The sequence below is a fragment of the Hibiscus syriacus genome, unplaced genomic scaffold, assembly GCF_006381635.1.
Source record: "Hibiscus syriacus cultivar Baekdansim isolate YM2019G1 unplaced genomic scaffold, ASM638163v2 tig00110057_pilon, whole genome shotgun sequence".
Taxonomy (NCBI): domain Eukaryota; kingdom Viridiplantae; phylum Streptophyta; class Magnoliopsida; order Malvales; family Malvaceae; genus Hibiscus; species Hibiscus syriacus.
In genome coordinates this window covers 1,902,688-2,046,866 of record NW_024062581.1, presented here as the reverse complement: position 1 = coordinate 2,046,866, position 144,179 = coordinate 1,902,688, and the positions used below count along the sequence as shown (strand labels likewise).

General features: G+C 32.4%; 4 protein-coding genes, 1 long non-coding RNA gene and 2 pseudogenes across 5 annotated transcripts; 4 read left to right on the top strand and 3 right to left on the bottom strand.

The window, feature by feature from the left end:
• Positions 1-47,535: 47,535 nt before the first annotated feature.
• Positions 47,536-48,789, top strand: LOC120214335 (annotated as a pseudogene).
• Positions 48,790-50,814: 2,025 nt separating this feature from the next.
• LOC120214278 (UDP-glucuronate 4-epimerase 5-like) lies at positions 50,815-52,972 on the top strand. Its single transcript, XM_039212216.1, is given in 3 exon segments — positions 50,815-50,818; positions 51,344-51,873; positions 51,876-52,972. Coding segments are annotated over 3 exon segments (1,269 nt in total). The 3' UTR covers positions 52,611-52,972.
• A 791-nt stretch (positions 52,973-53,763) lies between these two features.
• On the bottom strand, positions 53,764-56,815 carry LOC120214277 (annotated as a pseudogene).
• Positions 56,816-80,783: 23,968 nt separating this feature from the next.
• Positions 80,784-83,605, bottom strand: LOC120214334 (scarecrow-like protein 22). Its single transcript, XM_039212256.1, has one exon. The coding sequence runs from the start codon at positions 83,059-83,061 to the stop codon at positions 80,872-80,874; it is 2,190 nt and encodes a 729-aa protein (XP_039068187.1). The 5' UTR covers positions 83,062-83,605; the 3' UTR covers positions 80,784-80,871.
• Positions 83,606-86,131: 2,526 nt separating this feature from the next.
• LOC120214293 lies at positions 86,132-87,388 on the top strand. The gene is made up of 2 exons (XR_005524849.1): positions 86,132-86,223; positions 87,257-87,388. It is a non-coding gene; the product is annotated as an uncharacterized LOC120214293 (long non-coding RNA).
• Positions 87,389-108,821: 21,433 nt separating this feature from the next.
• On the bottom strand, positions 108,822-109,310 carry LOC120214276. The gene has a single exon (XM_039212215.1). The coding sequence runs from the start codon at positions 109,308-109,310 to the stop codon at positions 108,822-108,824; it is 489 nt and encodes a 162-aa protein (XP_039068146.1).
• A 1,620-nt stretch (positions 109,311-110,930) lies between these two features.
• LOC120214242 (14 kDa proline-rich protein DC2.15-like) lies at positions 110,931-111,508 on the top strand. The gene has a single exon (XM_039212191.1). It carries the CDS (start codon positions 110,980-110,982, stop codon positions 111,373-111,375), a length of 396 nt encoding a protein of 131 aa, XP_039068122.1. The 5' UTR covers positions 110,931-110,979; the 3' UTR covers positions 111,376-111,508.
• Positions 111,509-144,179: the final 32,671 nt, after the last annotated feature.

Below are 144,179 nucleotides of genomic sequence, written 5' to 3'. Positions count from 1 at the left end.
CCACTTCATCGAATCCTCCATGACTTAATTTCATGTTAGTGAAAATGCTTAAAAATGTAGATGAAGATGCAAAAATGCAAAAATGCAAAATGCAAGAATACATGAAATATGCTTATTTTAACGAATATAACACATGCAAAAAATTGAATACAAGTCTAATACGAGAATTTCAATTTATTACAAAATTTTAATTATTTTATTGATGATTTTCTTTTTAATTAATGTATCTAGCATTAATGAAAAAGTTACCGAAAGTATTCTAGTTAGAAAGAGAAGGGCAATAAAAGCCATTTTAAAAAAAAGGTAATTCTTTTCTATTTTGCTCACTCTACTTTACTCTACTTCCTATTTTGTTAACCGAACTTTCAATTTTTCTAATTTGCTCACTGAACTTTACAATTTGAATCATTTTGCTCACTCTCCCATTTTTTATTTAATAGGTGCTGACGTTATTTTTTTTATTATTTAATATAAAATAATTTAAAAATTAAATAAAAATAGAAGGTGGTCAGATGCCACTGTCGATAGTCGTAGATGGTGGTCCCAAAATGGGATGGGTTGCTTCGCCTCGACGCCGTGAGTTCGAATCCGACCTCCATTTTGTTGGAAGTTGCTCCGAAGTCCACGAATTTGAGATTGAAAATGAGGAAACCAAAATGTTTCAGTCCAAATTCACGGATTTTGGGATATTTTTCGGTGAAACAACCATCAGATTCGGACTCAGGGGGTCAAGAAGAGCCAGCCAATCCTATTTTGAGACCGAACGACCACCGTCTACGACAGCTGACGGTGGTCGGAATGAAAATGACGTGGTGGCGGACAGAGAGAAAATGGAGAAAAGAAGGAAAAAGTGTAAATTACACCATGAGTCATTAAACTTTACTCTATCTCATATTTTACTCACCAAAACGACGTCGTTTTAGAGTATATTTGAGTTTTTCAAAAAGCTGTCATTTTGATTCTTGTGCCACGTCATAACGCCGTTAAAAGGTTAATGACCAAGTGAGCAAAATGATTCAATCTGTAAAGTTCAATGAGCAAATTAGAAAAATTGAAAGTTTGGTGAGCAAAAAAGGAGAACGAGTAAAGTAGAGTGAGGAACCATGTAATTTACCCTATTTTTATTTATTTTTTGTTTGTTATTTTTTTCGATTTCGACTCCGCTTTTGTTTGAAAACTCAGAGAATTTTTAAATAGATCTTCATAGATCAAACTTTCCTTGATTTCCTTGAGGTGTCTCAATAAAAACCGATCGTGAATCTTGATTGTGGAAAAAATATTTGTACTTTTATTTTTTTATCCAAAATTTGAAAGGAAGAAAATAAATTGGTATTTTGAAATTATAGGATTTTTATTCAGTTAAATGACTCAATAACCTAATTTGTAATCTCGTGAGATTATCATATTTATCATATTTTCGCATGGGTAACATGGGTAGCAAATGATTATTATCGCAAACCCACTATTTGTTTTTAAATTTTAACCTAAATTCTTTGTATTAATTTTATTTAAATTATTTTTAAATTAGAATAACCCTTTGGTCTTTTTTCTTCTTTTAATCGCCTTATTCTTTGCTTTAACCTTAAGATTCCATTTAAATTCTTTATTTTTATTTTTTAATTTACACAAGTTTCCCGTGCATTACTTCTTTGATTTATTCTTTCCTTTTTTTTATTTTTTTGCTTAATTTATCCTAGTATTTAAATATTATTTTAATTTGATGTTGTTTACTTTTTATTTTAAATTAGTTTTTTTACATTTATTTATTTATTTATTTTTATTATATTATATTTATTTATTTTGCATGTCTTTTAAATTTCTTCCTTCTTTTTATTAATTTAACTTTTTATGTATATTTTATTTTGGTACCCGTAATCTTTTTGTCTCACTTTTGCATATCATACCCAAATTGTTCATATTTTTTATTTATTTTTACAACACTAATTTATTGCATTCTACGGTAAACAAAAAACTCAAAGGTAAGTTATTTGGATATTTTCTTTAATTTTGGCTCAAACTTTAATTTTCTCAATTAAGACAACTCGTGATCATGTTGGTACCAAAAGAGCGATGTGGGGGTGTTCATCTTTCCTCACACATAATCAACTTTTGAACCTTTTCAAGTGAATCTCTGGTAAGATGTAGATCCGGTGAGAGGTAAAATTGTATTCGACCTTACCTAATCCAAAAAGGTTGGTGGCGAATATAAAAAAGTAAAATTCATTTTAAATCGAAATGTGATACCGAGCCATCTGAAAGACCGTTACGAATACTTGACGACTCCATTATGGACATTTATAGACTCATGCCATAATCAATTATTGATTGTCTTTTTAAGTGAAAATTGTAAGTTTGAGCCTTTATTTAATTCTTAGATCATTATATTTTACCTTTGAGATCTTATTTTATTTTATTTTTGTAAATAGTTGTGTTGATGTGTTCTTTCATTGGTTTTCAGATTTTCGAAAGAAAAAGAGCACGTGCATTGCATCTTTTAAGCTCTATACCCGAGCTCCGTCCCTAGTAAGTGGGGGTGAAAGCAACACATTTGTGAGAATTTATTCTCCGTGTCAAGCCTAGCCAGTAGCCTTCGGGGGTTCATATATCGTATGTCTTCGTGGGAATGTATTTGCAATGTCAGATATTAGGAAATGTATCATCTCGAGTTTAACTCGGTCCACATGAGCTTGTGATGGGTTTAGGATCGAGGGTTTGGTAAATCCCAAGAGGACACAAACTAGGAGAACTCATGTAGCTTTTTAGAACCAAATTGTGTTACTGTGAATCATAGAGTCCACCTCAAGGACATGTTGAAACCATGTGATGCTCAAATTTCTTACGTTAACCTTTTTCCTTATCGCTCGAAGCATGTGAACTAGAAATATATGTAGTTAGGATTCATTATTCTGCCAAAAGCATGAGAGATAAAAATCATGTTCGGGTAGGAATAAAAGCATGTGGGGTAGATATCATGTGGGACATGAATTATTGTAATTTTAATTTATCTTACTCACTTATTTTCTTTGTTTTGTTTTCCATCATTTGCATCATCATAACATAGAAGTGTTGATCCACAAGGTGGTGGTTAGATTGGAATAGGTTTCATCAATGGAAAAAGGGTTTATAATCGAAGAAATTAATAAGGAAGAGGTACGCTAATATGGTTTTAGAAATATCTCTCCAAAAGCACCAAGGATAAGAAAACAATAAAAGAAGAGGCTTTAAATAAACGCATAACCGAGCTAGAAAGCATTATAGAAGAATACAAGAAGAAGACAAGTGAGCTTCAGATAGTCCCTTATGATGGAGCATTACAATGGTGATATCGCTAGGAAGATGCCCAACTTAAAATTAAAGCTAGAGACATAGTTAATTAGAACTTCCTAAAACAAGTTCGCAAGATGGCCCAACACTTATGTGGTTTAGCAAGAGAAGCTAAAATCATGCACCAAAATATTCAACCAGTGTATGAGGAAGCGAGGAAAATTGTCAACCAATTGGGGGCGGTCAATAGTTTAGAGGACCTAGCCATGAATTTTTTTTGATATGTTTTTAATTTCTTTGTAGTAAAAGTTTTGTTCGATTAAAGTTATTTTATGACTGTTACTTTTGGGATCAATGCCTGTAATTTTTCATGCATTTCTCGTACATTTTACATTTTAATTTAGCACTAACATTATGCATTCATCATTAAGATCGACTAATGTCGAAAATAGAATTGAGACTTGCTCAATTGGAAGAAAACTTACAAAATATGCGACTAAAATAAGAAGCAGAGTCAGGAAAGATGCAATAATCTATTCTCGACCACATCATCAATGACCATATAAACTTAGGATAGCCGGAGGAGAGAAAGGAAATAATATTATCGCCAACTCAAGCACTGAAATGAAAGGTCTTGTATGTCCTTTAAGATTTAATTTGCCTTGCAATAACTCATCAAAAGTGCCTACAAGGGAATCCTACTCAAGTCTGTAAAAAGGATCGAAGATGCGAAAGATGTTGATGTCTCATACAAAAAGTTAGAATCAAGAGAGCTTGTTTTGGCCCTTGACTCAGTTATCCCATGTGATTTCAAGCAACTATACATCTAATGTGAAGTGAAGCATTCTAAAAAGACTAGAGAAGGTCATTGTCTATCCACCAAGGAGTTTTTACACTGTCATTATATCTTGTTTGAACGTGTTTTTCATTCATTCATTCTTTATTTGCTTAATTTAATGATTGTATTCGATGAATAAATGCTACCTTCTTAAGCTATAATAAATGAAATTGATTTTTTAAAATTCATTGAATATCAAATATAATGAAATACTCTTCTAAAAATCATGATTATAACCCTTTGACATATGACAAGAAAGAACCCATCGCAAAATAAGACCCTTGATCTTGCTCTTAAACATCACACTTTTTCCTATAGGGACAAGGACAACTTTCTCCACATACAATGAAACGGTCAAAAGCAAAACATTCAGGTATGTATAGAAGCAGACAAAATGGGGGTATCCTTTGTGTGACTTTGGAAAACTGATTAGATTTTGTTTCTATTCAGGATGTTCGATGATGACTCATAATCTTCACAAATGGAATAGTGGAATAGATGAATTTAGCTTAGGTCAGTTGCTTGGAGATTGAACTCTAAAGATGAAGTTTCCTAACCTTCAACGACACTAGGACTATAATAGATTTTTATTGAAGAGCTTAAAAAATCTTGAAATCGAATACTTATGAAAGTTAATGAAATATTAATGCAAGGTAATTGTAATATTACTAGGGGCACTTCGTTAAAAGTATAAAGTTGATAATCTTCAGGGGTAAGTCTGAAACAACTATGAAGGTAAATCCAAGCTTTATGAAGTGAGCTTCATTCAAGTTGTCAAGTCAAAGAGCTTCTGACATTTGAATCCTCTAATTAGAGGTATTCCACAAAAGTAATGGGCCAAAGGGGTAATGTCTAGAGCCTTAACTTTATGAATATGATTACATTCAGATCATGACAATAATGACTTTGTGTCAAGATGAATTTCCTAACAAAATAAAAGCAAATATGAGAACATCAAAGTTAATGAAAAGTAATTTAAAAAGTCAGCAAGGCCTAAAGTTTGAATTAAGAATGAGTTTCAATGAAAGGTGGACTAAGGGAGTTGAGAAACACTTTTTATAGTGACTACACAAGAGCACTTAGAAATTTTATTTTTAGACCGATAGTTATACACTGCCTCTGTTAAATGTGTATACAAAACTTGAACAAATGGAAGATTCTAGAGAATCGAGATAGAAAACCTCTCTAAAAAGTCTTGCAATTGAATTTATTAGATGACATTTTGCTTGCTTCCGATTGAAAAGCCAAACCAAAATAGAGAGGCATATCACAATGATCACAAAGACGTAGAAATGAAAGACATCTCGGAGGACATGAAACCTTAGAAAATTTTAGGTGAAGCCAACCCAAAGCCTAACCCATTGATCTTAACACTTGTAAAAGGATATAGTTTTTGAAAATAAAAAAATAAATGATTTATTTAAAATTCAATGAATTGGTGATTTATTTCAATTGTGAGCTTAAAACAATAGGCACTTTTTTGTTTTTCTAAAATTTCTTCATCGAATTTTTTCACATTTTAATCAATAAAAGAGAAATAAAGACATTTTCAAACATGACAATGCTTGACATAAAGAGATAGGGCAAGGAGCAAAAGGGCAGAGTAAGAAGAAGAAACAATGCATAAACGATGAAAATATCTTCTGATCAAGGACAAGACGAGTTCTCACAAGTCTTTGTGAAAAAATGTTCACTTCAAAAAGAATATCTTAAGAATGATCAATGGTGATTCGAACTAGCTTTAAAAGAACCCAAAGCTAGTGCCCACATCGAAGAGAAACCATTTACCATCGAATTGAAAATGGAGAAGGAAAGGCTAATGATTATACTCTTGATGATTCAAGTTGATCTTGGTATCCTTGAAGAAAAATAACATGAGGAAAAGATCATTCAAATTTATTAAAAAAATACTCTGATAAAATAATTGGGTTTGGAAATAGAAGAGGCATCGAGATCCTATACTCATTTGTGGCGAGAATTCAAGGTTGGTTTTCATCCCAAAAGAAATCACTTCTTGTGAAACAATAAGAGGACACGATCACATACAAGTTGACAAGAAACAAGCTTGAATTGACATGCTACAATGCTAACACTAGGATATGTTCCTCAATGATAGACCCACTCTTTGAAGATTAAAAAAGATTGATATTGTATAAAATAAGTACAAGAAAATCGTATTCATTCTTATATATATATATATATATATATATATATATTTACAGATATTTAAAGGAAAGAAGAATATTTGTGTTGGCAAGATATTGAGAAGAGAGCCAAAAGTTGAACCTCAAAGAGAAATAAGATCATATTCAACAAGGCAACAAAATAGAGGATTCAGAACATGTTTTCATCGAGAAGCACATTCGAAGGAGATGCCTCTTGGATAACACAAAGTGATTAGAGAAGATGATTCTTTATTAAGGGGAACAACTGTAACTCAACTTTACCTTTTCCAAAAAAGAAAGGGGTTTGAATCACACAAATTGACACCCATAGATTGATTTCTTAAAAGATATCGACTTTTAAGGGACAAGATGAGAAAGCTCACTCATTTGAAAAATAATGAATCAAAGATGATATTTGATAAAGGAAAGTCATCACCATCAAAGCATGGAAATATTGAAATTGTCAGAGAAATTATGGTTGATGAGATTGAGACATATTCAAAAAGAAGATATGTCTCCCAAGATTGGGACACGTGCATAATTGCATTTTGCATACACACACATTATACCAAAATTGTGTAAGATTGCTCCTAGTTCACATTGCATATGACACATTTGAAATTATATCATTGATTATGACTTTGCGTCCTTAAGAGAAATGAACATATCAACCACTGGTTATGACTTGACATCCTTTGGAAAAAAAAGAGCAAGATCTTTTCCCGATTTGGCATCCTTTAGAGAAATGAGCAAATCAATCATTGATCGTGACTTGGCATCCTTCAAAGAAAGTAGCAAGTCATTTCTTGATTTAACGTCATCATTCTCTGATTTGACATCCTTCAAAGAAAGGAGCAAATTAATCCATTGATTACAACTTGACACCTTTTATATGAATAGGCAATATCATTTTTCAATTTGACATATATTAGACGAAAGAGCAACTCAACTATTGATTACGACATGGCATCCTTGAATCCAAAGAAGCAAGATCATCTTCATATTTGAAGAAGCATATTCACCTAGACAATATCAACTAAATTTTGAATAATTTTACATTTATCATATAAAGTAGTTTATTCATATTTGAAATACAATCTGACAAAACTTTTAAACTTCTACAAATGAGTACGACTTGGCATTCTCCAAAGTGAAAGAGCAAGATCGTTTCAAATCAAATAAAGCATTCGACTATGACTTGGCTTCCTCGAGTGCGAAAAGCAAGATTATTCTTGGATTAAATATGTTTTAGAAAAAGATTTAATTACAACTTAGTGTTCTTCAGAGGAATGATTAAGATCATTCCCCCAGTTGGTGGCATTCAAAGGAATGAGTAGATCACCCTAATTCTAACTTAGTGTACTTCAGAGGAAGGAGTAAAACTATTTTTCGATTTGGCATCCTTTACAGAAAGGAAAAAATTACCCACCGATTTTGACTTAGCATCCTTCAAAGAAAAGAGTAAGATCGTTCCTTGATTTGGAGTCCTTCAAAGAAAGGAGTAGATTACCCATCAATTACAAGTTAGCCTCATTCAGAGAAAGAAGTAAGATTGTTTTTGGATTTAGCATATCATCCACCAATTTAGCGTCCTTCAGATGAATGAGTAAGATTGTTTCTCAATTTGGCTCTTTTAAAGGAAAGAGTAGATAAACCATTGATTAAGACTTGGCATCATTCAGGGAAAGGAATAAGACCATTCTTAAAATTGTTGTCCTTCAAAGAAAGGAAAATATCAACCATTGTTTACTACTTGGTGTCCTTTAGAGAAAGGAGTACGATCATTCTTTGATTTGGTGTCATTCAGAGAAATGAGCAGATTAACTATTGATTGTGACTTGGCATCCCTCTTCTAAGGGAGCAAGATCATTTTCAAACTTTATTATGAGTGAAGAAAAGAATGTGTCTTGGTATCAGATGAACAATATTGTTTTCAGAGCCCATCTCTAGAAAAGAAGATTATTCAGATTTTAAACCGAATGAAAATTTGTGTAGTTTTGTCTTTGTCCTATTCTCGTTGAAAAAAATGGGCAATGATGGGAAGCTGTAATACCTAATTTTCGTATGACCTACCATTTACAATACCCAAACATTTTTATTAAAGCAGATTTTGAAGCTCGATGCATAAGTTGACTTGCAACAAATTTTCACACGAGATTCAAACGTTTCTAAGGAATAATGTCTTCTTGATATAGAACTGAATTTATGTAACACCACAACCCGTACCCAATCCGGATACGAATCCGAGGTGTCACATTAACTTTTCAAAACATTTACTTGTACAAAATAATGAATATTTTAAATCTTTCACTGAATACAACTGAATAATTTACATAAAATACAATCATATAATTTTACAAAACCGATTAGAGTATATAGGATTCAAATCTTTATTTACATGTTAAACACAATCAGTATTACAAAATGCATACTATAAAATTCTTTTATGATCTGATCTTTGGAAAGGAGAAACTGACCTGTCTTGCTTAACTTTTATCATTATTCCTCTTCTTGGAACCTACGTGTGAAACAATCACACGCTAAGTTGTAGACTTAGTGAGGCATATAAAACATAAAATAGAAACCATAGAACATTTCACATAACAGAATGCATACATGCACATATACCATCATGATCAACATCATTATCATGATCTCTATCATTATCATTAACCCATTTATCATATGATCTTGTAATTATCATTTATGTATATCATATAACACATATATCATCTCACAAAGAAACACACATAACATTTTATAATTCCTGTAACATATTTCATATCACCAAAAGCATATACATCACATATATTGCATTTGTCATTATCTCTTTATTAGCCAATGGTACACTTGTTAGAACTAAAGATATGTGAGTGCATTGAGGTTGTACACATATGCTGTCACCACAGCTCGTATGGGGTCCCACTAGGGACATGTGAAATTTATCCCTGAAGGACCTTTGTATATATCCCGAAGGACCTATGTAACCCTTGACTCTTGGCATGCCAACTATACCCCTAGCTCTCATATCACATAACATGGGCATTATCATTTATAACAGTTCACATCACTGGTATCATATAAACATGTAATCTCATAACTCATTCTCATGTAGCTTGTATATTATTCTTGTATGATCTCATAGATTCTTGTATAATATTCTTTTCATATAACCCATATCACATAGGTTCATATCATATAACATATATCACATGTGCATGTAATCACATAGATCATATCATATTGCTTATATTATTTCGCATGTGTTCATGTAAACACGTATGTCATATCTTGTTCACATATGTTCATATATACATCACATAGCACATAGAATAACATAGAAACTTATACATGTATTCATGTACATACTTCATATAGTTCGTATATAAATGCCATATAACTTATCTCACATTAATTATATATTATTTCCATGTATTTACTTATATTGAATTCACGTATCTTATATTACATATTCCTATAATCATTGATGTCAATACCACATAGCTTGTATTATAATTTTATATATTCATGTAGTTCAGTATCATATATCGCATATATATATAATGATGTAGATCATGTCACATATAATAACATATGACACACATACCCATTTTCATGTAATCATGCACACATAAGAATCACAAGTCAAATAACATTTTAGGAGTTACTTCTTACCATAGTAACTTCGTCACTGGCTCATCACAAGCCAATGTTTGTTCGATAACATAAGTACAAATTAAATTTTCACTCACCTTGACACTTTATATATCCAAATCCACTTCTATGATTTATTTCTTTGGATTGATCCTAACTTTGCAATCGTTTCAGAACTTGCTTGTGATCAATATCTACACAATCATACATATAATATCCATATCAGCATTCTAAATATTATGATTCGATCCTTCATTTCTTAAACTAAAAGAAAGATTTAATTCTATTTTCCTCTTGAAGTAGTATAGGTACCCCCCATAGGGTATCGATACCCAAATTGCATTCGAAGTTCTTGTTCCAAAAATGATACCGATATTGATCTTAGGGTAACGATACCTTTGGTATCGATACTACCTACAAATTACTTTTACAAAGGTATAATTACAATTAAACACCCCAACTATGTGAATGTTGCACTTAAATCACCAATCTTTTCAAACTTCCAAAATGGTCATATTTCACATCTAAATGCTTATTTCAATCCTAAAACAATAATTGTCAGCATAGTACATCAACTATTAGACAATTATACAATCATTCATAACTTTTCCAAAATTATCGAATTGGTCCCCCAACTTTTCAAAAATTACAAAATGGTCCCTAAATTTTTCTAAGGCTTGTAGAATACTTCCTACATCATTTCCAGACCTTATATAATTTTTCCATAATTTTTTTCACTCAAATACAACATGGTCGAATTTTCAAAGAATAATTTCTAAAAAGATTGAACATGTTTTAACCATAAATCAAGCTTGAAAATGAATCTACAACCTCTAAATTATCAAGATTTATCATCAATTTCATGAATCATATCATGAACATAAACCCTTAGATTTGGGATCTTTGAAATCCAACAAGATTAGAAAGAAATATTGGTACCAAAGATAACGTTTTTCGCGTAGATCACTTTTCTATTTCACGTCATAACTCGAATTCCAAAAGAATTGGCTCAAAAATTGAAACAAATTTTTTTTCTTACCTTTAGGAGAAGCTCACATCTTTTCTGGAGAAGATGAAGAAATTCATCTAATAATTCTTCATATTTCTTTATTAATAATGAATAAAAAATTCATTAAATGTTAAATTACCACTTTACCCTTAAAATCAAAATATCTATAGTAACCTACCCTTAATGAACTTGATATTTACATTAATACCAAGCCACAACAACCTTATCATCTTCCAAAGTCAAAGGTGAACAAAATATTTTCCCACTTTAATCCAACAGTCCAAATTAAACATGGAATTAAACCATTAAATATTATTTTGCCACATTTAAAAATGTAAAAATAATATACTTATTTCCTTATTTTCAAGACCAATTATAACTTTTCAAAATTACCATTTTGGTCCATGGACTTTTCAAAGTTTATACTTTGGTCACCAAACTTTACAAAATCTTATAATTTGATCACTAACTAAATCCATTTATGGAATAAAATTATTTTTGGGAAAAATACCACTTAGATCTTTAAACTTTTCCCAATTTTCTACTTTGACCATCAAACTTTCAAAATTTGCATTTTGGTCACTAGTCCTCTTTTTGGGATGTTACAAATCTCCCCTCTTAAGAAAATTCGTCCTCGATTTTTCACTTCCCAAAGAGATGGAAAAATGTCTACTCATATTCTATTTACATTTCTCTATTATACTACAGATCCACATCTTTTAAAGATCTCATAAGGTCTAATGAATATAGGTCTTATTTTCCCTTTTCGCCCAAAACGAAAAATATTTTCCAAGGCGATACTTTAAGAAAACTTTTTCTTTTTCATGAAATTCATTCTCTTTCTGTTTCAAGTCTGCATAATACTTTTATCGATCAGATGTCATCTTGATATTATCTTGAATTATCTTTACTTTATCCTCAATCTTTTTCAATAAATATTGGCAAACTAAATTCTGATCTTTTAACTTGAACCAAATTAATGGTGTTAGACATTTTATCCCATATAAAACTTCATACGGAGTCATCTTAATGCTCGATTGATAGCTATTATTGTAGACAAATTCTACTAAAGACAAATACTTTTCCTATGATTCCTTGAACTCAATCATACATACTCTTTTGTAAAGCCTGAATAATCTGTTTAAACTCACTATCTGTCTATGCATCTATATCAATTCTACAATTAATTTGAATTTCCTTTTTAAAAATTTATACAACTTTGAGGTACCCTTAACTTTTCATCAGATATAATTGAGACATATACTTCACAAAATCAAACAATCTTTTCATATAACCTTACGTACTTATCCAAGAAATATTTACTTTAGTATGATAAAGGATGCTAACTTAATCAATTTTCTTCATGAACATCCAAATTTAGTCTCCTCAGATATTCTGATACAAAATTCATAACAACTCTTTATTGTTTCCACTTAGAATTGAAAATTTCTTACTTCTATATCAAACTTATACTTTATACCTCATCATAACCCTTGTCGTATTTGAGCTTTTAAACTCCATCATTTAATTTCTTTAGCCCTTTATTCATTCACGAATCAAAATATCCTTGCAACCTATGTCATATCTTTTTCTTCATATTCCATTACTTTTCTCATATTAATATGAGAAACATCATCATAACACTTATACTCATATCTGATTAATTTTTTTTATCACATCTTCATATCCTTGATAGTCAACATTACTTGCAAAAAACTTTATTCTTTACCATTCTTATACTTGTATCTTCTCCACTTGATTCAATAATTACCAGATTCCAATACTCACTTAATCAATTTAAAATACTTTTTCTATTTCAATTTACATCATTTCTAACAGAGCTCTTAATCCGATTCACAAATGTTGTCTTGAAACCTGTCTTATTATCAATTAAACGTTCTTAGCTCCTTATTTAATCTTCCAATACCAGACCATACTAATCGAGTCTGTCTGGCTCTCATCGGATTTGATTCTCTGGCAAAGAATGCAATTAATTCATACATGGTATGAAGTTGAAAACCAGAATCTCTACTTCTCTTTGATGGTGCTGAACTCTATGAATCACTAATTCTCTTAATCATCTGATTTTTTTTGTTCTCAAAACCTTTCATTCTGAGCTCTCTCTAGAGCTTTAGCGCGATTAACAATTTCTTGAAATGCGAACAAATTCAAAACCAGTAATACTCTTTTAATTTAAGGCGTAAGCTCTAAACATCCAATAACATGTATTCTTTCAGTTGGAATTAACTCAGCAGTAAATCTTCTTAGCTTATTAAACTTACATTCATATCCATACAAGGTGTAATTCTCTTGTTTCAAGCTCGTATATTCTAGCTTCATTTGTCTTATAAACTGGTCATCGATGTACTTATTCTTGAACTCTTATACAAACAATAACCATGTCACTTGATCTTTTAACATTCTCATGGTGACATTTTTCCACCATACTCTAGCTTGCCCACGTAGTAACGAAACTACTTAATTTAACTTCTCCACTTTGGAGAAATAAAAATCTTCTAACATTATCTTCATATCATTTAACCAAAGGTCTGTAACAACAGAACCTTCCTTAAATTCACCCTTGAAATCGGGTGCTCTTAACTCTTTTAACAATTTCAATACATTCATTCTATGAGTTGAAGCATAAAATTGAAAACACATCAGAATATCATTCAACATCATGAAAAACATTCTCTAATCTTATACAGGCACTCCCTGAGGTGTTCGCTCTTCATTCTGCCTGGCCAGGGCAGGTGAATTACTATTACCTTCAGGTTTATCGCCTTCTACTTCACTTTGGAAGCTCTCATATTCAAACATTTAACATAACAATTTAACTCTATTAACAATACAACACACTCCTTACACTATCAGATCAGAAACTTTTTTACTTTGTGTTGGCCTGTATATTTTTTAGAACACTTTTGACTTTGGTTTAAGGCTAGAATCGGCTAAACCGTAGCTCTAATACTATTAAATGAACACCCCAAACCCGTACCCGACTCGGATACGAATCTGAGGTGTCACATTGACTTTTCAAAACATTTACTTGTACAAAATAGTGAATAATTTTAAATATTTCACTGAATACAACTGAATAATTTACATAAAATACAATCATATAATTTTACAAAACCGATTCGAGCATATCGAATTCAAATCTTTATTTACATGGCAACCACAATCAGTATTACAAAATGCACACTATTAAATTCTTTTTTGATATGATATTTGGAAAGGAGAAACTGACTTGTCTTGTTTAACTTTTATCATTATTCCTCTTCTTGGAATCTACGTGTGAAACAATCACACGCTAAGTCATTGACTTAATGAGGCATATAAAACATATAATAGAAACCATAGAATATTTCACATAACAGAATGCATACATGCACATATACCATCATGATTAACATCAACATCATTATCATGATCTCTATCATTATCATTAACCCATTTATCATATGATCTTGTACTTATCATTTCTGTATATCATATAACACATATATCATCTCATAAAGAAACAAACATAACATTATATAATTCCTGTAACACATTTCATATCACCAAAAGCATATACATCACATATATTGTATTTGTCATTGTCTCTTTATTAGCCCATGGTACACTTGTGAGAACTAAAGATATGTGAGCGCATTGAGGTTGTTCACATATGCTGTCACCACAGCTCGTATGGGGTCCCACTAGGGGCATGTAAAATTTGTCCAGAAAGACCTATGTATATGTCCTGAAGGACCTCTGTATATGTCCCGAAGGACCTATGTAACCCTCGACTCTTGGCATGCCAACTATACCCCTAGCTCTCATATCACATAACATGGGCATTATCATTTATAACAATTCACATCACTAGTATCATATAAACATGTAATCTCATAACTCGTTCTCATGTAACTTGTATATTATTCTTTCATGATCTCATAGATCCTTGTATAATATTCTTGTTATATAACCAATATCACATAGGTTCATATCATATAACATATATCACATGTGCATGTAATCACATAGATCATATCATATAGCTTATATCATTTCTCATGTGTTCATGTAAACACGTATGTCATATCTTGTTCACATATGTTCATATATACATCACATAGTATATAGAATAACATAGAAACTTATACATGTATTCATGTACATACTTTCATATAGTCCGTATATAAATGCCGTATAACTTATCTCACATTAATTATATACTATGTCCATGTATTTACTTATATTTAATTCACGTATCTTATATTACATATTCCTATAATCACTTATGTCAATACCACATAGCTTGTATTATAATTTCAAATATTCATGTAGTTCAGTATTACATATCGCATATACATATAATCATGTAGATCATGTCACATATAATAACATATGACACATATATCCATTTTCATATACTTATGCACACATAAGAATCACAAATCAAATAACATTTTAGGAGTCACTTCTTACCATAGTAACTCCGTCACTGGCTCATCGCAAGCCAATGTTTGTTCGATAACATAAGTACAAATTAAATGTGTACTCACATTGACACTTTATATATCCAAATCCACTTCTATGATTTATTTCTTTGGATTGATCCTAACTTTGCAATCATTTCAGAAATTTCTTGTGCTCAATATCTACACAATCATACATATAATATTGTTGAGTTAATCGATCGACGAATATGGCCAAGAGGGGGGGGTGAATTGGCAATTCAAAGTTGGTGGAAGCTTTTGCAGAAAATTGAAAATATTTGCACAACGATTTAGAGTGGTTCAACTTTCTCAACCAAAGTCTGCGTCCACTACCTTAGCTATCGACATTAAGGATTTTCCAACAAATTCACTAATTTGTTCTTTCTTTTGAGGCCAAAGAGATAACCTTACAACTCCCTCAAGAATATACCCCGATTCTTGAGAACACTCTTTCTCAAAGAGAAGATTACAAATTCGCAAACTTAATGAAAAACCTCACAAGGCAAATGTGTTTGCATAATTCTAGAACAAATAAAGAACACTCAAGAATGAATACAATTGATTACAAGTAGTGTTCTTGAAAGAAAAAGGAATTTTGAATGAAAAATAGGCTTGAAGTGCTCAATAATGAGTTTGATGCTTTCTCTTTGATTCTCTCTTGATTCTTGTTTCTTGTTATTGATCAATGGCTTTTAAGCTTGTTTAAATACTCATTTAATTGATTCTTAATATTGGGGATGACTAGTGGAGTCAATATAGCTGTTTAAGTGTGAAAACAATTAATAAAATCAGTTGGAAGCGTCAGTACATCGATGCATACACAAGGTGCATTGGTGCATCAAGTGTCAAATTCAAATATTTTGACCATTGGACCCTTAGTGCATCGGTGCACTAAGAGTGCATCGATGCATAAAGTGCATTCGATGTTTCAAAATAGCCTGAGTGCATCGATGCATGACTTGTGCATCAAATGCATTTGATGTTTTCATAAAACCCTGAGTGCATCGATGCTTGGTATGTGCATTGATGCATAAAATGCATTCGATGTTCAATTTATTCAATGGTGCATCGATGCATGGATTGGTGCATTAGTTCATCCCTTTGAAAAATTGATTTTAGGCTTTTGGTTCAAAATATTTTGTGAAAATTGTTTCAAAAATAGTTTAAGTATAAAACACAATTTTACACATTTAGTAAGGTTTGAAATTGATCTTGAAAGACTTGGAGTAATAATTTGTTATTCGAGTAATTAAATCAAATATACTTAGAAAATCTTTTGTATAATCTTAAAATTCATTTAACTTAATTTGTTATATCGAAACATCAAAAATGTTTTCAACAATCTCTCCCTTTTTGATATAACAAAACATTTTTGTAATTTTAAGATTTTCTAAAAATTTGAAATCAATTTTGAAATTTTGAAAAATTACTCCCCCTTACTCTAACACTTCCCTTACTCTAACACTTCTCCCCCTTTTTGTTAAATCAAAAAGATTTTAAAAACGTTCTAAAACAAGGTTTTGAAAAGTATAGCCAATTGATTATAAATATATATAACTTAAGCTGCTAAGATCAAAAGAGAGATTAGTCATTAGTTTCATAATCAATACTCATATCGAATGTGAAATGGTAAATTGGTCATAATGCAACTAATATGTAAATGATGCATAAATTTATAAACATTAAGCTCAAAATAACCTAAAAATATATATAATAAGTTCAAACATTCAACCATCCAAATTATAACTCCAAACAAATTCAAACATTTAACAATCCAAAATAAACAATCCAGAAACATCAAAATCAATCCAAGTTTTAAATCCAAGAAAGCATAACAAGGAAAAATCTACTCCATTGGAGGATCTGGAGTAGGAGGAAATCGTGCTTGCATCTCAAGAGAGAGAGAATCCATACGTGTAAGCATCTACCGTTGAAACTCCATTTGTTGAGCTTCCAAGGCGTCTAAGCGATGATTCGCCGCTTCGTTGTTAGCAGTCAAATGGGATTCGATGGAAGCAAACCATAGATCAAATGTCTCCAAAAACGAACGAAAATATGGAGGCACTTGATCCTCTTGTGGTGTCGGCTCATTGTCAGGATCGTCAATGTCTTGAAATAATCCTTGAAGCTCGGGATCATCATCTGCAGCCGGTGCCCGTGGAGGATGAGAGGAGATAGGAGCAGGAGGTTCCCGTGAAGAACTCGCTCTCGGAGTTTGCTTAGAGTGTCGAAAGACCCATTGACCAGTTTCCTCGTCTTGCTTCCAATTAGCTTTCTTCAACGAGGTGAGATTGATTTGGTTTTGGAGAGAGATGGGAGTGTCGAGAGAGACGTTAAGACCGAGTTTGATAAAAAGGTTACTAAGAAGACATCCATAAACTAATGTTTCGACATGTTTTGAAGGAATAATGTTTATGGTGTCCACTATCTCACTAAATATGATGTGTGGAAAATTTATTTTGTTCTTATTCTTGATACAGTACATCCACCATAAATCCCTAATACGAAGAATGGAGTACCTACCTCCGGACGGTCTAAACCACCAAGAGATCATCAAATAAAGAAGACGATCGTGATGAGATTGTAGAGTACTAACACTAGCATTTGGAACATAGGGATATTCCACAATTTCTTTCTAATTGTATAAACCATCTTCATCTAGCCCAAAATGAAAAGCTATAGTCTCGGGATCAATATGAATATATTGTCTTAAGAGATAGGATCTAATTCCTATAGTCCCCCATTGAGTCTGGTTTTGAATACATATTGCATTAGAGTAGAAAATAAAGACTAACTGATGATAGACGATAGGTTTGAGGTGAAACATTTTATCAAACTTCCATGTTTAGAGAATCGGAAGGTATTCGAAGTCAATATCAATCATGGCTTTAACAGAAGGAATACGCTCTTCCCGGATTCTATAAGATTGGAAAGAATTCATGTACCTATGGTACAAGTCGTCTCTACTGTAATACCCCAAAAATTTAGACAATGACTAAAATGAAAATTTTAAAAGTTTGATGGTCAAAGTATAAAACTTGGGAAAAGTTTAGGGAATTAAGTGATAAATTTCCTAAAAAGAATTTTATTCCATAAATATATGGTTTACTCTTGAGATTAGAGTTTTATGGAAATCATATTGTTGGATTTAGAATTTAGTAAAGAAAGAGTTAAAGCCGGTAAGGAATCGGTAAATTCTGATCGAATCAGAATTTTACAAAAATTTGAAGGATGTTATAAAATGGTTGGAAATATTATTGTAATATTTTGGATCAGAGAAATTTGGTTTTGAATTGTGCAATTTTTCAGATTAAACCGAAACTGTGAAATTTAGTGACTAAAACGCAAGTTTTGAAAATTCCAGGGCATTTTCGTAGGTCAAAGTCAAATTAAATTATATTTGACTTTGTAATATCAGATGGCTTGGTTTTATGGTGATTTTGGAGATTCATTAAGGGCAATAATGGAAATTCTTATTGAAAGGAATAAAAAATTCCATTATGATATATTATTAAGCATGTGTTGGATTAATATATCCTAAAAATCAATCATGGATGAGCAATTTCAGTTCATCTTCTTCCTCCAAGGGCCGGCACATTCAAGCAAGAAAGGTAAGCATTTTTAGTTTCAATTTTGAAGCTATTTCTTGAGAATTTAACTAAGTGTGGTTAGGAAAAATATTCTACTTTCAATTCTCTACATTTTGACATGAATATTACTAGGGTTTCATGTTCAAATCTATCTTGAGTTGATGAAGGGGATTTTGATTCTTGTGTTTTATGGGTTTTGAAGAGTTAAGTGATTTTAAAGAATTAGTTGTAAGAATTGATGAAGAACCTAAGAATGAAGTTAAAGAAAACAGTTTGGATTTTGATTCTGGCAGTAGGTTCGAAAATTCACCAGACAATATATAAAAATAATTTGGAGGTGAATTTTTTATATTGTGTTCATATATGGATTTAGTTTGGTTTAAAATAAACGGGGATCAATTTCAAGTTGTATACAAATATATATGAATTTTTAACTGAGGAAAGGTCAGAAAAGTCGGACAGCAGAATTCTGTACAAAACATATTCTGTTGGTGAACTTTGAAAATTCACCATAAATTGTACAGAATGAATTAGAAGGATTTTTTTTATATGGATAGATTCTTATTCGAGTCTAGTTTTCAATGGAAAAAACGGAATTAAATTCCAGTGTGTGTATCAATACAGTTTAATGATTCTTTAAGGGTAGTACGAGTTGTCTGAATTCTGGAAAATTGATGGGTTATTGTATAAGTTTTGAATAATTGGTGTACTATGCTGGAATTGTTGTTTGAGAATTGAAAGGAGTGTTAGATATGAAATTGATTATTTTGGGAAGATTGAAATGATTGGTGATTTAAGTACAACAATTGCATAGTTGGGGTACTTAAATGTATTTATGCTTTTGTAAAAGCATTTGAATGGAAATAATTTCAATGTTGGAATTATTGGTATTAAGAATTTAAGTGGTAAAATGGTGAAGTCCATTTTGAGTAAATGGGAAAAGTTGGTTCCAATGTTATAAGGAATTATTAAGAGTTAAATATTTTGATAGATGATGAATTTCAAATATAGTATGGAGATATGATGGAATGTATTTATGTTAGTAAAATACTAACATATGGATTATTATGAATTTGTGATTTATACAGATTGTGATTGATTTGTAATCGAAGCAAATCAAATATAAAAGGGCTTATGGTGGACAATAGTGAGGCTTATATATTTTGAAAGACATAAAGTGTCAAGGTGAGTGCAATACATGCATGAAATTATACATGGATGTTTTATACATCATAAGGAAGACTTGCGATAAGTCGACCTTGTTTATATCGGCATGATTTTATATCATTTTTTTTATAAATTGACATTGATATGTCAGAGTATGAAATTAAAATGCATTGATCACTGATTTTTGCATATGATTTTACCATGAATGTTATTTCGGGTATGAACTGCCCCATTATTAAATATTGATAATATACTTTGCTATGGATGAATCAAATAAAATAGACTGTATGCCCAAGTCAGTTATTGTGGGACAGGGTATAGTTGGCATGCCATAGAGTCCAGCAGCAGGCTGCATATTCGGGAATACACTAAAGGATACCTAGGTGTATATGGTGGGCACGACCTTATGTGTCATATTCGGGACTGTACTTAAGGATACCTAGTACAGATGGTGGACACGATCTTATGTGTCATATTCGGGATAGCACTACGGTGCTTATATTTGACTCGTGTACCCAGGGTCCTCAGGGTTGAATATTGGGCTATAGGCTATGGTTTATGGTTTATTGCTTAATAAATGGTAAGCATACAAATAAGCTTACGAGCTTTTGGAATAATGGCAAGTATATGGGTAAAATAAGCTTACGAGCTTATGGAATTTAAATGGTAAGTATTTTGGTAAAATAAGCTTACGAGCTTATGGGATAAATGGTAAGGGATTTTATATTATTTTGATCATGGTAAAATGATTTTATGGAAACTCAATTTTTGACATTGAAAATCATGCATGAATTGTATTGCACTGTTAAATGTTTTAATTGCCTCACTAAGTTTATACTTAGCGTGTGATGATTTTCACGTGTAGGTAAAAAGCAAAGAATAAGAATAAAGAGTTCAGAACGACATCAAGCATCGAAAGGTATATTTCAATATCAGTAAGACATCCTATTATGAAATTTGATTTTAGATAGTGTCATGTAATTTATTTGTTTAATTTAATTGTTGAGTAAATTTTTGGGAATTTTTATAGTGATGAAAGGTTAATTTTTTTTAGTTTTATATGTAATTTTCGGAAATTACTGTAGCATGAACAATAACCACGTTTTAAGCCAAATTTCCATATTGTTAAAGGGGTACCGATTCCCCTCCTACAGGGAATCGATTCCCCCCACTGTTCACTGTTCACTATTCAGGGTACTATTCACTATTCATAATTAAAAATATTTTGAATTAAATTTGTTACAACGAAACGTAATTTTTATGATATGATAATTTTATAATATCATTTACTATTTTAAGAAAATAAATTTTAAATTTCTTTCGAATCGTAAAATGGTTTTAGAAAATACGGGTGACATCTATAATCTGTATAGGTATAATTATACGGGTTATGGGTGTTACATTTATTGGTATCAGAGCTACAGGTTTAGCCGATTCTAGGACTAAACCGAGGTTGTTTTTGAGTTAAAAAGTGTATACATGCCACTAGGATGTCAAAAGTTACTGATATTTGTATATATACTGTGATGATTATGAGGTTTATCCAGGTAAGCTTAAATAAGTGAGAAATATTTAAGCGAAGCATTAAATTATTTAAATCATTGACGATTTGAATAAGAGAAATTGAGTAAGCGGTAAATATGATTTCCGCTAAAAGTTTAAAGAAAATTGAATTATTAGGGAATCAAATGGTTATGAGTTGGATTGGGAATATATATCAAGTCCATTAAAACTGGATAGAGTTACCTTGTGAAGGTAAATATGCGAAAACGGATTGTCTAACATTCTATGCTGCAATGAATTATTGTATGGATCGAGATTGATTCTTAAGAAATTGAAAATGTTTCAACTGTTCGAGAATAATTTCTATGGATCTGGATAGGTTATACATGTTTCCTTAATATGAAATAAGGAATTCTAAAGTAGAAATATTCAATTCTACTTGATATCGAGTGATATTATAACGGAAGACCCATAGGTCATGGTCATGGTCACGGTCATGATACAAGTGTTAGACGGTCAAATAGTAAAGGTTCGATAAAGATTCAGGAGCTTATGTTTCTGATGAATCCGATGGGATTAACGAGTTAAGATCATTTTGATCATGAGTTGGTTGTCTCTGCATTAAGGTTGGGTTAATGGTCGCCAGAAGCGATTAATTTATAAAAATGCGGAGAAATTAAAAATTTTAATGGTTGATGAAAAAGTGAAATCATCACTAATGTGATATCAACAATGGTTACGATTAAGATGATGTAAAAAGGATGCCTAACTTTTCTAGCTAAGGTGATAGATACTCAAGTATCTGAAATAAGATCAAATGATATTTCCATAACTTGGGAATTTCCATAAGTCTTTTTATATTTATTATTATGGGTTACCTCTAGATTTAGAGGTGGAATTCAATATTAAGGGTTATTAAGGCATTGATCTTGTATCTATGGATTCATATCGAATGATTTCGATTGAGCTAAAAGAATAAATAAACAAATGCAGGAGCTGATAAATGGAGGATGCATTAGACTGAATTTTTTATACCTTGGGTAAACCGGTATTGGTTATAAAAGAAAAATGGATATATACAACTATGCACAGATTATTGAAAAGATTATTGATAGTTAAACAAAGTAACTATCATAAACAAATATCCTATTTTGAGGATTGATGACTTGTTTTATCAGCTTAAAAGGAATAGCAATGTTAAAAAAAAAATTGAAATTGATATTCGAATGGGATATCAACAGTTAAATTTTAAAGAGGAAGATGTTTCAAAGAAAGTTTTCAGGAAACGATATAGACACTACGAGTTTGTAGTAATACGTTTGATTTGAAAAATACTATAGTAGCATTTATGGATTTTGATGAATCGAGTATTTCAACCTTACTTAAATTAGTTTGAGGTGGTCTATATGGATGAATTTGGGTATACTCGAATACAAAGATGGAGCATGAAGTTCATATTCATATTGTGCTCGAGATAATTAAGGATAAAAAAAATTATATGCCAAAGTGTCAAAGTGTGAGTTTTGGCTATTAGAAGTTGCTTTTCTTGGTTATGTCGTCTCGGCAGAAGGCATAAGAGTTTATCCAAATAAATTTCAAGTAATATTGGAGTGGAAACCTCCAAAGAATGTTCAAAGGTCCAAAGTTTTGGAACTTGTTGGTTATTATCGAAGGTTTGTGGAAAAAACTTTTCGATGATTGTTTCTCCTTTGACCAAGCTCTTGAGAAAGGATGTTTCATTTGCTTGGACTGAGAAATGTCAAGAGAGTTTCAAAGCTCTAAATAATATTTTAACGGAAGCACCAGTATTGGTACAACCGGAATCGGACAAAGAGAATGTGGTGTATAGTGATACATCTCATAATGATTTGGGGTGTGTACTTATGCAAGAAGGTAAGGTGGTAGCCTATGCTTCTAGACAATTAGAGATGCATGAGATAAATTATCTTACTCATGATCTTGAGTTAGCATCGGTTGTTTTGCTCTAAAGATTTGGTGTCATTATTTGTATGGTGAGAGATGCCACATCTACTTGGATCATAAGAGTTTGAAATATTGGTTGACTCAAAAAGAGCTCGATTTGAGACAACGAATCTTGATATAATTTTTAAAGGACTATGATTTGATCATTGATTATCATTCAGGTAAGACAAATGATGTAGCAAATGCACTTAGTCAGAAAACTTTTACAGCTTTGCGAGCTATGGATGTGAGATTATTGTCGAAAGAAAATGGTGCATTATTGGATGAATTGAAAATAAAACCGATGTTTTTATATCGAATAATAGAGAAAACAAAATGAAAGATGAAAAAAAATGAGACTAAAGACTTTGAAGTCAACTCTGATGGGTGTTTATTTTATCGAGGAAGAATTTGTTTCCCTCATAATGATGAATTGAAGAAAGATATTCTTTCTCGTGTATATTATTGTTCACTGACTATGCATACAAGTGGGAACAAAATATATCAGGATGTAAAGAGTCATTTTGGTGGCCAGGTTTGAAAAGAAACATTACTGAGTTTGTTGCAACTGATTTCTATTCCAGAGTGGAAATAGTAATGAGTCACTACGGATTTTGTTACTAGACTACCTTTAACATCAAATAAAAAGGATTACATTTGGGTGGTAGTGACTGGTTAATTAATTTGGAACATTTAATTCCAATGTGAATGGACTATGCATTGGATAAATATACAGAGTTGTATACCAAGGAGATAGTTCGAATACAAGGAGTATCAGTATCCATTATATCTAACAGGGATCCAAAGTTCATTTTAAAGATTTTGCATAAAGTTTTGGGTATTTATTGAATTTCAGTACAATCTTTTATCCACAGACGGATGGTAAAAAAAATACTATTCAGATATTAGAATATACACTGAGAACATGTGTGATTGATTCCAAGGAATCATGGAAAAGAAAAGTATTTGATTTTAGTAGAATTTTTCTACAATGACAGTTATCAATTGAGTAATAAGATGTCTCAGTATGAAGCTTTATATGGGAGAAAATATTGAACACCATTGAATGGGTGCAAGTTAAAAGATATAAGTTTTGTTGGCCTAGATTTATTTAAAGAGGTTTATGATAAAGTACAGATAATTCAAGAAAATCTCAAGATGATATGTAATTGGCAAAAGTCTTATGCAGACTTGAAGTGATAAGAGATTAAATTTTATGAAGGTGATAAAGTAGTTTTCAAGGTATCATTTTGGAAAAAAATATTGTGCGCTCAAAAAAGCAAAGAAAAATTAAGTTTAAGATTCATTGGATCTTATGGGATATAAAAAAAAAATTGGACTGATGGCTTATCAGTTAGCATTTACTATGGAGGTAATTAAGATCCAGAGTTGGACAAAGTACACAATATTTTTCATGTGACGATGCTTAGAAAGTATCGATTGGATATTTCATATGTCATTTCATCAGAGGAAATTAAGATACAAACGGATTTGATTTATGAAGAAGAACCAGTTCGAATATTAGCTCGAGAAATCAAAGAAATACGTAACAAGATGATTTCTCTAGTTAAAGTGATTCAGAAAAATCATAATGGAGAGGACGTTACTTAGGATAGAGAGGATGATATGAAAATGTGTAGATATTTTAAAATCAGATTGAAGAATTTGATTAAACAAGTTCAAAATATAATGATGTGCATGATCTTCACAAAATTCCTAAATTGAGGAGAGAAAAAAAATCAGAATCCAAGAAGTTGACAGAAGAGGTTTTTGTATAAGACGAGATTAAGTCTTACCAGTCAGTATAACCCTAAATTAGGGTTACGAATGTAAAAGGGAAAAAGTAATCTAATGATGGTTTAAATATTATTGAAGTATTCTTATCTTTAGAGAAAGATGACAGTAAAAAAAATCCCTATTTTGGTGGGATTTATTTTTGTTGATAAAATTATTTATAAAAAGGGAAGTTAGGGTTTTCAAAGAAAGTCTGAAAATTCGAGGACGAATTTTCTTAAGGAGGGGAGAATTGTAATACCCCAAAAATTTAGACAATGACTAAAATGAAAATTTTAAAAGTTTGATGGTCAAAGTATAAAACTTGGGAAAAGTTTAGGGAATTAAGTGATAAATTTCCTAAAAAGAATTTTATTCCATAAATATATGGTTTACTCTTGAGATTAGAGTTTTATGGAAATCATATTGTTGGATTTAGAATTTAGTAAAGAAAGAGTTAAAGCCGGTAAGGAATCGGTAAATTCTGATCGAATCGGAATTTTACAAAAATTTGAAGGATGTTATAAAATGGTTGGAAATATTATTGTAATATTTTGGATCAGAGAAATTTGGTTTGGAATTGTGCAATTTTTCAGATTAAACCGAAACTGTGAAATTTAGTGACTAAAACGCAAGTTTTGAAAATTCCAGGGCATTTTCGTAGGTCAAAGTCAAATTAAATTATATTTGACTTTGTAATATCAGATGGCTTGGTTTTATGGTGATTTTGGAGATTCATTAAGGGCAATAATGGAAATTCTTATTGAAAGGAATAAAAAATTCCATTATGATATATTATTAAGCATGTGTTGGATTAATATATCCTAAAAATCAATCATGGATGAGCAATTTCAGTTCATCTTCTTCCTCCAAGGGCCGGCACATTCAAGCAAGAAAGGTAAGCATTTTTAGTTTTAATTTTGAAGCTATTTCTTGAGAATTTAACTAAGTGTGGTTAGGAAAAATATTCTACTTTCAATTCTCTACATTTTGACATGAATATTACTAGGGTTTCATGTTCAAATCTATCTTGAGTTGATGAAGGGGATTTTGATTCTTGTGTTTTATGGGTTTTGAAGAGTTAAGTGATTTTAAAGAATTAGTTGTAAGAATTGATGAAGAACCTAAGAATGAAGTTAAAGAAAACAGTTTGGATTTTGATTCTGGCAGTAGGTTCGAAAATTCACCAGAAAATATATAAAAATAATTTGGAGGTGAATTTTATATATTGTGTTCATATATGGATTTAGTTTGGTTTAAAATAAACGGGGATCAATTTCAAGTAGTATACAAATATATATGAATTTTTAACTGAGGAAAGGTCAGAAAAGTCGGAAAGCAGAATTCTGTACAAAACAGATTCTGTTGGTGAACTTTGAAAATTCACCATAAATTGTACAGAATGAATTAGAAGGATTTTTTTATATGGATAGCTTCGTATTGAGTCTAGTTTTCAATGAAAAAAAAGAATTAAATTCCAGTGTGTGCATCAATACAGTTTAATGATTCTTTAAGGGTAGTACGAGTTGTCTGAATTCTGGAAAATTGATGGGTTATTGTATAAGTGTTGAATAATTGGTGTACTATGCTGGAATTGTTGTTTGAGAATTGAAAGGAGTGTTAGATGTGAAATTGATTATTTTGGGAAGATTGAAATGATTGGTGATTTAAGTACAACAATTGCATAGTTGGGGTACTTAAATGTATTTATGCTTTTGTAAAAGCATTTGAATGGAAATAATTTCAATGTTGGAATTATTGGTATTAAGAATTTAAGTGGTAAAATGGTGAAGACCATTTTGAGTAAATGGGAAAAGTTGGTTCCAATGTTATAAGGAATTATTAAGAGTTAAATATTTTGATAGATGATGAATTTCAAATATAGTATGGAGATATGATGGAATGTATTTATGTTAGTAAAATACTAACATATGGATTATTATGAATTTGTGATTTATACAGATTGTGATTGATTTGTAATCGAAGCAAATCAAATATAAAAGGGCTTATGGTGGACAATAGTGAGGCTTATATATTTTGAAAGACATAAAGTGTCAAGGTGAGTGCAATACATGCATGAAATTATGCATGGATGTTTTATACATCATAAGGAAGACTTGCGATAAGTCAACCTTGTTTATATCGGCATGATTTTATATCATTTTTTTATAAATTGACATTGATATGTCAGAGTATGAAATTAAAATGCATTGATCACTGATTTTTGCATATGATTTTACCATGAATGTTATTTCGGGTATGAACTGCCCCATTATTAAATATTGATAATATACTTTGCCATGGATGAATCAAATAAAATAGATTGTATGCCCAAGTCAGTTATTGAGGGACAGGGTATAGTTGGCATGCCATAGAGTCCAGCAGCAGGCTGCATATTCGGGAATACACTAAAGGATACCTAGTGTATATGGTGGGCACGACCTTATGTGTCATATTCGGGACTGTACTTAAGGATACCTAGTACAGATGGTGGACACGACCTTATGTGTCATATTCGGGATAGCACTACGGTGCTTATATTTGACTCGTGTACCCAGGGTCCTCAGGGTTGAAATACAAATAAGCTTACGAGCTTTTGGAATAATGGCAAGTATATGGGTAAAATAAGCTTACGAGCTTATGGAATTTAAATGGTATGTATTTTGGTAAAATAAGCTTACGAGCTTATGGGATAAATGGTAAGGGATTTTATATTATTTTGATCATGGTAAAATGATTTTATGGAAACTCAATTTTTGACATTGAAAATCATGCATGAATTGTATTGCATTGTTAAATGTTTTAATTGCCTCACTAAGTTTATACTTAGCGTGTGATGATTTTCACGCGTAGGTAAAAAGCAAAGAATAAGAATAAAGAGTTCATAACGACATCAAGCATCGAAAGGTATATTTCAATATCAATAAGACATCCTATTGTGAAATTTGATTTTAGATAGTGGCATGTAATTTATTTGTTTAATTTAATTGTTGAGTAAATTTTTGGGAATTTTTATAGAGATGAAAGGTTAATTTTTATGAGTTTTATATGTAATTTTCGGAAATTACTGTAGCATGAACAATAACCATGTTTTAAGCCAAATTTCCAGATTGTTAAAGGGGTACCGATTCCCCTGCTACAGGGAATCGATTCCCCCACTGTTCACTATTCGGGTAATATTCACTATTCATAATTAAAAATATTTTGAATTAAATTTGTTACAACGAAACGTAATTTTTATGATATGATAATTTTATAATATCATTTACTATTTTAAGAAAATAAATTTTAAATTTCTTTCGAATCGTAAAATGGTTTTAGAAAATACGGGTGACATCTATAATCTGTATAGGTATAATTATACGGGTTATGGGTGTTACATCTACAACGTTCAGGTATATTAAAACATGATCCTATAAGATTTGTAGGTGGAGGAGAACGGGATTAGGAGGTCGGGTAGAACGACTAGAAGAAGTCCTAGGGCGTTTAGGATTTGACATGGTTTAAGGAATCAGAATAAGGAATGTAACCTGCAATTTTGAAAACACATGTATGCAAATATATCAATCCCAAAACTCAATTGAGTCTGCAATAATCCAAGGTTTTCTAAACTAAATCCTAATGGGCAAGGTTTTGAAAATTATTTAAAAATAATTTTTGAAAAATCATAATATGTATAGTTTTCATGAAAAACAACATAATTGAGTCAAAAACATCTAAATAATCAAAAGATTTTCGATTTTTTTATTTCGAATTTCAAAGAAAATTTTGAAATATTGTGTGTTTTTTACAAAATTTATCGTAAAATCTAGCTTCTAATCACCAAACAATCAATGCCCGATATAATGTTCATCATAGAACTAATCTAAACTAGTTCTAAAATCAAAATATGATAAAATAGAGGTTTTTAGAAAAATACCTTGAAAATTTCGGATTGATGAGAATGAGAAGTTGTGTTGCACGATTTAATGAGAGTAGCAAGACTTGAGATGAAATGAGAATGAATTCCGATCAAAAACGTTGATTTTGGAGCAATTTTAAGAGTAAGGAGAGGGAGAGGAGCGGCGACCAAGAGAGAGTTTTAAGAGTGTTTTTGAGAAAATGAGGAAGAAATAGGGTTTTTATCCAAAAACCCGATGGATGCATCGATGCATGACCTTGTGCATCGATGCACATTCAAGGAGTGCATCGGTGCATCTTCATGATGTATCGATGCACATTCAAAGGGATGCATCGATGCACTGTTCAGTGTATCGATGCATTATGCCCAAAAATATCAAAAATCCGTTTTAAACACTCAAAATACTAAATTAATTAACTCTAGTGGCATTGGCAACTCATATATTGAAAATTAATCATGTTCAATTAATCAATTTAATCCTTAAACTACATTTGAACATAAAATTAATTTTCACCAAAGAACATAAACTCCTCCTAACTAATAGCAAAGAATGCAATCAAAAATTATTATTATAAGCATTTTTCATTTATTCTTAAAAATGCTAAAATGATTTTAAACACTAAGTGAAGATAGGTCAGTTAAACCTAATTCTCTCCTAAGTGTGCAAAATCTTTCCTTGTCTAAAGGCTTTGTAAGGATATCAGCTAATTGATGCAAAGTATCAACAAATTCTAGAATTGCATCTCCCTTAGCGACATGGTCTCTAAAGCAGTGATGTCTAATTTCAATATGCTTAGTTCTAGAGTGTTGATGGGATTTTTAGTGAGACAAATAGCACTAGTATTGTCACACTTGATAGGAATGGTACCTACTTCAATTACATAATCAAAAAGTTGTTGTTTCATCCATAAAACTTGTGCACAACAACTACTGGCTGAAATGAATTCCGCTTCAGTGGTAGATAATGCAACACAATTTTGTTTCTTTGAAAACAAAGAAATTAGCATATTTCCAAGGAATTGGCAAGTACCGAAGGTGCTTTTCCTATCTAATTTGAACTACTAATAAATTTTTACCTTTATGCTTTAAAAACAATGTAGTGTCAATCTTCCCTTTTGAAAAACCTTTTTCAATTAAAAAATTTGACAATCTTTCATACAAGCTCTAGGAGCTTGTTTTAAACCATAAAGCACTTTTGTCTATTTAAAAACATGATTTGGGAATTTTAAATCTTCAAAACCAGAGGTTGTTCCACATACACTTATTCCTTTATAAAACCATTTAAAAATGCACTTTTAACATCCATTTGATATATTTTAAATTCATGAAAACATGCAAATGCTAATAACATTCTAATTGATTCCATCCTAGTTACGAGAGCGTATGTTTCATCATAGTCTATGCCTTCTTCTTGAGTATATCCTTGAGCAACAAGTCTAGCCTTATTTCTCACTATATTACCACTTTCATCAAGCTTATTCCTAAATACCCATCTAGTACATACAGTAGACTTATTACTAGGTCTTTCAACTAATGTTCATACTTTACTTCTCTGAAATTGATTTAACTCTTCTTGCATAGCCATAATCCAATGTTCATCTTTTAATGCTTCTTTAATATTCTTAGGCTCTATGCATGAGATAAATGCAACATAATTAACAATATTTCAAAGAGAGGATCTAGTTGTTACCCCTTTGGATGGATCACCTATAATCTCACCATCCTTGACATAGTTATATTCCCTTGGGTAAGAGACTTCCCTTTCTTCAATGGTTGAATTCTCGAGAGGATCATGAGTTTCCTCATCTTTTGTTTCTTCCTTTGATGATGGTTCTTCAACGTCATGTCTAACGTCATTTGTGTTTATAATACCTACATCATCATTCAAACAAGAATCCTTCCTCGAAAGGAGATTATCATCGAAAACAACATGTATAGACTCTTCTACAACTAAAGTTCTTTTATTAAATACTCGATAAGCTTTAGAATTTAAGGAATAACCCAAAAAATTCCTTCATTACTTTTAGCATCAAATTTGCCAAATTGTCTTTACCGTTGTTCAAAACAAAACATTTACATCCAAAAGGATGAAAATAACTAATGTTAGGCTTTTTATTTTTGAAAAGTTCATATGGAGTTTTCTTCAAAATAGGCCTAATCATTACTCGATTAATAACATAACAGTGGTATTTTGGCTTTCGCCCAAAAATATTTTGGCAAACTATTTTCACAAAGCATGGTTTTAGCCATTTCTTCTAAAGTTCAATTTTTCCTCTCAACAACTCCATTTTCTTGAGGGGTTCTAGGTGCTGAAAAATTATTGCTAATACCATTAGAATTACAAAACTCAGTAAATCCTAGATTCTCAAATTCAGTTCCATGATCACTCCTAACACTAGTTATAGAGTAACCTTTTTCGTTTTGGATTACTTTTGAAAACGTGATGAATTTTTCTAATGCTTCATCTTTAGTACTTAAGAATAGAACCCAAGTATATCTAGAATAGTCATCTACCAAAACAAATGCATATTGTCTTCCACCCAAGCTAGTAGTCCTAGTTGGTTCAAAAAGATCTATATGGATCAATTGTAATACTCTACTAGTTGATACATCATTAATGGATTTAAAAGAAACTCACTTTTGTTTTCCTTTAGCACAAGCATCACAGATTTTATCATTATCAAATTTTAGTTTAGGCAACCCTCTTACTAAATCTCCTTGAATTAGCTGTTGCAAAACACTCATACTAGCATGTCCTAATCTCCTATGCCATAACCAACTATCATGCTCATCCTTAGCAACTAGGCATAAATTAATCATATCCATAGAATCTAAATGCACCATGTAAATGTTTCCTATTCTATGACCAACAAGCATAATCCGATTAGATGCAATGTCAATAACTTTACAACCATTAGTTTCAAACATGACATTGAATTCCTTATCACAAAATTGACTAATACTCAAAAGATTATGCTTTAATCCATTCACACATAAAACATTTTTAATTTGTATGGAAGAGATATTACCTATTGTACCTATACCTTCAATGTGACCTTTTGAATTATCACCAAAAGTCACTTCTCCTCCATTTTTGGCGTTAAGCTCTATGAACCGGCTCTTGTCTCCGGTCATGTGTCTTGAGCATCCACTATCAAGGTACCATGAATTTGAATTTGTTTCCCGTGCCTTGTAGCAATACTCCTTTTCCGACAAACATAGATTAATTTTTGATTTTTGGTACCCAAATTCTTTTGGGTCCATAATCATTAGCTTCCAAAATCCTAGTCCCCTTAGGTATCCATTTATGTAGGATATCTTTATTTTTAGTAGTAACGAGTTCTTTAGGAACACATATACTTCTAATGATTTTTCCATTAGAGGTTCTTCGGGGACCTCTATGATTTTAGTTTTTAAAACTTTTTCTAACAAAGTTGGATTTTGAACTTTCTCCATTTTCAAAACGTTTTGTTCCAACTTTATCAAAAGAAGCTTTAAGATCATCAATTTTCTTTTGATGATCATCATTGACCTTTGCAAGTAAATTTTGCAAATCCGAAATTTTCTTTTCAAACTCTTCTAGTTTGATTTGCAAATTATTGATTTTACTTTCAAGATCATTGTTGGTCTTGGATATGAGATTCTTTTCATTTTTCAATTTCGAAATATCATTTTTATATTTTAAAAACAATTTTATCATAATCTGAATCCAATCCGATATATTCCTCTAATAACTCATCATAAGATAAATCATCTAAATCAAATGAGTTGGAGGTTACCTAAGAATCTTCCCCTAATGCCATCAAGCACAAGTTTGCTACTTCTTGTTCCTCTTCATCAGAACCTTCTTCATCACTCCATGTAGCCACATGAACCTTGTGCTTAATCTTTGATTGACCATTTCTCTTCAATTATGGGAAATCATATTTGACATGCCCCAATTTTTTGCATTCATAGCAAATGATCGGGTCCTTCTTTTTTGGTTCATTTTTGAAGCCTTCATTTCGTTTGAATTATCTTCCTCGGTTAGGCCTCATGATTTTTCTAAATCGTTTGGCAAACAAAGCCATTTCCTCTTCATTGTCATCTTCATCCGGTTTCATCTTGAAATTTTCATAGCTATGAGTTAGAAGACTAATTTTAGATTCTTTTACCTCGTTTGTGCCTTCATGAGTGACTTGTAGTTTGTCCCATATCTCCTTGGCGGTTGTGCAAGATGAAACTTTCTCGTATTCATCTGGTCTAAGAGCACAAAAGATAATATGGATAGCTTTGGAGTTGAGCTGGAACATTCTTGTCTCTCCTTCACTCCACAATCTCGGGTGAGTGGAGGGTTTGATGTATCCATTTTCTATGATATTTCATGCTCCTATGTCACTTGCTTGAATGAAATACATCATTCTATTCCTCCAATAAGTATAATTAGCTCCATTGAAGAAATGAGGCTTATTGACGGGTAATGAATCAAGACTGAAATCGGAGTTTAAAGTAGAGGCCATTGATGACTTGATTATCGATGTAACTCTTCCCGAATCGACTCAAGAGGTGATTAAACCTTCAAATGAGTGAGGTTCTGATACCAATTGTTGAGTTAATCGGTCGATGAATATGGCCAAGAGGGGGTGAATTGGCAATTAAAAAGTTGGTGGAAGCTTTTGCAAAAAATTGAAAATATTTGCACAGCGATTTAGAGTGGTTCGACTTTCTCAACCAAAGTCTACGTCCACTACCTTAGCTATCCACACTAAGGATTTTCCAACAAATTCACTAATTTGTTCTTTCTTTTGAAGCCAAAGAGATAACCTTACAACTCCCTCAAGAATATATTGAGAACACTCTTTCTCAAAGAGGATATTACAAATTCGCAAACTTAATGAAAAACCTCACAAGGCAAATGTGTTTGCACAATTCTAGAACAAAGAAAGAACACTCAAGAATGAATACAATTGAGTACAAGTAGTGTTCTTGAAAGAAAAAAGAATATTGAAAGAAAAATAGGCTTGAAGTGCTCAAACAATGAGTTTGATGCTTTCTCTTTGATTCTCTCTTGATTCTTGTTTCTTGTTATTGATTAAAGGCTTCTAAGCTTGTTTAAATACTCCTTCAATTGATTCTGAATGTTGGGGATGATTAGTGGAGTCAATAGAATCGTTTAAGTGTGAAAACAATTAATAAAATCAGTTGGGAGAGTCAGTGCATCGATGCATACACAAGGTGCATCGGTGCATCAAGTGTAAAATTCAAATATTTTGACCGTTGGACCCTTCGTGCATCGGTGCACTAAGAGTGCATCGATGCATGAAGTGCATTTGATGTTTCAAAATAGACTGAGTGCATCGATGCATCAAATGCATTCGATGTTTTCATAAAACCCTGAGTGCATCGATGTATGGTATGTGCATCGATGCATAAAATGCATTCAATGTTCAATTTATTCAATGGTGCATCGATGCATGGATTGGTGCATCGGTGCATCCCTTTGAAAATTTGATTTTAGGCTTGATTTTGGTTCAAAATATTTTGTGAAAATTGTTTCAAAAATAGTTTAAGTATAAAACACAATTTTACACATTTAGTAAGGTTTGAAATTGATCTTGAAAGACTTGGAGTAATAATTTGTTATTCAAGTAATTAAATCAAATATACTCAGAAAATCTTTTGTAAAATCTTAAAATTCATTTAATTTAATTTGTTATGTCGAAACATCAAAAATATTTTCAACAAATACCCATATCAACATTCCAAATATTAAGATTCGATCCTTCATTTCTTACACTAAAAGATAGATTTAATTCTATTTTCCTCTTAAAGTAGTATCGGTACCCCTCATAGGGTATCGGTACCCAAATTGCATTTGAAGTTCTTGTTCCAAAAATGGTACCGATAGTGATCTTAGGGTATTGGTACCCTTGGTATCGATACTACCTACAAATTACTTTTACAAACGTATAATTACAATCAAGCACCCCAACTATATGAATGTTGCACTTAAATCACCAATCTTTTCAAACTTCCAAAATGGTCATATTTCACATCTAAATGCACATTTCAATCCTAAAACAGTAATTGCCAGCATAGTACATAAACTATTAGACAATTATACAATCATTCACAACTTTTCCAAAATCATCGAATTGGTCCCCCAACTTTTCAAAAATTACAAAATGGTCCCCAAATTTTTCTAAGGCTTGTAGAATACTTCCTACATCATTTCCAGACCTTATATAATTTTTCCATAATTTTTTCACTCAAATACAACATGGTCGAATTTTCAAAGAATAATTTCTAAAAAGATTGAACATGTTTTAACCATAAATCAAGCTTGAAAATGAATCTACAACCTCTAAATTATCAAGATTTTATCATCAATTTCATGAATCCTATCATGAACATAAACCCTTAGATTTGGGATCTTTGAAATCCAACAAGATTAGAAAGAAATATTGGTACCAAATGATAGCGTTTTTCACGTAGATCACTTTTCTATTTCACGTCATAACTCAAATTCCAAAAGAATTGGCTCAAAAATTGAAAACAAATTTTTTTCTTACCTTTTGGGAGAAGCTCACATCTTTTCTGGAGAAGATGAAGAAATTCATCTTATAATTCTTCATCTTTCTTTATTAATAATGAATAAAAAAATCATTAAATGTTAAATTACTACTTTACCCTTGAAATCAAAATATCTATACTAACTTACCCTTAAAGAACTTGATATTTACATTAATACCAAGCCACATCAACCTTATAATCTTCCAAATTCAAAGATGAACAAAATATTTTTCCCACTTTACCATTTTGCCCTTGAAATTTCCAAAACTTACAATTTGTTACTTTAATCCAACAATCCAAATTAAACATGGAATTAAACCATTAAATATTATTTTCCAACATTTAAAAATGTGAAAATAATATACTTATTTTCGAGACCAATTATATGAACTTTTCAAAGTTTATACTTTGGTCACCAAACTTTACAAAATCTTATAATTTGATCACTAACTAAATCCATTTATGGAATAAAATTATTTTTGGGAAAAATACCACTTAGATCTTTAAATGTTTCCCAATTTTCTACTTTGACCATCAAACTTTCAAAATTTGCATTTTGGTTCCTAGTCCTCTTTTTAGGATGTTACAATTTAAGTTAGCTTTCGAATGCATTTTGAAACACCTCAATCAGATATTGGGAGGTCAAGATATACTTATTTTAACGAAGATAGCGCGTGTAGAAAATTGAATACGAGTCCAATACGGAAACTTTAATTTATTATGATTTTTCAATTTTTTATTAATTATTTGTAATTAAATTCAACTTTCGATCTTCCTTGATTTATTTAGGGTGATTTAGGATCTTTTTTTATTATGATAGCATTTATTTTCTTTTTAATTAATGTATCTAGCATTAATGAAAAGATTATAGTTTTTTTTTTTGCTTTTAGGGGTTTTTGAGAGCTTATAAATAGGCACCCTTATTATATAATAAAGGAAGACTTTTTGTTTGGGAGAATTTTTGTTTTGGGGAGAGGGAGGGGAGGAAAAAGAGAGTCACCAAAAGTTTTGTAGTCCGAACGAGAAGAGCAATAAAAGTCATTTTTTAGAAAAATAAATATTTTCTGTTTTTAGTTTTTATTTATTTTGTGTTTGTTATTTCTGTCGATTTCGACTCCGCTTTTCTTTAAAAATTCCATCAAGGAGAGAATCGGGGAAATAAGGAGAAGTCTTTCAAATAGATCTTCATAGATCAAATATTCCTTAAGGTTTCTCAATGAAAACAAGTGATGTATCTTGATTGTGAAAATGTTTTTACTTTTATTTTATTTTTATCCAAAATTTGAAAGGAAGAAAATAAATTGATATTTTGAAATTTTAGGATTTGCGTTAAATTTAATGACCCAATGATCCAATTTGGATCTCGTGAGGTTAACATATTTTGGGATGAGTAAGAGATAATTATTATCACAGTCCCACTATTTTCTTTAAAATTTTAACCTAATTCTTTTTTTCTTAATTTTATTTAAATTCCTTTTAAATTTCAAATGAGTAGGTTAAATTAGTCATTTTTTATTTCTTTTATTTTTTACATTTATTTATTTTTAATATATTTATTTATTTTGCATGCCTTTTAAATTTCTTTTTTTTATTAATGTACCTTTTTATGTATATTTTATTTTGAAACCCGTAATCTTTTTGTCTCACTTTTGTGGATCATATCCAAATTGTTCATTTTTTAATTTTTTATTTATTTTTTACGACACTAATTTATTGTATTTTAATGTAACAAAACTTAGAAGTAAATAAATTGGATCTTTTCTTTAGATTTTGGTTCAAACTTTAATTTTCTCTATTAAGACAACTCGTGATCATGTTGGTATCAAAAAGGACGATGCAAGGGTGTTCATATTTCCTCACACATACACTGTTGCGATACTTTCTTTTATACCAGCCAAAAGGCCAATCGGAACTGAAATACTTGTTAAAATGGTGAAACAATTTAAAGCTCTTGGTGCATCCCTAGGTATTTCTCAAGTGCTTCCTTATATATTAATCGCAATCACCTAAGCTTCACTTACCACTCCCTTTCGCTCCTTTCGCTGTAAAACCAAATTTCATTCGCTGCAGGAGCAAGTCATAATACAAAAAGGGGGGGGGGGGTAGCAAGAACTCTCTTCAAACCATTTTCAAAATCTTCCCTACCAAACTCTTCATTATTTGTTACGCACATGATTCATTGGACCGTCAACTGTGTCTTGTAGCACAAAAGAGAAAACATCAGATCAAGCAAGAAATTCTATCTTTGGAATGTCATGTCATTACACCACTGAATTCAATTCCAACTATCAATTTATCCTATTCTTCACCATATTCCCTTCCTATTTTCTGTAAAGTTGAGCTGATATTTTTATAGATTTTTTCGTGTTTTCGTTCATTTAATCATATTATTGTTAGTTAAATTCAAATATTTATTTTCTTTTTGATTAAATTTTCACAATTTTAATAAAAATGATGATTAGGAAGCAAATTTTTTCACAGTAGTAGTGTCAAACAGCATGACAATTTTATGTATTTTGTTATTAATATGGTATTATCCATCTTATATATTATATAAATACATGTTTAAAATTATAAAAATATATTTTAAAAGTAATTTATTATAAAATAATTTAAAATGAAGCAATCCATCACGTTAAGAAAATAGTGTTACATCAATGATGAAGTATATGTTGATTTTTTGTATGGTTGCAACACTAACGTCGCGGACAATTTAACAGTTTAGGCAAAACTTTCATTAAAAACTTGTTGACATAGTTTAGTATTAGGATTTCAACCCTAGTTTTTCTTTTCTTTTCTTTTTCTTGTATCACCGTTAATTTTTTTATTTTTATGATTGGTGGTGAAATCAATCTTAGTATTGATCGGCGATCATCAATTTTATTGTTTTTTCTTTATATTACTATGTCGTATCTTTATTTTTTTTCTTGTTTTCTAATTTTTAATTTCTGTCTTTATGACACATTTTTCTGTCTTTATAGTACGTTCATCTATCATTTGGCACGTTTTCGATCATTTGGTCGTTATTTTCATTTATCTTTTTTCTCAGGAGTGATTCGACATCACCATGACTGATCAAGATGACACCTATCTATTATTATGATGATCTTCTATGCTTTAGATCCTCAAATTAGATTTGAATACACAATTTACGTTTGTATCTATATTTTATTCGAGTTTATTGTATTAGTTTTTTTTATCTTTTCCTTATATGATCATTTTGTGATCTTAAGTGCCTAGTTTCTTATGTTAATGATTATAAAAAAAATTATTATTACTTTTAGTTTACAATTTTTGTTGTAAATTTTCATTGTAATTTAGACATTTTTCTATTTTTAATAAAAATAGCTATATTGTAAAAAAAATCACTAAAAACATATCAATTTGAATTTTTTAAAATGATTGAGCACCTAAGTTACTTAAAAATTATGAACAAATTGATGAAAAATATTTTTTATTAATCGAAAGGTAATTTATTTTATCTAAAGGTAATTGCAAGTGGTTGTATCTATTCTATAGACTTTCAAATCATTTGATAATGACGACTCAAATATCATGCACTCGATTATGTTCGAGCCTATAATATCTAAAGGTAATAATCATCTCTTTGACCATTGAGGTAACTTGATTCATGCAATTGATGAAAAAATTATAAACGTTAAAAGTTATTATAGATTTTAATTGGATGAATCCCGTAAAAAGACTACAATTTGGCAATGGAAATATGTTATTTTGAAATTTAAAATTCAGTGATGAACGCTGTAAGAAAAACTACAATTTGGCAATAATTAGTAGGATGAGGGTCCTAAATTTTCTTTATTTTTCTTGGGACTTGGTGGAAAGTTAGTCTTCCCTTATTAAGCTATTGATTGTAGATTTACTATGAATTCTTTTCTGTTTAATGACGATTGCATTACTCATGAAGTATGTAATTGAACACCTCTGTCGAAATTAAAATATGGCTTTTTTGTTTAATCAACATCATAATAATTTAACATCATTATTCCCATGGAGAACACTAATCACAACGTTTTTGAGTTACCATTAGGTAGTTCCTTAGTCGCTTTAAGCTAGGCCTTATAGTGTTCGAGCCATAATGATGCGAATATAGTTTTTCGTGTTCAACGACACACAAGTGGCCTTGTATAAATAAATAGATAGTATTTTAAAAGTAAATTCTTAGTTATTAAAAAAATGTCCACAATAAAAATTGGGTAAAGTACACAGATGGTCCTCGATTACAGGGTAAAGTTTTGTTGATTCCTCCGACTATTAAAAGTTACTAAATGGTCCTTTGACTATATGTATTTCTTTATTGAGTCCCTCGAATATTAAAAGTTCCAAAATGGTCATTCGACTATTCATATATTCTAAAATCATCCTTTCTATTAAAAAAATTTATGGTCATCTCAGTTGGACGTTAACATGATGATTTTGATATGATAATTGTTTGAGATTTTGATATCAGATTTTATCATATCTCAGTATGCAGGTTAAATGCAGCTTAGACTATTGTAACTTTTTAACAGAAAATGATGAGTTTGGAACATATGAATAGTCTAGTGACCATTTTGTAACTTTTAATAGTCGGGGAACTCAACAAAACAATGCTCTATAATTAGGGGATCATTTTGTAACTTTTAATAATTAGAAGACTCAATAAAGTAGTGCTCTATAGTAGGGGGACTATTTGTATACTTGACCCTAAAAATTGATAAGTTCAATATTGAACTTAAAGAATTAAAAAATTGATAAGTTCAATATTGAACTTAAAAATGTTGCGTGGATTAAGTAATTTATGATATGATGAAAGAATTATAGACAATATTGTTATTAAACTAATAAAGCTCCCTTTCTCCTATTAAAAGTATTTTTTTTAAATTGTCTCATTCAAAATGTCCTATTAGAAGAGTCAACAAATAACAATACTTTATATTTCCTTTTTTCCCTTATATGTCTCATTTTTTTACATCTATCAAGATAAATCAGTCAAACCTATCAATCACCTTTTAGGGATAATTTTGTCATTTCCTTTAGTCAAATAATCTCTTAAAACTATGTGCATAATCAATATAAGAAATAAATTAAGGAGGGAGTAATAAGTTAGTTGTTCATATATGCATAACGACAAAAAATGTTTCTAATGTTTGATTAAATAGTCTTTTTGGTCTTTATTCTTTTTTGAGAGTATTTTGACCTTAAATATTTTATTTTGGGGTCAAAAAGTCTCTTCCATAAATGAGAATCGTTAGTCAAGAAATAATAAACACTCTAAAATAGGAGTCTTTTTGAAATGAAAAGTTGAGGACCAAAAATGATAAATAAATAAATAAATAAAAGAATAAGGGCTAAAGTGACTATTTAATAGAATATTAGAAGATTTTTTATCTTAAAATAAAACATTGAGATTAAAATATCCAAAAAATAAAATAATTATTTAATCAAAATACTTTTTGGAATTATGTCATTTAGATATCGTTAATTGTAGAATAAAATTTCAATAAACGAATATTATATCGACGAGTTATCATTTTGAACATAAAGAGCTTGGTGTAGGTCTAAAAGTATTAGTGAATTTATATCATATACAGAATTCTTTTGTATTTTAATATGCATCGTGTTGATTCACGTGCTCCTACCGAATGGCTAGTGGAAAACTAATAAAGCAACAATACATCCTTTAATAAAGGAGAAAATTTCAACATCATGCAATGAACTCACAAAAGCTTATGGCAGATTAAACAACATGAAAAATAAAATAAATGAACAATATTTAAAGGTAGGATAGTTGAAGTGATGATGAACTCACAACTGCTACAGTTATGGCGGAGCTTAAACCAGACAGCCCCAATTCTACAAGCGATGCCAATCCTCGGTGACCTTCCCCAACTATGAATTAATAGTTAGCGACTAATTAGGTTAAGTATTAATTACATATGCGAGAATATTAAACAAAAGCAATTTGTTTATTGAATTAACATTAATATAAATACGTATTATATATATATTAACAATTATTATATTTCGTGTCAGGTATAAGTTCATACACAATTGTTACAAGCCCCCTTCTCAATTAAAATACAAAGTTGACCCAAAACAAAAACCCAATGGAAATCAGTGGACCCAAGCAACAGGCCATCAATAAATCAAAGCAAGCGGTCCAATAGGCCCAACAGAGGAAGCCAATGCTACTAAGGTTTTGACCTAAGTTTCAGTACCGCCTATCTCTACCCGCCTATCTCTACCCGTTGGATCTCAAAACTGATCATATGCCCAAAATCGAATGAACAACTAGGTTTCCACCCTTTCTAGCGTCACATAACTGAAATCGTTCGATCTGAACCTACCCAACGGTCCAAAATATTTGAGATTAATGTTTATCCTAATAACCCCTATACTGTTGCCGCCTCCAATAATCTCAACCGTTGATATAGGGAGCGAGTGAAACACCTTCGAACTCCTACGCTCCCTAATGCGTCGATGGTGACTTCTCCAGCAATGATGTGCCCACTCTTAGTCCCCACAGTGCCCGTGTGACTCTGTCAAGGCTCCCCTACAACTGTCACAATAGGGAGAGACACCTTTGAATTTATTCAAAGTTTTCAAAAAAAATTCAAAGTCCATTTAACTTGGAATTGAGCACAAAATGCTTTTATGGACAAGACGTACTGATATTGTTCTTACAGTATCGATACCTCATGAACATTATCGATATTGTTCATATGGTATCGATACCGAAGGTAAGGAAAGTATTTACACTCACTAGGTAGTATTGATACTACCAGTATCGTTCAAATTTCATAATGCAAAAATAGTATCGATACCCAAAGGGGTACCGATACTATTTCACATAGTAGTATCGATACCATAGGTTTAGTATCGATACTGTTAGGCCCAACAGCTAGTAACGACTAGTTTTATTTAAAAATAACAAAGGTAATACTGATACTCCCTATAGGAGTACTGATACTCTCTGTACTGACAGTTTTATTTTACAGAGAAAAACATCCCCAACAGCTCAAAATCACTCCCAGTGGATAGAAACGACCACAACTTCATTCCAACATATAAATACAAGTTGAGGACACTTGAAAATGAGTAAGGAAACCTATCAAAGTATTCAAACACAAGAGAAGAGTTTTTATTCCTATTTTACTTTCTCTTGTAAATAACCTACCTTTTAGAGGTTTTATTTGTTTACATTTCTTTTCCTTGTAAAGGGGTTTTGGTTCTAACTAAGCCTTTGAAAAGCTAGGGAGTCTTGTAAAGGTTATCTCTTTGTCCTTGAAAAAGAAAGAACAAATTAGTGAATTTGTTAGAAAATCCTAAGTGATGAGTTAAGGTAGTGGAAGTGGACTTATTTGAGAAGTCGAACCACTATAAATCGTTGTGTCAAATTGTGTATATTTTCTTTCTCCTTACTCCCTATACAATTTTTGCTAATTCACCCCTTGTGAATTTTCGGTTGATCACATTTGATCTTCGAAAATCCAAACAATTGGTATCAGAGCTTGACTCATTATAAGGTTTAACCACCTTGCGATGATCCTAGAAGAAGCTCTACCAATTCCCGACACAACCGATAAAAAGATGGCTTCAACCTCTGGCTCTTACTACCTTGAAGATTCTCAACCGGTCAACAAGTTACCTTATTTCAATGGAGCAAACTACGCCTATTGGAAGAATAGGATGATGTTCTTTATTCAAGCAAATGATCTGGTAGCTTGGAACTCCATCATGAACGGCTACTCCACTCCACCCGATGAGATGGATGATTAGAGTGATGGAGAGAAAAAGAAGTTTCAACTCAATGCTAAGGCTATGCACATCCTCTTTTATGCATTATGCCCGGATGAATATGGAAGAGTCTCTTCTTGTTCCAATGCCAAGGAAATATGGGACAAGCTCCAAGTCATTTGTGAAGGAACCAATGAAGTGATGGAAACCAAGATAAGTCTTCTCAACCATAGCTACGAAAATTTCAAGATGAAACCCGATGAAGACATCAAAGCTTTGACGAATAGATTTTTCGTGATTGTCAACGGTCTAAATGGATTTGGAGAAGTAATCCCTAATGAGAAGTTTGCGAGAAAAATGATCTACTCTCTTCCAAAGTCTTGGCAATCAAATAAGATGACGATCATTGAGGTTAAGAATCTAAAGTCTCTCACTCTTGATAAGCTGATTGGTTCTCTTCTCACTCATGAGTTGATGGTGAAGGAAGAGGAAGAAGAAGAAGAAGAGACGCAAAACAAGAAAAAGAAAGAGATAGGCATTGCCTTCAAATCCACCAATGAGAGCAATCAAGATACAAATGAAGAAGTGGATGAAGATAATGATGAAGAAGAAGAGATGGCCAAGCTCTTCAAAAGATTCAATAGATTCATGACTTCCAAGAAAGTGAAGCATGAATCGAGCAAAAAGAAGAGTCCCCCAGTGTGCTCCAATTGTCAAAAATGAGGCATGTCAAGTATGAATGTCCCCTCCTAAAGAAGAAGGGATCAAACAAAAAGAAGGCATTTATGATAACTTGGAGTGATGAAGATGACTCTAATGATGAAAATGAAGTAGCCAACCTATGCCTCATGGCCATTGGAGAAGATTCAATTGTAACTTCTAACTCAAATGAATTAGATTATTATTCTTTTGATGAGTTACAAGTTGCTTACAATGAGTTGTATTTGGAATTTGAGACCATGAATTCCAAACTTAAAATTAATTTCAAAACTTAAAGTTGAAAATGATTTGGTTTTGAAAGCAAAAGTTGATTTTGAAAAACAAAATGAATATTTGAAAAATTATTTAGAGCTTTCAAAAGTCAAAATCAATGGTTTAGAAAAAGAAAATTTTGATTTCAAATTTAAGCTTGAGAGCTTAACAAAAGAAAAAGAGTTAATTTCTATAAACAACTCAATATGTTTAAAAATGGAAAACTGCTCACATTGTCATTTTCATGGTCATTTGGAACATACTTGTCCCATAAAGAAAATAAAATATTTTAAAATTATACAAGTATGGGTTCCTAAGGGAACAAGGGGCATTGAAACTAACGTTCAAGGATCCAAAGCAAATTGGATACCAAAATCTATTTAAATGTCTCCTGTAGGTATGCGGGAGTAATGGTGATGAAAATGAAGATGTTCAAATGCTCTAGACACACTTGGAAAAGGAATGGGAACCTCTAAGCTTAAAGATTTTTTATTTTGCATAATTGGTTGCTCATTTAGTTTATGCATGCATGAATTTTAAACTTAAATGATTTTGTGTTGATTTTCTATCTCATATATGTTAAAAAGGTGTAATGATGAACACTTTAAAGATTTAATGATTTTTCATAATTTTTGTTTATCATAATGAATTTTGGTCAAAATTGATTTTAAATGCAAATTATATCTCTCTAACAATTGATATCAATTTTCAAAATGCTTTGATTTTAATTTTTTTAAAGTTTTTAATCTAAATTTAAATGTTTATGCATGTAATTTAAAAATGCAAATGATATCTCTCTAACAATTGATATCAATTTTCGCAAAGCTTTACGCATATGCACTTAATTTCAACATTTGGTATTGCATAAAGTATTTTAGACTTGGATGTATTGAATTTCATATGCTACTAACATTTTTGTTATTCTTTGTTGAAATTCACTTTTGTTTAAGTGTCAAGCTTTTAAAGTCAAATTTTTGTTTGGAATGCTCTTTTTGAAGGGGAGCTTTGATATAAATCCATAGATTTTAGGGCATCTTTTGGAAAAAGTAATCCCGAATTTAGAATCAGGAAACTATAATGGTAAGGTAATGAATGATATTTGGGATCGAACGACCACCATTGAGGGTGACCGAATGATGAAGGTACCTAACTGAACAAACAACAAATGATACAACAACAACAACAACAACAACAAAAACCATATTCCCATATGCAATGAGGTAAGGGGGAGGTGGGGTAGTAGGCTGCCCCCAACGCCAGATTGAGAGCAGCTTCCGTGGTAGACCTCCGACAGTAAGAAAATTAAAAATAAAGATAAGATACAATGCCTGCATAAATAAATCAATAAATACATAGTTGAATAGTCTTCATATGCTGTCTTCATATCTGCGTCTGTAATGGTTAGTAAATCCCTACAAATAAATCCCTGCGAAAAAAATCTCTGCTTATAGACAAAAAAAGAGAGAACTGTTCAGACCTCCAAATGACATCATTTTGGGTAGACGACTGGCACCTTGTTTCGACCTACGATCTCACTCGAGAGGATCCATACCTTTCTTATTATTGGCTAAAATACAATCACGATGCAATTGATGGTAGTGATAGTAATATAAGAGAATCAAAAGTTTAATGATTGCATCACAAGTTTTAAAAGCTCGATAACTAAAATTTAAGCACCCTAAACATTTGATGACTATTTTTATAGTTTACCCTAAATAACAATGGTTTTGCGTTCTTAGGTACGTAATGGTGTCCAAAATTGAGCTATTGAGGGAAAGGATCCACTTTGGCCTATACACCACCTAAGGCAAGTGATACAAGTCAAATTACCCAAAAATTTGAATATATGGGTGCATGAATTATTGCCCATCATTATCAACAGAATGTATATGAATCATTAGGTGATCAATGTTGAAATAAGCTTTGAAATGGGGATTTACTTTGGCAGTACACGTGTATGAAAGGGCCGTTTCTATAATAAAATCATTCAGAAAATGAAAAAATCTTTGGGATGATCTCAAACAATCCTCAGCCCTCAGATTAGGGTGATGTAAACCACACTGAACGCTAAGAATCTAGTTCTTTTTTCCATAAGTTAATCAATTACGTATATTGTTAATATTATAATTACAATAATATGGAACGTATTGGAAGAATACATAAAACATACAAATGTGTCTTTCAGAACATAATGGTACGTATAACAAATATAGTTAGCAAATTTAAAGACTTTTCTGAAACACTATAGTGTGTAGTAAAAAAAATACAAACCCAAATAAATTAAGGTTTTTGCAACCCTTTAAGATCATATTACATATATGTACGTATGGTCATTTTATAAACATTTCTAACTTAATTAATCACTATTTTGGTGACCAACAATTAATTTGATCACTTATCATTTATGCCAAATCTACGACATATTTCTTTTGAACTAATCATTTGTATATAATTTATTTACAGGCTAATTTAAATTAAATTTTATAAAAATTTATTATAGTGAAGACTTTCAATTTAATTTGCTTCATTTGCAAATATTAAGATCCAAATCCTTAATTTATGTTTCATCTTACTAAACCAATTGATTGTTGGTCATTTATGACACTAATTTAATCAAGAGGTTGATTTATAATATAAATATATCATAACAAAACTCAACTAATTTATTCATAATATATACTCATATTACATTATTACAATTATACAATAAATAAAATAAAAAACCAAAATTTCCAATTAAGAATCCGAAACAACACAAGTGAAATTGATGACACTAGTGCTGAAAATTACTACTACAGTTAGAGTACACGTAAACTTAGTGATGACGAAATGGGTGATGGAATGGTTGAGTAAGAGTGCAATGAGGTTGTGTAGGAAAATGGGAACAACTTGGTATTCTTTTCCGATGGGGGAATAGCTTAGATGTTAGCCATCTGATGTCTTTGGCTCATCCATCGTCATCTCTCACTCTCTATTTCTCTGTATCTACTTACACCAGAACACCCCATTTTAGTTCCAACATTGCTTTCATAGCCCAATGGTGGTCCCGGGAACATCCCTCCTCTCTCTGTAAATCCTGCATTTTATTTATATATTACTTGGTAAAATGCATAACCTCAGGATTGAATTTGTACAACCAGCCTTTTGGAAGATGGTTCAGGACATTATATAAAGGTGGGTGCGCGGCTTTTGTGTCTTTACAATTGGTGGGACTAAAGTTATGGGTAGGCAGCCTTGCTGTGACAAACTGGGAGTGAAAAAAGGGCCCATGGACGGCTGAGGAAGACAAGAAACTCGTCAACTTTATTCTCACCAATGGCCAGTGTTGCTGGAGGGCCGTCCCTAGGCTTGCTGGCCTCCGCCGCTGCGGGAAGAGCTGCCGGCTTCGGTGGACTAATTACCTTCGGCCTGACTTGAAGAGAGGCCTTCTTTCCGAGACTGAACAACAGTTGGTTATTGACCTTCATGCCTGTCTTGGAAATAGGTTCATTACGCTCCCCTTTTATGTTTTGTTACTCATTTCTGAGTCAGATCCCTGCTTATAATCATATATTGTTCAGGTGGTCCAAGATTGCAGCAAGGTTGCCAGGAAGAACTGATAATGAGATCAAGAATCACTGGAACACCCACATCAAGAAAAAGCTTATTAAAATGGGAATCGACCCCGTTACTCACCAACCCTTTAACAAAGAAGCCAAGCCCCAACAAACTTCTGCAGACAGTCATATTACAGAAAACCAAGGCATAGGAGGAGCCAATTCATCAGAGGATAATAATTCCAGTACACCCACTGAGGACTCCAATCTGTTAGACGCCATTTGCAACGATGAATCTCTATTGAATAGCTTATGGATGGACGACGAACTGCCCCTTGTCGACGCATCTTTGACCAATTGTAACACCTCAAGTTTGCCATCTTGGGACAACTGTTCATGGTTGTTGGATTGTCAGGATTTTGGTGCTTATGAATTTGGCTTCGATTACCTAAACGACATTGAATTGAACACGTTTGGGATGGGCGACGAAACACCTGGTCTGATGCACCATAGTTGAAGTTCTGAGTCAAGGAAGTCAAAGCTTCAAGTTAGGTGCATATGTTACCAAAAGTATTAGTTAGGTCCCACTGTTGATATTGTCTTGTTTTTTTTTTCTTCATAAAATTATTGTTGGAAGGTCCAAGGTATCTACCAAAATGAAAAATTATACCCTTGTTGATGTCATATTTATGGCTGCCTTGCAAAACTTGTGATCTTTTTTCTGTAAAAGACAGGAAAAGGGTTATTAAAAGAAGGAAGAAGAAGAAGGTGATGGACATAATAGGCATGATAAAAGTTTTTGTGGGTTTTGTGAACCTGAAACCTCTATTATGTATTTAATATTTATACATGTTATATACGAATAATGATACTTTACTGTAATTTAAGTTCTTCAAGAAGCCCTTGCTTTTATTTCAAAACAAAAACAATGGGGAAGAGCACTTCAAAGTTTTAACTTAAATGATGCAGAATTGTGTTATCATATTTTAACATTGGACAAGGAAAAGAGATTCCTTTGCTCTTAATTTTTGTTTTATTTTGGAAGTCCGAAAAATAAATTTGTAAATCAGGACACAAACACTTTTATTTTGGGATTTACAGTAATATGCATAAAACTTATCATCTCGACGTGATGAGTTACATGAATATTATAAAAAATATCGTAAATTTCAAAATAATGACGTTTGTGATCCGTTCTTAAAAAAGAAAAGAAAAGATGTTTGTGATCCGAGTTTCATAGTTGGCAATTGCCTTTGTTAGTAGAAATACTAACATTGTAGCTCATACATAGTCTAGGGATGGACACGGACCAAAATCTCACGGGTCCGATCTAATTTGATTCAAATGGATTTTTTTATAAAAAATTTGAATCGGATTTGATCGGATTTTTTAGAATATATGTTCAGATCAGATTGGATAGGTTTAGGGTGAAAATACTCGATTTGAAAATAATTTAAATTTATTTTATATATTTAGAGATAATTATAATAATAACCTTTTATCTATTCAATTATATCTCTATTTTTATTCATTTTTATTGAATAAAAATAATATATATGTATATATATATATATATATATTTCCGGTTGGGTTCGAGTTTTATATCAAAAAATCAGATTGGATTTGGGTAGGATGAAGTCACCCTTAAACTCAAATCAACTCGAATTTCAAATGAAGGATATATATTTATGGGTCGGGTCAAGTTGACAGAAACCCAATTCATGTGAATCCCTAAAGTCTATTAGGCGTTCGATTATTTTTTTTCTGTGTAGTTTGTGTTGGATGCTCCGAAATGCGTAAAAAATGTTGTTATTTTAGATATTATAAATAATTAATTTTATTTAAAAAAATAATTTTTTTGATTTGATTAATGGATTTGTCTTGATGATTTCTTAATGCTTATATAATAAATATGTATTTAAAGTATATTATGTTTTTTTAATCATCTAAAATATTTTTTGATCAAGATAAATAATTAAATTTATTTTTTAAATAGGTATTTAAAGTATTCGATATTTTTCATATAAATATCTAGAATATTTTTTTTAATTAATGTAATGTGTCAACTCTTTTAAACTTAGATAAAAAAGTATTGAATACTTTAGGTACATATTTTGATACAAAATACTTTAAGTACTTATTTTATCAAAAAATATATTTAAATATTTATTTTTGACAAAAATATTTTAAACACTTAGATACAAAAAATGATATACTTTATATATTTATTTATAATACAAGTCAACTTTTAGTATCTTTCCTCGGCTCAAATGATTATATTTATAGTAACATTCATGCTTGGTCGGGCCACATTCGAGATTAGGTTGAGTTCATATTAGTCAATTACAAATATATGCACGAATTAAATTATTTCAATAATTAAAGAGATGATTATTATCTTTAGAGATTATAAATTTGAGTATTAATGATTGTCAATGTATTTAAATATTTATTATTAAATAATTAAAAGACGTCTTTACAAAATATATTATCACTTGTAATCATCCTAAATTAATAAAAAAAAATTAAAAATAAATATTCTTCATGATAGTTATATGTGTTAATCGAGTATCTTTTCGAAGAGCATTCAAAGATTGAGATCAAAATAAGAGTTTTCAATAAACCACATATCGTAATGTCTTAAAATTGGGTTAATAGTATAAAATGACACAATTTATACCCTTAATAAATGATTACCACCAACATGGGTTAATTCAAGTGGTAAACAGTTTGATATCACTTAAATAATGTCTCAAGTTCAAGTCTTTGTGTATGCAGGAAATCTCTATTGAGAAACTCATCCACCAAAACATGTATACGACACGGGTTGATCTCGATTAGTAAAGGCGAAATCTTGAAACTGGGAGATAAAAAAACAAAATGATTACCATATTAAGATGAAGTACATGTAAATTACTGCATATTATGGATAATATAATAGTTTACTCTATTTTTATTAAAAAAAACAATTTAATTAAAAAGATTATAAAATTAACTAAAAATTCAAAATAAAATCGACAAAGGTTTAGTTTACAAAAAACTAACATTTCCTTTGAAATTTTGTACAATTACTTATCATACTATCATGTACGAATAAGACTTGAAATATATGAATTTTCGTAACCTACAAAAAATTTAAAATTGTTCAGTTAATTTTGTTTAAGTTTATCCTGAAAATATTTTCTATTGTAAATAATTTATAATTTCCCCTCAAAATATTATTTCCCAATTAGTTACCCTTTCACTACCCTCCAACCAAACCCTTATAATAAACCCGCATTCTTTCTCCCTTTCCAAACTAACTCTTTATTCCACCCTTTTCCTTTCTGTCGTCCTTATTTTCCTCCTACTTTCCTCCCCATCCTCCACACCATCACCGCGCCGCCACCTCTCTACTGGGACCCAACACACCCCACTCTCTCTTTCCCACAAAGTAATCCGCAAATCGGCCCGTCCTCGCTCCACCACCGGCCACACCGTTCTTGTGACAGGCGCCGCTGGCTTTGTCGGTACCCATGTATCCCTAGCTCTTAAACGTCGTGGAGACGGTGTCCTCGGCGTCGACAACTTTAACCATTATTACGACCCAACCCTGAAAAGGGCACGCCAAAAAATCCTTGAAAAAGCTGGGGTTTTTATTGTCGAAGGCGACATTAACGACCGGGGTCTTCTTCAACAACTCTTCGATGCCGTCGTGTTCACTCACGTTATGCATTTAGCAGCACAGGCAGGTGTTCGTTACGCTATGCAAAGTCCAGGATCTTATATATTCATAGCAACATTGCTGGATTTGTGAACTTACTGGAAGTTTTGAAATCGGTCAACCCTCAACCGGCGATTATTTGGGCATCTTCAAGTTCTGTCTACGGCTTGAATTCTAAGGTACCATTTTCAGAGAAGGATAGAACTGATCAACCTGCTAGTTTATATGCTGCTACAAAGAAAGCTGGTGAGGAAATTGCACATACATATAATCATATTTATGGACTTTCAATAACTGGATTGCGGTTTTTCACGGTTTATGGTCCCTGGGGTCGGCCTGATATGGCATATTTCTTTTTCACTAGAGATATAATGAAGGGTAAGACGATCAATGTGTATGAATCGCCAGATAAGGGTAGTGTTGCTAGAGATTTTACTTATATAGATGATATAGTGAAAGGATGTTTGGGAGCGTTGGATACGGCAAATAAGAGTACGGGGAGTGGGGGAAAGAAGAGAGGACCAGCACAATTCAGGATTTTTAATTTGGGGAATACTTCGCCTGTACCTGTGAGTAGGCTTGTTAGTATTTTGGAGAAGCTTTTAAAGGTGAAAGCTAAGAAGAAAGTTGTGCCATTGCCAAGAAATGGCGATGTGGAGATTACACACGCCAATATTACCTTAGCAATGAAGGAGCTTGGTTACAAGCCCACAACTGATTTGGAGGCAGGGTTGAAGAAGTTTGTGAAATGGTACCTCAGCTTTTATGCGGGGTCAAAGAAGAAGAGCTCTTGGTGAACTTTCACAATCTCTCTCTATTTTCCCCCGTTTAGTTCATTTTGATTACTTCTATCGTATCCATTTTGTGGTTTATTGAGCATAAATAGTTGATTGTATGCTTGATACAATCGTGCAAGTAGGGGTAGCATTCCGAGAGGAACTACTTTACATGTCGAGTGGGCATTTTCTCTTGGATGCTAGCAGCATTTTAGTTTGTTATTCCACAGTTTAACCCTTCTCTCTAGGAAGGTTCTTTTAGCAGTTTAAGCATTGTACAGTTCATGACTGATGGATCAAAAAGGTGTTGTGATTGCTGGTTACTATTTACTCAACTTACAGTTATTTCAATAAATTTGCATCTGCCGCAAGTGCTTTTAACTGATATTGTCTATAGAGTTCCCCTGGTTTTTGCCTGCCCTGTTTTGGATGGAAGGTCTTGAATATGTTATGCTTGTTCTGCCTCTTTTAGTATCACTGTTCCTGTACCAAATTTCATTTGAAGCATAATATTCACTTGACTTCTGAAATGTTGTCCTAATTCCCGAGTTATATGGCATGCTGCTTCTAGTATGGAAAAACACTGTATTATTGCTTCTTCGTGTGGTTCCTGTAGCTTTTAAGTTTAGAAATAAATGGTATCTACATGTTTGCTTTCTATGTTGGTTATGCAATACCTGTTCAGCTAGGCTTCCCATGAATTGCAGGCCTAGGTCCTTCAGCAGATGTTTGTATTTTTGAAATACGTAAAATCATGATGTTTAAATTTTTGCAATGCTTGAAATAATATGATTGTTGTGACATAGTTTTTGCTAGATGTTTATCGCATTATTTACAAGACTCAACTGTCTAAGCATATCTCAAGTGTTTAATTCGTTACGGCACAGTATATATCCTTGGGAGCACTCTCTTTCTCTTTTATTTTTCTTCTTCAACATATTATTAATTTACCATTGTATTGTTTCTCATTCAATAACTTTGAAACAATCATTTTAATTTTTTTAATTAACAATCATCCATTACAATTTTTTTATACTTTTTTCCTTCAAATCCCAAAAATAGATGAACAAACAGATATACACTAGTATAAAATATAAACTTAACTTTAGAATTAGTTGGTAAATAAAAAGAAGAGAAAAAGAAATATAGAAATCTAGAGTAGGAAGATAACAAGTTAGAAAGAAGATGCAAGAACGGAAGCAAAAATGAAGGAAGAAAGAAGGGTTGGAAGGGGTGATGAGGATGATGATAGTGATGATTGAACACCTCCTTTTTCCTTGGCTAACGCACCGCCAGCTCGTTTTCTTATATAAACTCTCAGTTTCCTTGGGTGAAATGAAGTAGTATGATCCTGCAAATTCATTTCACTGCGGTCCTCGATGGCACTGGGACGGCCATCGCTGCTGTTGGATGAGATTGGGAAAGTAACGTGAGAAAGGTGACCAATGACCAACCCAATATGAGTCTCATCACACTCATCGTTTCTGTTTTATCAACTAAGAGAGAGAAAAAAGGAAGTCAGAGAGAGAGAGAGAGAGAGAGAGATGTCAATGAAAGTAAGGGGCTTCAGTGGAGAGATTGAGATGAAAAGGGTGTAGCAAAATGTATATAAAGAGAAATGCGGGGGACGCGGGCGCGGCTGACCTGGATCATGGTCCTTATTGACTATAACCAATCCTTCCAAATTGTTTTTCCTTTGATTGTTTTATTATTATTATTTAATTCCACTATAGCAGCCGGAGGAGACTATGGAAAGCCTTGGTGAATACTATTAAAATCACGCCACTGTCCCCAAGACCATGATAAGTTAGGTGCCAGGCACGACACAAAGCAATTGATAGGGCACAAAAAGAAACGCGAAGAAGGGGCGTAAGATTTATGGTGGTCGTCATTATCATCATCATCAACTGGATAGGGCTGAATGAAAGCAGAGTTCATTTGCCAGATCTTAAGTGAGGCAGTAACATTGGTATCAGTACCATTGTTGAATAAAAACACTTTAGCAGCTCCATAGACTGCTTCCGTTGGATATACCCGAGATGTGATCACTGTTCTTCCACCTTGACTGAAGCTTTCGATTATCGAATGATACACCTGGGGGGAAAAATAATACATTTTCATGTTTATTGATTCTTACGTGAAGACAATTGAAACAGGTTAAAAATTAAACTCTACTAATATTTTGAGGGATAAGTTTTCGCCCTTCAGCACTGGAACCAAGTTTCCAAAAATTTGTTTATCAACATCGGTTGCTTTAGACGATCTGAGACATTACAATATGCATGGTGAGCGACCGGCCGAGTGAAGTTACAAAAGAGCAACGGCGACTTATACATACCGAGATAGATCACTTCAGAAGAAAGTATTGAGTTCGCCATCGGAACTTCTATGTAGAAGTACACTGAAGTTTGTTCGCTGAGGCTCTCGTCTACTAGCACCAAAAGATCCCAATGCCCCACGTTTGGCTGCTCCACCACCACTGGTTTTGCAGCTGAATGATTCATGGACACCATTTGCTGTCTTCAAAGCTTCTTTATCGACCTCGAACTCGGCTATGATGTCCAACTGTCACATTACCAAGGATCTTGTTATATATACAAATTATCATTGGCAGTGATATAGATGTTAGGAAAGAATAAGACAAACCTGTGGGGCTGGACCAACATCAAGAGGAACAACTGATCCTGCGTGGACTGAAACCTTTTCAAATTCGGTGCTGTTCAACCTCAAACTGTCTGTTTCTTCCACTGGCCATTGAAGCAAATTAGTACGAGTCTCGTCGTCAAACAATATCGTCATTGGTATGGCCTGTAAATGTAAATAGCAAGCATGCAGGCTTTAATTAACGTTTTGTGGTCCGTTTGAAATAGTAGAATTACCCGAAGAGATGCCATCCTTCCATATCCACAGCTTCACTATCCGCTTCTCCAATCCAACCCCATAAAACTCTTCTGTTTTTCTTCTGATCGTATAAAGTCTTGGAAGCATAGAATATTCCATAATCATATCTTATTCCAATGCTGAGATCGATTTCAGTTTCATTAGGTATTCATGAACTATTCTTCTCATGAGACGTACCAATAGCATAGTAATCTCGCCTGTCATCATCCAGGCTTACCTTGACAACATGCTTCACTCCAGGTCCATTAATGGATGTGTCCAACCCCTTTTCTCATGTTTCCGAAACAGGGAAGAAATCCACACATTCCCACATGCAGTCCCGAGCACAGCATGAAGTACCCCATTTAAATCTTAGTATCATATACCAAAGATATGCCAGTTTTATTCATCTTGGACCCTATGGTGATGCGCCATTTCCCTAAAGATGTCAGCCAGGTGGTGGTTGGATCGCGGAAATCCTTTTTCGGTGCCTGCGGGTGGAACTAGATCCGGGATCCCATTGTAGTTGACCCATTTAATGAGAAGAGGGTCAGATCAGAGAGGTTAGCAGGATAAGCAAGGTTTTGAACCAGAATAGAATCCATGGTGTATCCTGCATATAGCATAATGATTCGTCCATCAGAACGGATTGTTGCAGAATCAGTCCATACGCCGCCTTTGTCGTACCATTGGTCCTTGGAACAGAATGGCCCCAAACCATGCCACACCAAACAGCTGCATTGGGATTATATTGGTAGAAGAAGTGATACCACCCATTATAGAGCAATAGACCTGTTGCATGTAATTGCATCAAAGCACATACTATTAATAGATTATAAATATGCTGCAACTATTTTTATACAAGTTTGGGAATGCAAAATCACGTAGAGATTCATTAACATAAGAAAAGGAGACCTTACCATTTGGATCTGGTAACAAGATTCCCAAGTCAGAGCAAATCATGTACAAAGCACCAGCCGCACAAAAAGTTCAAGATATTAGATGTGTACATCAGCACAGCTAGAAAATTTTTAAAAATATATCACAGCTTTAATTATTGAATACTTTTTGGTACCATTCATTCAATTCGTTTCAGGTTGGAAATGAAAAACTGTTCTTTGCCATACCAACAAGGAACTGTTCCATGGATCCGGCAAGATGTTGTCAGTGACGATGGACCAAATCCTACTTGTTTTCTCGGATACGCTTTGAGCCGGGCCCGGAGGCTGAGGTTTTGGTTTCTTGGGGGTGGACGAAGCCAATGAACCACGTTGGCTTTCACGTAAATGAGAATTACCATACCAATAGTTCCCTATCAACAATGCTGCAAACAAGCCTGCCGCTAACAATCCGTTTCAGGCGATTTACACGAAACTCAGTTCGATAAGTCGCCTCGGAGCCGGATGCTGGAAGCAATGGTTTAGTATTGGCATTGTTTGTGTTGGGAAATAAACGAGTAAACAAGTAATTTCCCTATAACCATATTAGTAAGAATGCGAAATAAAAGCAGAAAAATAATACCCGAAAATTGATAACAGAGTTCAGCCAATTGTGCTTACGTCTCCGGACTGCTGCAGATCTTTTACTAAGAGAGAAAATTTACAGGTGTTTACAAAACACTCACTACTCACAAGAAACTTTCTAGTATTGGGAGAGAAATGATTTGGGATTTGGGATTTTGAAGCTAAATGAGCTAGGGTATTTATAGTTGAAACTTAGGGACTAATATTTGAAAATACCCTAAAGTACAATGACTAAAGTGAATTTACACATTCATATTTTCAACAAACATCTACCAAACTTTGAAAAACATTTTTCAAAGAAATATTTACCAAACTTTGAAAAACATTTTTTCAAAATTGGTTGCCAAACTTGAAAGCCATTTAAAAGATACCGGTGCACAGGAATATGCCAACATGACAGAGAAGACAGGTGATGCCATGATTCTAAGCATCAACACTCCGATTGAATCATGGATCTTGGATTCAGGGGCATCTTTCCACTCCACCCCATGTCGAGAAATCATGGAGAACTATGTCAATGGTGATTTTGGGAAGGTTCATCTAGCTGATGATGAAACCTTGAAGATCGTCGAAAAAGGAGACATCCGATTAAAGTTGCCAAACCAGACCACCTGGACGCTGAAAGGAGTGAGACATATTTTTTTCCTCAAAAGAAATTTGATTTCTTTAGGACAGCTTGATGGAGAAGGATATAACACAACCTTTTCAGGTTGTGAATGGAAGATTACCAAAGGAGCACTCGTCATTGCTCGTGGTAAGAAGACTGGTACTCTCTATGTAACCTCAAATTTAGAGAATATCATTGCAGTAGCAGATGCTGATGGAAAATCAAACCTATGGCACCAAAGGCTTGACCATATGAGCGAGAAAGGGATGAAGACACTTTTGTCAAAAGGGAAGCTGCCGGATCTAAAGAGTATAGATGTTGGACTATGCGAGGATTGCATCTTTGGCAAACAAAAGAAAGTCAGTTTTGAAAAGATTGGCAAGACACCCAAGGAAGAAAAGTTAGAGTTGGTTCATACTGATGTATGGGGACCATCTCCAGTTCCATTTCTTGCAGGCTCACTATATTATGTCACCTTCATCGATGATTCTACAAGGAAGGTGTGCGTTTATTTTCTGAAGAAGAAATCAGAAGTCTTTGATACCTTCAGAAAATGGAAGGCCATGGTGGAAAATGAGACTGGTCTGAAAGTCAAGCGGTTGAGGTCTGATAATGGAGGAGAGTACAGAAATCGTAGATTCAAAGATTTCTACGCAAACAATAATAAAGATGGAGACAACAATTCCCATGACACTGCAGCAGAATGGCATAGCAGAGCGCATGAACAGAACTCTGAATGAACGTGCCAGAAGCATGAGGATACATGTCGGATTACCCAAATTTAGTTGGGCTGAAGCTATCAACACTGCAGCTTACCTAATCAACTGTGGGCCCTCAGTTCCTTTGGATGGCAGAATACCAGAGGAAGTTTGGAGCAAGAAAGAAATAAACCTTTCACACTTAAGAGTGTTTGGTTGTATTTCTTATGTACACATAGACTCTGCTGAAAGAAGTAAACTTAATGCTAAGTCCAACAAATGTGCCTTTGTTGGTTATGGCGGTGATGAGTTCGGTTACCGGTTTTGGGACTACGAAAATCGAAAGATCATCAGAAGAAGAGATGACATTTTCAATGAGAATGTGATGTACAAAGACAGGTCAACTGTAATCAGAGCTTTTGGTTGTGAATTGTCAATTTTTGCGAGGTTACTATTCATTACTATTCACATGAATAGTGAATTTTGTGAATAGTAAAAATTTTATCGGCGATACGAGTTTGACGACGGAGGTGTTATAATATACGGTGGTTCGCAGAAATTGTCAAAACGATCCGAAGAAGCCAGATTCGAGTGGGAGCGATGGCTGCATGAAGGAAAGGTAAAAATTGAGAAGTTCGATGGTGCGAACTTTAGATTTTGGAAGATGCAGATTGAAGATTTTCTGTACCAGAAAAATCTATATCATCCTCTCTCAGGAAAGCAACCAGAGGGCATGAAGAATGAAGACTGGGCTCTCCTCGACAGACAAGCTCTCGTAGTTATCCGATTGACGTTGTCCTGAAATGTTGCTTTCAACATAGCAAAGGAAAAGACCACGGCGAGTCTTATGGCGGCTCTCTCCAGTATGTATGAGAAGTCATCGGCCTCAAACAAAGTTCATTTGATGAGGCGATTATTCAATTTGCGGATGGCGGAATGGGCATCGATGGCACAACACCTAAATGAACTCAACACAATCACAACCCAATTGAGTTCAGTGGAAATTGAATTCGATGATGAAGTTCGAGCTTTAATTCTCTTATCATCTCTACCAGATAATTGGAATGCTACTGTTACAGCAGTCAGCAGCTCGTCAGGAAACAACAAATTAAAATTCGACGATGTTCGGGATCTGGTATTGAGCGAAGAAATTCGACGGAGAGAATCGAGTGAAGCATCAACCTCCTCAGCCTTGCACACTGAGTCCAGAGGGAGAACTTCAGAAAGAAATTCAAATCGTGGCAGATCAAATCCCAAAAATCATTTCTTTATCCCATTACTAGAGAGTTTTCTTGTGAGTAGTGAGTGTTTTGTAAACACCTGTAAATTTTCTCTCTTAGTAAAAGATCTGCAGCAATTCGGAGACGTAAGCAAAATTGGCTAAACTCCGTTATCAATTTCGGGTATTATTTTTCCGCTTTTATTTCACATTCTCACTCACTAATCTGGTTATAGGGAAATAAACGAGTAAACAAGTAATTTCTCTATAAACAGATTAGTAAGAATGTGAAATAAAAGCGGAAAAATAATACCCGAAAATTGATAACGAGTTCAGCCAATTGTGCTTATGTCTCTGGACTTCTGCAGATCCTTTACTAAGAGAGAAAATTTGCAGGTGTTTACAAAACACTCACTACTCACAAGAAACTCTCTAGTATTGGGAGAAAGAAATGATTTGGGATTTGGGATAATTTTGAAGCTAAATGAGCTAGGGTATTTATAGTTGAAACTTAGGGACTAATCTTTGAAAATACCCTAAAGTGCAATGACTAAAGTGAATTTACTCATTCCTATTTTCAACAAACATCTACCAAACTTTACCAAACTTTGAAAAACATTTTTCAAAGAAACATTTAACAAACTTTGAAAAACATTTTTCAAAGTTGGTTTCCAAACTTTGAAATTAACTTTTAACAATCTCCCATTTGAAGACTGATTTTAATCTGTCTTCACACCTCGATCAATGCAGCAATATTTCTGGTGTTGTTATTCTAGCATGCCAACTGAAGATGAACACAACTTCAGTTTGTCCATAGTCACCGTCTTTGTCAACATGTCTGCCGGATTTTGAGCTCCACTAATCTTTTCAAGTTTCAAAATCCCATCTTCTAGAAGAGATCGGATAAAATGATATCTCAATTGTATGTGCTTCGTCCTGGAATGAAAAGACGGATTCTTTGCTAGATGGATAGCACTTTGACTTTCGCAATACAAGACATTGTTTTCTTGTTTCTTGTCTAACTCTTCCAAGAAACTTTGGAGCCAAACCATCTCCTTGCTGGCTTGCGTAACAATGACATATTCTGCTTCAGTTGTGGAAAGAGAAACTATCTTCTGTAGTTGAGAAACCCAACTCACTGTAGTTCCTCCTAGAGTATAGACATACCCTGTAGTGCTCCTTCTGATGTCAATATTTCCGGCTAAGTCAGCATCTACATAGCCTGTCAGTATCGTATCTCCACCTTTGAAACAAAGTGCTTTGTTTGTAGTACCCCACAGATATTTGAGGATCCATTTGACTGCTTCCCAGTGTACCTTGCCCAGATTATTCATGTACCTGCTAACAGTTCCCACTGCTTGAGCAATATCTAGTCTGGTACAAACCATGGCATACATTAGACTTCCAATTGCTGAGGCATACGGTACCTTCATCATGTGTGCACGTTCTTCCTCCGTCTTTGGTGACTGTTCTTTTGAGAGTCTAAAATGAACACCTAAAGGTATACTTACTGGTTTAACATCTTGCATGTTGAACCTGGAGAGTACTTTGTTGATGTAATCAGCATGTGATAACATCAAAGTCCCCGACTTTTTGTCTCTCTTGATCCTCATCGCAAGAATCTGCTTTGCAGCACCCAGATCCTTCATAACAAACTACTTCGACAATTTTTGCTTCAAGTGTATAATCTCTTGCATGTTTGACTGCAACGAGCATGTCATCAACGTACAACAATAGAGTAATGAAGCTATTATCGAACCTCTTGATGTAGCAACAATGATCTGCTTGGCATCTGGTAAAACCACTACTACCCATGAAGCTATCGAACTTCTTGTACCACTGTCTAGGAGCTTGCTTTAAACCATACAAGCTCTTCTTCAACCTGCATACCAGGTTTTTCTTGCCTGCCTCTATGAAGCCTTCTGGCTGCCTCATATAGATTTCTTCCTCCAAAACACCATGAAGGAAAACTGTCTTTACATCTAACTGCTTAAGATGTAAATTCTCTACAACTATAATTTTCAATACCAGTCTGATTGTAGACAGCTTCACGACTGGAGAGAAAATTTCATTGTAGTCAATACCTTCTTTTTTTTGAAAACCTTTGACAACCAATCTCGCTTTTTAGCGTTTGCTCCCATCGTGCTCTTCCTTGATCCTATAAATCCACTTGTTGTGGAGTGCTTTCTTGCCTGGTGGTAATTCAGGTAATTCCCACGTCTGATTTGACATAAGCAAGTCCATCTCATCTTTCATAGAAGACTCCCACTTGACTGAATCCTCCACTTGCATTGCTTCATCATAGCACTCTGGTTCACCATTGTCAGTCAGCAACAAGTATTGCAAAGAAGGAGAATATCGTTGGGTTGGTTTAGGAATTCTGGAGGAACGTCTCAGTTCTGGTGTGCCTGGTTCTTTTGAACTGCTTCAGGATTGATCTGAACATCATTTCCAGAAATCTCCTCAAACTCAACAAATTCCTTTGTTTCAGCTTTGGTATTGGAGCTACTTGATTCTACAATTGACATGTCTTTGTACATCACATTCTCATTGAAAATGACATCTCTTCTTCTGATGATCTTTCGATTTTTGTAATCCCAAAACCGATAACCGAACTCATCACTGCCATAACCAACAAAGGCACATTTGTTGGACTTAGCATCACGTTTACTTCTTTTAGCAGAGTCTATGTGTACATAAGAAATACAACCAAACACTCTTAACTGTGAAAGGTTTATTTCTTTCTTGCTCCAAATTTCCTCTGGTATTCTACCATCCAAAGGAACTAAGGGCCCACGGTTGATCAGGTAAGCTGCAGTGTTGATAGCTTCAGCCCAAAGAAATTTGGGTAATCCGACATGTATCCTCATGCTTCTGGCACGTTCATTCAGAGTTCTGTTCATGCGCTCTGCTACGCCATTCTGATGCGGTGTCATGGGAACTGTTGTCTCCATCTTGATCCCATTGTTTGCGTAAAATCTCTGAATCTACGATTTCTGTACTATCCTCCATTATCAGACCTTAACCGCTTGACTTTCAGACCAGTCTCATTTTCCACCATGGCCTTCCATTTTCTGAAGGTATCAAAGACTTCTGATTTATTCTTCAGAAAATAAATGCACATTCCTTGTAGAATCATCGATGAAGGTGACATAATATAATGAGCCTGCAAGAGATAGAACTGGAGATGGTCCCCATACATCAGTATGAACCAACTCTAACTTTTCTGCCTTGGGTGTCTTATTTGACAAAAGTGTCTTCATCCCTTTCTTGCTCATATGGCCAAGCCTTTGGTGCCATAGGTTTGATTTTCCATCAGCATCTGCTACTGTTACTGCAATGATATTCTCTATATAGAGAGTACATGTCTTCTTACCACGAGCAATGACGAGTGCTCCTTTTGTAATCTTCCATTCACAGCCTGAAAATGTTATACTATAACCTTCTCCATCAAGCTGTCCTACGGAAATCAAATTTCTTTTTAGGCCAGGAATATGTCTCACACCTTTCAGCGTCTAGGTGGTCTGGTTTGGCAGCTTTAGTCGGATGTCTCCTCTTCAGATGATCTTCAAGGTTTCATCATCAGCTAGATGAACCCTCCCAAAATCACCACTGACATAGTTCTCCATGATTTCTTGGCATGGGGTGGAGTGGAAAGATGCTCATGAATCCAAGATCCATGATTCAATCGGACTGTTGACACTTAGAATCATGACATCACCTTTATCCTCTGTCACGTTGGTAGATTCCTGTGCACCGATATTTTTCTTCGGTGCTCGGCAATCTTTTTTAAAGTGACCCTTCTTGTCGTAGTTATAACAGGTAAAATATTTCTTTCCCGTTCTTGATTTGGATCTACCACAATTTGAATTTCTTTCTGAAGTTCCTTCTGAACTCCGTGTACAAGGATGAGGAGGTTGATGCTTCACCCGATTCTCTCCGTCGAATTTCTTCACTCAATACCAGATCTCAAACATCGTCAAATTTTAATTTGTTGTTTCCCGACGAGCTGCTGACTGCTGTAACAGTAGCATTCCAAATGTCTAGTAGAGGTGATAAGAGAATTAAAGCTCAAACTTCATCATCGAATTCAATTTCCACGGAACTCAACTGGGTTGTGATTGTGTTGAGTTTATTTAGGTGTTGAGCCACCGATGCCCCTTCCGCCATCCGCAAATTGAACAATCGCCTCCTCAAATGAACTTTGTTTGAGGCTGATGGCTTCTCATACATATTGGAGAGAGCCATCATAAGACTCGCCATGGTCTTTTACTTTGCAATGTTGAAAGCAACATTGCGGGACAACGTTAGTCGGATAACTCCGAGAGCTTGTCTGTCGAGAAGAGCCCAGTCTTCATTCTTCATGCCCTCTGGTTGCTTCCCTAAGAGACGTTGATATAGATTTTTCTGGTACAGAAAATCTTAAATCTGCATCTTCCAAAAGCCAAAGTTCGCACAATCAAACTTCTCAATTTTCACATTCCCTTCGTCTGCAGCCATCGCTCCCACTCGAATATGGCTTCGTTTGGATCGTTTCTGACAATTCTTGCAAACCACCGTGTATTAGAACACCTCCGTCGACAAATTCGTATCGCCAACAAAATTTCACTATTCACGAAATTCACTATTCACGTTAATAGTAATGAATAGTAACCTCACAAAAATTGACAAAATTTATAACCAAAAGCTCTGATTACCAGTTATTGGGAAATAAACGAGTAACAAGTAATTTCCCTATAACTAGATTAGTAAGAATGTGAAATGAAAGCGGAAAAATAATACATGAAAATTGATAACGGAGTTCAGCCAATTGTGCTTACGTCTCCGGACTGCTGTAGATCTTTTACTAAGAGAGAAAATTTATAGGTGTTTATAAAACACTCACTACTCACAAGAAACTCTCTAGTATTGGGAGAAAAAATGATTTGGGATTTGGGATAAGTTTGAAGCTAAATGAGCTAGGGTATTTATAGTTGAAACTTAGGGACTAATCTTTAAAAATACCCTAAAGTGAAATGACTAAAGTGAATTTACCCATTCCTATTTTCAACAAACAAACTTACCAAAATTTGAAAAACATTTTTCAAAGAAACATTTGTGAAAACATTTTTCAAAGTTGGCCAAACTTTGAAACTAACTTTTATTAATCTCCCACTTGAAGACTGATTTTAATTTGTCTTCACACCTCGATCAATGCAACAATATTTCTGGTGTTGTTATTCTAGCATGCCAACTGAAGCTGAACACAACTTCAGTTTGTCCGTAGTCACCGTCTTTGTCAACATGTCTGCCGGATTTTGAGCTCCACTAATCTTTTCAAGTTTCAAAATCCCATCTTCCAGAAGAGATCGGATAAAATGATATCTCAATTGTATGTGCTTCGTCCTGGAATGAAAAAACGGATTCTTTGCTAGATGGATAGCACTTTGACTGTCGCAATACAAGATATTGTTTTCTTGTGAGTAGTGAGTGTTTTGTAAACACTTGTAAATTTTCTCTCTTAGTAAAAGATCTGCAGCAGTCCGGAGACGTAAGAACAATTGGCTGAACTCCGTTATCAATTTTTGGGTATTATTTTTCCGCTTTTATTTCACATTCTTACTAATTTGGTTATAGGGAAATTACTTGTTTACTCGTTTATTTCCCAATAACTGGTGATCAGAGCTTTTGGTTGTGAATTTTGTCAATTTTTTGTGAGGTTACTATTCACGTAAATAGTGAATTTTGTGAATAGTAAAAAATTTTCGATGATACGAATTTGTTGACGGAGGTGTTCTAATACACGGCGGTTCGCGAAAATTGTCAGAAACGATCCAAAAGAAGCCAGATTCGAGTGGGAGCGATGGCTGCAGACGAAGGGAATGTGAAAATTGAAAAGTTCGATGGTGCGGACTTTGGCTTTTGGAAGATGCAGATTGAAGATTTTTTGTACCAGAAAAATCTATATCAATCTCTCTCTGGAAAGCAACCAGAGGGCATGAAAAATGAAGATTGGCTCTTCTCGACAGACAAGCCCTCGGAATTATCCGACTGACGTTGTCCCGAAATGTTGCTTTCAACATAGCAAAGGAAAATACCACGGCAGGTCTTATGGCGGCTCTCTCCAGTATGTATGAGAAGACATCGGCCTCAAACAAAGTTTACTTGATGAGCGATTATTCAATTTGCGAATGGCAGAAGGGGCATCAGTGGCTCAACACCTAAATGAACTCAACACTATCACAACCCAGTTGAGTTCCGTGGAAATTGAATTTGATGATGAAGTTCGAGCTTTAATTCTCTTATCATCTCTACCAGACAGTTGGAATGCTATTGTTACAGCAGTCAGCAGCTTGTCGGGAAACAACAAATTAAAATTCGACGATGTTAGATCTGTTATTGAGCAAAGAAATTCGACAGAGAGAATCGGGTGAAGCATTAACCTCCTCAGCCTTGCACACGGAGTCTAGAGGGAGAACTTCATAAAGAAATTCAAATCGTGGCAGATCAAAATCAAGAAGAGGAAAATCATAACGAGAAAGAAAGATTTTACCTGTTATAACTGCGGCAAGAAAGGTCACTTTAAAAGAGATTGTCGAGCACTGAAGAAAAATACTGGCACACAGGATTCTGCCAACGTGACAGAGGAGACAGGTGATACCATGATTCTAAGCGTCATCAGTTCGATTTAATCATGGATCTTGGATTTAAAGGCATCTTTCCACTCCACCCCATGCCAAGAAATCATGGAGAACTATGTCAGTGGTGATTTTGGGAAGGTTCATCTAGCTGATGATGAAACCTTGAGGATCATCGGAAAATGAGACATCCGATTAAACCAGCCAAACCAGACCACCTGGACGCTGAAGGGAGTGAGACATATTCCTGGCCTCAAAAGAAATATATTATTTCTGTAGGACAGCTTGATGGAGAAGGATATAGCACAACCTTTTCAGGCTGTGAATGGAAGATTACCAAAGGAGCACTCGTCATTTCTCGTGGTAAGAAGACTGGTACTCTCTATGTAACCTCAAATTTAAAGAATATCATTACAGTAGCAGATGCTGATGGAAAATCAAACTTGTGGCACCAAAGGCTTGGCCATATGAGCGAGAAAGGGATGAAGACACTTTTGTCAAAAGGGAAGCTGTCAGATCTAAAGAATGTAGATGTCAGACTATGCGAGGATTGCATCTTTGGCAAACAAAAGAAAGTCATCTTTGCAAAGATTGGCAAGACACCCAAGGCAGAAAGGTTAGAGTTGATTCATACTGATGTATGGGGACCATCTCCAGTTCCATCTCTTGCAGGCTCATTATATTATGTCATATTCATCGATGATTCTACAAGGAAGGTATGGGTTTATTTTCTAAAGAAGAAATCAGAAGTCTTTGATACTTTCAAAAAATGGAAGGCCATGGTGGAAAATGAGACTGGTTTAAAAGTCAAGCGATTGAGGTCTGACAATGGAGGAGAGTACAAAAATAGAAGATTCAGAGAATTTTGCGCAAACAATAGGATCAAGATGGAGATAACAGTTACCATGACACCACATCAGAATGGCGTAGCAGAGCACATGAACAGAACTCTGAATGAACGTGTCAGAAGTATGAGGATACATGTTGGTTTGCCCAAAATGCTATGGGCTGAAGCTATCAACACTGCAGCTTACCTGATCAACCATGGGCCCTCAATTCCTTTGGATGGGCAAAATACCAGAGGAAGTTTGGAGCAAGAAAGAAATAAACCTTTCACACTTATGAGTGTTTGGTTGCATTTCTTATGTACACATAGATTTTGCTGAAAGAAGTTTGATGCTAAGTCCAACAAATGTTCCTTTGTTGGTGTTGGTTATGGCGGTGATGAGTTCGGTTACCAGTTTTGGGACTATGAAAATCGGAAGATCATCAGAAGCAGAGATATCATTTTCAATGAGAATGTGATGTACAAAGACAGGGCAACCATAGAATCAAGTAGCTTCAATACCAAAGCTGAAACAAAGGAATTTGCTGAGTTTGAGGAGATTTATGGAAATGATGTTCAGATCAATCCTGAAGCTGTTCAAGAAGAACCAGGCACACCAGAACTGAGACGCTCCTCCAGAATTCCTAAACCAACCCAGCGTTATTCTCCTTCTTTGCACTACTTATTGCTGACTGACAATGGTGAACCAGAGTGCTATGATGAAGCAATGCAAGTGTAGGATTCAGTCAAGTGGGAGTCTTCCATGAAAGACGAGATGGAGTCTCTTATGTTAAATCAGACGTGAAAATTAGCTGAATTACCACCAGGCAAGAAAACACCCCATAACAAGTGGATTTACAGGATCAAAGAAGAGCACGATAGGAGAAAACGCTACAAAGCGAGATTAGTTGTCAAAGGTTTTCAGCAAAAAGAAGGTATTGACTACAATGAAATTTTCTCTCCAGTCGTAAAATTGTCTACAATCAGACTGGTGTTGAAAATTGTAGCTGCATAGAATTTACATCTTGAACAATTAGATGTAAAGACAACTTTCCTTCATGGTGATTTGGAGGAAGAAATCTATATGAAGCAGCCAAAAGGCTTCATAGAGGCAGGCAAGAAAAACCTGGTATGCAGGTTGAAGAATAGCTTGCATGGTTTAAAACAAGCTCCTAGACAGTGTTACAAGAAGTTTGATAGCTTCATGGGTAACAGTGGTTTTACCAGATGCCAAGCAGATCATTTTTGCTACATCAAAGAGGTTCGACAATAGCTTCATTATTTTATTGTTGTACGTTGATGACATGCTCGTTGCATGCTCAAACATGCAAGAGATTATACACTTGAAGCAAAAATTGTCGAAGCAGTTTGCTATGAAGGATCTGGGTGATGCAAAGCAAATTCTTGGGATGAGGATCAAGAGAGACACAAAGTCGGGGACTTTGATATTATCACAGGCTGAGTACATCAACAAAGTACTCTCCAGGTTCAACATGCAAGATGCTAAACCAGTACACCTTTAGGTGTTCATTTTAGACTCTCCAAAGAACAGTCACCAAAGACGGAGGAAGAATGTGCACACATGGTGAAGGTGTCGTATGCCTCAGCAATTGGAAGTATAATGTATGTCATGGTTTGTACCAGACTAGATATTGCTCAAGCAGTGGGAGCTGTTAGCAGGTACATGAATAATCCGGGCAAGGTGCACTGGGAAGCAGTCAAATGGATCCTCATATATCTGCGGGGTACTACAAACAAAGCACTTTGTTTCAAAGGTGGAGATACGATACTGACAGGCTATGTAGATGCTGACTTAGCCGGAAATATTGAAATCAGAATGAGCACTACAGGGTATGTATATACTCTAGGAGGAACTGCAGTGAGTTGGGTTTCTCAACTACAGAAGATAGTTGCTCTCTCCACAACTGAAGTAGAATATGTCGCTGTTACAGAAGCCAGCAAGGAGATGATTTGGCTCTAAAGTTTCTTGGAAGAGTTAGGCAAGAAACAAGAAAACAATGTCTTGTATTGCGACAGTTAAAGTGCTATCCATCTAGCAAAGAATCCGTCTTTTCATTCCAGGACGAAGCACATACAATTGAGATATCATTTTATCCGATCTCTTCTGGAAGATGAGATTTTGAAACTTGAAAAGATTAGTGGAGCTCAAAATCCGGCAGACATGTTGACAAAGACGGTGACTACGGACAAACTGAAGTTGTGTTCAGCTTCAGTTGGCATGCTAGAATAACAAGACCAGAAATACTACTGCATTGATCGAGGTGTGAAGACAGATTAAAATCAGTCTTCAAGTGGGAGATTGTTAAAAGTTAGTTTCAAAGTTTGGCAACCAACTTTGAAACTAATTTTTAACAGTTTGCAACTTTGGATAAAGAAAGCAAACTGAATATAATGTCGAGCACGAATGCTGTATAGGGAACTGCTAAGGTTGGTGGTTTACCTGATCCAATGGTGATGAAGAAAGATTGAAAATTTACCCTATAATTTCATCTGATTCATCGGAAACCAGCCAAGTGTAACTTTCCCGTGTAATCCAGGACTAGATATTGCTCAAGCAGGAGCTGTTAGCAGGTACATGAATAATCCGGGCAAGGTGCACTGGGAAGCAGTCAAATGGATCCTAGATATCTGCGGGGTACTACAAACCAAGTACTTTGTTTCAAAGGTGGAGATACGATACTGACAGGCTATGTAGATGCTGACTTAGCCGGAAATATTGACATCAGAATGAGCACTACAGGGTATGTATATACTCTAGGAGAACTGCAGTGAGTTGGGTTTCTCAACTACAGAAGATAGTTGCTCTCTCCACACTGAAGTAGAATATGGTCGCTGTTACAAGCCACAAGGAGATGATTTGGCTCTAAAGTTTCTTGGAAGAGTAGGCAAGAACAAGAAACAATGTCTTGTATTGCGACAGTTAAAGTGCTATCCATCTAGCAAGAATCCGTCTTTTCATTCCAGGACGAAGCACATACAATTGAGATTCATTTTATCCGATCTCTTCTGGAAGATGATTTTGAAACTGAAAAGATTAGTGGAGCTCAAATCCGGCAGACATGTTGAAAAGACGGTGAATACGGACAAACTGAAGTTGTGTTCAGCTTCAGTTGGCATGCTAGATTAACAAGACCAGAAATACTGCTGCATTGATCGAGGTGTGAAGACAGATTAAAATCAGTCTTCAAGTGGGAGATTGTTAAAAGTTAGTTTCAAAGTTTGGCAACCAACTTTGAAACTAATTTTTAACAGTTTGCAACTTTGGATAAAGAAAGCAAACTGAATATAATGTCGAGCACGAATGCTGTATAGGGAACTGCTAAGGTTGGTGGTTTACCTGATCCAATGGTGATGAAGAAAGATTGAAAATTTACCCTATAATTTCATCTGATTCATCGGAAACCAGCCAAGTGTAACTTTCCCGTGTAATCCAGATTATTAACTGCCATGAATGGTAGTGAAGAAAGATTTATATTTTACCAAATCGTAATGTTCATAGTCGTACACAAACACACACTAACACGCCTTGTATGTTTCAAGAGTTTTGAGGGTTACGTTCTTTTTATAAATAAATTCAAAGACCAGGCCTTGTGATAATAATTGATTTTCTTCTTCTTAATTTTATCAAGGAAATCCTTATATTTGATTCTAAACAAATCAGTTATATTTTTTCAATTTGCAGTTAAATGAGCAATCGACTTTGAATTTGTGTAACAATACACCTTTTACTTTTACTTATCACTTGGTAAATAGTTTGACAACAATAAAAACATAAGGGTAAACTACACATAGTACCTAAACTATCAGTTTTGATCCGTTTTAGTACCTAAACTTTCAACTTTTTCAAAATCATATCTATCATTTAGTTTTCATTTCAGTACCCGCCGTTAAAAATTTAACGTGTTTAGCACCTAACCTATCAGTTTTGGTTCGTTTTAGTACGTAAACTTTCAATTTTTTTTCCAAAACTTAACGTTAAATTTTGAACGTCTACTAAAATGAAACAAAAATTAAGTTTTTAACGGTAGGGTACTAAAATGACAAAAACTAAACTTTAGATATGGTTTTGAAAAAATTAAAAGTTTAGATACTAAATAAATCAAAACTTACAATTTAAGTACCAAATGCATAATTTACCCAAAATATAAAGATTCACTTACTCATTTAATTAAGAAAAGTGATATAATTGTGTTGATTAATTTTGGTTCATATTATTATTGATATAATATAGATGTAAAATCAAATATATTATTAATAAAATGATATAATAGTTACAAAATATTAAGTGGTCATTATTATTATTGATAATTGTGACAATAATATTTTTCACTAGTAAGTTTATCATTTTATAATGGTATACTTGTGACAGTATTAAATTACGTCACAAGTATTACACAAGAGTAAAAGTTTTTATTGACAAATTGATAGTGGCTATTAGTGATTTTATCATAAATATTAAACTTTTTGTGACAAAAATTTTGTACGACACTGTTAATAAAAATAATTGTGTCATCATTGTTATAGTAATAACTATGATGATTATATTTTTATCACAATTAAATTCTCACTATAAGTATATAATCGTGATACAAATTCCACTGTAACAAAAATTAAGACACTATTAAAATACACAAATTGGCTTTAATTCTTTTTTTAACGAGAAACAATATGACAGTGATAACACTAATGTGATAACTACTGTTTGATATTTGTTGCGACAATAAAGTTACTTGTCACTAAAAATTTTACTTTTTGTTGTGATAAATATAGACATCAATAATAATTAAAATTGTTGTTAAGATAAACTAGTTGTTAAGATAAATTAGTTTTTCAAAAGGTAAACTTTTGTTCTTAGTCTCTATATTATGTGCAAACTGTGATTTTAGTTATTATGCTCTAATTTGATCAATTTTACTTTGAATGTATTTTAAAATTTTAAATTTTAATAACAATCTAAATTTTACAATGACTATGTGACTAATAAAATTATATGTGACTAATAATATTATCTTAACCTTTTAAATGTATTGGTTTATATTATTATAATTTTTTATTAACTAAATAACTGGTTGATGATACTATAAGCTGTGACAGTACCATTTAATTTTCAATTATGATTTGTTTTTTCTTCAAATTTTTTATTAGATTTTATATGTAATTTATTATATTTATTGAGATATATGTGGATTTTGCAAACACTAGTTAATTATTATTATTTTTTTAATTTAAGATTTTCACCACAAGGGTTAATACATTGTCAAATATTTTTATTTTATTTTATTTTAAAATATAATTTAAGAACACATGGTATTATTTTAGATTTAAATCTTAATATTTATTCGATTATATTTTAAAATCAACCTAATTTTTATTTTGTATTTATCTTCCACAAACTTATTTCATATGAGATATCATAGAAAAATTAATTAAATTATTATTATAATAATTGTACGAACCATCTTACCTCAGTGGTTAAAGGAATCATTATTGTTCTTAGAGGTCACAGGTTAGAGCACTAGCACCTACAACAGGGTGATTGACTGTTCATTGTCAAATGGTTGAGAGTATTTAGAATATATATTACTTTCTAATCACCTTAGGTTAATAAAAAAAATTATTATAATAATAATAAATATTATATATATTAAAATAAATAAAATTATAATTCCAACAATAGTTTAACATAAATATTATTTCTTTTGTCAACAATAAATATTTCTTTCTTAGCATAGTAGTTAGGCATTGCACTTTTTCATTGAATGCCCCAATTCAATCATCTTAGAAATCATGCATTGTATTAATTTATCAAAAATTAACATGTGAAACCAACATCAAGTTAGTTTAGCGGGATAAGGCACTAGATTCCTTAAACAAATTGGGCTAGGAGGGTCGCCTTTGCCTATGTAGTACCCGATCTGAATTAGTCGATTAATAAATATGATATTAGTGGTTATAGAAAATAATAAACATATGAAAATGTCACATCATCGATCGTTAATGAATAACTAATCGATGACAATGATTGCAATGCATGTTCTTAAAGAAGATGGATACAACTAAAAAAAATGTAATATCCATTATAATTGATTTCATAATATTTTTTAATTAATCAATTTAATTATGTAGTTATGATAAAATATTTGTCACTAATAAGTATAATATTAGTGTCTAAATTTTCATCACTGTTATTAATCTTTTTGTGCCAAAAAATGTAGTCACAAAAAATACAAGTAATTGTAATAAAATTCAATAAGTAGTCGCTAATATAATAGTGACAGAGTTATTGATAATAGTATTGAACATTTGGTCACTAAAAAGTATTTATTGTAACAACATTGGTGGTACAAATATACTTTTAGTGTTAAATAAATTTATCACAATTTTTATTGATAATAGTGTCAAACATTTAGTCACTAAAAAATACTTAGCAGGACAATATTGATGATCACAAAATATACTTTTAATGTCAAATAAATTCATCACAATTATATTGATAATTGTGTCGAATAAATAGTAAAAAATGAACAATTGTGACAATTTTTAAAATAATTGTCGTTGATATAATAGTGTCGACTTGAAAATTGTGTCACCATACATTTTAATGTTTAAATTTAATGCTTTTAGTGATCATGTTCATTGTCACTAAAGGTGTATTTTAATATATTATAATATATTTATTAAAAATATTATTTTTATCCAATAAAAATAGGGATTTAATTGAAAAAAATATAGATAGATGTATTATTGTAATTATCCCTAAATATATAAGATGAAATTAAAAAAAAAAATTGATCGGGTCAGGTATTTTTCACCCTAAACCCGACTCAAAACCGAAAATCTTTTTTAAAAAATCTGACTTGATCGAGTCGGGTCAAAACTCATCAAATTCTGGTATCATGCCCATCCCTAATCATAAAATCATCTATGCTTTATTGATGGTAACATTTATGTTGTGACAGTTGCATGCAATTTACTCCTGATTTTAACTAAAAGTCACAGTTAATAGTCTATGGTAGAATTATGGACAATGAACATGTATGATTTTGGAGATTTAAAGAATAAGAGAATATGTATACCTTTTTAGTTATATGTAATGGTTTATATATAAATTTTTAGTGATGTTATACTATATATCATAATTGTTATTCGTAAACCGACAGAATGAATAAACTCATTCATCAATAGATTATGTGGAATTGTCAATTGTCACAACATAAGATCAACCGGAGGAAAAATATAAAACTTCAAAAAAAAAAAATTAAAAAGATGTGACATATGGAAGACCTACATAGAAGGTATAACACTACCAAAATTATCATTAATCATTATTATACTTTGAAACCTTGTTGACTTATCCATGTCCAGGTTCAACCGCAATCAAAATGAGCTTAAGTTTGAGTAGTGCCTAACACCACGTGGAATAAGAATGATCCTATAGCACCCACATGTGTTGATGATAACGAATATAGTGTCACTGAATTAGTTTTCTTCTTCTTCTCAATCTCTAGTTTGATTCCGGAGTCACTACTATTATGTCATGTTTGGAATTATAATCCCATTGGAATCGTGGAAATAATTTTTTTTTTTTTTTTGGTTTCCATATGTATATGAAGTTGGGAATCTTAAAAATTAGGTCGAATATATTCTTTCCGAGTTAGCTTGATGTAAGAGAAGGAAGAGCTTGCGTGACACATTGATCAAAGGATATATGACATAATTGGCGTCTCGATGTTTTATTGTGTGGCTGCAAGTGATTATATCAATAATCAATTGGTCTATTGAGATTAGATACTAGATCCCTTAAGTAATGTCAGGTGTTCGAATCTTGACAATTGCAAATAATAAATTGAAATGGGTAGGTTGTTCTTACATCTACAATATATGATATAGATTAATCGATCAATATATCGAATACCGATAATTATAAAAAAAGTGTTGGCAATGATTATACTAAAGCTTCAAACTCCCAAAATATTTCCTTTGTTTTTCTCTTGATAAATTTCTGCTCTGAAAATCATTTTGTTACCTCATCACTGCCCATTGATTTGTCATTCAATGTTTTTCTCAATGTCCACATCCGTGTTCCAAAGCTCATTATATTTATGAAAAAAACGCCCTGTTGCTTATATGATCACTACAATAATTGTTAACTTTGAACCGCTCGAACAAATTTGATTATACCTAGAAAACATCACATCTCAAATTTTATGTTAAGTAGATCGGGTTATCTCAGGTACGACAACATTAATATACGGTTAAAGAAAGACGCTATCGTTTTTTTAATATTTCAGTAAAGCGCTACTTAAAACATTATTTTCTACCGAAAATAATAATATTGGGCACTACCTAAAATGTTTAACATTTTCAGTAAAGCACTACCTAAAATATTATTTTTTTCTACCGAAAATGTTAATATTGGACGCTACCTAAAATGTTATTTTTCTACCTGAGATTAGGTAGCGAAATTAACATTTCCGGTAAAAAATGTTTTAGGCAGCGCTTTACCAAATATTAAAAAAATATTAACATTTCCGGTAAAACTTTTCCTTAATCGTATATTAAAGTTGTCATACAACAGAACTATCCCGTATACCTAGTTTAACCTTTTTTTTGTTTCATATTTTTGTTAGAATCCTTGTATAATTGGAAATGGATACTAGAGATTATATAATATTATATTTAAAGAAAATGGTGAACCTATCAAACGTTTTAGTAGAGTTAATGGTATTATATGTATCTAAACTATGACCTTTATTTTATATTAGTCCCTAAACTTTTAAACATTCTAATTTCATCCTAAAACTATCTCTCATTTTAAATTAGTCTTTAAACTTTTTTACATTCAAATTCCATCCTCAAACTATGACTCTTATTCTAAATTGATCACCAAACTTTTGAATATTCCAATTTCATAGTTAAATTCATCCAAATATGCAATAAGTTTCAACCATAGTTTAACCTAATTTTTTTCAAATATATTATACTCCTGTGTCCCATAAAATATATCCATTATTGACTTTTTTGGTCAATATTTTTGAACATTGACTAGTTATTATTTAAAAACATATGTGGAAATATATTTTAAAAACCTTCAATCAAGTAGTTTTCAAATAAATATTTATAAAATTTAATTATTTTAAAATTTTAAAATAATCATGGTCAAATTTAAAAGATTTGACTAATAAAAAGTCAACAAGGGACATTTTTATGGGACAGAGGAAGCATATAACTTGGCCTAATGATTTCATTAACAAAGGATGTGATTAGTATATGTGTATGGTATGGGATGAAATTGAAATGTTTAAAAAGTTTGGGAACTAGTTTAGAGTGAAGCTCATAATTTGGGGATAAAAATGAAATATTCAAAAGTTTAAAGATTAATTTAAAATAATCATAATAATTTAAGGATGAAATTAAAATATTTAAAAAATTAATGACTAATTTAAAATAAAAATCATAATTTTTGGTATTATATCTAAAGAAAAATGTGAACTTATCAGTATCAAGAGAAGTTGGGTCAATTAATGATGACCCATGTGAGTTGATTTGATGTTCCAATGGCGAAAAATGGTACAGCAAATTCAAAGTACTACAAGACAAGAATTTGTACATCAAAAACTGATTTAAAGCTCCAACCTTAAAATATGATGTCAAAAATAAAGTACACCATTTAATAATGAATTGATAAAAACAGAGAATTACGCGTTACGTGTTTGGTGTAATGAAAACAAGCAAATGAATAAAAATATACATCGGTCCAATGGGAAAGACATGTATAATTTGTGGTGGTTACGTGTGTATTTTAAAATTTAATTTTTTATTAATTTTTTATTTTATTAGTATTGTTTATTTTAAAATTTTATTTACGTTCATTTATTCAAAGATTTTATGTTATTAAATTATGCGCGTTTATCCTAAAAATATTTCTAAATCTACTATTGCATCAATCACTACAAGAATTAAGATTTTAGTGATCATTTAATCACATACTAAAGATTTGCATTGTTATTTATGATGAAAATTATTTTTTTGTCCTTCTGAAATGAATAATTGTGATTTACTTTTATTTTGTCACTCTTTATATATAATTATGTCAATTTTGAAATTCATCACAAGTAATTCATCAATAAAAGTGTTTTATTGTAACCAAAGCAAGTCGTCATTATCAATTGGTCAATAATAGAATGGTTGAATTGACGCCAACTTATTTTTCGTGAAAAATTATAATAGTGACAATATATTGCGTAATCACTATTATTATTAATAATTGTGACGATAACATTTTATCACTAGTCTTAGTTGGTGATTTGTGACGATAATTGTTATGGTAACTAGTCTTAATTGGTTATTTGTGACGATAATTATTTTTGTCACTAGTTTTAATTCATGATTTGTGGCGAAATAATTTTATCACTATTCAAGTGAATAGATGTGTCCTACTTATATTTAGTCACTGATAAAATGCTTGAATTGACATCACATTTTTTAACAAGAAATGATGTAATAGTTATACCATATTAAATTGTCACTATTATTATTCATAATTGTGACAATATTTTTTTCACTAATAAATTTATCATTTTATAATGATATACTTGTGATATTCTTAAATTACGTCACAAGTTTCACTATAAGAGTAAAGCTTTTATGGCATATTGATAGTGACTATTAGTAATTTTGTCATAAATATCAAACTTTTGGTGACAAATTTTTACGACACTTATAATAATAAAAGGTGTGATGTATTTTTATCTCGTCACTATTATAGTAATAACTATGATTATTATATTTTTTTCACGGTTAAATTCTCACTATAAGTATATAATTGTGAAATAAATTTCACCGTCATAAAATTTTGACATTATTACAATACGCAAATTGACACAATTATTTCCTTGACGAGAAATGGTATGATAGTGATGATATATAAAGCGGACACTATTATTTGATATTTATTGTGAGAAAAAAGTTGTTTGTCACTTAAAATTTTACTTTTTGATGTGATAAATATTGACATCAATAATAATTAAAATCGTTGTTAAGATAAACTAGTTTGTCAAAAAGGTAAAATTTTGTTATTAGTCTTACGCTCTAATTTAACTAATTTTGTACATATTTTAAAATTTTAAATTTCAATAATCATCCAAATTGTACAATGACTAAATGACTAATAAATGACTAATAAAATTACCTTAATCTTTTAAATATATTATTTAATATTATTATGAATTTTTTTATTAACGAAATAAATGAACGACGATACCATAAGCTTTGATAGTGTCATTTAATCTTCAATTATGATTAGTTTTTTTTCAAAATAATTGATTAATTTTTATATGTAATTTATTATCTTTATAGAGATATATGTGAATTTTGCAAACACCAGTTAATTATTAATATATTTTTTAAAATTTAGAATTTTCACTACAAGGGGTTAATATATTGTCAAATACTTTTGTTTTATATTTTAAATATAATTTAAGAACACCTAATACTATTTTAGATTTAAATATTAATATTTATACGATTATATTTTAAAATAAACTAATTATTTTTTATATTTATCTTCCAAGTACGTTTTTCATATGAGAAATCATAGAAAATTTAATTAAATTATTTTTTTTTGTCAACAACATACATTTTTTTTTTCTCAGCACAATGACTAGGAGTTGCATTCTTTCCCTAAGGTCCCATGTTCGATCATCTTAAAAGCTATATATCATATTAATTTATAAAAAATAACATGTTAAACCAACATGGTCTAACAAGATAAGACACTAGATCCGTAAATTGAGTTGAGAGGGTCGTCTATGCTTACGTAGTTCCCGATTTGAAATCAAATATTGGTGGTTACACACAAAAAAAATGTGGAGATGTCACATCATCTATCTTTAACGAAAAATAACTAACCGATGACAATGATTGCAATGTAAGTTCCTAAAGAATATGAATATAATTAAAAATGTAATATATACTATAATTGATTACATAATAAATTTTTTAATTAATTTAGTTATGTAGTGGTGGTAAAATATTTGTCACTAATAAAGATGATATTAGTATCTAAATTTTTGTCACTGTTATTAATATTTCCGTGTCAAAAAATGTAGTCACAAAAAATACAAATAATTGCGACAATTCATTAAAGTCGTCACTAATATAATAATGACAGAGTTATTGTTAATAGTGTCAAACATTTAGTAACAATATTAGTGGTCATAAAATATACTTTCAGTGTCAAATAAATTTATCACAATTTTTATTGATAATAGTATCAAACATTTGGTCACTAAAAAATACTTAATGTGACAATATTGATGATCACAAAAAATATTTTTTTATAAAATTCACCACAATTTATATTGATAATTATGTCGAATAGATGGTCACAAAAAATGAACAATTGTGACAATTTTTAGAATAATTGTGACTAAAATAATAATGACAGAATTATTAGTGATGGCAAGTGACGATTTAAAAATTTTGTCATTAAATATTTTAGTGTTTAAATTTAATGCTTTTAGAGATCATTTGCATTATCACTAAAGTATTTTCTTGTAGTGAGTCCGACACTGCGCGACAAAGTTACGTACATTCGGCATACAACCAATTAAGTAATAAGCCGAGGCAAGCCAGCAACGATTGTTTAACAGAATTTGAGCAAATATAGTTAATCTTGTGTTTTTTGTTTATTGTCTTCCTCTTCATAGCCAATCATATGTTTAGGTAATCTCAGAACAGATGATATCTTAAACGGTTGAGTTTCGGACTCAGGCTTCCATAGGAGGTCTTCAAGCAAAAAATGATTATTCTAATACTCAATTATTGTTTCTGCTAATGTTCAAAGCATAGAATCCGGGATACACAGAGTAAGTGTTGGATCGAATCGAATATTTTTTTTAAGTTGATAGAGTTAACGAATCCTATTTTATAACTAAATTTTATTAAAAAAAATCCGATTCAAGTTAACTCATTTGAATTTATGTTTAAATTCAATTATAAATATTTATAATGTTTTGATATTAATTGATTATAATTTAAACATCTTTATATAAACATATAGTATGATATAAATATGTATTTCTTCCTATTTTTTCATATGCGATGTATAAATATCGTATAGAGTTAAGAGACTTGAGTCTAACTTGAAAATCGATCAATAATTACTAAAACTATCGAGTTATTTGAATCCTATTTTATAACCCAATCCTTATTTGATGTTGAAATAAAGCCTAAATCCTCAATCTGAAGTAGGTTTTAACTTCCCAGTATTGAAGTCAATCATGGTAAATTAATTAGCTGATTGAAAAGGAATCCAAAACAGGTTACATTATCCAGTATCTCTGCAGTTCCATAGGGTCCTAAGGAAGTCCACAGATTGAGCAAATATACAAGAGTTTATGGGAGAAAGACGAGAAATACTGGAGAACATATACATGAGTTGCACAACATAGACTGTCAAGTGATTCATCACAGGACATCTTTAGTCACACTGATTGGTCTGGTCTGGTATGCGATGTTCATGGAGCAGTAAGACAATTTAATACCCATAAATATAAAAAAAAATCTGGAAAGTTGAATATGCAATTTTAGTCATCACTTGTTGTAAGAAAACAAAACAAAACAGCACCACCTTAACGAGAAGATAATACAGTTGCTCACTAAAAAAACCAACAAGATATCAGAATACATAGCATCAATATCAATATGTCCAAAACATTACGATAGTCAACAAGGAGAGGAGACTCGAAAGAAAGACAACAAGCATTTAGTCATAAAAGCAGCAGAATTTGTTAATTTGACTTAAGTCCTACTTCAGGATAGAGTTGATGGACTGTTAGTTGCTAAACGAAAAAAAGCTCCCCAGCCTGTTTGATGCTGCTACTCAGGTTCAGCATCTCCAAGCTGATGCTGAGATAAGATCCCTCTGCTGCCAGCAAAGCACAAGCGAAGTCCGGCGGTTCTCGACATGAAATCCCCTAGCTTGAGCGCTCTTTACTACACATTCTGCCTGAGTTACAGTGAAGTTACTGAATGTTACAGGGACAAAACCAGCTGAGGATAAAAGAGTCTTCAAAAGGGGCATTTTCTCAGGTGCATTCAGTCGCCCCAACACGGTGCTTTCAATTCGTGGCACAAGAAGGAACCTTTCAATCTTGTTGACAGCATCAGAAGTCAGCTTAATGGCATCAAGTGATTCTAATAGGTCTATATATGACTGAAACGCATGGACAATGTGCTGTGGGAATGGCAGATCATTTCTGTTGCACCCTTGGTCTAAAGACACCATGATTTTTGGGGAAAGCTGCTTCACAAAGTGCAGAAGATTGGGCAAAGCAGAGGGCTGGTTCGAAGAAGACCAAACTGGAAAATTCACAGCCATTGCCTCGTTTTGATTTGAATGAAACAAGGGCAAAGAGTAAGGGGTTTGAACTAAAGCATCGAAATTAAGCATCTCAAGCTCAAAACTTAAACCAATCTCATTAGCGAATTGTGTAAGATTGTCACGCATAAGCCCAAGCTCAATAGGATGGTGCGTTGAAGGTGAGGCAAAGGCAGTAATTCTCAATGAAGGAGCTCCTCTACTCCTCAAGGGAAGCTCCTGCATAAACGATGCCCACTGAACACCAAATCCAATATCAAAGTCCACAATGTGAATTCGATCAGCACCATCAAGAGCTTCAAGAAGAGCCTGGTTGCAGGTAAAATTTACAAATTGGATAACCGGAGAGACTTCAGAGAAGATCTTGTAAGCCCCCATTTTGAAGATAATGTCAAAAGGGGTTGGGCCCCTCGGTGGTGGCGGAGAGACAGAGTTATTCATGAGCAGTAATTGTAAAGCCTCCTTGAAGTAGAAAGCAGCCCTTTGAAGGGGCTTACCTACTGGAGACAGTTGGTGATTGAGCCGCGCCAATATCCGTTGCGCGTGAGAAAAATTCCCACTCCCTACAAACTCTGCAGCCATGTAAAGCAGTTCGAACAATGTGACTTGCTGTTGCTGGTGTAACTGGTTCAACTGCTGCTGCTGTTGAGCCATATCCTCTGCTGGACTCAACACTTCATCTTTTGCCACCATCGGCGGCTTCTGCTGAGGAACAAACTGGGAACCCTGAGGAAACCCTTGTTGTTGCAGCTGCTTTCTAGTAAACAATTCCTGGCCGGAATCAGAAAACGGGAGTTTTGGGATCTGAGAAGAAAATTCCAAGTTACCAGGATTGAGACGCTTTGGCAAAGGCTGAAGGAGGTGCTCTTCTTGAGGTAATGGCCAGGAAAAGTTTGGATTTTGAGGATGCCGTTCCTGATCCATGAAAACAAGTGGGCTAAAAATCTGTGGTTTCTCATCTTGGTTTTCAAGATACTGAGCAGGCTGCAGCTGCAGAGAAACGGGATGACCAGTATTGTTAGCTGGAGAAGTAAAAATCATATTTTGGATGTTTGTATTAAACCCAACAGTAGCACCTACAAACCCAGAACCAGGAACACCACCGAAACTCAGGGCAGCGCTTGAAATCACATTACCAATTGAGTCAAACCCAGGACCCTGGTCAACAACCCACGGCCCTGCATTGCCTTCAAAATCAAATCCCTGGTTAGTACCAGTAATCTCACTCTGAAGCAGCTGTTTGACACCCAAGGAATGGTCACCAGCGATCCAACGCAGAATCGAGTGGTCTTGACTCGGTGAGATGGCTGATTCTGACAGCATCGTTTCCCAATCTTCCAATCCCAGATTGCATCTTTGAGTACCTTCATGCCCCGGAGTAAGGCCTATTTCTCTAGGAACCGGTTGAAGAAGCGGATTCTTAGGTGGTGCTACGGTGGCCACTGTGGTGGTGGTGTTTTTGGCGGAATTACCTCCGCCGTCCGCATCGTAGGCACCGCCGTTGAAAGACGATGAGAGAGTGGATGCTGGTGTGGGTGGGCTTTGGCTTCTTCTCATATGAACAGAAATTGCTTCTTTTTCGTTGTTTGCAAAGGTAAAGCTATCACCTTCTTGCTGATTTATCCACTTGTCTTGCTGACAAATCGGACCAAAACCTCCGAGTTCTACAACACCATTAGCCTGTAATTCAAAGTGCATTTGTACTGTATGGAAACGAGAAGACAAATAAGCTGTTTTGGAAAATCAGAGATCAAGTTAAAGACAACATTTTCCCACCTACAAAGCAAGAGAAATAGATTATATATCTGGTTTCCTTCAAGATTTATCAAAACCACTCTAGCTTTCTTTGCATGCCATGAAATCAATCTCCAAACTAAAATGAAAAAAGACCCATTTTTATCTTGTTCTTTCTCTTCTTTTTGAACTCCATTCCTTTTCTTCTCTCCTCTGCTCAATCTTGCAACAATTCAATTTTTAACTCGACTCAACCTCTCTCTTCTGGGAAAACTTGTTCGGCTCGTTGTTTAAATGAGTTTTTTTTTTTTTTTTGATTTTGTATTCTACCCTTGTGTCATGGCAGTACTCTGTACCCTTCTCTGTTCTGCCATGGATGCGTGCATCACATTAAAAGGTAATAATTGCTTTCCCTCTTCTCCATTACTCTCTCCCTCTCAATATATTTTGTAGATTTTTTTTATTTTATTTTATACAGCCATGACCTATCCTTCCCCCTCTCCTGTCTACGCTTCTGTCTTAGTGTCGCCCCACCCTACAGTTTTGCCTCGTTTTAGAAGGGTTTATATTGTTAAAGTTCAAGGGACGACGAATTCACCATTAGGTAAAATAATAGAAAACAAATATATTATAGGGTAAACTAAACATTTAATAATTAAACTATCAATTTTGATCTATTTTAGTACCTAAACTTTTAATTTTTTTAAAAATCATACATAACGTTTAATTTTTGTTTCATTTTAATTTTCCACCGTTGAAAACATAACATGTTTAGTACACAAACTATTAGTTCTGGTCCATTTTAGTACCTAAACTTTCAATTTTCTAAAACGAACCAAAGCTGATAGTTTAGGTACTAAAACGAATCAAAACTGATAGTTTAGATATTAAACGCATAATTTATCATATATTATACAAAGTTGAATAACTATGGAAAAGTTAGACTAATATTAATATATATGGTAAAGTATACAAATAGTCTCTCGACTATGATAACACTTTATTGAGTCATTTTACTATTAAAAGTTAAAAAAATAGACCTTGACTATAGGGAATTACTTTGTTGATTCTCTTGCTATTAAAAGTTATAAAATGGTCACCTGACTATTTATTATGTTCCAAATTCATCATTTTTCGTTAAATTTTTTATAACAATCTGAGCTATACGTTAACCTGCTAAATGAGATATAATAAAATCTGATCTCATAATCTTAAATGACTATCATATTCCAGTCAACATCTTAACGTCTAACTTAGGTGACCGTTAATTTTTTAACAGAAAATGACGAGTTTGTAACATAATGAGTAGTGTAACAATTTTATAACTTTTAATAGTTGAGGGACTCAACAAAATAACTCCCTATAATCGGAGGACCATTTTGTAACATTTAATAGTCAAAAGACTTAATAAAGCAATATCTTATAATAGAGGGACCATTGTACTTTACCCTAATATTTATCATTTTCATGGCATTTTTATATTATTATTTTTAATTAAATAATAACCATTTATTGATTGAACATGTCATGTATAGAATACAATAGTAGATGTATGTATTTTGAGTAGACACGTGCTCATATTGAAATTCAAATTTTTTTATGTTAGTTGTTTATTTTATTAATAATATCTACCTTAAAATTTTATTTGTGTATGTTCCATACAAAAATTTCGATTTTTAATATATATGTGTTTACCCTGAAAAATACTTCTAGATCAAACACCGAGAGTTCATATATGCATTTTATAAATAGCATCTTTCAAGAGAGCTTATGATAGGATTTATCTTTCTTCAACGTTGTATGGTTTATTACTAAATAGGTACAACGATAAAATTAAATTCTAACGTTTGACAAAATAATATTTTAACTCGTATTCTTTTTTTAAGTAGTTTGATCCAACGTTTTATTTTGAGATAAAACTTTCTAATTAGACGAAAACTATTACTTAATTAACAGTTGATTCTTTTTACTAATTAGATAAGTCTATATGGACGTAACTGTTGACATGGCATATTTAGAATTAAGCAAGGAATTAATCACAACAAAGCATATATGATTTTACCAGCTTCATATGAGTAATTTATTTCTAAGATTTTATGTGTGGATCGGAGTTAATTAATAAAAAGATTATGATAATTCAAAGGAAAATCCATGATTTATGAATTTGAGTTTTTGGTGGCGTCGATCGGACTCATAGGGTACTAATAATGTTTTTTTTATTAATCTGGCTAATTTTTTAAAATATTATGTTGGAAAAAATAAATTACTCGAATAATATACAGATGTGAGATTATTTGTTATAATAAGGTAAATGCTACAATGACTATAGTAGACGTGTGGTAGTCCGGGTGATCTAGCCTATGTCGCATTACACTTTAGGCGTGTCCCTTGCCTAAGTCGCATTGTATTCTCAACAAGGCATAATAATAATTTATATTAATATTTTAGAAAAAATCACATAAGAAAATATAAAATTTAAAACTTAAAAGTTTATAAACATATGCATAAAATTTATAAGTTCAAATTATATAATCTAAAATTAAAATTTAAAATCATAAAAAATAAAATTTTAAATTACAAATTAAATTTATATTAGTTTGATATTAAAATAAATAATTTAAATGTTAAGGTGAAATATTTGGAAAAAAATATAGATCTAGAATGTTATGGTAAAATAATTTTGAAATTAAAAATGAAAATATAATATTAAAAAATAGCAATAAAAAAAACCGGATCGCTGAGTATCCAGTTAAGGTGTGACCTGGATCCGACCCGAAAACCCGCAAAAAATAATGGGCCGGATACTCGGCTGAAAAAATAAGGTATTTATCTCTAAAATGCTAGATAAGTTTGTATCGGGTGATGGAATCAACAAATCATATAATTCATATTTTTAAACACCCCAACTAATCCCAATTTATATTTTTTAACTGTAATATTTCCCTAATTTTACCCAGTTGCTTTTTAAAAGAAGTTGACTTTTTTTTCTTCATTCTTATTCTTATGCTTCGTTTTTTTTTCTGGGGGTAGTACGAGGCATTAGCTTGGGTGTGTGGAAGTTTGAGCTTCTTTGCGTCTTTGGGATTATTGGCTTGGTGGAATGATAAGGCCTCGAAGATTCCATTCGTGAGTTAAAATCTCTGACTTGATTGTTTGATTTTGCCTTAGTCTAATTCAATTTTCTTGGTAGTTATTGAATGCATTCTTGTAATATTAATGTTTGTACTTTGTAGCTTTGGAGGTGTTCTTGTATTTGTTTCAAAATGGGAAAATAGGAATGTAGGATACTGGTAAAACCAAATGGTATCATAGTGTCACTCTTGTCATCTGCTGAGGGATGCTAAACTTTATGTTCAAGTGAGTTATTATCCCAATATAGGGGGATACATTAACTACTCGCTTTAGGATGGAAGATATTTCGTTGTAGAAGACTCAGCCCCTTTTCTTCATCAATTGTTACAATTGAGAGGAAGAATTTTGCTCAGGTTCACAATATAAAGACCTTGTCCTTGGTTTTTCCTTGCTTTCTTCTCTGATGAATTGGTAAATGTTTACAAAAATGCATTTCCCCTCTTTGATGTATTGGATTGTTGAGGCAGCCTTGACAATTTGTTTCATGATTTTCAAGAAGCCCTTGTAGGATATCTTGACAATATATTAGCACTGCCATATCACTTGTATAGATATTTCAAAGTTCTTGGGAGTTGACGTTAGATATTTTATGGTAAAAGAATGGAAACGACTATTTACTTGTACAATTATAATTTTTTTCTTTTCATAATATACTCCAAAAACCTTATTGAGAGTTGAAATTGAGAAATTTAAACAATAATGTTTCAAATAGAAGAATTGAGGTTTCCTGTTTGCATATGGTTTAGTGATATCTGTTTGGAAGATTCCTTTACCACATCCTTCTTTTTATTTCATATGGCATTTTATTCCTTTTTTCACTGATACATCGATCATCATCTCATGTTGTGCATCATTAGTAGCTAAAACGTAAATAGAGAAGTAATCTACATTTCATTTGGTGTAAAGTTGTTGACACTGCTGCTTGCGAGAATTTAGTTTGTTACAGTGTGAAGGGTATGTTACTTGCTGGCATACAGCGAATGATATTTGTCATGCTGATTGATATCTATTCCCTACTGTTAAGCAGATGCCAAAGGTATATACATATGACAACCTGCGGGTGGAGCTTGGTGGAGAACCATCCGTAGATCCTCATGCAAGTAATATTAAGTTGTTTCGCTTGTGTCCTATGCTCTTTATTTGCTTACTTTTGGAACTTTAAATAATGGGCTCTTGGGGTTTGTTGCGTAAACAAATATTTTGAAATTTGAACAAATAACCCAGTGTGCTTTGATTAAGAAAAATCTTATTAGAAGATGCGTTGCCGATTTGTATCCTTTTCCTTTTGTAGTTTGGTGCCAAATTCTGCAGTAATTAGCATATGATGCATGGTTATAATGATTGTGTTGATCTTGAAAGCCATCCTGATTTCACCACCGCCCAACCTTACAAACGACCGGTTCCAAAATAATGCGAGATCGTACTTCATAGCATGCATTTTCCCTCTTTTTTTGCATCATAATAAGGTCAGTTTCTTTATTCTTTTTATTTTAAATTTGATCATTAATTTTTCAAAAAACGGTTAGATAATTGTTTCTCAATGAAAATCTCAACTAAAATGTCTTTTTACAGCATTGACATGACATCTCGTAAATATGTGCTCCATTATAATTTCATTATGAGGAATTTTTTAATTTGGTCATTGATTTAATAATTTTAGATTATACGGAAATAGCAATTTTATCAATATTAAGTATCTAAATAATGTCGCTATTTGCTCTGAACATATGATATTAACATTTGATAAGAGAAATTGACGTGATGGTTAAAAAATTAGTATATTTCTTCTTCATTGTTTATGTACTTTTATTATTTTAATCATATTTTTCTAATCAAGCCATATGTGTTATTATTTGATCAGGGGAATTTGATAACATTTTTTTTATTTAATTTAATAAATTTATATCGACTTAATACAAAAATAAGTGTTCAAACTATGCATCGAAAAACGTTTGTGTCTAAAGAATTTTTCGTTAAAAATAGGTGTATAATGTTTCAAATGTTATTGTCATCATTGTTTTTCGTCCAGGTGAGAAAAAAACTAGTACGACTTAGGGGTTAGCACCATAAAAATAGGGTGATTTTAATAAATATTTTATTTGACCAAAATATCGAGTTTTGGGGCATGCGAAAATTCAAAAATCAGGCTCGGGAGTCGGTTATACGTGGGGAAGGGTAACACCCCCACAGTGCCCATAAATTGGTACCTAGTTGATTATCCTATTTTGAAATTTGGAAATTTTGAGTTCAAACCTTATTTTATAAAAAAATTCACTATGAATGCACGATTGAAAATGATGTTGGATTATTTAAGCGAATAATATTAAACCCCTAGCATGAATGTGGGAGATCAATTATTATGCCCAATAATCGAACATTGCCTTGGAATTTTTGAAACATGACAGGGTTAACGAAAAGGATGTCGACCTACTTCAGGAATCACCAACAGCCACCCCTTGAGCATACTTACGGGAGATATACTATTGACTCCCTAATAAGTGAACATTGCCTTGTGTTTGAAAATACGAATGCAATCGATCAACCAATTAAAATAATCCTAATTATACTAGGTGAATTCATGAAGACTTCTCTTGATCTGTATTAAATTATGAAATTAAGGATCCTAGAGGACTAAACTTGAAAATGAGTGTCTAATATTAACCCTATCTGATTTTATTAACCAATTATTGGATCAGATAATTGATTTGAGCAATCGAACATTTTCTTGCGAAAACTCAAATCGAATCATCCCATAATTAAAGGACTAAGATGGTAAAAATATAAAGTATAGGGACTAAACTATAAAAGATTTAAAGTCTAAGGGCCTTAGTGTAAAAATCTAAAGTCTAGAGACCTAAGTGTAAAAATATAATCCTAGAGGTCTAAAAACGTAATTTAAGATTCTAGTTATTAATCGAATTAATTATTTTAATCAAAAAGTCAATTTGAATCCCTCAACATAAAAGAAGGGACCAAATTGGCAATTTCCCTATTCAAAGGAATAAAATGTGAAGAAACTAAATCTAAAGGATTAAAGACTTGAAATTAAAAATATTAACATACTAGTAAAAATAATTTACTTTTAAACTGACGAGAAATTACCTGAATGCTCGGACCTGGAAAAAATAAAAAAAATAAAGTTAGAATAATTATTAAATAATCTAATTAAAATAAATAGTTAAAAGAAAATAAGTTAAAGAAATAAAATAAATTAAAAGATTAAAACAATTTAAAATGAATATATATAATCGGTAATTGATTCGAATAACCTGAAAAGAAAAGAAAATATTAAAGTTAATAAGCTAATTTTAAATAAGGATAAAATTGAAATAAAATAAATAAAATCAATGACTAAATTGTAATTAAATAAATCAATTTCAGATTAGGGACTAAATTATAAATCGATAGAATACTTGGGGGTTAAAACCTAATAAAAGCAACAAATCAAAATAGTGATTAAATTGAAATAAAAATGAAATTAGACATGAAATATTGTAAATAAACATGAACTAAAAAGCAAAACATGGTAAAAGTGTAGTGACCTGTAAGCAAATAAACCAAAAATTAGTAATATAAAATAAAATGAAAAAATAACAAAATAAGTACAAAAGTTAAAATTAATTTAAGTAAATAACGGGAAACATGTGACCTCGGAGGAAAATCGAGTGACTGCGTGCAATTTGCCCCTTGGCTCCCAAAACGCACAGTCCGTTTCACCGAGTTTGGACATGTGCTAAACGTCACCGTTTTACAGAGCCTATAAATAGGCTATTTTTGCCCCTTTTTTTTCCTTATTTACATAATTCATCTCTTTCTCCTAAAAAAATCACTCTCCATTCTTTCTAACTCGTCCAGACGCGAGTGGTGGCACTGCCTTATAGGCCGTCACCGACCATCGTGTTGGTCGTCGTCGCTGGTGGCCAATGGCCACCAAATTTTCGGGAGGGCCTCGTCTCGACGCCGACTACACAAATCCGAGGATTGTTTTGCAAGGGACAACTCCAAACACTGTGAAGCAGGCCGACAACCCCTCGGCTTCCGAGGCTCATACCGTCTCCGTCCGCTGTCGGATCAACTCTATTTTTTAGTATGTTTTTACCGGCCCATTTCTTCTTTTGTGACCATTCGAATATGCGAACAGAGGTTCCAGTCGCCGACGAAGGGTTCCAATCAAGAGGTAAACTTCTTCATATCTGTTTTCTTTTTTCATTTAGTATTTTTATACTTTTTTTTCATGTTGGTTCAAGTAGAAATAATAAAAAAGGCTTGCTTTTTTTTTTGGTTTTTGTTTATGATATTTGGTTTTGTTCGAATGGAATCAAAATATAAAATGAAAAAAATAGATGCTGAAAATGAAGTTGTATATTGCTTTTTCCTTGAATCAGGAGAGCCCCCTTTACATTCATTTTGTTGGGTTTTATAGAACCCTATTACAAGAAAAAGATAAAAACATTTAATCCCTTTGTTTTTGTCTTCTTATCTTGCATGTGAGGCTGATGGGAATTTGCTGGAGATTGTGGTCGGTGGTTCAGGTATTGATTGGGTAAGGATGACAACAATGGGCAACAGATGTTACATGAATATTTCCTTTTTTGTATTGATTTTTTTGTATTTTTTTCTTCTAATTTTTGGCTTTTTATTTATTTTTTAATATAATAATAATATAATACAATAATAAGAATAATAAAAATAAAATAAATAAAAAATGGTGATTTTAGATGCTCTTCTTTGCTCATTGTTGTGGAAACGGGAATGAACCAAAGATATAAAACATAATTTTTTGCATTCGTTATTCTTTACGAGTTCTTCTCATTACGAACTCTTCGTTAATCTACCTTTTTGTGTGATGGATGATCCTAGGTTGAACAAGCTCTTCTCATTACAAACTTTATCGTCCTCGTTGGATGAGTTCTTCTTATTATGGACCCATTCGTCGGAAGAGTTCTCATTATGAACTCTTCATTTATCCATCTCCTTATGCAATAGACGATTACAGATTGAACAAGCTCTTCTCATTACGAACTTCTTCTCCATTGTTGATGAGTTATTCTCATTACGAACCCTTCTTCGGATGAGTTCTTCTCATTATGAACTATTCTTCCGAAATGTCGGTCTATCTCTTTGTGTGATGATGTGTCAAGTTCCGAACAAGTTCTTCTCATTATGAACTCATTATTCATTATTGGGTGAGTTTTTCTCATTAATAACCCTTCTTTAGAGATGTTTATTCATCTCTTTGTGTGACAGATGTGTCGAGTTCCGAACAAGTTCTTCTCATTATGAACTTATTCTTCCTCATTGGGTGAGTTCTTTTCATTATTAACCCTTATTAAGAAATATTGATCCATCTCCTTGTGTGACAGATGTGTCGGGTTTCGAACAAGTTCTTCTCATTATGAACTTCTCATTCCTCGTTGGATGAGTTCTTATTGCTACGAACCCTCTTTCTAAAATGTTAATATATCTCATTGTGTGATGGATGTGTCGATTTTCGAACAAGTTCTTCTCATTATGAACTTTTTCTTCCTCTTTGGATGAGTTCTTCCCATTATGAACCCTTCTTCTGAAATGTTGATGTGATGGATGCGCCGAGTTCTGAACAAGTTCTTCTCATTATGAACTTTTTCTTCCTCATTAGACAAGTTAATCTCATTACGAACCCTTCCTCAGAAATGTTTGGTCTATCCTCTCTTTGAAGAATTTTACGTGCAAAAGATTATCATGTGTCATTGATATGTATTTGAGGTACCCAAGGGTAATGAACCGAAGGTCCTGAATTCTTTGCTGAGATCCACTTTTTTTAAAGGTGAAAATATAGACCGAATCTTTGCTGAAACTCGTCTTCTTTTACACGAAATCATGAAATGAAATATTTGTTGATTTTTTGAATTCATGTAAAACATTTAAAGTTGATAGAAAGAATATGTGTGCTCATATTCCGCAAATGCCTGAATATGTATGATGTCATTTTAGCGCTGCAAATTCTGCTGACCATTTTAAATGCATCTTGCTCGAGAGTCTTATCGATGGCCCGAATGACTTAATCATCATGCTCAAACGACTTACTAGTGGTCCGCAGACTTACTAAGCAAGAAACTTTGGAAATCACATTTGTTTTTCAAAAATTTCAATTTTCAGAAAAGAATAAGAAACTTTGGAAATCATTTTCTTATTTTTTTTTTCAAAAATCATGTGAAAACATCCTGCCCAAAGGTCTTTTGGATGGCCCAAAGGACTTATCATCTTGCTCGAAAGACTTATAGATGACCGAAGGATTTAAGCATCATGCTCGAAAGACTTATTGATGACCCGAGTGACTTACTCTTCAAGAAACCCTTCAAAATCAAGCTTAATTTCTTAAAAACTTTTGAAACCATCATATTGGTTGAGTAATCGTCAAGAAACCTCTGAAAATCAGACTTAGCTTCTTAAAAACTCGTTTGAAGAAATCATAAAGAAACTTCTGAAAATCGGACTTAGTTTCTTTAAAATTCATTTGAAGACATCATGTCAAGAAACCTCTGAAAATCAGACTTGGTTTCTTTGAAAATTCATTTGAAAACCTCATCTCAATCAAAAACTTCTAAAAGTCAAACTTCGCTTCTTTAAAAGCTCATTTAAGAACATCATGTCAAGAAACCTCTGAAAATCAAACTTGTTTCTTTTAAAAATTCTTTTGAAACACCATGTTAATCTTCAAGAAACCTTTAAAAATCAGACTTAGTTTCTTTGAAAACTCATTTAAAAATACCATGTCGAGAAACCTCTAAAAATCAGACTTAGTTTCTTAAAAAAGTCACGTTAGTTGGGTAACATTCCTCACTTAAAAATTAAGACTGTTATGTGTATTGGGTTCCTCAATTCCCTCCATTTAAGGCTTGAATTATGATTTTACTTTTCTTTCTCTTATTTCCTTGGAAAATCTGTAAGAATTATGTATATATGTATAACAATATGAATGCACTTAAATGTATTTAAATGTAATTCATGACTTTCTTGTATGCAGAATGTTGATCATTATTCTTCTCGCATCAAATTGAAGGCCTCAGTCTTCATTCACTTGATCATATTTGAATGGATCCTGCCTCAATATCGACGCAACAACTTGCCAGCTCAGATTTGCAATCTTCTGGGAATCAACCTAATCTTCTGGTCTTTGTTTTCTGTCATTATTTTGGAGAAAATGATTTCTCTCTCGAATTCTTGTTATGATTAGGTTTATGGCCTTGATGCCATTTATGTCCCTGACTCAACCGATCAATCAAATATGTTTCTCAGGACTCGTCTTCCAACTGAAGCATGAATGGTCTTTTTTCTCAAGGTAAGCTCTTTTTGTTTTCATCTTTTGACCCTGACACTCCAAGTGGTGACACCCACCTTCATGTCCTTCTTGATCTCGAACTTGGTCTCCACATGATCGAGATTTTCTAGAAATGCCCTAATGTGGGACATTCGAGAGTCAATATTTGATTTTGAATGACTTGATCCTCGTTCCATTGGTCAATGACCACATGCTGTCATCTTGGGCAAACAGAAGTGCCTCCACATGTCTTCCTTGTTCTAGTCAAATAGTTTAGGGGAATTTCCTTTCTATGAGGTCTTAAAAACATATGGACACTTAAGAAGTGACCAATTTTTCTTTGATATGAATTGATATATCAGGAAATCTTGAGGTAAGCCATGCCCCTTCTTGTTCAATCAGTTGTATGCTTCTTGACTGATCATTGATGTTGACATTATCACAAAATTGTAAAGAGTTTCATTATTGGATCTTCTAATTTTCTAGCTTTGTTATTCAGAAATATGGGGACATCTTGATTGTTCCCCAATCGTTTGTATCTTTGCTTTGACTTCTGTTTGTGATATTGCTTCTTTGCTTGAGGCAAAATGAGCCTCGTCCACTTCAAGGACCTCTTTCTCGAGAGATTATCCTATTTGAAAATGTTTTTCTTCATCTTTTGTGAAAAAAAGTTTAATACATAAGTTTTTTTGAAAAATGCTGCCATTTTATTCAGGCTCACAATCAAAGCAAATTTCAAAGAAAGAGTTCATTGAATATCAAGTAAGTCAAATTCTCTTTTAATCTTTCAAAAAAGTATATCTATTTGACAAGTGTAAAGATTGATGATGATTTAAGACTTAGGTTGACTTGTGGAGGTAGAGTGTTTCAGGTTGATTTGAGGAGGTAATGTGTTTCAGGTTGGTTTTTTTGGTTAAGGTCTAGTTTTCTTGATTACGGTGTTTATTGATATGGTGAAGTAGCCATTATGCATATCTTCCAGAAATGTTCACTGGTTCCCAGCCCTCGTGAGCGCCTTTGGGTTGTGCACTACTTTATTAAGATATACATAAGATCATCTTCTGTGTAGTAGTTGTCAATCTTCGTATTTGAGTTGCCTTTTCAGGTTTTAAACTCGAATTCTCCTTTAGTTTCAAGACGTCATCTAAAATTTTATGTCTTGAACCCTCATTTTATTATTTTTCTCTATCATGCATTAAAGATTTTAAAAAACCATTTTCTGCAAATAAAATTAACCCTGAGGCGTTGAATGAAATCTGAAGATAGTCTTTCACTTAGAAATCCATGTATGATTAGAAGGACTTTTTAGGCACGTAACATATGTTAGGGCTCACGTTATGAAAGAAAGGGATAAATAGGCCCAAACAAGTGTTTAAGGGTGATCGAACCAATTATCAACTTGTGAAAACATCTTCAATCTTGCTCTGCTTGATTTGAATCTGGTTACATCGTTTCATTTTCTTCATTTTCCTACATCCCTCTAGACAACCAATTTTGGGTTTTCACCCTAGAGTTCATCTCCATCTCGCTATGCCATCGCATCCTTAATCTTCTAATTGAATCTGGATCTTCGAGCTAGTCATACTTGATTAAGCTTGTGGTTTAAGGATTATTGAGTCACTTATCTTGAAGTATTTGATCTATTTTCTTTCTTTTTTCTCTTTTCTTATTATTTTTTCTTCTTCATTTTTCTATATCTTCTATTTTCTCTCTGTGTTGTCAACTTTATTTGATCTTTGAGCGCTTTGTATTTGGTCTACCTTGTGGTATCTTGTTATTTCTCACTTTATTTCACTAGGACTTGCCTCTGTAACAAAATCCGGATTGATTACTTTCATTTTTGCAAGTATATTTCCTTTACCTTACCCCACGGTGTGATGGGTGATCCTTGGTTAAGGTTGAATAAGAAGAAAAATACTATATGCTCAAGTGGGGATAACAATGGATGTATACATATATAGGGATAAATGAAAGAAAGTTGTTCATCATTTCACACATGGAGGTCATTGTAAAAGAGGTACCCCAGGGGGATGAATATTTATGATTAACTTTATTCACATGAAAATAATTTCATTAATGCATTATAGAATTATTTTCTACTTCTTCTTCTTGCTACAAGTTTTCCCCAATTATCTGAGTTTTTTTTCTTTTAAAAACTTGATCTGAAATGCCCTATCTCGTTCTCTTGTAGAATGGTTCTATTACACTCAAACACCTTATACTTTATGCCTCCAGGTCTATCGAGGTTGGAGATAAATGTTGGTTCCGTGTTAGGAAGGGAAATGAGTGAATCTGAAGCCATCTATTTGGAAAAGGTAGTGTTAAGGAAAGATCAGGTCTGTCTAAGAAGGTAAAAGTACATGTTTGGTGGCCTTGGGAGGATAAGGGTATGACTTTAGAGATTCAAAGGGAGGTGATGTCGAGGTTTAATTTTTTGGTAATGACCACAAACCATGTAAGAAAACGAGTAAGGGTGTTCGGCTTTGGAGGGAACACGAAAGGTCTAATCTTACCACTTGTCAAATATCTATAATTAATGAAGTAGTAAAAGAACCTTTAATTCATTTGATATTCAAAGAATTACAAGATTAAACTTGATTTATTGCTCATAACCTTAGAAAATAACATAAGTTCAACCATCAAACTATTTTAAGAAAATAAACAAAAGAATAAAAACACGTTCAAACAGGACAATGTTAGTGCAATAAGGCTTCATGGTAGATGTAAGAACGTTTTCCTGATTAGCACAAGAATGTCTCATTACACGTTAGGTCAATGCCTCTGGGTCAAACAAATTCTGGACCTTTCTCTTCGGTGCCACACAGATCTCAATGATGTGCCTCAAACTTCAGACGGTGCTAACATCACGTCCATATCTCTCAATTCTTTTCTAGGTACGAATGAGGTAACTTCAATTTACCTAAAAACTTATATCACAAGATTCTTCGCGAGTTACTCCAGGATCCGTGATTAATGCACGTTGAGATGCAATGTATGATTTATATATGCAAATGCAAAGATGCACATACGAATGAAAAAATAGAGAAACGAGAATGTAATACCCCAAATTTTGAATTAAGGACTTTATTGAAAGAATTTAAAAATTTGGAGGATTTATTAGACTAAATGATAAAGATGAGAATGATTTGGATTAGTGAATTAGACTAAATTGTAACAAGGGATGGTTTAGAGGGTATTTTAGTCCTTTAAAGAAAAATAAATTTAAAATTATTATTTTATAAAACATAAAAGGTAAGGGAAAAAGGGGAAAATGGATATCAACCAAAAGCTCTTTCCTCTTCTTCTTCCTTTACTTGATAAGCTTCCTCCATAGCTCCCAAAGGTAAGTTTCAATTGATTAGTTTTTCTGGTTGATTATGGGTTTCTTTTACAACCTTAAGTAATATAGAAGCGTAAGGAAGCATTAAATGAGATTAAACCTAAGAAAGGGAAGAAATAGAGGGGATTTTATAAAATGGGTTTTTAAATGAGATGTTAATATAGAGTGTTTATGGATGTTTATTGGGAAATTTGACTTGTCAGAGAGGTATATAAGAGATTAGAAACATTGTATTAGATTGATAAAACATTAGGAAAAATGGTTTGATTTTTAGAATTTATTGTTCTTGGAAGATTTTAGATGTTTTAATAGACTAATTGAAGGAATGCTAGTATAAATACTTAAGGAAGAGTTTAATAGTATTGAATAGGGTAAATATAAATAAATTTGACCCCATTTGGGTGATTTTCAAGCTGAAAACTGGAAAATCTGGACAGGGGTATCGGTACTCCATAGAACAGTACCGATACCCTAGGCAAGAGTTAGGGTAAATTATATAAGAGGTATCGATACTGATTTAACCAATATCAGTACCCAAGCAATGGGGTATCGATACCATGGTAAGGGTATCGATACCAGTAAAAATATTGGATCTAAATTGGGTACCGATACCTAAGGGGGTATCGATACCATAACATAGGGGTATCGATATCATGGTGAGGGTATCGATACCAGGCTATATCGAAGCTAATTTCAGTATTGATACATTAAGGGGGTATCGATACCCTAATAGGGTAGTATCGATACCACAGAAGGGGTATCGATACCGAATGACCATAAATGTTAAGTTAGGGCTGATAATGTGGTAGAAAGTTAATAATAAATATTTTGATTAATGTTAAGTTATAATTGTTAGGAAACCTACTAACAATTGATATTATGCATGTCTTTAATGAATTTGGAATAGATCAAAAATAAGCTACAGGGTTGAGTAAGTCGAAAGGAAAGGGCCAAGTTCTGGAATAATCATCTTCTCATTTTGGATAGCTAAGCAAAGTGAGCCAGTGCGTACATTTAAATATGTACGTATATGTTACGATAGACCTATTTGTAAGATTTATTAATGTAAATTGGTGATTTCCAAAGGGCACTAAGTGTGCAAAATATAAGAAATCATACTAAGTGTATGAATTTCAGATAGGGCATTTCGTACGCTAAAATGTTAAGAAATCATACTAAGTGTATGAATTTTAGATAGGGCGTTTCGTACATTAAAATGTTACAAAATCATACTAAGTGTATGAATTTTAGATAGGGCGTTTCGTACGTTAAAATGTTAAGAAATCATACTAAGTGTATGAATTTCAGATAGGGAGTTTCGTACGCTAAAATGTTAAGAAATTCATACACTGCTAAAATGTTAAGAAATCATACTAAGTGTATGAATTTCAGATAGGGCATTTCGTACGCTAAAATGTTAAGAAATCATACTAAGTGTATGAATTTTAGATAGGGCGTTTCGTATACTAAAATGTTAAGAAATCATACTAAGTGTATGGATTTCAGATAGTAAGTTTCGTACGCTAAAATGTTAAGAAATCATACTAAGTGTACAAATTTCAGATAGGGTGTTTCGTACGCTAAAATGTTAAGAAATCATACTAAGTGTATGAATTTCAGATAGGGCGTTTCGTACGCTAAAATGTTAAGAAATCATACTAAGCGTATGAATTTCAGATAGGGCGTTTCGTATGCTAAAATGTTAAGAAATCATACTAAGTGTATGAATTTCAGATAGGCATTTTGTATGCTAAAATGTTAAGAAATCATACTAAGTGTATGCATTTTAGATAGGGTGTTTCGTACGCTAAAATGTTAAGAAATCATACTAAGTGTATGAATTTCAGATAGGGTTTCATACGTTAAAATGATAAGGAAATCATATTAAGTGTATGAATTTCCAGATAGGGCACTTCATGTGCTAAAATGATAAGAAATTCATACTAAGTGTATGAATTTTTGTATTCGAGATTTTGGGTGCTAAAGGACAAGAAATTCATACTATGTGTATGAATTTATGTATGAGAAACATAAGGGTATACACATAAGAACTACATAATAAAGAAATGGATCTTTATATTGGTACTGGGTATTCCAACCACATAGATTATACAAATGGTTGCGGAATAACGATATAAACACTACATGCACATCTTAATAAATGAACAGAAATAAGAAGTTGGTAAATTACCATGTGAGCACTAAGGGTACGAATTATAAGGTTTATAATAAATTAAAAGAGAGTTAATTGATATTAAACATAAGTATTAGAATATAAACTATTCCAAAATAAAAGAATAATGGTCTAACTGTGCAATTGGCAAAAAGGTATCAATTATGCCAGTTAGATAAAGGATTAAACACTGTTGAGTAAGAGAATAATGGAATTTTAATGTATTGTGATATGAGTGGGGCATAAGTGATATGAAGGGATAATATATATATATATAATGTATAACCACACATAATTGGTATGGAAGAATACCATAAATGAAATCAATAATAGTGTATAAAAGTATGAAAGGATATCATAGTGGAAATGGTATAATGGTGTATTATAAACATGATGGGATGCTATCAATGAAAATAAAGGTTTAAGACTAAAGAGATAAATGAGAGAAAAAATATAGAGGAAGATAGGTATGCAAGGCATACTAAAATACTTAAGATATTGTGAATGAAATACAATTTAGATGAGGAGGATCATAGAATCCTTAAGGAATATATGATTTAGTACAAATTAAATAAAAATAACATACTTATGTATACACAAAGGTTATTTTATAATATTATATCTCATATGTAAATAATTATGGTGTGTTGTTTCCACGTGAAGGTAAAAACGGAGATAAATTGAGTAAGGAGTGCAACAGTAGCAGTGGGTATCATTGGTTAAGGTTGACTCTCATCAGTAACGGTAGGACAATCTTATTCAATTTAAGAACTTAGTTGGTATATAATTAAACTATGGTAAAAATTTTGTAATGTAATTAAGTAAAGATTTGAGTATGTTGCTTTCAAAATATTCTATTTTGTGGTTAATCAAATTGAAACAAAATTTTACGGGTTTTCAAATGACAAATCTTTTTTTATTAAAGTGATGTGACATCCATATCTCATGTACAGAAGGTATACATGAGATGGGTGTTATAGAGAATGCAAAATACGAGATGCAAATGCAACAAAGGAACTGCACCCAAAAGTAACTATTCCTTGAAATATTATTGAGAAATCGATAATGTCTCGGTACACTAGGTAAGTGAAAATCTGGTAATCTTCAAGTTGTCCAACTCATGCGAGTGTTTGGGTATTATCGTCTTTCGTCAGATTTAGGCATATTGAAAACCTTCAAAGCTTCTACTTCGTCTTGTACTTTAAAAAATTTATTGAAATGGTTGGTGACCTTCAAATATTGGCTTCAGCATCAAATCTTCTTGAGTCCAACTTGTTACCTCAACAGATAGATGTCTGACTTGTCTCCTTAGTAGGTATCTATCTCTTGATGCTACTTGATCTACGTAGAGAATCTTCAAAATTCTATCTAACCCAGTGAAAGGCATTGTTGTGGGCATTGTTTTTTAAGAACTTTCTAAAATATCAATTATTTTAGGGATCAATACCTTTGAAGGATATGTCATGTTCATGCAAAAATACAACATAGAACAAGACAAGACATAATGAAATAAAGTTAGTAGAAACAAGACAAAAAGAATAAAGTTAGTTAAAATGATAATTCAAAGAAATGTAAGCTTTGCAAAAATAATTAAATACGACTCGAAGCTGAGACTGAAAAATAAAGCCTACAGAGGAAATTAAGAGTCCTAACTGCATGCGTCCTAGTTCTCCTAGGTTATCACATGGCTTTAGCGGGATAAGTTTACTAAATTCTCTACATGAAGTTTGGTTCTAGCAAAGGGTTCCCAAGCTGACCTTACAACCTGCTAAGGTTAACAAGGACTCTGATTCTAGCCCATTATAGACTTGCAAATCAGATTCAACTTAGGCGATCATACCACTTAAAGGGTATATTGGAACTGATATCCGGATAGACAACTTAGGATACTTTCCAGAGGTAATTTGTCAGACCCACACGAGGAAGCCCAATGCTCCCCATGAGGTGTGACGTTTCCCCTACTTAGGTAAATCGGGATTGAGCTCAGGTTTAGATCTATGATATGCAACAATCCTAAATATTCACAGAATGTAAACATTAACTAAAGAGAAAATCTATTTTTTTTGAAATAACATAATGAATTGTAAATTAAATAAATTCAAACTCAAACTTTCTAAATTCCAAATATAGGGTAATCAACTCGTGGCTTGACTCTCAATTTGTTTTAAAAAACAAAATGTCCCCAGCGGAGTTGCCAAGCCGTTGTCACTGTTTTTTTGCCCGGGTGGGAAAAACTAGTACGACTTAGTAGTTTTTCTTTGAAATATTTTAAAATATGAGGATTCACACCAACCATTTAAGGTGTGATTGAAACACCATAAAAATAGGGTGATTTTAATAAAACATTTTATTTGACCAAAATATCGAGTTTTGGGGCCTGCAAAATCTAGAAATCATGCTCGGGAGTCGGTTACACGTGGGGAAGGGTTAGCACCCCACAACGCCCATAAATTAGTACCTAGTTGATTACCTATTTTGAAATTTGGAAATTTTGAGTTCAAACATTATTTAATAAAAAAATCACTATGAATGCACAGTTGAAAAGGATGTTTGATTATTTAAACCAATAATATTAGCCCCTAGTATAAATGCGAGAGATCAATTATTATGCCCAATAATCAAACATTGCCTTGGAATTTTGAAAACATGATAGGGTTATTGAAAAGGATGTCTACCTACTTTGAGAATCACCAGTAGTTACCCCCTAAGCATACTTACGAGAGGTATACTATTGACTCCCTAATAAGTGAACATTACCTTGTGTTTGAAAATACGAATGTAGTCGATCAAACAGTTAAAATAATCCTAATTATACTAGGTGAATTCATTAAGGCGTCTCTTGATCTAAAGTATTAAATTATGAAATTAATTATCCTAGAGGACTAAACTTGAAAATAAGTATCTAATATTAACCATATCTGATTTTATTAACCAATTATTGGATCAGATAATTGATTTGAGCAATCGACCATTTTATTGCGAAAACTCAAATTGAATCATCCCCTAATTAAAGGACTAATATGGTAAAAATATAAAGTCTATGGACTAAATTGTGAAAGATCTAAAGTCTAAGGACCTAAGTGTAAAAATCTAAATTCTAGAGACCTAAGTGTAAAAATATAATCCTAGAGGGCTAAAAATGTAATTTAAGATTCTAGTTATTAATCAAATTAATTATTTTAATCGAAAAGTCAATTTGAATCCCTGCGCATAAAAGCAGGGACCAAATTGGCAATTCCCCATTCAAAGGACTAAAATGTAAAGAAACTAAATCTAAAGGATTAAGACTTGAAATTAAAATATTAACATACTAATAAAAATAATTTACATTTAAATTAACTATAAATTACCTGAATGCTTGGACCTGAATGCTCGGACCTGGAAAGAAATAAAAAAAAAGTTAGAATAGTTATTAAATAGTATAATTAAAATAAATAGTTAAAAAGAAAACAAGTTAGGGAAATAAAATAAATTAAAAGATTAAAATAATTTAAAATGAATAGATATTACGTCGGTAATTTGATTCAAATAACATGAAAAGAAAAGAAAAGAAAAGATTAAAGTTAATAAGCTAATTTAAATAAGAATAAAATTGAAATAAAATAAATAAAATCAACGACTAAATTGTAATTAAATAAATCAATTTCAGATTAGGGACTAAATTATAAATTGACAGAATACTTGGGGGTTAAAACCTAATAAAACCAACAAATCAAAATAGTGATTAAATTGAAATAAAAATGATATTATACATGAAATATTGTAAATAAGCATGAACTAAAATGCAACAACACAGTAAAAGTGTAGGGACCTGTAGGTAAATAAACCAAAAATTAGTAATAGAAAATAAAATGGAAAATAACAAAATAAGGAAAAAAATTAAAATTAATTTAAATAAATAATTCGAAACAAGTGGCCAAATGAACTCGAAGGAAAATTGAGTGACCGCGCGATTTTCCGCTTGGCTCTTAAAACGCACAACTTCGGGGGAAACGATGATGTTTCACGAAGTTTAGATAGGTGCCAAAATGTCACTGTTTTACAGATCCTATAAATAGGATATTTTACCTTTTTCCCCTCATTTGTAGCATTCATCTCTTTCTCCTAAAAAAATTCATTCTCCCTTCTCTCTAACCCGTCTAGATGCGAGTGATGGCACCGCCGCATCGACCTTCGCCGACCACCGTGTCGATCACCATCGTCGGTGGTCGTTGGCCACCAAGGTTTCGGGAGGGCCTAGTCTCAACACTGTCTACACAGATCCAGGGACTATTTTGTGAGGGGCATCCCCAAATGCCTTAAAACGCGCTGAGAACACCTCAACTTTCGAGGCTCCTACCGCCGCCGTCCACCTTCGGATTGACTCCGTTCTTCATTATGTTGTTACCGACCCCTTCCTTCTGTTTTAATCTTTCAAATCCGCGAACGGAGGTCCCGATCACAGACGAAGGGTTCCAATCGAGAGGTAAACTTCTTCCTCTTTGTTTTCTTTTTTCGTTTCGTATTTTTTTGTGTTAGTTCGAGTAGAAATAATAAAAAGAGGTTTACTGAGTTTATTTTTTGGGTTTTTTGTTTATGATATTTGGTTTTGTTCAAATGGAATGCAAAATAAAAAATGAAGAAAAATAGATGCTAAAAATTAAGTTGTATATTGCTTTTTCCTTGAATCAGGAGAGAAAAAATTAATCCCTTTGTTTTTGTCTTCTTGTTTTGCATGTGAGGCTGATGGAAGTTTGCTGGAGACTGTGACCGGCGGTTCAGGTGTTGATCGAGCAGGGGTAACAACAATGGGCATTATTTGTTACGAGATTATTTTTTTTGTATTTTCCTTTTTTTTTATCTTTTTATGTATTTTGTAATATAATAATAATAAAATAAATAAAAAATGGTGATTTCAGTTATATTTTTAAGTGCTTGGACTTTAATTGTAGTTAAATATCTTTGTTAAGTGACACGTGTCACGTTCTGGTAATTTTGAGATTTTTTAAAATTAAAAAATAAAAATATTTTTTTGTAAAAGAAAAAAACCGAAACAGTAGTTACCCCCCACTGGCATGCTCCCTCTCCCTTTGCCCTTCTCAATTCCCTCTTCAATAGATTGTCAGCTGCCAGCCGTGACCATCACCGCTACCATCATCGACACCGTCGTTGACCTTCGATCAAACCTTCGTTGAATTTTAAGCCACCACCCTTATCTTTTCTCGATTTCGAACGATTTTGACGTCCACAAGCCACACCGTTGTCACCATTCGAACCACCGTACAATTTTGATCGAAACCCATCCTTTTGGCGACAACAATGATGGTCAGCGACCGTTTGGGTTAGGAAGTTGAAATTGGGAATCAGGGATTTGGATTTTGGGGTTTTAGATTTAGTAATTTTTTGTCACGGTAAGGACGACAATTGATCAATGGGTGGGTGGCGATGGGTGAGTGACCGTTTGACGATGACGATGGTGGTCGAAGATTGTCGACGACTGTTGGTAATGGTGTTGAAATGAGAGATTTTAGGGTTTTTTTTTATAATTACAGTAAAAAATGGTTTTATGAAATAAATTAATTTTTTATTATTCTTTAATTAAAATAATATTTTTATTATTGAAAAATTAAAAAATTAAAAAATAGACGGCGGACACCTAAAAGTATAATTGAGAAAATGTTACACCTATTTTTAGTGAAAAATTCTTAAGCATTAAAACGTTTTCGAGACATAATTCGGGTACTTACTTTTGTATTAAGCCATTCATTTGTACTTATCATATGATGATATATCATCAAAATGAAGAGGAATGGGCACAACCTAACCACTAAGTCAAATCTATAGTAATATTTTTTATATATTTTATATTGAAAAAAAATTAAAAATGATCATGTGAGGTCTCTAACCTAGGTCAAGTGGGGAGTATGGGAGAATCTAACTCAGTAAAGCAAATCTAATAATCAATTTATAATTAAATATATATATATATATATATATATATTAAATTATAGTTATTACATTTTATACTCTAATTTTATCAATTTTAGTTACACTTTTTAAAATTTAAAATTTTAATCCTAATTCAAACTACACAAAACGTTAAATTGATGAATAAATTGTTGGAAAAAATATACAGGAGATTATTAAATTAATCTTAAATGATCATTTTAGTTGATAAATTTTTAAAAAGTTATAAAGTAATTATTAAATTTATTAAACGGTTATGAAATGCTAATTATAATATTATAATAATTATAAAATTTTTATTTTATAATAATTTTATAAAAAAATAATAATTTTTTATAATAAGTCAATACGTTAATAACTAAAATAATTGTTTGAATATGATTTAATCATCTGTAATATATTTGAACATAAATTGTTTGGCCATGAAATCCATACGAATAAACTAGCGTAGGAAACTATTCCTTTTATGTTTGTGATAGATTATCATGGTGTTGTCATATATTGAACCATATCTATGATAGGGAATAAAGCAAAATATTGTCGGCCACTGCAACCTGTTTCGCAATTTCAGTACTCAGAACGCAGCAATGACGGCTCTATGTAGTTTCTATCATAGAATTCAATTTTTTTTATGTTAATTATTTAGTTTACCGAAAGTATTTATATTTTAAAATTTTATTTATATTCGTCTTATAATTTTTTTATTATTATATATATATATATATATATATTAATCTTAAAAACTATTTTTAGATCTATTAAATCAACCTTGTTCTGGATTCACTTGCCTTAAGTTTGAAGATATAATTAATGTCGACTTCATGGATAAATCATATTATTTGTGGAGGGGATTCCATTTGCAAATGAGGGCACAACTCCAAATGATTTCTGGTGGAACCCACGGTCGGTTCCAGGCTCACCCGTGACACTTCAATTCAGATGCTCAAGCTAGAAATCTTTCATTGGCAACATGACAAGAATATGATTGAAGATTTTTTTATTGTATTTGAATGCCACAAGTTATAGGGGCAAAACAGGTTTGTTTGCAGCAAACAATGAAACAGTAATACATTGCAATTTTTTTTGCGAGGAAAATTAAAGGTGGGACGACAATAGAATTAAAATAATAAATCATCGTATTGATGGTAATAAAAATGTCAAGATGGTCGTAGACCATTTACTCCTGATTTAGACGAAAATTTATAATTGATAATTTGACGATAGTTGACTGGAGTTTAAATATTCAATCTTTATTAGGGGGGGAAAGAAGGAAGAAATGGATAGTAGATTGCATCTCTCTAGATCTTGAATCAAAGGTTTAGTTTCGATGTTAGGCAAAAGTTGACAAGTCCAATTGATACAACCAACTCAGGAACGGAGCTATGATTTTAGTTTGAGGGAGACAAAGTATAATTAACAATAAAAAATACGAGAAAAAATATAATTAATAAAAAAATGAGGGGCAAAATCAAAATAAATCAAAAGACTAAATATGTATTTATCCCTATATAATTCTTAATAATAATAAAAATTGGAGGGGGCAGTGGCCCCTTACAAGTACACAACTCCGTCTCTGAATCAACTGATAGTAGATTTTAGTTCAAACAAATCACGTGAGTTATCAGGGATCATATCAATAAATCACCACTTTTCGAGGGGTGAAAGGCTCCTAAAACCTTATATCTCGAGATATTCTCTTGGAATTTTAATTACAAAAAAGTTCTCCAAAGATTTTGATGTGCGAAGCTTAATCTTACGAAGGGGATGCAGCAGAAGATTAACACATCTAAACTTGTATAATTACATCAGATTTTACATTGTCATGCATCACAAATTTTAATGATGAATCTCAATGAGATCAATGGTATTTTCTTTTAAGGGAGAAAATTGGGAGTTCCCTCCAAACTCAAAACCATATGTTGGTATTTGAAAGAAAAGAAAACTCAATAGATGAAGGAAATTGGACATTATTTTATTTAACAATCATTCAAAATTTAAATACAATGAAATCAACTACCCATTAACAACATGTTTCTAAATTTAGGCAACACCCATGAACAACTTTCTCCTAAACTTAAGCAACACACACAAATAACAAATAAATCTAAAAATAGAAGCAATCCTAAAGCACATCAACTAACATCCTTGCTTTAGGAGTTGCAAGCACCAACTCTTGTTCTCAAAACTTCAAATTTTCTTACTGGAAGCGGTTTGGTGAAGATATCTGCAAGCTACTCCTCTGTTTTGCAATGAACCAATATAACATCACCTTCTTTTTGTACTTCTCTCAAAAAGAAAAGTTTAATGTTGAAATGCTTTGTCTTCCCATGAAACACTGGGTTGTGAGAAATTGCTATGACAACTTGATTATCAATAAAGACCTTTGTGCTTTCTTTCTATTCAAGATTGAGATTATTTAATCATTTTTTCAACCACAAAGCTTGATTAACAGTGGATGCTACAACAATAAATATTGCTTCAGTAGTGAGTTGAGTCATAATTTCTTGCTTTTTCGAGCCCGATAAAAAAACACCAAGTCTAAAACTGAAATAGTAACTCCTCATGTAATCATAAGGTGTTTGATCTTTATAAGGTTTATGACTATACCAAGCCTCATAAGGTGTTTGATCATTGATTGTTTTTGTGGGCAATCTATTTTGTAGAAAATTCGCTATATGAGCTGCTTCTGCCCATAACTTCTTGGGTAAATTCTTTTCATGCAACATACATCTAGTCATTTCTAAGATGTATTTGTTTCACCTTTCACTAACTCCATTTTGCTACGGCGAATAAGGAGTTGTCAACTGATGCTCAATGCCAGCTTGTTAACAAAATGCATTGAAATTTTATGACGTATACTCCTTGCCATTATCAGACCTCAATATTTGAATGTGCAATTCTTATGAATTTGCAGAATGCTCCTGCAACTTCTGACTTGAATTTTAAGAAGAAAATCCAACACATTCTTGTGAAATCGTCAATAAGAGTAACATAATATCGACTACTGCTAACGAAGGAGTTCTTTGAGGTCTAGAAATATTTGTTTGAATCAACTGCATTTTACAAGTGGCTCTCCGTGCAGACTTTGGAAATGACTTTATGTTTTGCTTTCAAAACCGACAAGCCTTACATGTCAATATGTGATCATCAAGTTCTGGAAGATCCATTGCCATGCTTTTGGACTTCATCGTCCTTTTATGCCACAACATTGTGAGGCTTTCTTTTGCTAGAAAAGTCAATTGCTCATCCTGCATCAGATTGAGGGAAAATCTTCTCCCTGCCATATTAACTTCAAACATTTTCTGATCTGTAGCATCATCTATCACACATGTCTTCTCCATGAATTTCACTTTGAATCCCTTCTCTACTAATTGACCAACGCTAAGAAGATTTTGATCAATATCAGGTACATAAAAGAATTCAGAAATAAACTTGGTACCTGAACAACTTGCAATGGCTACGATCCCTTTTTCTTTAATAAATTCATCGTTCCTAATTCTGACCTCCTTGGACTCGGTACTCATAAATTCTTTGAACAAATCTTTTTCATGAGTCATATGATTAGTGCAACCACTGTCAATGAGCCAATTTTCACTCGTTTCGTGATTAGTGAAACAAGTTGCAACAAAAAGTTGATCATCCTCTTCTTGATTTGCCACTTGTGGTTCATCTTGTTGCTGATTTTTATACTTGCAAATAATAGCTTCATGTTCCATCTGGTTATACTTGCTACACTTTGCATCTGGTCTTCTCCAACACTTGAAAGGTGGATGACCTTTCTTTCTGTAATGTTGGCATGGAGGATAGTCATTCTTTACTCCTGGTCTTTTATTCTAAGAATTGTTTTTGTTCCCAAATGTAGAGTTTTCTCCACTTGCAGCGTGAAACTTTTTGTTCTTTGGCCTCCGGTTCTTTTCATCATCTTGATGCTTAACCGGTAGAGCACCTTCAATGGCCCATTCTTCTCTCATTACATGCCTCTGCTCTTGTGCTTGCAAAGCACTTAAGAGTTCCACCAAAATAATATTTGACATGTTTTTCGTGTTCTCTAAAGTGGTGATGGTGCCCTCAAACCTCTCAGTTATTGTTACAAGGATTTTCTGCACAATCATTGAATATGCTAGAGACGAACCTAGCAGTCTGATTTTATTGGCTATTCTAACGAGCCTGTCAGAATACTCCTTGATTGTCTCGGTCTCCTTCATCTTTTGCAGCTCAAATTCACGTACAAGATTCAAGACTTGTATCCCGCAAATTTTTTCATTTCCCTCGTACTCAGCCCTGAGATAATCCCATATCTCATTTGCTGACTTTAGAGACATAATTCTGGTGAAAATAGTCGGTGATGTTGTTATTTTCTTTTTGTGCTCTGATCTGTGCTATGGTGGCGTTGGTCGGCAATGCAAGAATCTCATAGTCTTCTTCCACAGCTTCCCAAAGATCTACAACCTCCAGGTAAGTCTCCATGTGTACTGCCCAAACTAGATAATTATCTCCATCAAATGTAAGCTGCGCAATGAAAGAAAAATTACTTTCACCTTCTATGCTATATATAGCAAAAACTAACACAGGTCCCTCAAGGAAAAAGCTTTGTTGCCAATTGTTGGTATTTTAAAGAAAAGAAAACTCAATAGATGAAGAAAACTGAACGTTATTTTATTCAACAATCATTCAAAATTTAAATACAATGAAATCAACTATATACTACCAACATGTTCCTAAATTTAGGCAACACCCATGAGTTACTTTCTTCTATACTTAAGCAACACACAAATAACAAATAAATCTAAAAATAGAAGTAGTCCTAAAGCACATCAACTAACACCATCCCTTGGTGTTGGATTGAGATCATTAGCTCATTATTACAGTCAATTTCCTAATGTGAGCTCTATCGGAATCTTGAAATTCAAGTTCAATGTGAATGGTTTTCACTAAATTTAGAAAAGAAGCAAAAAATTAGAAAAGAAAAATGAGAAAGATGATATTCTTTAGTGACTTTTGGATTAACAAAGCTTGACAACATGCAGTCGAGATTGGAATATAGCTCAGCCTAAACAAAACAAAAAATGTAGCATATTTTTGTAATTATGTCCTTCTGAATCTGTATCCATTTTGTCTTCAGCAGTTAGCTGTTGACGTTTTGTAACTATCCTACAGAGAAATTAGATATTTTGTAAAATAAAAGGAAACCAATTAAATACTTGTACTTTTATCTGTCATTGTTTAAAAGACGATGGAAACACATTGTTTTTACATTAAATTTTGTGCCTTTGGTTCAAAAATTAGCTTGATTATGCTAAGTGTTTTCAAGGCCCCATTTTCTCCCATGGTTAGAGTTTGGGATGCTAGCGACTTAATCTTGCTGATGCTTTGGTTTGGTGTTTACTTAAAGACATACACTGTAAATCGTGTAGTTTGATTGACGTTAGGTGTCATATTTTAGAGAAGTGAGAGACATTAATCCCACGTCGAAAAGAAAAAAAATTAAGATTTTAAAAGGGTAGCGTTACACCTCTTATTAAACATGTCTTTTGGAAAGAGGATAATGACCTCATAACAAGTGATATTATAATGATCTTTTGATTATTCTAATTCATCTCAAATGCCCTAATAAGTAAGTAGATAGGATAAATAACTGTAACGATGACTTGTGATGAAAATGGCACAAGGTTGAACGCTAACATTACAAATCCAATTAGACATCTATCGAAAAGAGGATAATGACCCGTGACATTAAGACAGTAATAGTAGCATGGCAACACTCTAATCACCACCTCACGTTCACGAAAAATCTTCTGCCTCAGCCAGCTCAAATAGCAAGAAATAAATTGATTTATGGTACAAATTATTAATTAATCTTACGTAGAAAACAACCAAGTTGGCCTCTTAAAACACAATAAAACCCCTCCCTCCACCCCAAATTCCACATCCTTGAACCATACTACTCTTCAACTTCTACTTGAGTGAAGAAGCTCCCAAGGTTTGAGAGAGATGGCTTCAAAGAGATCAGCATCAGTAGCACTCTTTTTTGCACTCAACATTCTCTTCTTCTCTCTAGTCAGTGCTTGTGGTTCTTGCCCTTCCCCCAAACCAAAACCAAAGCCCACTCCCTCCCCATCTCCAGCAATAGGGAAATGCCCCAAAGATGCCCTTAAACTAGGCGTATGTGCTCAAGTGCTCGGTTTGGTCAATGCCACCGTTGGTTCACCGCCGGTAAAGCCATGCTGCTCCCTTATCCAGGGCCTTGCTGATCTTGAAGCTGCCGCTTGTCTTTGCACAGCTATCAAAGCCAACGTTTTGGGCATCAACCTTAATATCCCAGTTTCCCTCAGCTTGCTTCTCAACGTCTGCTCAAAGAAAGTTCCGTCCGGCTTCCAATGTCCATAATCACTCTTTCAAATTCCTTCTCTTCTTGCTGTTTTTCGTGGTTTTGAAGTTGTAATTAGTTTCCTTATGGATGATAGTGAACAAGTGTGTACTACTTTTATTTCTTCAAGTGTTTTTCTTTGGGTTGATTGCATCTTTAAGAAAGAGTTAAAGACTGTGTTTATTTGAACGAACCAACATTCGTTCCATCGAGAGTGGAAGCTTGTCTAAATTTATCAAATTGTCATGCTGTATACCCCTTCTCCTGAATTTTAATGGAGTCTCCTGGATTTTAATGGCAAAGGCAGCCATCTAGCATTGTTTATATATATATATATATTGAGTTGTACCTCCGCATATTTCTGCTATCACTCTTCTACTCAAGTCAAAACTTCTAAAGTTTTTATTAAGATATCCTATGACTTATTCGGAGCTAATTCCTTTATTCCTTCCATTTAAATACAATTCTTTGATACAATCACTGTTAATTCCATCACTAATTACTTATATTATATAACAAGTTGGATCTACCCACCTATCAACTTATCAATAACCATTAATTCTAAGATTGACAATAACCACCTTACTATCTGACATCAAAACTGAAAAGAGGATAAGAGACCTGACATACATTGGTCATCATGTTTTCTAATCCTTTTCTTTTGTCTCCATACTACTATCAATTGTATTTTTTTTGTCTAATCGAATCTAACCAAAAAGGATGAACTATCTAAGGGTATACGTAGCATTTATGTTAGGAAGAAGTAAACTTCTAAAATTTAAGAGGATAAATTTATAAAATTTTATGGAGGTAAAAACTGTTAAAAATTAAACGTGTTTTGTTTAATAAAAAATTAAATTCATGCCAATTTAATTAATTAAACACATAAGTTTGGTTAGTTCATAAACTTACTTCATTAAATTAAATAGGAGAGTTTAATAAAATTTAAGTTATGATGAATGTAAGTCCTATAAATACATACCGTAGTGCACATTACAAGATGTGAAAAATAAAAGAGAATCATTCTTGTAAAGGAGTAAATTCATAACTTTTATTTTCCAACAAAGTGACATCATAGCTAGATTATGGAGAAATGTTGATTTCCATTTTATTATCCTCTTCTTATGAAAGATAACTACGGTAGTTGGTCTATTCATGTGAAAGCAATTCTTGGATCACAAAGTGCTTGGATATTGTTTCTAGTGGATGTGAGGTACCTGAAGATGAAACAATCTTGAATCAAGGTCAAAAGGATACTCTAGAAAAGAATCAAAAGAAGGATCAACATGCTCTCTCGATAATCTACAATGTTTGGATGACTCGACCTTTGGAAAGGTGACCAATGCAACAACCTCAAAGGAAACACGAGATATTCTTATGAAGTCCTTTGAGGGAGAAGAGAAAATGAAGAAGATTCGTCTACAAACATTGCGAAGCGAATTTGAAGCACTTCACATGAATGAATCAGAGACCATATTTAATTTTTTTCTAGAATGCAAATTGTTGTTAAGTAATTGAAGAGGAGTGGATAAGAAATGCTCGAGATCTGAGTAATTGAAAAGATTCTCCTCTTTAAATTCAAAATTTTAGCACATTGTTGTTGCTATTGAAGAACCCAAAGACATGAAAACTATGTCCATTAAACAATTAAGCGGTTCACTGCAAGCATATGATGAGAGATTGAACAAAAGTAAAATGACTATATAGAGCAAGTCTTGCAAGTGAAGTTGTCTATTTAATCCAAGGGAGAAACAAGTGAACAAGGTGTGACAGGTCCAAGAGGCCTTGAAAGAGGATGTGGATGAAGTAAAATACGCGAACAAGAAACAAGGGGTGGTCAAAATTTATTCAATAATAATGAAAAAGACCAAAACTCATCAAGAGGTCGTGGACGTGAAAAAAGAAACTACGAGAACAAAAGGTATGAGAAATCTCATGTATAATGTCACAATTGTAAAAAAATTTAACCAAAACGCTTTAGAATGTTGAACGAGAAACGAAAAAACAAGTGAAAAAGATATCGCTTGAGAAATTTAACATGCTTGGCTGTAAGCTTGTCAACTCCCCGATGGAATGTAGAGTAAAGCTTTTAAAATTTAATAAAGAAAATAAAGTAGATCTTACAATGCATAAAAGTTTCATGGAAAGCTTAAGGTATCTAACTTCTACAGGACTTAATATTCTTTTTGCTGATGGACTTGTTTGTCACTTCATAGAAAACCATTCATCTTCCCATCGAACAACAGCAAAAAGAATATTTTATTATCCCAAAAGTACTCTTAATTATGACTTATTTTATGAATTTTACAACCCATTTGAACTTTTGAGATACTGTGATAGTGATTTTAGTGGAGATACAAATGATAAAAAAAAGCATCAACATATATGTATTTTCATGGGAGATACAAGTATCTCATGGAGTTTTAAGAAGCAATCAATTGTGGCACTTTCTAGCTGTGAAACTGACTATGCTGTTGCTACATCTCGTACTTGTCATGCTATTTTGTTACAAAAATTGTTGGCTGAAATTCAGCTCCCACAAAATAACGTTACAAAGATTTTGATTGATAATAAATTCTCTCAAGATCTCGTAAAAAATTCAGTGTTTCATGATTGAAGCAAATACATAAAGAAACGATATCACTTTATTCGTGAATGTGTTGAAAAGAAAGAAGTGCAACAGGATTACGGGAATTCTCTTGATCAGGTTGCATATATTTTTTTCAAGCAAGTTCCGTTTGTTGGGAGTTAATAAAATCAAGTTTAAGGGAATTTATAAATAAAACTTATTTTCTATAATAAAAAAATAATTGCATGCCTATTCAATTAATTAAACACAAAAGTTTGGCTAGTTCATAAACTTACTTCATTAAATAAGAGAGTTATTAATAAAGTTTAAGTTTAAGTTATGATGAATGTAACTATGTAAGTCTTATAAATACGTACTATAATGCACATTACAAGATGTGAAAAGTAAAAAAGAATCATTTCTTATAAATATTATACAATTACCTTTTTCTTTCTTCTCTTGTTTGAGTAAATTCATAACTTTTATTTTCCAATAAAAATAAATCATTAATAGAAAATATATAAAAAATTAAAATATATAATAATTTAAAATTTTTAAGAGAGGGCCCAACCCCCTTCCTCAGTTCATCTCTTGATTATAAGACAATATTTGTTTAAAATCTTTCTTAATAATCAACAATGTACACACACCACAGACATAATTACTCGAACCTAAAATCTAAAAGAAAAAAACGAACATTCCTTTCGATCACCTAGACAAATTAATAGATTTCTATCTAAAATTAACATCTATTTATTAGAAAGTGAAATTATCTTTAGTTGATTAGTTTTTTTTTTTGCTCGGCAAGATGAATAGTTAGGCTGGTCTCGCTTTTAATATGTCTTATATGTTGTAGAATTGTATTGTTGGTTATTTTTATAGCCGGTCATCATCAGGGTTGTTATTCCACCTAAGCTCAATGGTAGTATGATGGTCTGTGATACTTACCTAGGTTAGTGATATGCTCTTCAAACTCGGGTCTACTGTCTATATTGAGCATTGGTGTAGCTTGAGTGCCGTGTGTTTTGCCTTGCTGCAAAAACTTTTGAGGTGTTGTATTTGCATCTAGTTAGGAGTATTCTTTTTCTTCATTTAGGTATAGAGAGATTTTTAATAAGGCTCATAACTTAGGTTTTCTTTAATAAATTCTATCTCGTCGAGAAAAAAAAGTGAAATTATTCAAAGAAAAAAGAATGGCATCCCCATTATTTAGGGGGGAAAAATGAAATTTAGTATAATATTTTAAAGAAAAATGAAAAAAAAAATTTGCACCCCATTATTTTTAAGAAAAGAAAATTAAAATTTTGGATCCCTATTTATAAATTTCTAGATCCGCCATTGGATTCTGCTATCCATATGGGGCATGTAAGCGAGCCCAGCAAGTGAAAACGAAGGTCGGTTTACCACAAGATGTCGCTATCATTCTTAAAAATTTTCATGTCGTTTATCCTTTGGGATGGAAGCGTAAAGTAGATACGTGATGGAACACAACAGTCGGGGTCCATGGCGCACTACAACTACCGAAGCACAGGGTTGAGTCCGTGACTCGCAATTTGTGAGGGAGGGATCAACCTTTAGTTTAGGATGATCGTGTATTTATCTTAAAATATTATTTCTGATCATTTTTCCATCTACTGTTTGATACGTGTGTCAGTGGACAAAAAAGGCAAATATTTCTGTCAAGACGTTTAAGTCTAAAGATGGTGAATCCTCTAAGAAAGAGTTCGTCAATGATCAATTCATTGTTGGATTTGTGATAATTGATAAGAAATATGCATGCATGGTTTGGGTTTTACCTCTTCCTCCCGTTACAGCTTTAAGGATTTCAATCTCTCACTAAACTTTATGCGAAGAAGTACCCTAGTTTTCCTAATTCTATATATTTAATTCGTCTGGTTCTAAAGGAATTGATCTTCTCAATGATCTTCGAATAAGGAGATCAATTCCTTTTTGACATTAACCATTGAATCACTCCTATTTCACAAGAGATTAATTCTTTTCATAAAATTTTATATCTTTAGACTAGGACATGCACAAATGGTTTATTTTATCAACTACTAATAATATCTACTGTTAATGAGCACGTAAAGGCATACTTCAGACATTAAAATACCATGTTAAACATACAATTCATGTTTGCATCAATCAAAACAATACTTTAATATGCTTGTATTCAAGAATTTGTATTGTTGATATTTTTGACGTAAAGATGCATTAAGGCATAAATTAAAATATTTGGTCAATTCAACTTATCTAAGCAGATCAATATGCAATTGACATAATCATACTTCAATTGATAAGTCAAAAGAACAAAATAAATATATGACATCACTCAATTAATCATGGCATCATTCAAATATCATGCTTGAAAACATCTCAAAGCAACTCATTCTATATGTTCGTCATATTTCAACTCATTAAGCAACTCATCACCATGATTTTCTCGGATGTCCTTGCACCTTTCAACTGGCTTCCATCCCAAAAACGTAGCCGGTCCCTGTATCTGCCGTTTTCATTGAAAAATAACTTCTTTAATTTCATTCCAGTACCTTAATTTCGGAATATAATTCAGTATTTAAAGCGAGGAAAACAACTTACAAAACAAATGTGTAATATCCAACAAATCTATGCTGGTTAGGCGGATTCTACACAAACTGAAAACATGAATCGCCAGACAAATATATATTAAAGGTATAAACACACTCAGATGATGTTTGTAAACAATCATCGAAGAAAGATGTAAAGAACTTACATGTCTCTCACCCATGTGACGGTTGCAACTCATGCAAAGGACTGACATTACTGACATGTGCTGGAACCTAAAAGACTTCATATCATCGGTCCGGAACTCCGGATATTGTCTTTATTCTCTCTTCTCCCTTAGCAAGCAAAGTGATATAAGGTTTCAGTTTTTATTATCTTCCTTCTTCAATCTGTGATTTCAATGTAAGATCATAATCTTGAAGCCATAAGCTTCATGGGAAATTCACCATCTTCTCCAACGATGTTCTTGAACTCTCATGAGATTTTGGGAGGCTTAAGATTTAAAAACTTTCTCCTATAATTTCCATCTTGATTTTCTTAAGAGTAAATGTTATTAAACAAGTTGTAACCATTTCTTTGTTGCTAGAAATATCTTGAAAGTTTTAGATTTGTGGTAGAATGGTGCAAGGTCCCCAAAGAGCAAGAGTAAGAGTAGTTGATTCTAGGATGAGCTAGAAAGATATATTCATTAAGTTATTTTTTTTTATAAAATTTGAACCAACGTGCATCTAAACTATTGTAGGATAACCATGCATCTTCAATTCTTTTTTTTATAACAAATTTTCTATATTTTTAATTTAGTTCATAACTTTACATGATTTTTCGTTTCTTAGATTAAATCTTTCATTTTAAATTTATTTTTATCTAATTTGAACTACATGTTCCTCTATCACTATAGAATACCTATGTAACATTAATTCTTATTTTTAAATATAAATTTACCCTTTGTTCAATTCAATCCCTTGACTTTGCATTCTCTATAATTTGATCTTTTGACTATATTTTTTTTGCAAATTCTTTCTTCCGTAAATTACTTGAGTCCTTTATACTCCTCGTCAATACTTTATAGTCAAAATACTTTAAAAAAAATAATATTATAAATATATGTTATAATTTTAGATTTATTTGATTTATTTAATAATATTGAAATGTGTAAAATAATACTCCCTCCGTCTCATTTATATTGTCCATTGTTGACTTTTTACGTAGTTTTAGAAAGAAAAGGTTTGTGTAAGATATGTATTGTAAAAAGTTAAAATGACAACTCTATCATAGAAAAATTAAATTTTATTTTATTGAGAAACTAAAAAAGGGTAGGAGGGACCTGTACATAGTAAAAATTGTTGATTTTTTCAAATGGACAATTTAAATGAGACAATTTTAATATTAAATAATTTGTGTATGTGTGTGTTATATAGTTAGAAAAAGTTGATAAAATAGAACCAATTCATACCATAATATTATAAATAATTACAATTAAATTTACATAGAAATTCTAACAACTCAACTCAACTCGAAAAAATTTGGCAAAAAAGCATCAGAGGCCTCTATACTTTTGAGAAAAAAATCAATGTGGCCATTCGATCAATATTTTTCGTCATAAACGTTACGTTGCTGACGTGACAGTTCATAGTACTAACAAGGCGAACCAATGTGGCTGATGACAGATAACATGACAAATGGACTAGGTTGGTTTTGTGCTCTTGTTCAAGGGCCAAATTAGTTTTTGAAAAATGTTTAGGGCATATTTAATTTTTTATAAAAAATAAAAAATTAAATTTTAAAAATATTTAAATATTTTAAAATTAAATATAAAATACTAAAAAATTAAATTAAATTACTAAAAAATATTTATTTTAAAAATATTAAAAGTAATATTAAAAAATTAAAAATTGAATATATATCATAAACTATAAACTTATAATCTATAAATTATTAAAAATTAATTTTTAGAAAAATATTTTATACATGATATATACATGTAACATATGGTCATATTATCGACACTTATATAAAGTATTTTCACTAGACCTGTCGAGACTTATAAATTTTGTATTTAAATATAATTAGGAAAAACAATATTTTTTTGTATCAGTACACACATTTAATCAGACTTCAAATAATTTTGAGGACTATTCGTAAAATCCTTGCACATCGTCTAATAGGATAGTATATAAAGTGACGCTTAATATGATTAGATTTTTGCATTTATGCAAGTAACTTATGAGGTTTTCTAGTTATATTTAGATACAAAATTTAATGGTCTCGACTAATCTAGTCATAATACATTGTAAAAGTGTTGATGATATGATCATACATTAGATATATATATATATATATATATATATATATATATATATATTATGCATAATATATATTTCTAAAAATGTATTTGATTTTTTAATAATTTATATTTGGCAATGCATCGTTTTACTTGTCAAATAATTATCCTTAATATCAAAAGAAATAAAATAGAATAGTATAGAGAGAGTAAGGGTCGATCCACATGGACTATGGAAGCTACTAATGTAGTTGTTCTTGATCTTGATATGGGCAATAATATATAATAAAAGTAAATAAAAAAGTAAAAAAAGAATATCATTAATAATATTACGAAAATAATAATATCACAAATAAACTAATCTTTTTGAATCTACCTTGCATCTTCAAATAACCTGATAGATCAAATAACTCGATAGAATAGATCCACCAATCTCACAGTTTTTCGTGTGCCAATCTTTTAAAAGATAAAAATTGGGGGGGGGAGATTGAAATATTATTGTAGTCACCATTTTCATACATTATTATATTATTATAAAATATTATTTATTTATTACAAACCCAGGCCCAGCATACAAAACCAAACCCAAATACAATTACAATACCCGAAGCCCATAAGATGAGACCCACTTAGACTGGGGTTTTGTGTTTTTCTCTTCAGCCACCAAAAGCCACAACCGTTGGATCAAATCTAATCTGATAGTCTAGATCAGCTGTAGTATTGGGGTTTCATCATTAACCCTAAAGGGTTGGTAGCCGCCAATGCCATCACCAAGCCTACGCCACTGCCCATTCCAACATATTCCACCCGCGCTGATCGTCAGAGCCACCAAGCTGAGTTGGATCAAATCTCAACAATCCAAGGCATTTAATGCCTCATTAACCGAGCAAAGTAGCCATACCCTCATTCTGTCGTCCGTACAAGCCTCACCAACCACCATGCATAGGAAAATGGTGAATGTCAGAAAGGAAGTAGATTAGATAGCATTTTTTTGTAAAAAAAAATAAGAAGAGTGGGTCTATAAAAGACCACTCGAAATATGTAAAAGGGATCATTTTTTCCCTCATTCACACAAGAAGCAATAGAAAAAAAAATATAAGGTAAAAAATAAATTTCTTTCATTCTTTTTTTTAAAAAAAGTTTCGAATAAAAATGTATAATAAAGAGGTTGAAGAATTTACCTGAGAAGGAGTAGTAGAAACTGAAGAGTCGGTTCGTCGTCACAGTGGCGGGAATAGGGAAGCTGAGGGGGTCGAGATTTTTTGACTTTTACGAGCGTTTAGGGGTTGTTTTTTTTTGTGGTTTTATGTTTCAGTTTGGATCTAGGTGAGTAGATCAAGGCATTTTGGTTTATTCCTGGTACTTTTAGGAATTTCAACCACCATTAGTGGTGGTCGGAGTGGCGGTCGGGGCGGAGGTGTAGATGTCCAATAAGATAACCCGATGAGAGGAGAAGAGAGAGTTGAGAGAGAAGAGAGGTTTTTTTTACTAAGTTGGGTTACAAATGAAAAAAAAGAAGAAAGTGTGTTTTATACTAAAAGGTTGGGTGTGAATCACGTATTAATCCTTCAACTTCTATCGCGTTTTTGCACCTTAGTCAATTGTTTTGTTTTTTTATTTTGTTTCAAAACTATTGTCCTGATTATGTGAATTTCCTTTTTATTTTGGGCTGAGATATATACTTGGTAGAATTGCATTTTGATCCCTATAATTCTTTCGTATATTTCATTTTGGTCACATGTAGAGATTGTTTTGATTTTATTTTAATCTCGTTGCTCTGATTTTGCCATTTTCTCATTTTATGTGCTAATTTACAGTAGATTTGTAATTTGAGGAATATTATGCTTTAGTCCCTCAATGTTTACGCGTGTTTTACATTATAATCCCTATTTTATCCATTGATTTGCATGCTTAATTTAGACTTTGTTTTAATTTAGTCCCTAATCAAATTGACATAAGTAATTTGGATTTAATTCCTAGTTGACTTGGTCAATGTTCAATTTAGTCTCTTGATTGTTCGATTTTCTAAAACGTAATTAGATGGCTATGTTATTAATTAATTAATTAGAAGGTTTAAATAAATAAAATGTTTATTTATGCTTTAATTTGTTTATTCGTTTCTTAAATTTATTGTCTTCTAGGATTTAAGTTAGGCTTCCCCTCTTTAAATAATTTGATTTAGTAAGTAGGGTTTCATCTTATTTTTAATTAGAGAGCAATTCGATTTGAGTTTTCGCATAAATGCTCGATTACTCGAGTCGATTGTTTGAATCCCCAAATTATTCATCATTAAATAATTTTAAATCTTATCTAGACTAATCCCCTAATTTTTAATAGTTAGTTAGTACAATTATTAAAACATTGATTTATTAGCTAGTCCTTAAACTTTAAGCATTATAGATTTTGACCTTAAACTTTAAAGTTTTACATTTAGGTTTCTAGACTTTAGTTTCCTTGTACATTAGTCCTTAAACTTTTAATTAGAATTTTTAAATTAACATAATTAAACAAGTTATTAATTAAAGCCTCCACTTTAGGTTAAATTTCAATCTATACCCTTTAATTTAAGGAGAAATCTGAGTTAACCCTCGCCTAAATGCTCAAGGGACCATATTGATTATTCGATTTAAAAATTCGTTAAAAATCAAGTAGGATTAATATTAGAGCCTACATTTTTAGGTTTATACCTCTAGGTTCTTTAATTTTCATAATTTGACACTTCAGGATAGAAAAAGCCTTAATATACCTTTAGTTTAATTAGGATTAATAATAAATTGTTTGATTGCATCTTATTTTAAAACCTAAGGCAATGTTCACTTATTAGGGAGTCGATAGTCTATCTCCCGCAAGTATGCTCAAGGGGTGACTACTGGTGATTCCCAAAAGGGAGTCGATAGTCTATCGTATGCTCAAGGGGTGACTACTGGTGATTCCTAAAATAGGTTGACATCATTTTAAAGACCGCATCATGATTTCTAAAATATCGAGGCAATGTTCGGTTATTGGGCACAATAGTTGATCTCTTGCATTCATGCTAGTGGGTGAATGCTATTGGCTTTAATAAACAAATACCCTTTTCAACTTTGTATCTGTAATGATTCATTAAATTATATAAAGTTTGAACTCAAAATTTTTTATTCTAAATATAGGGTAATCAACTAGGTACCAATTTTTAGGGGTGTGGGGTGCTAATCATTCCCTATGCGTAACTGTCTCTCGAACCTATTTTTAGATTTCGTAGACCCTAAACTTGGTATTTTGATATGAATGTTTTTTTAAAATCACCCGATTTTTATGGTTTCTCGATTGCACTTTAAAATGATTGGCAGCGACTCATCACATTTTAAAATATTTTCAAAGAAAAACCCCTAAGTCGTACTAGTTTTTTTTCCCACCCTGGAAAAAAACGGTGTCGACAGTTTGGTGACTCTACTGGGGAAATTTTGTTTTCCAAAACAACTTAAGAGTCGAGCCACAAGTTGGTTACCCTATATTTAGGATTTTGGAAGATCAATTCGATATTACCATAATAGATTTTGTACTCTATATTTAGTAGTTTTTCTGAGAAAGGAAGATCACTTCGATATTACCATAATAGATTTTGTCGAAGACATTGCTAGGAAAACAAATCCTGTACCAGCCATCATAGTAGAAACATTCATGTCTTTAAACCAGTGTAGGCAATCAGGTAGGGGTCATTTTACTGGTTCTGTATCTCTATTGATGGTATGGTGGTGGAGTCATTCCCGGATAGTTAAAAAGGGTTGGGCTCGAAAGTCAATCAAATTTCTCTCCCTTGGCGAATTTCCTTGACAAGTTCGAGATTCCACAACCTCGCAAAAGAAAAGACTGGATCGAGGCTCTACGAAATATGAAAGATACCAAAGTAGTCTGGAAAGCGTATTGGTTTCCCAAGGAATACATACTATAAAGATGTGACAATGACAACTTTGTTATGTTACATGGACTGTGGGGAGCAATTGGCTACACTCCCTTGATGGTACTTCGATAGTTTAGTGCCCGATTGTTCATATCAACTACTCGTGAATTAAGAGAGATAAAATTTTCCTTTTCTACCCTAGATTATAGAGACCGAATCTCGAAGATATACACTGCTTGACAAAAGTCATGTTTTATGAATTTCAAGATGATAGAACCATCATTCACGTTGGCATATAAGGTTTGGAAGACATAGAGAATAAATGATAGTACCCTAAAACCTAATTTAAAAGATGGGTTAACCATGGAGGAACGATGTGGGAACTCAAACTAGTAAAACGAGATGGGGTGATAAAATAATTAACCAAGGAAAAGAAAAGAATTCAAGAGAATTTCGATGCCCTGGACAAAGATTTTAGAGACTTAGAAAAGAACATAAAAGCCAAGGGAACGAAGAGATGAGGCCAATCAAGAGTTAGAACAGAGGTGAACAGAAATTGAACAACTTGAATCATCCCTAATTAGTTTAGAGGGGGCTTTTCAGAATCCCTACAATAGCAATGGCATTTTCCTTCAAAGGAAGAATGATATCTTGAAGAAAATAATTGCTGAGTTGGAAGGCGCTGAGTTGATTTACTCATCAGCCTGAGAAATGGCTAGGCAAGAAAAATGAAGCTTTGAAGAATAATATTGTTGAGTTAGAGGCTACAGTGCAAAGATGCCATGAATGAATCCAACAGCTCGAAGGAAGCCGACCCTTAACCAATCAAGAGCTTGGAATTACACTACGTCAAGCTAATGATATAGCATGAAGCGATGGAGAAGGCAGTGGATCAGTCTAGCAGGGTTGCTCAACAAGTTTTTGAGTTGTCGGAAGAAGCTGCTTCCTTGAGAGTTTTTATGGTTCTAGAATCTGAAGAATAACGATGAATTATTGAAATGATGGTGGAGCTCAAGAAGTTAGAAGATAGGGCTAGATATTATATGTAGTTCTCTGTTGATATATTGTATTTCTCTAAGTGCTTAGGCATTGTGTGTTGTTGAAAACTTTTTGAATGCACTAGTTATTTTGGAATCAATATCTTTTGCACTAGCATTCTCATGTTCTTTATATCTTAATGCATGTCATTCCAACATTCATTCATTTAATATCTACTGTTAATGAGCACGTAAAGGCATACTTTAGACATTAAAATACCATGTTAAACATACAATTCATGTTTGCATCAATCAAAACAATACTTTAATATGCTTGTATTCAAGAGTTTGTATTGTTGATATTTTTGACGTAGAGATGCACTAAGGTATAAATTAAAATATTTGGTCAATTCAACTTATCTAAGCAGATCAATATGCAATTGACATAATCATACTTCAATTGATAAGTCAAAAGAACAAAAATAAATATATGACATCACTTTATTAATCATGGCATCATTCAAATATCATGCTTGAAAACATCTCAAAGCAACTCATTCTATATGTTCGTCATATTTCAACTCATTAAGCAACTCATCACCATGATTTTCTCGGATGTCCTTGCACCTTTCAACTGGCTTCCATCCCAAAAACGTAGCCGGTCCCTGTATCTGCCGTTTTCATTGAAAAATAACTTCTTTAATTTCATTCCAGTACCTTAATTTCGGAATATAATTCAGTATTTAAAGCGAGGAAAACAACTTACAAAACAAATGTGTAATATCCAACAAATCTATGCTGGTTAGGCGGATTCTACACAAACTGAAAACATGAATCGCCAGACAAATATATATTAAAGGTATAAACACACTCAGATGATGTTTGTAAACAATCATCGAAGAAAGATGTAAAGAACTTACATGTTTCTCACCCCATGTGACGGTTGCAACTCATGCAAAGGACTGACATTACTGACATGTGCTGGAACCTAAAAGACTTCATATCATCGGTCCGGAACTCCGGATATTGTCTTTATTCTCTCTTCTCCCTTAGCAAGCAAAGTGATATAAGGTTTCAGTTTTTATTATCTTCCTTCTTCAATCCGTGATTTGAATGTAAGATCATAATCTTGAAGCCATAAGCTTCATGGGAAATTCACCATCTTCTCCAACGATATTCTTGAACTCTCATGAGATTTTGGGAGGCTTAAGATTTACAAACTTTCTCCTATAATTTCCATCTTGATTTTCTTAAGAGTAAATGTTATTAAACAAGTTGTAACCATTTCTTTGTTGCTAGAAATATCTTGAAAGTTTTAGATTTGTGGTAGAATGGTGCAAGGTCCCCAAAGAGCAAGAGTAAGAGTAGTTGATTCTAGAGTGAGCTAGAAAGATATATTCATTAAGTTATTTTTTTTATAAAATTTGAACATATTCATTAAGTTATTTTTTTTATAAAATTTGAACCAACGTGCATCTAAACTATTGTAGGATAACCATGCATCTTCAATTCTTTTTTTTTTATAACAAATTTTCTATATTTTTAATTTAGTTCATAACTTTACATGATTTTTCGTTTCTTAGATTAAATCTTTCATTTTAAATTTATTTTTATCTAATTTGAACTACATGTTCCTCTATCACTATAGAATACCTATGTAACATTAATTCTTATTTTTAAATATAAATTTACCCTTTTTTCAATTCAATCCCTTGACATTGCATTCTCTTTAATTTGATCTTTTGACTATATTTTTTTTGCAAATTTTTTCTTCAGTAAATTACTTGAGTCCTTTATACTCCTCGTCAATACTTTATAGTCAAAATGCTTTTTTTAAAAAAAAATAATATTATAAATATATGTTATAGTTTTAGATTTATTTGATTTATTTAATAATATTGAAATGTGAAAAATAATACTCATTCTGTCTCATTTATATTGTCTATTGTTGACTTTTCACGTAGTTTTAGAAAGAAAAGATTTGTGTAAGATATGTATTGTAAAAAATTAAAATGACAATTCTATCCTAGAATAGTTAAATTTTATTTTATTGAGAAACTAAAAAAGGGTAGGACACATAGTAAAAGTTGTTGATTTTTTCAAATGGACAATTTAAATGAGACAATTTTAATATTAAATAATTTGTGTCTGTGTGTGTTATATAGTTAGAAAAAGTTAATAAAATAGAAACAATTCATACCATAATATTATAAATAATTACAATTAAATTTACATAGAAATTCTAACAACTTAAGTCAAGTCGAAAAAATTTGGCAAAAAAGCATCAGAGGCCTCTATACTTTTGAGAAAAAAATCAATGTGGCCCTTCGATCAATATTTTCTTCATAAACGTTACGTTGCTGATGTGACAGTTCGCAGTACTAACATGGCGAACCATTGTGGCTGATGACAGATAACATGACAAATGGACTAGATTGGTTTTGTGCTCTTGTTCAAGGGCCAAATTAGTTTTTTTTTTAAAAAGTTTAGGGCATATTTAATTTTTTATAAAAAAATTAAAAAAATTCAAATTTTAATTTTAAATTTTAAAAATATTTAAATATTTAAATATTTAAAATTAAATATAAAATACTAAAAAATTAAATTAAATTACTAAAAAATATTTATTTTAAAAATATTAAAAGTAATATTAAAAAATTAAAAGAAATTGAATATATATATCATAAACTATAAACTTATAATCTATAAATTATTAAAAATTAATTTTTAGAAAAAATATTTTATACATGATATATACATGTAACATATGGTCATATTATCGACACTTATATAAAGTATTTTCACTAGACTTGTCGAGACTTATAAATTTTGTATTTAAATATAATTAGGAAAAATAATATTTTTTTGTATCAGTACACACATTTAATCACACTTCAAATAATTTTGAGGACTATTCGTGAAATCCTTGCACATCGTCTAATAGGCTAGTATATAAAGTGACGCTTAATATGATTAGATTTGTGCATTTATGCAAGTAACTTATGAGGTTTTCTAGTTATATTTAGATACAAAATTTAATGGTCTCGACTAATCTAGTCATAATACATTGTATAAGTGTTGATGATATGATCATACATTAGATATATATTTCTAAAAATGTTTTTGATTTTTTAATAATTTATATTTGACAATGCATCGTTTTACTTGTCAAATAATTATCCTTAATATCAAAAGAAATAAAATAGAATAGTATAGAGAGAGTAAGGGTCGATCCACATGGACTATGGAAGCTGCTAATGTAGTTGTTCTTGATCTTGATATGCAATAGTATATAATAAAAGTAAAAAAAAAAGAATATCATTAATAATATTACGAAAATAATAATATCACAAATAAACTAATCTTTTTGAATCTACCTTGCACTTCAAATAACCCGATAGATCAAATAACTCGATAGAATAGATCCACCAATCTCACTATTTTTCGTGTGCCAATCTTTTAAAAGATAAAAATTGTGGGGCAGATTGTAATATTATTGTAGTAACCATTTTTCATACGTTATTATATTATTATAAAATATTATTTATTTATTACAAACTCGGGCCCAGCATACAAAACCAAACCCACATACAATTAGAATACCCGAAGCCCATAAGATGAGACCCACTTAGACTGGGGTTTTGTGTTTTTCTCTTCAGCCACCAAAAGCCACAACCGTTGGATCAGATCTAATCTGATAGTCCAATCATCTGTAGTATTAGGGTTTCATCATTAACCCTAAATGGTTAGTATCTACCAATGCCATCACCAAGCCTACGCCACTGCCCATTGCAACATATTCCAACCGAGCTGATCGTCAGAGCCACCAAGCTGAGTTGGATCAAATCTCAACAATCCAAGGCATTTAATGCCTCATTAACCGAGCAAAGTAGCCATACCCTCATTCTGTCGTCCGTACGAGCCTCACCAACCACCATGCATAGGAAAATGGTGAATGTCAGAAAGCAAGTAGATTAGATAGCATTTTTTTTGTAAAAAATAAAGAAGAAGAGTGGGTCTATAAAAGACCACTCGAAATATGTAATAGGGATCATTTTTTCCCTCATTCACACAAGAAGTAATACAAAAAAAATATAAGGTAAGAAAGACATTTTCTTTTTTCTAAAAAAAAGTTTCGAATAAAAATATATAATAAAGAGGTTGAAGAGTTTACCTGAGAAGGAGTAGTAGAAACCGAAGAGTCGGTTCGTCGTCGCGGTGGTCGGAATAGGGAAGCCGAGGGGGTTAAGATTTTTTGACTTTTAGGAGCGTTTAGGGTTATTATTTTGTGGTTTTAGGTTTCAGTTTGGATCTAGGTGAGTAGATCAAGGCATTTTGGTTTATTCGTGGTACTTTTGAGGAATTTTAGCCACCGTTAGTGGTAGTCGGAGTGGCGGTCGGGGCGGAGGTGTAGATGTCCAATAAGATAACCCGACGAGAGGAGAAGAGAGAGTTGAGAGAGAAGGGAGGTTTTTGTTACTAAGTTGGGTTACAATTGGAAAAAAAAGAAGAAAGTGTGTTTTATACTAAAAGGTTGGGTGTGAATCACGTATTAATCCTTCAACTTTTGTCGCCTTTTTGCACCTTAGTCAATTGTTTTGTTTTTTTGTTTTGTTTCAAAACTATTGTCCTGATTATGTGAATTTCCTTTTTATTTTTGGCTGAGATATATACTTGGTAGAATTGCATTTTGATCACTATAATTCTTCCGTATTTTTTCATTTTGGTCCCAGATAGTGATTGTTTATATTTTTAATCTCGTTGGTCTGATTTTGCCATTTTCTCATTTTATGTGCTAATTTACGGTAGATTTGTAATTTGAGGAATATTATGCTTTAGTTCCTCAATATTTACGTGTGTTTTACATTATAATCCCTATTTTATCCATTTTTGCATGCTTATTAGACTTTGTTTTAATTTAGTCCCTAATCAAATTGACATAAGTAATTTGGATTTAATTCCTAGTTGACTTGGTCAATGTTCAATTTAGTCCCTTGATTGTTCGATTTTCTAAAAGGTAATTAGATGGCTATGTTATTAATTAATTAATTAATTAGACGGTTTAAATAAATAAAATGTTTATTTATGCTTTAATTTGTTTATTTCGTTTCTTAATTTATTGTCTTCTAGGATTTAAGTTAGGCTTCCCCTCTTTAAATAATTTGATTTAGTAAGTAGGGTTTCATCTTATTTTTAATGAGAGAGCAATTGATTTGAGTTTTCGCATAAAATGCTCGATTACTCGAGTCGATTGTTCGAATCTCCAAATTGTTCATCATTAAATAATTTTAAAGCTTATCTAGACTAATCCCCTAATTTTTAATAGTTAGTTAGTACAATTATTAAAACATTGATTTATTAGCTAGTCCTTAAACTTTAAGTATTATAGATTTTGACCTTAAACTTTAAAGTTTTACATTTAGGTCTCTGGACTTTAGTTTCCTTGTACATTAGTCCTTAAACTTTTAATTAGAATTTTTAAATTAACATAATTAAACAAGTTATTAATTAAAGCCACCACTTTAGGTTAGATTTCAATCTATACCCTTTAATTTAAGGAGAAATCTGAGTTGGCCCTCGCCTAAATGATCAAGGGACCATATCGATTATTCGATTTAGCCTTAATATACCTTTAGTTTAATTAGGATTAATAATAAATTGTTTGGTTGCATATTATTTTAAAACCTACGGCAATGTTCACTTATTAGGGAGTCGATAGTCTATCTCCTGCAAGTATGCTCAAGGGGTGACTACTGGTGATTCCCAAAAGGGAGTCGATAGTCTATCTCCCACAAGTATGCTCAAGGGGTGACTACTGGTGATTCCCAAAATAGGTTGACATCATTTTAAAGACCACATCATGATTTCTAAAATATCAAGGGGTGACTACTGGTGATTCCCAAAATAGGTCGACATCATTTTAAAGACCGCATCATGATTTCTAAAATATCGAGACAATGTTCGGTTATTGGGCATAATAGTTGATCTCCTGCATTCATGCTAGGGGGTGAATGATATTGGCTTTAATAAATAAATACCCTTTTTAACTTTGCATCTGTAATGATTCATTAAATTATATAAAGTTTGAACTTAAAAGGTTTGATTCTAAATATAGGGTAATCAACTAGGTACCAATTTTTAGGGGGTGTGGGTGCTAATTTCCTATGCGTAACTGTCTCCCGAACTAATTTTTAGATTTCATAGACCCTAAACTTGGTATTTTGATAAAAATGTTTTATTAAAATCACCCGATTTTTATGGTTTCTCAATTGCACTTTAAAATGATTGGTGGCGACCCATCATATTTCAAAATATTTTCAAAGAAAAACGCTTAAGTCGTACTAGTTTTTTTCCCACCCGGGAGAAAAATGGCGTTGACAGTTTGGTGACTCTACTGGGAAATTTTGTTTTCCAAAACAACTTGAGAGTCGAGCCACGAGTTGGCTACCCTATATTTAGGATTCTGGAAGATCAATTCGATATTACCATAATAGATTTTGTACCCTATATTTAGTAGTTTTTCCGAGAAAGGAAGATCACTTCGATATTACCATAATAGATTTTGTCGAAGTCATTGCTAGGAAAACAAATCCTGCACCAGCCATCATAGTAGAAACATTCATGTCTTTAAACTAGTGTAGGCAATCAGGTAGGGGTCATTTTACTGGTTTTGTATCTCTATTTATGGTATGGTGGTGGAGCCATTCCCAGATAGTTAAAAAGGGTTGGGCTCGAAAGCATCAGTCAAATTTCTCTCCCTTGGCGAATTTCCTTGACAAGTTCGAGATTCCACAACCTCGCCAAAGAAAAGATGGGTTGACCATGGAGGAACGATGTGGGAACTCAAACTAGTAAAACGAGATGGGGTGATAAAATAATTAACCAAGGAAAAGAAAAGAATCCAAGAGAATTTCGATGCCCTAGACAGAGATTTTAGAGACTTAGAAAAGAACATAAAAGCCAAGGGTCTACATCATACTACTAAGGCTTTGAAAATAAAGCTAGATGGAGTATAAAGAAGTGAGAGAAGAAGCTGGAAGAAAAGAAGCTAGTTATACAACATGCCTAGAGATTAAGGGAACGAAGAGATGAGGCCAATCAAGAGTTAGAACAGAGGTGAACACAAATTGAACAACTTGAATCATCCCTAATTATTTTAGAGGAGGCTTTTCAGAATCCCTACAATAGTAATGACATTTTCCTTCAAAGGAAGAATGATATCTTGAAGAAAATAATAGCTGAGTTGGAAGGAGCTGAGTTGATTTACTCATCAGCCTGAGAAATGGCTAGGCAAGAAAATGAAGCTTTGAAGAATAAGATTGTTGAGTTTGAGGCTACAGTGTAAAGATGTCATGATCTAATCCAACAGCTCGAAGGAAGTCGACCCTTAACCAATCAAGAGCTTGGAATTACACTACGCCAAGCTAATGATATAGCATGAAGCGATGGAGAAGGCAGTGGATCAGTCTAGAAGGGTTGCTCAACAAGTTTTTGAGTTGTTGGAAGAAGCTGTTGCCTTGAGAGTTTTTATGGTTCTAGAATCTGAAGAATAACGATGAATTATTGAAATGATGGTGGAGCTCAAGAAGTTAGAAGATAGGGCTAGATATTATATGTAGTTCTCTGTTGATATATTGTATTTCTCTAAATGCTTAGGCACTGTGTGTTGTTGAGAACTTTTTGAATGCACTGGTTATTTTGGAATCAATATCTTTTGCACTAGCATTCTCATGTTCTTTATATCTTAATGCATGTCATTCTAACATTCATTCATTTAATATCTACTGTTAATGAGCACGTAAAGGCATACTTTAGACATTAAAATACCATGTTAAACATACAATTCATGTTTGCATCAATCAAAACAATACTTTAATATGCTTGTATTTAAGAATTTGTATTGTTGATATTTTTTACGTAAAGATGCACTAAGGCATAAATTAATATATTTGGTCAATTCAACTTATCTAAGCAAATCAATATGCAAATGACATAATCATACTTCAATTGATAAGTCAAAAGAACAAAATAAATATATGACATCACTCAATTAATCATGGCATCATTCAAATATCATGCTTGAAAACATCTCAAAGCAACTCATTCTATATGTTCGTCATATTTCAACTCATTAAGCAACTCATCACCGTGATTTTCTCGGATGTCCCTGCACCTTTCAACTGGCTTCCATCCCAAAAACGTAGCCGGTCCCTGTATCTGCCGTTTTCATTGAAAAATAACTTCTTTAATTTCATTCTAGTACCTTAATTTCGGAATATAATTCAGTATTTAAGCGAGGAAAACAACTTACAAACAAATGTGTAATATCCAACAAATCTATGCTGGTTAGGCGGATTCTACACAAACTGAAAACATGAATCGCCAGAAATATATATTAAAGGTATAAACACACTCAGATGATGTTTGTAACAATCATCGAAGAAAGATGTAAAGAACTTACATGTCTCTCATGTGACGGTTGCAACTCATGCAAAGGACTGACATTACTGACATGTGCTGGAACCTAAAAGACTTCATATCATCGGTCCGGAACCGGATATTGTCTTTATTCTCTCTTCTCCTTAGCAAGCAAAGTGATAAGGTTTCAGTTTTTATTATCTTCCTTCTTCAATCTGTGATTTCAATGTAAGATCATAATCTTGAAGCCATAAGCTTCATGGGAAATTCACCATCTTCTCCAACGATATTCTGAACTCTCATGAGATTTGGGAGGCTTAAGATTTACAAACTTTCTCCTATAATTTCCATCTTGATTTTCTTAAGAGTAAATGTTATTAAACAAGTTGTAACATTTCTTTGTTGCTAGAAATATCTTGAAAGTTTTAGATTTGTGGTAGAATGGTGCAAGGTCCCCAAAGAGCAAGAGTAAGAGTAGTTGATTCTAGAGTGAGCTAGAAAGATATATTCATTAAGTTATTTTTTTTTATAAATTTGAACCAACGTGCATCTAAACTATTGTAGGATAACCATGCATCTTCAATTCTTTTTTTTTATAAACAAATTTTCTATATTTTTATTTCATAACTTTACATGATTTTTCGTTACTTAGATTAAATCTTTCATTTTAAATTTATTTTATCTAATTTGAACTACATGTTTCTCTATCACTATAGAATACCTATGTAACATTAATTCTTATTTTTAAATATAAATTTACCCTTTTTTCAATTCAATCCCTTGACTTTGCATTCTCTTTAATTTGATCTTTTGACTATATTTTTTTTTGCAAATTCTTTCTTCCATAAATTACTTGAGTCTTTTATACTCCCCGTCAATACTTTATAGTCAAATTACTTTTTAAAAAAATAATATTATAAATATATGTTATAATTTTAGATTTATTTGATTTATTTATAATATTGAAATGTGAAAAAATAATAACTCCCTCCTCTCATTTATATTGTTCATTGTTGATTTTTACGTAGTTTTAGAAAGAAAAGGTTTGTAAGATATGTATTGTAAAAATTAAAATGACAATTCTATCCTAAAAAAGTTAATTTTATTTTTGAGAAACTAAAAAAAAACTCAACTCGAAAAATTTGGCAAAAAAGCATCAGAGGCCTCTATACTTTTGAGAAAAAAAATCAATGTGGCCCTTCGATCATTTTTCTTCATAAATGTTACGTTGTTGACGTGACAGTTCACAATATACATGGCGAACCATTGTGGTTGATGACAGATAACATGACAAATGGACTAGATTGGTTTGTGCTCTTGTCAGGGCCAAATTAGTTTTTTTTTTAAAGGTTTAGGGCATATTAATTTTTTATAAAATATAAAAAATTTAAATTTTAATTTAATTTTAAATTTAAATTTTAAATTTTAAATATTTATATTTAAAATATAATACGAAAAAAATAAATTAAATTCTAAAAAATATATTTTAAAAATATTAAAATTAATATTAAAAATTAAGAATGAATATATATCATAAACTATAACTTATAATCTATAAGTTATTAAAATTAATTTTTAGAAAAAATATTTAACATGATATTAACATATGGTCATATTATCGACACTATATAAAGTATTTTCACTAGACTTGTCGAGACTTATAAATTTTGTATTTAAATATAATTAGGAAAATAATATTTTTTGTATCATACACACATTTATCATACTTCAAATAATTTGAGGACTATTCGTAAAATCATTGCACATCGTCTAATAGGCTAGTATATAAAGTGACGCTTAATATGATTAGATTTGTGCAATTATGCAAGTAACTTATGAGGTTTTGTAGTATATTTATATACAAATTAATGGTCTCGACTAATCTAGTCATAATACATTGTATAAGTGTTGATGATATGATCATACATTACATATATATATATATATATATATTATATATATATATAATATATATATATATATATATATATATATATATATGTATAATATTTCTAAAAATATTTTTGATTTTTTAATATTTATATTTGACAATGCATCGTTTTACTTGTCAAATAATTATCCTTAATATCAAAAGAAATAAAATAGAATAGTATAGAGAGAGTAAGAATCAATCCACATGGACTATGGAAGCTGCTAATGTAGTTGTTCTTGATCCTGATATGGGCAATAGTATATAAGAAAAGTAAAAAAAAAGTAAAAAAAAAGAATATCATTAATAATATTACGAAAATAATAATATCACAAACAAACTAATCTTTTTGAATCTACCTTGCATCTTCAAATAACCCGATAGATCAAATAACTCGATAGAATAGATCCACCAATCTCACAATTTTTTGTGTGCCAATCTTTTAAAAGATAAAAATTGGGGGGGGGGAGATTGAAATATTATTGTAGTCACCATTTTTCATACGTTATTATATTATTATAAAATATTATTTATTTATTACAAACTCGGGCCCAGCATACAAAACCAAACCCAAATACAATTAGAATACCCGAAGCCCATAAGATGAGACCCACTTAGACTGGGGTTTTATATTTTTCTCTTCAGCCACCAAAAGCCACAACCGTTGGATCAAATCTAATCTGATAGTCCAGATCAACTATAGTATTAGGGTTTCATCATTAACCCTAAATGGTTGGTAGCCACCAATGCCATCACTAATCCTACGCCACTGCCCATTCCAATATATTCCAACCGTGCTGATCGTCAGAGCCACCAAGCTGAGTTGGATCAAATCTCAACAATCCAAGGCATTTAATGCCTCATTAACCGAGGAAAGTAGCCATACCCTCATTCTTTCGTTCGTACGAGCCTCACCAACCACCATGCATAGGAAAATGGTGAATGTCAGAAGCAAGTAGATTAGATAGCATTTTTTTTGTAAAAAAAATAAGAAGAGTGGGTCTATAAAAGACCACTCGAAATATGTAAAAGGGATCATTTTTTCCCTCATTCACATAAGAAGCAATAGAAAAAATATAAGGTATAAAAGACAATTTCGTTTTTTCTTAAAAAAAGTTTCGAATAAAAATATATAATAAAGAGGTTGAATTGTTTACCTGAGAATGAGTAATAGAAACTGAAGAGTCGGTTCGTCGTCGCAGTGGTCTGAATAGGGAAGCCGAGGGGGTCGAGATTTTTTGACTTTTAGGACTGTTTAGGGGTTGTTTTTTTGTGGTTTTAGGTTTCAGTTTGGATCTAGGTGAGTAGATCAAGGCGTTTTGGTTTATTCCTGGTACTTTTAGGAATTTCAGCCACCGTTAGTGGTGGTCGGGGCAGAGGTGTAGATGTCTAATAAGATAACCCGACGAGAGGAGAAGAGAGAGTTGAGAGAGAATGGAGGTTTTTTTTACTAAGTTGGGTTACAAATGAAAAAAAAAGAAAGTGTTTTTTTGTTTTGTTTCAAAACTATTGTCCTGATTATGTGAATTTCCTTTTTATTTTGGGCTGAGATATATACTTGGTAGAATTGCATTTTGATCCCTATAATTCTTCCGTATTTTTTCATTTTGGTCACATGTAGTGATTGTTTTGATTTTATTTTAATCTCGTTGGTCTGATTTTGCCATTTTCTTATTTTATGTGCTAATTTACGATAGATTTGTAATTTGAGGAATATTATGCTTTACTCCCTCAATATTTACGTGTGTTTTACATTATAATCCCTATTTTATCCATTGATTTGCATGCTTAATTTAGACTTTGTTTTAATTTAGTCCCTAATCAAATTGACATAAGTAATTTGGATTTAATTCCTAGTTGACTTGGTCAATGTTCAATTTAGTCCCTTGATTGTTCGATTTTCTAAAAAAAGTAATTAGATGGCTATGTTATTAATTAATTAATTAATTAGACGGTTTAAATAAATAAAATTTTTATTTATGCTTTAATTTGTTTATTCATTTCTTAAATTTATTGTCTTCTAGGATTTAAGTTAGGCTTCCCCTCTTTAAATAATTTGATTTAGTAAGTAGGGTTTCATCTTATTTTTAATGAGAGAGCAATTCGATTTGAGCTTTCACAGAAAATGCTCGATTACTCGAGTCGATTGTTCGAATCTCCAAATTGTTCATCATTAAATAATTTTAAAGCTTATCTAGACTAATCCCCTAATTTTTAATAGTTAGTTAGTACAATTATTAAAACATTGATTTATTAACTAGTCCTTAAACTTTAAGCATTATATATTTTGACCTTAAACTTTAAAGTTTTACATTAAGGTCTCTGGACTTTAGTTTCCTTGTACATTAGTCCTTAAACTTTTAATTAGAATTTTTAAATTAACATAATTAAACAAGTTATTAATTAAAGCCACCACTTTAGGTTAGATTTCAATCTATACCCTATATTTTAAAAAGAAATCTGAATTAGCCCTCGCCTAAATGATCAAGGGACCATATCGATTATTCGATTTAATAATTGGTTAAAGATCAAGTAGGATTAATATTAGAGCCTACAATTTTAGGTTTATACCTCTAGGTTCTTTAATTTTCATAATTTGACACTTTAGGATAGAAAAAGCCTTAATATACCTTTAGTTTAATTAGGATTAATAATAAATTGTTTGGTTGCATCTTATTTTAAAACCTAAGGCAATGTTCACTTATTAGGGAGTCGATAGTCTTTCTCCCGCAAGTATGCTCAAGGGGTGACTACTGGTGATTCCCAAAATAGGTTGACATCATTTTAAAGACCGCATCATGATTTCTAAAATATCGAGGCAATGTTCGGTTATTGGGCACAATAGTTGATCTCCTGCATTCATGCTAGGGGGTGAATGCTATTGGCTTTAATAAACAAATACCATTTTCAACTTTGCATCTGTAATGATTCATTAAATTATATAAAGTTTGATCTCAAAATTTTTTATTCTAAATATAGGGTAATCAACTAGGTACCAATTTTTAGGGGGTGTGGGGTGCTAATCATTCCCTATGCGTAACTGTCTCCCGAACCTATTTTTAGATTTTATAGACCCTAAACTTGGTATTTTGATAAAAATGTTTTTTTAAAATCACCCAATTTTTATGGTTTCTTGATTGCACTTTAAAATGATTGGTGGCGACTCATCACATTTCAAAATATTTTCAAAGAAAAACCCTTAAGTCGTACTAGTTTTTTTCCCACCCGAGAGAAAAACGGTGTCGACAGTTTGGCGACTCTACTAGGGAAATTTTGTTTTCCAAAACAACTTGAGAGTCGAGCCACGAGTTGGTTACCCTATATTTAGGATTCTGGAAGATCAATTCGATATTACCATAATAGATTTTGTACCCTATATTTAGTAGTTTTTCCGGGAAAGGAAGATCACTTCGATATTACCATAATAGATTTTGTCGAAGTCATTGCTAGGAAAACAAATCCTGCACCAGCCATCATAGTAGAAACAATCATGTCTTTAAACCAGTGTAGGCAATCAGGTAGGGGTCATTTTACTAGTTTTGTATCTCTATTGATGGTATGGTGGTGGAGCCATTCCCGGATAGTTAAAAAGGGTTGGGCTCGAAATCATCAGTCAAATTTCTCTCCCTTGGTGAATTTCCTTAACAAGTTCGAGATTCCATAACCTCACAAAAGAAAAGACTGGATCGAGGCTCTACGAAATATGAAAGATACCAATGTAGTCTGGAAAGCGTATTGGTTTCCCAAGGAAGACATACTATAAAGATGTGACAATGATAACTTTGTTATGTTACATGGACTGTGGGGAGTAATTGGCTACACTCCCTTGATGGTACTTCGATAGTTTAGTGCCTGATTGTTTATACCAACTACTCGTGGATTAAGAGAGATAAAATTTTCCTTTTCTACCCTAAATTATAGAGACCGAATCTCAAAGATATACACTGCTTGACAAAAGTCATGTTTTATGAATTTCAAGATGATAGAACCAGCATTCACGTTGGTATATGAGGTTTGGAGGACATGGAGAATAAATGATAATACCCTAAAACCTAATTTAAAAGATGGGTTGACCATGGAGGAACGATGTGGGAACTCAAACTAGTAAAATGAGATAGGGTGATAAAATAATTAACCATGGAAAAGAAAAGAATCCAAGAGAATTTTGATGCCCTGGACAGAGATTTTAGAGACTTAAAAAAGAACATAAAAGCCAAGGGTCTACATCATACTACTAAGGCTTTGAAAATAAAGCTAGATGGAGTAGAAAAAAGTGCAAGAAGAAGCTGGGAAAAAAAAGAAGCAAGTTATGTAACATGCCTAGAGATTAAGGGAATGAAGAGACGAGGCCAATCAAGAGTTAGAACAGAGGTGAACAAAAATTGAACAACTTGAATCATCCCTAATTAGTTTAGAGGAGGCTTTTTAGAATCCCTACAATAGCAATGACATTTTCCTTCAAAAGAAGAATAATATCTTGAAGAAAATAATAGATGAGCTGGAAGGAGCTGAGTTGATTTACTCATCAGCCTGAGAAATGGCTAGGCAAGAAAATGAAGATTTGAAGAATAAGATTACTGAGTTAGGGGCTACAGTGCAAAGATGCCATGAACGAATCCAACAGCTCGAAGGAAGCCGACCCTTAACCAATCAAGATCTTGGAATTACACTACGTCAAGCTAATGATATAGCATTAAGCGATGGAGAAGGCAGTGGATCAGTCTAGCAGGGTTGCTCAACAAGGTTTTGAGTTGTTGGAAAAAGCTACTGCCTTGAGAGTTTTTATGGTTCTAGAATCTGAAGAATAAAGATGAATTATTGAAATGATGGTGGAGCTCAAGAAGTTAGAAGATAGGGCTAGATATTATATGTAGTTCTCTGTTGATATATTGTATTTCTCTAAGTGCTTATGCATTGTGTGTTGTTGAGAACTTTTTGAATGCACTGGTTATTTTGGAATCAATATCTTTTGCACTAGCATTCTCATATTCTTTATATCTTAATGCATGTCATTCTAACATTCATTCATTTAATAAGACTCCAAATAATAAAATATGATTTTCAATCATTTGTAATGATCCCGGCCTTCACCTCACACCCCTATGGTACTCGTAAGTTGACCAGGAAAATAGAAGAGATGCTAGCCCGAATCAAGCAAGATTAAAGAGACACATAATAAGAAAAGGAGAGACATAGAGGCTGAATAAAATTGAAGTAGATATGACATGTTCATAGCTCGACTTATTGAAAAAGATTGAGGACATATTCAAAAAGTATTCGACTTTCGAAAAGGCCACTGCTGGCCATCAGTATCCTCCAATTAGGAACCCTTATATCCACCTAGTTTTGGACCTGAACCAACTCACTGAGCTGGCTACGCTTCTGACCCTTAGCATCCATAAGGTTTTACATCAAATCCTCTACATCCTCTAGGTTTTACACCTGTGCATGTTTCTGTTTGATCTCCAGCTCCATAAGAGAATTGACCTGGAGTTTATGTGGCTAACCAATAATACCACCCAGAGCCCTTATTCCTAATGAACTATCCATCTATGGCTAGAGTAAGACCTGTCGAATAATATGTAGAAGAGTTGCCCCCTGACTTTAATGAATTGGAAGAAAAAGAGAAAATTAATAGTGAGCTCACTCAACAGCTTAAGAATCTAGAGTAAAAGGTCAGATCAGTAGAGGCAATAAAGTTATTTTATGGAATGGATGCTAGGGAGCTAAGCTTAGTCCGTGACTTTATCCTCCCCCTGAAGTTCATGGTACCGAACTTTAAAGTAATGCTCAAATATAACTTTTGTTAGCACTTAAAAGTATCTAAAAGAACTTTTTGTAGAAATCAATGTTACCAAAGTTGATTAATAAAAGATACTTTTTTCTTATTTATCAAATGAAAATCATTGTCATTCTTCACATTCTTCCTTCACGTTCTTTGCACCATATTATTTATTCCATATTCTTTATTCTTTACATTCATATTCCAATACATCTGAGCCAAATTTTATGCATATTTCACAATAATTCTAGCATGAATGTTTTAGAAGTTAGTTACAAGATAGATTTTGAGCGACCTTTGTGTCTGGAAGAAGTCAATGAGTGCGAAGATGAGGAGGATTGTGAGGTTCCTAATGAGTTATTAAGATTGGTAAAAAAGGAAGAGAAACATATTCTACCCCACAAGAAAGAAACAAAGCTTGTGAATTTGGGAACAACATAAATGAAGAGAGAGATCAGAATTGTCACTACTCTGTTCGTAGGAATAAGGCTAGAATTGATAAGTTTTCTCAAAGAGTTCAGAGACATCTTTGCATGATCATACCAAGATATGCCTGGGTTAAGAATTGATAAGTAGTCCATATATTACCAATGAGACCAGAATGCAAGTCAGTTCAGTAGAAACTTAGGAGAATGAGGCCAGAGAAGCTATTAAAGATCAAAGAGGCTATTAAAGATCAAAGAGGCAGTGACGAAATAGATTGATGCAGGTTTACTTCAAGAGGTAAAGTATCCGGAATGGGTAACCAAAATAGTCATGGTACCTAATAAGGATGGGAAGGCTCACATTTGCGTGGATTATTGAGACCTTAATAGGCCTAGTGATAACTCTATAAAAAGGCTATTTTAAGTCATTTTTCAAGTTATTATTTTTTTAAGGGTTCATTTAGGTCATTTTAGATGCATGTATATGCATATAGTTGCATTTGTGGTGGTTGTGTTATTTTATTTTGTTAAGGTGTTGTATGAGGAGGAAGGTGTTGTTTTTAGTGGTGTTCAGGAAATAAAAAGAAAAAAGCGAGCTGGGAAAGAATATTGTGGCATCACACGTTGCTAAAGCAGATTGAAATGCCTTGCCATTTATGGCGCAAAAAAGGATAAACAAATATTTTTATAAAATGGCAGTTGGCAAGGCATGTGTTTGATGGTTATAACCGCCTCCTGGGGACCACTGCCACCTGTGAGGATAGACATCACACATAAGGAGTGACTATAGGGGTATGATGGGTATTTTGAATGAAAATACCATGAATACCCTTATATATTTTTATTATAAAAGGACACCCCACAAGAGAGAAAACGTACATCATCATCTTCTCCATTCTTCTCTATCTCCATAGTAACTTTTCTTCTTCCATTTTTCTTCATGTTCCTCCATTGGTGAAGCTCGAGGGAGTGGTGAGCTAGGCATCCGAGAGGATCTAGCGAGCTAAGACAGCTCATGGTGGCCAAGGGGAGCTCTGATAGTGCACGTCGAAGGCTTTTTCCTCCATTCCTTTGGTGTTTTATTTCATTTATTTTAGTTGGGTTGTTTTAACGAATTATTTTCATGTTTTATTTCATGGAATATAAGAGCCCCACCATGAACTAACCTTATTTGGTGGGGTTGATTTTATGGATGCTTGATTTTGTTTTAATGGTAGATTAAAGTTTATCTTTTTCATTTACTTGTTTTGCTTATGAATGCTTCATCTTCTAAGTTTGTAGGAGACATGAGAGTGTCCATTACTTAGATGAATGCTAGGTGTTCGAGAGAAAATTAGTCATTAATGCTTGGAGTATTCGAGAGAAACACAAGTAAGATCCACATAAACAATTGGGTGTAGTAGTTTACTTAAGCTTTAACCCGACATAGTAGTACTATATCCTAATTACTTAATGCTTGAGATAGACTAAAATATGATTTCAACAAGTAAGAGGGGTGGTTTTTATCAATAGCATAGGCGGCCATAGTTGAGATAGAGAGGAGATGTCGTGGCATTCTATTCTATTAGGTTCCTCTTACTAGAGATAGCACGAGCATTTTCAGCAAACTTCATCGAGCAAGTAAAGCTTAGATAGATTAAATCTGCTAGAGAGATAAGTTTTAGCATCCTTAAATCATTCCCCATCGCTCATTCTCGAAGTAGTTTCCCTTGTGAGGATTGTCATTTAATTTATTTTTTGATTTTACTATTTTGTGTTGCCTTGGTATTGTTATTATTTTTATCTTATAATTTGCTCTGTTGCCACGACATCGTTTACTCAATCACTTTCTATCACCAGTCTTGCACTCATTTCCACATCTCCGTTGCTGAAGCATCATCTGTATATATATCATTGCTATACTTAGATAAATTAAAATAGTGTTGTGGCTAAACTCATAAATTTCCACCAATCCCTGTGGAGACAATACTCACTCATCTTTATATTACTTGTTCAATTGTGTATACTTGCACATATTTTGCATTCATATTTAATACTCACAAAACGCAACAAGTTTTGCCGACGTTGCTGTAACATCCTCAATACCAGGTTAGTGACTAAATTTTAAAATTTCAGAATTTGGTGATAAAAGTAGAATAGTTGAATAATTCAATGATTTATGTGGAGATATTTCCTGAAAGTTGTTAGTAATTATTAAAAGAATTAAAGGGCAAAATGGTTATTTGCCATGAAAGATTTTTATTTCCCTTATAAGATTAGGGAAACCCACGTGGAATCCATTGTGATTCCACACAATTCTCTCATCTTCTTTTCTTCTCCACCGTGGAGCATACAAGCAAAGGTGAGTTTCTTAATTAGTTGATTATTTGTTGAATTAAAGGTTGGGCTTTCATCATTAGATGATAACTAAGCTTAAGGAAAGCTTAAGTTATCTTAAAATAAAAAGATAAAGGAGTTATGACAAATTAAAGAAAATGGGGTTTTAAGTAAAATTTTGAATAAGAAGGTTTAAATGAATTTGGAGGATGAATTTGACTTGTCATCTATGAGAATAAGAAGTTAGAAGTGTTAGAATTAAGTTTGGATAACATGGAAAATTTGGTATGATTCTTAGCCTTAAGAATTTGGATGAAATATGGAAGATTATAAGGTGTTCAAATGATAGGAATTGGTTAAAGTTGTTATAGATAAATTTAGTAGCATAATAAGGATTTTATACGTGAAAATTTAGGTAAAGTGTTGATGATTTTCGGATGAAATAGCCTATTCTAGGCAGGTGTATCGATGCACTATGAGTGTGTACCGATGCACTAAGACAATTTTGAAAGTGCATCGATGCATTAAGGGGTGCATCGATACATGGAAATTTTGAAGCTATTTTGGGTACCGATGCATCCATAGTGCATCGGTACACCCTTAAAGGAAAAATGGAATTTTGGCTCATTAAACTAGCTTGAGTTATTAATATCAAGTTATAAGGTTTAGGCTTTTGATAATCATCTTAGAAATTATGTTTATGTAGATATTGAGCCTAAACAAGTTCCGGAATAATCAAAGAATTAGGATTGAATCAAAGCAAGGCTAAGGTGAGTGCAATTTAATTTATACTTAGGTTATTGAACAAACATTGACTTGCAATGAGCCAGTGACGGAGTTACTATGGTAAAAATTATCTTCTAAAATGTTATGTGATTATGTGTGCATTACTACATAGAAATTTATGTATGTTATTATATGTTACATGATTTACATGTTTACGTGAAAATGCAACATGTGATATATGTTATATGATATGACATGTAAGTTTACATGAACAAATAAGAAATGATAAAAGCCATATGAAATGATCTACGTGAATACATGCACTTGTGATACATGTGATATGATATGAGATATATGGTTACACATACATGTGGTATGTGACAGAAGAGAAAGAGCAAGTGATATAAAATGTATAAATGATAATGCCCATGTGATATGATATGAAAGCCAGTGGTATAGTTGGCATGCCAAGAGTCGAGGGTTACCTATGTTCTACGGAATATATAGACATTTTACATATGTTCTTCGAAACATATGGACAGTTACATAGGTCCTTTGGGACAAATTTCATATGCCCCTAGTGGGACCCCATACGAGCTATGGTGATAGTATTAGTGCACAACCTCAATGTACTCACATACCTTAAGTTCTCAGTAATGTACATGGGCTTATAAAAGGTTATCAAAGGTAATTGCATAATTATATGATGTTATGTGTGTTTCTTTGTGATATGATAAATGTGTTATATGATATACATAAATGATAAATAGAGATTTCAATAATGATGGTATATGTGCATGTATGTATTTTGATATATGAAATGTTTTATGGTTTTTATTATATGTTTATATGCCTCACTAAATCATAGACTTAGTGTGTGATTGTTTCACATGTAGGTTCCGAGAAGAGGAAGAATGATAAAAGCTAAGCAAGACAGGTCAGTTCTCATTTCCAAAGATCATATCAGAAAAGAATT

What these genes read in the sequence shown, in the direction of transcription:
- LOC120214334 (XM_039212256.1), bottom strand. Translation starts at nt 83,061, where the DNA reads ATGCACTTTGAATTACAGGCTAATGGTGTTGTAGAACTCGGAGGTTTT.
- LOC120214276 (XM_039212215.1), bottom strand. Translation starts at nt 109,310, where the DNA reads ATGTCTCTAAAGTCAGCAAATGAGATATGGGATTATCTCAGGGCTGAG.
- LOC120214242 (XM_039212191.1), top strand. Translation starts at nt 110,980, where the DNA reads ATGGCTTCAAAGAGATCAGCATCAGTAGCACTCTTTTTTGCACTCAAC.